The 143,333-nt window shown below is 41.6% G+C and overlaps 1 protein-coding gene and 1 long non-coding RNA gene across 3 annotated transcripts; one reads left to right on the top strand and one right to left on the bottom strand.

Moving 5' to 3' along the window:
- Positions 1-22,251: 22,251 nt before the first annotated feature.
- SLC1A3 (solute carrier family 1 member 3) lies at positions 22,252-102,384 on the top strand. Of its 2 annotated transcripts, none has more exons than XM_032278943.1 (10): positions 22,252-22,797; positions 24,404-24,679; positions 46,082-46,219; positions 85,048-85,252; positions 88,057-88,099; positions 90,906-91,198; positions 93,565-93,798; positions 94,308-94,502; positions 97,261-97,395; positions 100,073-102,384. In XM_032278943.1, exons 2-10 carry the CDS (start codon positions 24,499-24,501, stop codon positions 100,275-100,277), a joined length of 1,629 nt encoding a protein of 542 aa, XP_032134834.1. In that variant the 5' UTR covers positions 22,252-22,797; positions 24,404-24,498; the 3' UTR covers positions 100,278-102,384. The 2 variants fall into 2 exon arrangements, with proteins under 2 accessions (XP_032134834.1, XP_032134836.1); XM_032278945.1 differs by lacking the exon at positions 22,252-22,797 and adding an exon at positions 23,239-23,378.
- Positions 65,001-71,744, bottom strand: LOC116552265. The gene is made up of 3 exons (XR_004269304.1): positions 71,670-71,744; positions 66,600-66,605; positions 65,001-65,018 (listed from the first exon to the last, which is right to left on the bottom strand). It is a non-coding gene; the product is annotated as an uncharacterized LOC116552265 (long non-coding RNA).
- Positions 102,385-143,333: the final 40,949 nt, after the last annotated feature.

Genomic DNA, 143,333 nt, shown 5'->3' with positions numbered 1-143,333 from the left:
ATAGACAAAGGAGATTGGGGACACTGATATTTTTTTCCTAGATGAATCTACTCCTAATCTGACCCACCCACCCAGCGCCATTAAAAACACTAGCCCACCCACCCAGCGCCATTAAAAACACATAAGGGGCTGGGCACAGTGGTGGCTCACGCCTGTAATCCCAGCACTTTGGGAGCCGAGGCGGGCAGATCACCTGAGGTCAGGAGTTCCAGGCCAGCCTGGCCAACACAGCGAAACCCTGTCTCTACTAAAAATACAAAAATTAGCTGGGCATAGTGGCAGGCACCTGTAATCCCAGCTACTTGGGAGGCTGAGGCAAGAGAATTGCTTGAACCCAAGAGGTGGAGGTTGCAGTGAGCTGAGATGGCACCACTACACTCCAGCCTGGGCGACAGGACGAGACCCCGTCTCAAACACACACACACATATACACACACACACACACACACACACACACAACATGACATTTCCTTCTGTCTATCCATGGGAGTTAGTAATAATCTTTATTATAACACTTATCACAGTATGTCAATATAACTTTTTTCTCATCCTATTTCCCTATCAGACTGAGAATTTATCAAGGATAAGACACCATGTAATTCATTTTTGTGATAGATGAATAGTAGGTCATAGGTAAATGCTTCTTGAATGAATGAATGAATGAAGATTAAATGAACCAGATTCTCTGCTTGAATAGGAGATGGGGTAGGTTGATACTGGCTATGAAGTTGTCAGAGTCTTTGATCTGTTGAATGCTGGTGTTCAAAGGCACTTTAGAAGTGAAGCCAAATTCCTTCATCTTACCATTGGGGAAGCCCAAAGAAGTTTAACAACTTGCCCAAAGTTACACAATTAGCCATTGAGCTGGAACGAGACCTCAGGTCTTCTGGTTCCCAGATTAGTGACTCCTGTCCTTTTGAGAATTTGTAACAAAGAGGAGGAAAGACTTAGAAATCTCCCAAAATGTCTACATTTCTCCTTCAACCCAAGTTCCTTTAGAAGCCAGCCTGGCCGGGTGTGGTGGCTCACACCTATAATCCCAGTACTTTGGGAAGCTGAGACCGGTGGATCGCCTGAGGTCAGGAATTCCAGACCAGCCTGGCCAACATTGTGAAACCCTGACTCTACTAAAAATACAAAAATCAGCTGGGCATGGTGGTGGGTGCCTCTAATTTCAGCTACTTGGGAGGCTGAGGCAGGAGAATCACTGGAGCCCAGGAGATGGAGGTTGCGGTGTGCTGACGTTATGCCACTGCACTCCAGCCTGGGCAACAGATTGAGACTCCATCTCAAATAAATAAATAAATAAATAAATAAATAAATAGAAGCTAGCCTAAAACTGTTATCCTTTTTCAGGGGCCTTATATCCAAAGCAGCTGAGGGAGATCATGAAGAATTGAGCTGAGGTGGATTAGGAAAGCTCCAACTCCCACAATGTTCTCTCCCCTTCTCTTAAAAATTACTTTCACTTCCAAGAATTTACCTTCCTCGGAAAGGTGGACAAAGTTTCATACTGAAGGACTTTTATCACAAAGTTATTTATAATAATAAGCATTTTGCCCAATATAAATGTCCAAAAACAGGAAAACAGTAAGTAAATCATGGTACAGCTATACAATGACATATTATTCACCAATTGAAAAATCATATTTTGATAATACAATGAATTCATACATGACATGAAAAATATTAATATTGGCTAACATTTAATGTTTACCATATGCTAAGTGCAAGCTAAGAAATTTACATGTCGTCTTATTTGGTCCTGACAGCAATCTTGTGAAGAAGGTACTATTATTATCTCCATTTTACAGATGAGAATACTGAGGTTTAGAGAGGTTAAGTAATTTTTAAAAAAAAATTTTTGAAGAGACGGGGTCTCACTATGTTGCCCAGGCTGCAGTACAGTGGCTATTCACAGGCGCAATCCCACTACTGATCAGCATGGGAATTCTCACCCTCTCCATTTCCGACCTGGGCCGGTTCACTCCTCCTTAGGCCACCTGGTGGTCTCCCACCCTCAAGAGGTCACCATATTGATGCCGAACTTAGTGTGGACACCCAATCAGCACAGCGCGCTACAGCCCAGAACTCCTGGGCTCAATTGATCCTCCAGCCTCAGCCTCCCGAGTAGCTGGGACTACAGGCAGGCGCCTCCGTGCCCGGCAAGGTGAAGTAATTTTCCCAAGCTGAAACGACAAGTAAAGGCAGAGTTAGAAACTTTAGAAAAATGTCTTTATTATAAAGATAGGTTTTAAAAATAGTATGTACTACTTCCTGTATTGTATTATTCCAACTATCTCGTTATTATATTCAAAGAAAATATTACCTAAGATAGTTGTTCCTGGCTAGTAGAAACATGTACAGCTTTTGTTTTCTATAATGCTCAATATTTTTCAAATGTTCTATAATGAATAAATATTTCTCTTATTTTATTTGTTAGTATTTTTTTTTTTTTTAATTTAAAGACACAGCTTTTCTTAAAAGTATTCTCCTTGGGAAATGCCAGCTACATCATCAGAATTTGAAAAAGAGGAAAAGGATCGGATACCTTAGAAGTAGTACACAGGAAATGAGCGAAGTGGAGCCTCTGGCTGCTGGCACCCTCCTCCCACCTCCTCCATGCCTCTTCCCCTTCACCAGTAAGAACATTCCCAACTCAGGACCTGGAGGAGCGAGACAGGAGCTGCTTGTCTTGCAGTAGCAACCATCGGATGGCTCAGATTTTGCCTCTCTGATCCACTTGTGCCAAACTCAAGAGCCAATGGCCCAATAAAATGGAATTGCGATGTCCTTTTTCTCCCACTGAACATTTCCCAAATTTCAAATTAGTGAAAGTTGCTGAAAATTGAGTCCCTCCACATAGAAATCATGGCCATCCTAGTAATGAACAGTTAGTAAGAGCCAACATTTCCCAGTCCTCACACTGAACAATTTCTCCGAGGCACCGGAAACTGCTTATGTTTGTCTTCATTCATTTGTTCAACAGACTTTCACTGACCACACATTACGTGACTTTTCCCCAAACATTAACAATATAGAGGTTAAAAAAAGACAGACCAGCCCCCTGTCCTCACAAAATGTGTCTGTAAACTCTCTAGCATTCCTCCCCTCAAACCCTGGAATATGGGCTGGCCTTGGTGACTTGCTACTCAGGAATAAAATGCAGCAGAAGTGACACTGTGTCACTTGATAGTAAACAGCAATGAAACTTCTCCTTAGCTTTCTCTGGGATGCTCTGGGAACCCAGCCACTATGCTGCAAAGAAACCCAGGCCACATGGGAAGCCTCATCTAGGTGTTCTGGCCGAGGGTCCCGACTGAGGGCTCGGTTAATGGTCACTGTCAGCTACCAGACATGTGAGTGGAGAAGATTTTGAGATGATTCCAGCCCAGGCCTCATCTGGCTACAAGTAAATGAGAGACACTGAGTGAAACCTGCCAACCTGAGCAAAGGCAATCTTCCAAACTATGAGAGATAATAATAATAAATAATTGTTTGTTTGTTTTACACCACAAAGTTTGAGATGGTTTTTTTCTGCATCAGTAGATGTGTTTATGGTGTAGCAAGGGAAAGCAGACATTAAATAACTATCCAAAGAAGAAAATTCCATTCTAAGAGCACCGTGAGCCTCTTTCCTGGCTCACAAGCCAGCACTGCACCCCAGTCCTTCTCTGCACCCTCCCAGCTTCTCTCCTTGTTAATGGCATCTCTGTCCTGACAAAAACTAAAACTGTGGAATTTGTGTCATTCTGCACTATTTGTTTCAAACCCATACTTACATGGTTATCATATCTTGTTGATTCTATTTCCAAAGCTACCTCCCACCTGGCTCTTTCTTTCCCATCCCACCACCACCTGGGCCCGGATTGGGCCTGAGAATCTCATCCGCCGTGTACTGGATGCCCTCCCCAGTCAATCTCACAGCCTCCACTCACTGCCTTGTCAATCCATTCTGCTCTCTGCGGTCAGACATATTTTCCTATATCAGGTCATCCCCAATTTGTCCCTCCCCTGCTCACAAAACTTTACCATCTCTTCTCACTTCCCCTCTCTCTTCCTTTCTCTGCCGTCATGGTGTGTGCTTAACTCCGCTTCCCACCATGTCTTCTCACAAGACTTTTAAGATTAAGTGATTCCTGCCCAAGAAACAAAAGCAAAATTTTCCCATTCCCCAGTGGATTCGGATGAAAATTGGTAATAAAGTCAGGTACAACTCCAAAAGAAGACATTGGAGAAGAACCAAGCTGGGTCTATAGGGAATTGCACATGAGCTGGCACACATATTGATGCTGTCTGAAGGTCACAATCATGTTACCTATCAAGCTGAAAACGTCACCACAGTCTGGAGAGTTGGACATGTTTTATTGGGAATGTATTTTTCCTCTCTGAACCTATTATGAAACTGGTTGCCTGAGTTGGGTAATAAATATGTGAGCCCTTTTGTTTAAAAAAAAAAACAAAAAACTTTACCATGTCTTCATGGCCTAACAAATGCAGGCCAAATGTCTTAGACCCTTCCAGGCTGCTGCTCACCTCTGCTCTGGCTTTATTTCCCACACTCTTCTGCTACTACCTGCTACACTCTGATAATCTGGACTTCTCCGTACGCTCTGAACACCTCTTCTCCTTGATGCCTCTAGTTGTCTGTCCCTCCATCTGGATGTTTTCTTCTTTCCTCATGTGTCCCGAAGTCTACCTCCTGTGACTTTCAAGGCTCTTACAGCAGTGATTGTCATCAGTCCTATGGCCAGAGAATAATGATAGCTGTGGCCGAGATGGCTTATGACCCAACATCTTCCACAATGGAAGTTAGGAGTTTTAACTGAGCCCATGGTCAGCTAGAGACCACAGCTCCCTCCCTTCTAATGCAGATTGGCACAATCAGGTGACTAAGTTCTGGAACATGAAATGTAACCAGAAATGAAAGGAGCCACTTCTGGGTGATGTCCTTAAAGCATGTCTTCACCCGCCCTTTTACCTTTCTTGCTTGCTGCTAAAGGCCACCCATCTTGGTCTTAGAGATGGAAGCCACATGTTGAAAATGTGGAGGCCCTCTTATAGTCACAGACTTCCTACCTCTGGACAGAAAGAAGAATAAACCTCTATTATGCTTTGCTACTGGAATTTGGAGTCTTTTTGCTATAGTAGCTTTGTCCATACCCCAACTAATATAATTGTTAATTTTTATATTGAGATTTTTTATTATGCGGCAGGTACCCTCCATCACGTTATTTATTCCTCATAATGTCATTGCGAAGAAGATAATGTTGAAGATGAAGAAACTGAAGCTCAGAAAAGCTTTGTAACTTGCCCAAAGTCACACAGCTAGCAGGTAATGAAATTAGAACTCAAACCTAAGCCAGATGATTTCAGAAATGATACCCTTAATCACTATTTATCCCTTTGCTCTGTTCCACAGCCCTAAAGGCATAGACAGATGTCATTTAGGCTTATAAAGTGTTCCTCAAAGCACTTAGGGAAAAAAATGCTTTTATATAGTAGATGCTCAATAAATGTTTGTTGAATGAATAATGATTGATCTTAGGAAAACTTTGTGAAAGTTTCTAACTAAAATAATGTGAAACTGTTAACTGTTTCTGGCCATTAACAGCCCACATCCCTATTTTATAGAGCCCACTATTCTGGGTACTTAATATCCAACAAATCTCTTCCCAAAGAATATCACGTATTGGAGCACTTCTTGTCCATATCATTATTCGTCTTACAATCAACAGAGAGTCTATGTGAGTTGATCGGGAAAAGCATTTAGCCTGTTTCAGTCATCTGTATTTATTTACACAGCTGTTCTTCCCCTTGTTCAAGTAGAAAACTGTGGTTCAGAAATCAGAGACAGTAATAAAATTAGGGGCTTTTTGAAGACTGCTGTGTGGTATCCTGCATCCTGGGCTCTCAGCGGGGTTGTGGGGTCCAGAAACTTTCAAAGTCTTTTTTTGTGCTATGTTAAGGGTCCTGGTAGAAAGTGAATAGTGCTGAGAGCTTGGGGCTGTGGGAGAGGTTACTATAAAGAACCGACATCCTACTGGGAGAACTGAATGTGTTCCCTCCTTCAGGGCTCTTATCTGGAGCCCTTTGATAGAAAGAGAATCCAACAGAATGCCTGAACTGTTCTTGGGTTGTCTTCAGCCCTCCCCTGGGAAAACTTTTAGCAAGAAACACAAATCAAGAGGAAGCTAAAGAATAATTTTTTAAAAGAGTCTTCAAACAGCAACAGCCAGGCTTTATTTTTTTCAAGTAAGGGGACAAAAGGAAGGAATTACAGCCAACTTTCTTTCCAATTAAGTCCCATGGACCTCCCAAAATACAACACAGATGCTGTGACACACACTAACATGCTCCTCAGTGAAGTGTGCTTGAACTCAGTGGCACTTAGAGAATGATTTTTAAAACTAAAAATTTAAAACAGAAACAAAACACAGAGACAGAGAGACCATAAAAGCTTATTGTAATCATGGCTTGCACTAACTCTATGGGAGGTTATGAAATAAAGCTGAATTATTTATCAGTATATTCAAAATAAATTCATTCTTTTCTTTCACTTCCAATACTGATATATATTTAAGATTATCCTTCCTCTTATGTGTACTTACCATACTGATATTGATATATCAGTTTGAAACTAAGCATTGTTTCATGTTAGAACATGTCTGGCAAGAATGCCCATTCCCTAGAATTTCATGAAGCCGTATGTCCCAGGAAGAAGTTACATGGGTAGGGGCGCTAAGATGATCCTTCCCCTTAGAGGACATTTAGATTAAGAGGAGCCAGACAAACACTGAAGAAACTTGCTTGACCCACTGCTGGTCGGTTTTAACGAGGCCAAATCTCATGGAACAAAGGCAGAATGGGCAGAGAGTGGGTGATCAGCCTTGGCTAATTCTAGTTTCTAATTCAGCAAATCAGAGAGGATGCCGGGTCTTCCCCCCACCCAGAGTCAGGGTTTGCTGCAGCAATTCCATGTATGCCATCAAGTGTAACCGCCCAAGGGGCTTCACCTTGCCCTCTGCCTAGACAGAGCCGATTCATCAAGACAGGGGAATTGCAAGAGAATGAGTAATTCACACAGAGCTGGCTATGCAGGAGACCAGAAGTGAATTATTACTCAAATCAGCCTCCCTGAGCATTCGAGGAGCAGAGTTGGAATTTTTGTTTGTTTGTTTTTTGTTTTTGTTTTTTGAGACTGAGACTTGCTCTGTCACCAGGCTGGAGTACGGTGGCACGATCTCGGCTCACTGCAACCTCCACCTCCTGGATTCAAGCAATTCTCCTGCCTCAGCCTCCTGAGTAGGTGGGACGATAAGTGCATACCAATGCCCAGGTAATTCTTGTATTTTTAGTAGAGAGAGAATTTCACCATGTTGGGCCAGGATGGTTTCGATCTCTTGACTTTGTGATCTGCCTGCCTCGGCCTCCCAAAGTGCTGGGATTACAGGCATGAGCCACCATGCCCCGCCTTAGAGGAACAGAATTTTTAATAACTTGTTGGGTTGGGGGAAGCCAGTGAGCCAGGAGTGCTGATTGGTCAGGGATGAAATCACAGGGAGTCAAAGCCGTCTTCTTGGGCTGAGTCAGTTCCTGGGTGGGGGCCACAGGATGAGATGAGCCAGTTTATTGATCTGGGTGCTGCCAGCTGACCCATCAAGTGCAGGGTCTGCAAATTTTTTGAATTTTGAACTATGTAAATATATTAACTATTCAAAAGATAAATAAAATAAAAATTATTTTAAAAAATACAGCTGGGTGCGGTGGCTCACGCCTGCAATCCTAGCACTCTGGGAGGCCGAGGTGGGTGGATCACCTGAGGGCAGGAGTTCAAGACCAGCCTGGCCATGGTGGTGAAACCCGATTTTTAAAACCTACAACTTCAGGAGGATGAGGTGGGTGGCTCGCTTGAGACCAGGAGTTCAGGACCAGCCTGGGCAATGTGGTAAAACCCTATCTCTACAAAAAAATAAAATAAAAATTAATACATATATAGCCAGTAGAATAGCATTACACCATCTTTAGAGATAGCAGGGTCCTCCACTATTCTGCACCACAGGCCTCACAGTCTGCTGACAAGCCTTCTCAGAATACAATGAAATGCCTGAGTATCTAAAACGAAATGCATAAGATTACAGAGCAAACTGATTACCTTGAAATACAGTTATATGTATATGTGCTTCTTTACTAACAAAATAAATAAGACAGCAAGTGAGGGGACTACTGCAATTTTGATGTCATGGCGAACACAGACGACATCTGGAGATATCTGAAACAATTGTAAGGTGATATGAAAATATCTGTAATTTCTATAGGTGACAAAGCCGGGGTAATGCTGAAACTCATGTAATTTTCTGCCTACATCCATTAATTGAAGGAATGGCTAAATTTCAATTGAAGGTTAATGAAAATAAGGAGGTACTGTTTTTCCCATTCAAGTTCACAGACCCCTGGAGCCTATCTATCCACAGAACCTTTGCAGGCATCTCCAACCCCATGGGCAGTGCTCCAGGGAAGGATCTTGGCATAACCTCAAAAGACAAAGAAATGCAAAGGATAAAATGTAAAAGTCTAATCAAAAGATATAGCCCTCTGGGGTTGCTTAAAGTTAGGTGCCCTCAAGCCTTCAAATTTATAACAGAGAGAAAGAGCACCTTCCTTCACATGGCAGTGTGGAGGTGAGAAGCAGCACCCTGTGTGCCCAGCTCCATATGTCACACCCAGCCAAAGTCTCTAGGCAATGAGCAAAACTGACGAGCTGAAAACAGAATTCCAAAAAATTCCCCTCGGAAAGCATCCCCAAATTGCTTGGATGACATAATTATTTTGTTAGCAGGTATGTATCTATACTCCTGGGGAGATTTAGAATTAAATGCAGAGGTGAAGTCAATAAAAGACATAGTATTCTTTGCTTGTGCCAAATTAGGGGAGACTCTGAGACTATTTGATGTTTTGACTTCTTGTGATTTTAAGATAATTTGGCATGTTAGATACCACTTCTGCTTTTTTCTCCCTTATCTTCCTTTCAATTCCTTGATATCTTTTCCACCTCTAGGCATTGGAGAGCCCGGGCCCCAGTCCTTATCTATTCTCTAGCTACACTCACTCACGCCCTATAGGAACACTATCTATAGCTGATAAAACTAAATCAGCTCTCAAACCAGACCTCTCCCATGAATTCATTCTCTCATATCTAACAGTCTATTCAACTTCTCCCCTCAGTTGTCTCAAATTGTGACTTCCTGCCCCGACCACACCCCACAAGTCTGTTTTCAGTCTTCCCCAAATCAGTAAATTACAACTGCATTCCTACAGCCACTCAGGCGAAAAACCTTGGTTTTAGAGTCATTAAATCTTATAAAAATTTGGCTAACAGAATGAGGCAGAATAATATAATATAAATTGGATTAGGTATAATACCAGCTTTTGTAACAGTGTTTGATGTACTAGCATATATAATGTTAAATAAAGCAACTTTGACCATTTAATTTTTAGTTATTCCATCCCGTTTTGGTTTTGAATCTTCTTCATCTTCATTCATTGTCACAGTCCCTTGGCATGATTACACAGAGCTTCAAATTCCATGTGTATCACAGGTCCCAAATGTAGAGTTCCATTCTCTCTCGAGAATGCTGTTGCCATCTAGAGATTTCCATTTGGAGATCTATGAGAATTCAGAGCTCCTCATTTCCCTGCTCCTAACTTGAACCTTCAACCCTCCACCTCATTTTAGTTAGTCTATTTACCTACTTGCTCAAGCCTAAAACTTCAGCTTTATCTTTCACAGCTCTCATTTCTGATTTTGTCCAATTTTTCATCAAATCCTGACAGTTCTTCCAAACCATATCCCTAAGTTGTAGCACTTCTCCCTACCTTTATGGTTAGTCACCTTAAGCCAAGGTGACTTAATCCAAGGTTAGTCGCCTTAATCCAAGCCACCAACATCTCTCACTGGGCCTTTTCCAATGGCCTCCTAGGTGGTCTCTCACCCTACTAACCATTTTCCACAAAGCAAGCCAGTTAGCCTTTAAAAAAAAAAAAAAAGCCAACTGGGCACAGTGGCCCACCTGTAATTCCAGCACTTTGGGAGGCCGAGGTGGGTGGATCACCTAAAGTTGAGAGTTCGAGACCAGCCTGATCAACAATGGAGAAACCCCATCTCCACTAAAAATACAATTTTTTTTTTTTTTTTTTGAATGGAGAAGTTCGCTTTTGCTACCCAGGCTGGAGTGCAATAGCATGATCTCAGCTCACCACAACTCCTCCTCCTAGGTTCAAGCAATTCTCCTGCCTCAGCCTTCCGAGTAGCTGGGATTACAGGCAGGCGCCACCACTCCTGGCTAATTTTGTACTTTTAGTAGAGATGGGGTTTCTCCATGTTGATCAGGTTGGTCTCAAACTTCTGACCTCAGCTGATCCACCTGCCTCGGCCTCCCAAAATGCTGGGATGACAGGCGTGAGCCACTGCACCCGGCCTTCACTCTTCTTCATGAAGTTCTATGATGGCTTCCTGTGTCACTCAGAGTGAGATCCAAAGTCGTTTCTTAAAGCAGTGTGCATTTATTTGTTTGGGGTCTGTCTCCCCCAACCAGAATGTAAGTTCCATGAGAGTCAAGACCTCCTCTTCTCTGTTCACCGCTTTATCCACAGCACCTTAAACACTGCCAGGAAGAGTGGGGCTCAAGAAATACTTGTTGCACAAAAGGAATAAACTGCTCATGTGGAGTGAAGGCTAGGAGCATAAAGCAGTGGAGGAAGAGGGCAACATGAACATTTTAACCTATGTTTTGTACACTTTTGCAAAGAGATGTTTTGAAGACTTCAGTCTTCAAAATCTAAAAAGGAAAGAAAATTTATTTAAACTTGTTAACAAGTCCAAGCTCTATATAATGACTGAAAGGGCAATAGAATCAGATAGCAAAATCTGTGGGGCCAATGTGGGTAGAGCTGAAAAATCTGGAAATGTTAAATAGACTTTAAGAGGAAGATTGGAGCTGGGTGTGGTGGCTCTTACTTGTAATCCCAGCACTTTGGGAGGCCAAGGTGGGAGGATCACTTGAGTACAGGGGTTCCAGACCAGCCCGGGCAACATAGCCAGACCCCCATCTCTAAAAAAAATAAAATTAAAAATTAAGAGGAGGAACAGATAGATGTCATGCTCTAGTCTGCACTGACTTTGTAATGAGAATCAAATCCCAGCTTTGGCCGGATACTGTATCCCTGAAGAACATCTGTGCCCTTGCCCACTCGTCTCCATTTTCTCATCCTCACAACATCAGTTTCAACTCATACAGCCAATCGGCATTTAAAACGTCCAGCAAGCTCCTCTTGAATTATGATACACAGAAGGAAGGGCTTTCTTCCATAAAGCCTCAACATCTCCAAATAAAGATTGCAATCTCATCAAAAAGACCCAAGAGAATACTTCAAAATGGACAACTAGCAACCAATAAATTCTGCCTAGCTGGAGCTCCAGACTTAGAGGACTTGTGGATTTGTGATGATTTTCTTCTGTCTGTGATGAGGAATTGGGAAGACCAGACATTCCTGGTAAGTAAAGGAAATGTCAAAGAGGAAGATCCAGGATTAGCAGTAAGTGCCTCTTGACAAGGGCCAGTTTTGGAAAGGTACGGTTTGCTAGTGCCTGGCTATAGTAATGAGTTTGCAGGAAATGACTGATGGAAAGCTGGGTTAACCTGGAGTAAATTTACCCCTCGGCAGGCCTCCTTTCCTTAACTCCACCGCTACATATTTTAATGAAGAGGAAAACTCCCAGGGTGGGATTAGACAGAGACCACATTTTAATCACTAAACTTCTTCACAACAATTGGCCTCACCTGATGGTCCCAACTTCCTGGAAGAATCTGAAAGCAGAACGGGGTGGGGGGGGTGGGGGGGTGGGGGGCGGGAGTTGGAGCTCTGAATCCTTTGGGATTTACTGGCGGAAAAGTGCAAGTCCAAGTAGCTCTCTAGAAAGGGGGGCACTCCAGCTACCCTGTGCAGGGTTTGAGGGGCGAGTTCCATCTTAAATATTATGTTTGAGAGACAGCAGACACCTAAAAAGGGGTTCCCTAATAAAATTATTCACTCTCTTTTACATCTGGTGAAAGGTGCTTCTTCTAGTCTTGTCTGTCTGCCTTGTGAGTGTTAGGAATTGTGATGGCTTGGTGAATCTATTGCACTCTAAGACAGGCCTTTCTCTGATGGAAGAGAAGAAAAACCAGGGTTTTGATCCAAGCATGGATGGGGACTGTTTCTGCTGATTGATATCCTGGAATATGGAAGAATGTTGGCCACCTGGGGGTTGCCCCCGTGGTATCTGTGTCACATTTGGATGTTTGGGTTTTTTGGTTTGTTTGGTTTTTTTTTTATTTTTGGCTCATGAAGATTGGGTAATTCTTGGAAGGTCTTAGAAGGCTGATTTTGTTGTGGTTGGTGTTATTGCTCATTCTGCAGGATACTAGAAAAAAGACTTCAGCTCCAAAGTGTATTAACGCAAACCTACTTTTGACTTTGAAAGTCACACCGAAAACGCCTTTTCAGCCGGAGAAATGCTGTGACTGCCTTGTCAAAAAGCAGGATATACATTTTGATTCTGCTTTATTCCCACTCCTCAGCTGCCCAGACTTGGAACTCTCTGTCTTTTCTCTGGCCTCTTGCCATGTGCAAACTGCCATCTGGACCCCCTCGCGGTCCCCTCACAGGACTTGTCTTGTTCCTGCCATTTCCACCTGGCACGCCTCTCCCTAGCTACTCCTAACTCCAGAAAACCTGCCTCATCTTTAGAGTTCTTTCTGAAATGCTGCCTCTTCTGTGAAACCCTCCCTTTTACCCAGCAACTGAAATGAATTCATGTCTGTCTTGTCTGCTGGGGGATTTTGTTTTCATCTCTCTCATGAGGTCTTCCTCTGTCACGTATTTCTTTGTTGTTGACACGTAGTTTCGTTCTGTCGTGCAGCGGGGCGATCTCGGCTCACTGCAACCTCCGCCTCCTGGGTTCAAGCGATTCTCCTGCCTCAGCCTCCTGAGCAGCTGGGGGTACGGGCGCCTGCCACCACGTCCGGTTAATTTTTTTTGTATTTTTAGTAGTGACGGGGTTTCACCATGTTGATCAGGCAGGTCTCGAGCCCCTGACCTCGTGATCCACCCGCCTCGGCCACCTGAGGTGCTGGGTTACAGGTGTGAGCCACTGCGCCCAGCCCTCTGTCATGTATTTCATTGTGCAGGTTTTCCCTATCGTACTGTGAGATCCTTGAGGACTAAGGCCATTTTGCCCCACTTTGTGTATCCCATCTTCCCTCGAGTGCCTTCAAATATAGTGGGACTCTGTGGAATTCTGAGGGCGGTGTTTTCATCCGGACTGTTCCTCCCAGGAAAGCAGAATTGTGTAGCACTTAAGTTCCTAGGTTTTGAATGCAAGAGGCCTGGGGTAGAATCTTGGTACAAGCACTTAACCAGCTTGGGACCTTGGAGGTTGCTAATTCTTTGAGAATCTCAACTCCTTCATTGAGAAAGTGTGAATAATAAAACTTAGGAACAACGGGATTGTTGTGACAAGTAAATGAGGCAAATAGAAAACACTCGGCATGGTGCCTGCCACATAAGTCTTTTCAAAAAGACTTAATAAGTGGTAGCTATTTTATTATTATTGCTATTATCATTAGCAGTAAACTTCTGTGCCGAGACAAAAATATTCTTACCACAAGTTAATCTATTTAAAAAAATTAGGAGTGATTGCGCTGGAGCGAGGATTTTCATCAGCCCTGCCAATTCTTTTTCCAAAGACTCTTCTATAAAGAACAATCACTTTCTAACAGTGCTGACCAATAGAAATATAATGTGAGTCATATATATAATTTAGAATTTTTCTACTAGTTACATTAAAAGAAGCAAAAAAAAGCAAGTGAAATTAATTTTTTTCCTTGTCACCCTGGCTGGAGTGCAGTGGCATGAACATGGCTCACTGCAGCCTTAACCTCCTGGGCTCCAGTGATCCCCCCATCTCAGGCCCTTAAGTAGCTGGGACTATAGGTGCCCGCCATGATGCCCAGCTAATTTTTTATTTTTTTGTAGATACTGGGACTGGGTTTTGTCATGTTGCCCCGGCTGATCTTGAACTCCTGGGCTCAAGCAATCCACCAACTTTGGCCTCCCAAAGTGCCGGGTTTACAAGTGTGAGCCACTGTGCCCAATCAAAATTAATTTTAAAACATATTATTTAACTAAATATATCCAAAATATTACCATTACAACATGAAGTCAACAGAAGTATTAATGAGATATTTTACATTTTGGGGGTACTAAGTTTTCAAAATCTAATGTATACGTAACACATGAAACAGTGCATCTCAAATCCTACCAGCTCTAATCAAGGGCTCAATGGTTACTGACCAGTGGTTACCATATTGGGCAGCACAGATTCATAACATAGAATTTGAAAACCTTCATAAATGAATCCTATCATTCCAGGCTTTCACAAAATGTAGTTGGTACTACAAGACAATGTGTTTCTCTGAAAATGATTAAGACTGGGAGTGCCAGCACTAGGCTCTGGTCTGGACTCTGCCATTTACTTGGATAACTTTGCGTAAACCATTAAATTTGGCAGTTTTATTTCCTGCGTTTGTCCTGAGACTTAACTAGGTCACAAGGCACAAAAAAATAGGACCAGCCTCTTCAACTCAGTCTGTCTCATTGCTACCTACTGTCCCTAGGAATAGGCCTAAGATAGAAACCCCTGCACATCCTACCTGAGGTTGAACTTTTTGTTTGTTTGGTTGTTTTTGAGATGGAGTCTAGCTCTGCTGCTCAGGCTGGAGTGCAGTGTCACGATCTCGGCTCACTGCAACCTCTACCTCCCAAGGTCAAGCGATTCTCCTGCCTCAGCCTCCCAAGTAGCTGGGATTACAGACTTCCAATGCCACGTCCAGCTAATTTTTGTATTTTTAGTAGAGACGGGGTTTCACCATGTTGGTCAGGCTGGTCTCGAACTCCTGACCTCGTGATCCGCCCACCTCAGCCTCCCAAAGTGCTGGGATTATAAGCATGAGCCACTGCGCCCAGCCCTGTGGTTGAAATTTTAAAACGAGCCACGTTTTGAATATTTGTTGATTGATTAATTGATTGATTGAGATGAAGTTTCGCTCTTGTTCTCAGTTTCTGGCAACCTCCGCTTCCGGGTTCATGCGATTCTCCTGCCTCAGCTTCCCAGGTAGCTGGGATTACAGTCATGCGACACCATTTATTAATTGAGGTATCATGAATACTGTGGAGTTCTTGGAGTTTAATTCATGCTTTTTGTTTTTTGCCCTAGAGGTTATTCCAGTTTATGGGAATTTCATTCTTCGAATTTGAATACTTGGAGTTAGCTGATCCAGTCATTTCAACTTGGAACACACTCAGGGTCCAGATGCTGGTGGTAGGACTTAGGGAAGAGACAGGAGGAGGGGAAGCTAGAGGAAGGGTGAATCGCTGGCTCTCAGCTCCCGACCCCCTCTTCAGGTTTATAACTGATATGTCATATTGTTTGTTTCATCATGAGATTTGATTGGAACAAAGGGTTAAAAAAACTGAAACCCAGATCTCATCTCACTCTTCAATTTAGAGGAGAGGACCTCTTACAATACTGTATTTGCCCAACCTTGCACCACTCAGGTCTCCTGACCCCCAGTCTCCATGCAATTTTATCTAATGTCACATGACCTACCCTGATTTCACCTGTTGATTATTAAGCGATTTTGAAGAATCTACTGGACTTCAGCAAACTGAGGCATGTGGTAGTAGTGAACTAGTCATCCTGTGTTGATTCTATTTCAGCAAGTGTGATCCTTCCTTCCTTCCTGGGGAGGCAGCAGGATGAGGAAGGAGGCTTGCATTTCCTTCTCATGGCTCAAAAATGAACTGCCTCATAAGGCAATAGGAATTCCCTGCCTGGCCAAGGAAAAGGGGATTGTTAAGGATTCTGAAGTCTTTCTTGCCTGGTCTTTCATCTTAGAATCAATCCATAGGCACAGCATTCACAGAAGATGGAATTTGACTTGAGCACAGCCCAAATCTTGAACGTATGTTTTAACACATAAACTAACTTTATTCTAACCTTACCCCTCAGATTACTATAACAGTGTCCAATGTCCAAAAGTTATTTCAGCCACTAAAGTTGATTTGTGCTCAAGACCCAGTTTCCACTGTTCACTCTGTTTTCTCAACCCAAAACTGCATTTTCTGTTGCTTTAAAAATTTGCATATTTTCTCAGTGCCTGTTTCTGACTTACAATAAACAATGCCCAGACCTCCTGCCAAAAAAATGTCCAAATGTGAAATAGTTGCTATAATAGTCGTTTTTGTGATGGCAACTTTGAGCTGTGTGCTTTTAAATTATAATTACTTTTTTTCCTCACAAAAGATGTGTATCTGTCTTGATTGCTGTAATTATGATTCTATACCAGCAAACAGTTACAAAAGATTCATGTCATCACTGTGCTTCATAAAACCCATGCCCTTCAATAAGCTTCCTTTGGTGACTGTATTATGTTTGTGTTTAATTTGTGGCAGGGAAATTCTAATGAGAAGCCATTAATCACTGAGTGTATATAAAAATCTGTGTCCTTAACTAAACAGACCAAAGTGGATATGGCAAGCTGGTTATTGGCATGACATGATTTAGAATCAGAAAAGAGACTTGAGGAAAACAACCTAGTCTAACCTAGTTTTATGGATGACATTCAGAATTGGGAAGGGAGAGCATACGGCTTAGTGACTGCACACATAATGGGACAAGGAGCCCAAAGATCCAGGTTCAAAACCTGAACTTGACACTAAGGAATTATGGCACAAATAGACTTGACTTCCTCATTCATCCTGGCTTCCCAGCTGTGATGTGTAGAATCCACACATTGAGGAGGTACCTCACCCAGGGACCTACTTGGAGGGCAAGTCTTAGAATTGGAAATTGTTGCTATAATAGTCATTTTTGTGATGGCAACTTTGAGCTGTGTGCTCACAGCTTTGAGCTGTGTCCGTCACCCAGGGACCTACCTGGGGGGCAAGAAAACAGGGACACTGAGGTAGTCTGTGACTCCCACCCCCCCCATTCAATTAGAGCAGCCACACTTGGATCTATTTTACATTGTAATGACTGAAGAAGGAACTTACTGGCTTTTTTTTTTCCTCTTAAATTTGATGTTGATTGACTTCCTTTCTCCAAGTCTTAGAATTGGAAGTAGACTGGTGACCCATCCCATGTCTGTGACTGTGTTGCATCTGTTTACTGGTGCAGCAACTCTTTACTGAGCACCTTCCATTCTGGTTCCTGAGTATGCAGTCGTTATCCATATAGGCCCTGCCCTCCAAGAGCCTGCAGTCTAGACAGGGAGAATTGCAGCACAAAGTAGTAATAACTCTGGAAATTTAAACCCAGGAGGCCTTGGGAGCACATTGGAAGGGCAACCAAGACTGTTGGATTTGGGGAGTGGGAGGAGTTTAGAGTTGACTCCCCAGAAGAAATAACGGATTGTAGGCCTTCCTTTTAATGTTCTTTCCTTTCTTTTCTGTCTTTAATAAAAACTCCTGAGGGTTCCTTTTGGGAAAATATGAGAAATCAACATAAAGAACTCTTGTCTTAGCGCTGACTATAAGCCTGAGCATATATTACTCAATCCATACTGATCTCTAACATCTGGGTCTACAGGACCAGTAATAATAGAGTAGAATAGATCTCAAAGTATTATCACAAAGATCAAATTACAGAATTTGTATACAAGTATTTATAAAACTATAAAACCCTATAAAAAATAGCTGCTGAAGCTTCAATTCCAATCAACCTACATAATCTTTCCCAGCTAGACTAAGATTCTGGTTCTACAGAGGCTTGACTCATGTTGAGCAACTGGTGAAAATGTCACTTTTCAATATAAATAATAATTGAGTGATCAGGCGCGGTTGCTCACACCTGTAATCCCAGCACTTTTGGAGGCTGAGGTGGGCAGATCATGAGGTCAGGAGTTCGAGACCAGCCTGGCCCACATGGTGAAACTCCGTCTCTACTAAAAATACAAAAACAAGCCGGATGTAGTGGCACACACGTGCAGTCCCAGCTACTCGGAGGCTGAAGTGGGAAAATTGCTTGAACCCGGGAGGCAGAGGTTGTAGTGAGCCAAGACCACACCTTCCTTTGCACTCTAGCCTGGGTGACAGAATAAGACACAGTCTCAAAAAAAAAAAAAAAAAAAAAAGTTAAAAATAAATAAATAACAATTGATAACAATAACACTTGTGAAGCCTTCATTAAAAAGTAGACCCTCTTTAGCTTTAGAATGGAGAAAACATGTTGCTTTTTAAGGCATCATTACGTCCACCTGTTGGCTCGTTTGTAATAAAAATAATAGTTTGTGCAACTTCTCGCTATGTGGGAATCTACGTGAGGAGGTTCCTCTTGCTGGTCTTCACCTTTGTGTTGGGGTTCCTGAGGCCTCTGCCCTTGCTCAGACCTCTTTTGAAACCCCATCAGAGGTCAAAACTGAAGAACTTGCTAGAGCCACATGCTGATAACTAACGTGAGTGAAGTGGGCAGGCCAAGTGGGCTGGAGAGTGCACACTCCACCTACAGGAGGCAGCGTTGGCTCAGTGTCAGCCTACCCCTTCAGGGGCCTCAATATTCTGAAATGGTCAGTATTTTTCAATGTGAATGTGAACTCACCGAGTTTGTAAATGCTCCTCCTGTGCCTTGACTTCCTAACCCAAGTCTTAGTCACTTCATGGCTTTGCATTTTACCTAAAAAGAAAATTATCCCCCTGCTTAAATCCTGTGGCTGGCTCCCCATTGACTAGGAGTGGAGTGCAAGTTGTAAGTTTGGTGTTGGCCCCTACTGGCCTGTTCTCCAGCAGGAACCGATACCGGCTCCCTGCCATGCCACACTATGCCCGCTGTGTGCAGCCACCTGCTAGACACAGTGTACATACTGCAGATACAGGCACGGCCCCTCCCCTCAAGTTGCTACCCGTCTTTTTGACAGACTAACTGGTAAATAGGCCTCAGCACACAGAGATCTCATCACTTTCTGTTGGGCCCTGTCCTGGCCCACTGCTTAATAATTACGATGTGTTTATGGGCTCCTTGAGGAAAGAAACTGGTATTTGGAGCACAGTGGTTGCTCAACATTTGTTGAATGAATAAACAAATATAATAAAGGTTAATTTTAGATCACCTCTCTGAAATTGAATTTTTTAGGCTTCATATGACTATGACTTTAAAATAAAACCCTGTTATTTACACATTCAACTAACCAGAATTCACCACAGGTTTTTTGTTGTTCTGCTTTTTACATTCATATTTAAGAAGAAAAAAAAGTTAAGACAAAATGGAAGACCAAATACCACAAGTTCTTTTTTTTGAGATGGAGTCTCACTCTGTTGCCCAGGCTGGAGTGCAATGGTGTGATCTTGGCTCACTGCAACCTCCACCTCCCAGGTTCAATCAATTCTTGCCTCAGTCTCCCCCCAGGTAGCTGGAATTACAGGCATGCGCCACCAAGCCCGGCTAATTTTTTTTGTATTTTTAGTAGAGATGGGGTTTTTCCCTGTTGCCCAGGCTGGTCTCGAACTCCTGACCTCAGGCGATCCACCCACCTCAGCCTCCCAAAGTTCTCGGCTTACAGGTGTGAGCCACCACGCCCGGCTACCACAAGTTCTTCTACACCTGCTGCCCCACCACATCCACTGTTACACACTGGGGTTGTCACATCCTGGATTGTGTTAGCATTCTACAATTTCCAAATTCTAGAAGGAGGATTGACATTCGTGATGATCCTAAAATGCAAGCTGTTTAAACAAGGAATCATTTAAAAACTCTCATGAAAATAAAAACATGGAAAATATTCAAAAAAGATTAAAAGGTTTTCTAATCTATTTTGTTGCTCAAAAAAAAATCCAATGAACCAGAATTTCCTAATTTTGAATGGTGAAGTTTGACTGGCCTGTATCATGCTAAGATCTGCACATGCTTATTACTGTAATCTCTTGTTCTTCAAACCAATAAATTCTCCCTTTAAGGACAGGTTGGATTTAGTTATTTCTTGTTATACTGACATTTTTTTCGCAAAAGAAAGAATTTCCCTGTAACATACTTAATCACACAATGTTCACAGGAAGATCTTGGCAGATTTTTTTCAGCAGGAACAGCTGTTGCTGGTGTTTGTGTTTTTTTCATTTGATAAGACGAACATTAGTATGATCCTTCAGCTCTGTGTCTCCCACCCGGAGTAGCTGTAAATGAAATACAGCATACAGAGGCTTGTTCATAATTTCCTGATCTTCCATTGACTTTAGTGTTTCTATGAAAGAAAAAAAGATGTTTTAAAGCTCGAGGGACTTACCTATAAAGTAGAAGGGAAAAGGTAGCAACATGTGTTGAGGAAACCCAGGCGGTCCCCGGAGCATTATTTTTGCTATAGCTTTCCAGAAACAGAAAGTGGTGCTTAAAGGTGTAATTCCCAATATTTTCCCCCAGACTGAAATTCGGATGAACTCTGAACTGACACCCTTTGCATCTCATTTTCTCATTAGGTTTTATTACAGCCAACACAACTTTCAGTGGTGAACTACTTCCCTTCTCAGCGGAACACCAGACTCCCATAGTGTCTGCACAAACTGAAGTAATGAAATGGTTTTTAACCAAGCATTAGGGATTAGTGAGGGGAAAAAAAAAAGTTTAAAAGAAAGGGCACCAGGGTCTTCCCATCTCTATGCTAACCAAAGTGTGGCTTTCCAGCTCTTTTTCTTGCCTATGAAAAAAAATAAAAACAAAAAACGGAAATGCTGCTGGGCTTGAAACCCCACTTAAAATCGGATTTCTCTTTCAAGTTCCCTTCCAATACAAGTCAAAGTCATTTCCACCAAAAAAATAAAAAAACCAAACCAAACCAAAACAAAACAAAAAAATATCTCTGGCAATCATAAAGAAATATCTCCTTTTACCTTCAGCTGTATGTCCTTTTGAACAGCTACTGGTTGGAAAGCAATGGCGAATCATGTCAATGCTGGAGTGCATTGCTCAGATAGGACTTGGTATAGTAAATAAATGCTTTTAAAAGTAGTCATGGCATTGAGAAATGGCTCCATGCACCTAGACCAGAGGCACCAATATAAAAACTGGCAATTGTGTTTTAACACAGAAGATTGAAAAGCATTTTGTTTCACATCCTAATATTGTGCCATCTACTTAAAAAGAGTTACTTAATATTGATTCTGCATCAGGCATAAGCCAGGTTCTGCCCTCAAAGAACTTATAATTTAGTTGAGAAGCCAAAATCGCACTTGAGTTTTAAAAGAAGAATGTAGTACAGAACATGGTATAATTAAATGTTAAACAATGCAGTCTACATGCTCAGTGACCTAGGAGATAAGAGGAAGGGAAGGTCGCTGAGGGCTGGAAATGTCAAAAGCATGTATTTTCAATAAGTTCTTGAAATGATAGCATGTTAGAAAGCTGTGATAATTGCTGCTAATTTGTAATTGTAAAGCGTTGCTGTAATTCGACATTGCTTTCCAACCAGTAGTTGTTCGAAAGGACATGCAGTTGAAGGTAAAAGAAGATATTTCTTTATGATCTCCAGAGATTTGTACTGAGGAGAAAAAAGACAAACTTTTGTGTTGAATAACAGACCAAGAATTGAGCATATTTTGCATGTGGAATATTGAATTGAGTGAATAAGAATTCAAACCTCAGGCTGTGATTTTGCTATGAATTTTTGTTTCTAATGAACCATTTTCTTCCTGCTAAAAAAGCTCAAAAAATAATTTTTAATTTTCTAATATCTATTTTTACAATTTATTTTTCTTTTAAGAAAAGTGGACTAGAGGTGCAAGTCACATTCTCAAGGGAATTTTTAGCTTTAAAAATGGTGTATGTGGCAGGGAGGACATTTAGCATCCTTTAAAATTGAGACATCTGAACAGCAATTTACCTTTTGAAATCACCAAATCTCAAGTGTGCTTTGCATTCTTGGTCTTAAAATGCTTTTCGTTTTCTAATTTGACAAAAATCCTAGTCTCTTTACATTTGCTACCTTTTCTGTCTACAACACAGGCAGCGTGAGCTAAATTAGATTTGTTATAATGAAGTTTAAACTGCTAAAATAGAGGCGTGTCTCTAACTTTAGACAAGTTTAGGGAATCGTAGTAAGCATTACTTTTTTCTCCATACTTGTCTGCATTCATGGTCTTCCCAAAAAATGTCAGTTAATTTCCCGATTCTAAAAAGAGGGACTTTTTCATAACAGCTGTATAACCAGGCAAAAGAGCACACCCTCGTCTTCCCTGAAGGGTAGGAAACCTGCAATAATGTGAGGTAATTATATTTAGCCTTAGAAAAGTCTTTGAAACGTTCTAATCAAGACTTTCAGCTTTCCGAGTGCGTGAGCTTTATTTTTACATTCGTCCTGGTCCCGGTTTTGCATTTCTAATGAAAGTGAACTGACAAAGCGTGAAAGTGGTCTAAGGAGCAAAACAAAGCCAGCAAGCCTGCTTTTGGTGTGCCAGGATGAATCAATATTCCGGAGACCTCGGGGTTTCCCCCTCCTACCCTGTGCGGTTTCCATTCCCCACTCCTCCTTTCCCGGACACAGACTCCTCCCCTTTTCTTAAGTTGCCCTGAGAGTAACTTGCAGTTTCAGAGCACATGCACATTGTCAGGGCCAGCCTGCCTGCTCACGCGCGCTGCCGATTGCTGCTCCGCCGGACCTGCTGGGGAATTCACCTCGTTACTGCTTCGTATCTTCACCCCTTACAAAATCAGAAAAGGTAAGTGTCACATCCTGTGCTCCTGCCGGGTTTAATTTCTCCTTTCACTTCTCTGCCGATGTATTTTGCCTCCCAAGCAGAGGAGCAGTTTGAGTCAAGGCTAGCCATTTTGGTAGATAAAGTCCATGTTAGTCATCTCACGTCGTGAGAGTGTGGTGTCTATTTATGCTGGGCCCTCTGTTAATTTGGAGTTGAGTCATTCGGTGGGGATTGGGGGCAGATTGTGGCGCGAGATCTAGAAAAGGATCAAGGTTGAGCGAGTCTGCTTGAAAGTGACTGGTAAGAGGAATCAGAGCTATTAGTAAAAAAAAAAAATCTGGTCTCTTCCATCTCCTCCCCCTCTTCGCCTCTCCCTAAGCATTTAATCCCGTGCGAAGTCTTAAACAAATTCTAAGTCTTAGTATCACTGACCCCAACGTGCAATATCATTTAAAAGGCAAAATGTTAAGTCTTTTTTTTCCTGCACTGGGATTTGCTAAAAGCTTGCGAGGAGTCATTTGTGAGGAGTCTGTTGGTTTCCAGTTACCTCCTCCACTGGCGCACACGCTGGCTGCTTGCGTTGGCAGCGACACACATCCATGGTACGGCTGGTTTTCACTCGGATTGATTATGGGAAGGACTATGGATTAGAACTCCCGTAAGGCACCAGGAAGAATCCTTTGATTTTTCAGACCAGCTGATTTCCACCAGGAAAGAAATTTACTGAAACGTAGTTAAATAGCCTGAGCGCTTTAAAGAAGCCAGAAACCACACACTGTAATGTTTGGAATGAAAATTGGTTTCATCTCCTCATCTGTTCTAGAAATCCTAAATTTTAAAATGCTAAAAAGTCAGCAATCGTTTCCTCTGAAGACCCTAGTATGTGTGTCATAAAGGCAGACCCTACTTTTTATTTCTAATTGTGATAAAAATGAAGCTGAATTCTGATTTCAGATGATTTATAGATGTGCCCAGAGCACTTTGCTTATTTCATGGAAAAAAAAATGAAAAAGTTACCCCGTAAAATAGTCACATGTATTTCCCATGTATTGTGGGCACTTGTGTTCTTTTTACCGCCATATTTACTAGTAGACGTTATCGTATTTTTTCTTAATGAAGAAAATAGCTGGTTACTTTACTACATATAACAGAGACAACTCCCACCTATCAGTATCTTAATTATTTTTATTTTATGTTTTCAACCATGTATACAGCATAATTTGTCAAGTTATGGTTGAGAACTTACATTCAGTTTGATTGGACATTTACTGAGTATGCACATTTTGCAAGGCATCAGATGGGTTCTGAGGGGGAGGGTGGGTATAGGGGTTCTCAGTCAGTTCCAGCTCTGAAGAACCCTTTTATAGCCTCATTGGAGGGGGAAAGATGGATTTTTAAAAAGAAAATAGAACGTAAGTTCTGCATATATATTCTGAATATATGCATATTTCTCACACGTGGTCCACTAAAATATGCACACCACAGCCTTGAAGCCTGGTATTGTGGCTCTCCAGTCCTCGATTCCTGCTGAGATTATGCAATTTGCCAAGAGCTTGCCTGGTGTAGCGCAGCACTGATTTCTCACCCCTGGACACTGTAACTCATGTCTCTTTTTCTCCTATTCTAGTTGTGTTTTCTAACACCAAAGAGGAGTTTTGGCTTTCTGTGGGTGATTCCCAGACACTGAAGTGCAAAGAAGAGACACTCCTAGAAAAGTAAAATATGACTAAAACCAATGGAGAAGAGCCCAAGACGGCGGGCAGGATGGAGAGATTCCAGCAGGGAGTCCGTAAACGCACACTTTTGGCAAAGAAGAAAGTACAGAACATTACAAAGGAGGATGTTAAAAGTTACCTGTTTCGGAATGCTTTTGTGCTGCTCACTGTCACCGCTGTCATTGTGGGTGAGTCATTTGATTAAAAACAAACCTGTATCTTGTTTCTCTGGGGCATCTGGCTGCCCCGGGAACATTATCAGATGAACTAGTTGTAGGTATCAAAATGATAGCCCAGGCTTTCCTCTGAACTTGATGATTTTTCTCCATAAAAATGACTGTTTTGGCATGTTTGGAGCAATATATGGTAAACCCATCATTAGGCAACATTAGGCATTGTGCAAATCAATTGTATAAGGAAGGAAAATATTTTCCCATTTCATGTAAGGATAAAGAAGTGATAATTTAATCATTAGGCATGACAAATCAAGCATGCTACGTTTGACCAAAATGTAATTATATACAGTGTCAGTTGCACTTGAAACTAATTTATACAACTAGTACACCTAAAATGAGACGTTGGTTCCAAATAGTTATTATAGTCTAACTGGTGCTGACTTGAAGCTGAATGTCAATGCTTAGACACAGAGGCCAAATCTTTTATGTGTTTGGACTCTCTCACCCAGCAACTGGGAAAGATGGATTGGGGAAAATGTTAACACAGATCTCTTTCATTCATTGCTTTGCAGAGCCTGCCATAACCAGCTATACCTTTCTTGAAACATTTTCATCTATTACTAATTTAGCAGGGTTGACAGTAATCTTTACTAATAAAATACTTTTCTTTTGTTTATTGATCTTAAAAGTTATAGTTTATTACTTATGGGTGGTATTGATCCTACTTTAAAATATAGCTGAAAAAAAAACTACTTATTTGGAATTTTTAACCAAACCAGTATAGAAATCCTTAGGTTGACAAACACATGAGCCAATGCCAGGTTGTAAAAATACTCTAACTTAACCTACCAATTTGCCACCATAAAAGAGGCATTCAGTACAGTTTTAATATCTACTCTGGAGTTTGCCAAGATTTCTATCAACTTCAAAGAGATAATGATTTAATAAAGATTAAGAAAATTCTGTAGTATATAAATATAATAACTTTTTTCAAGAAAATAGAATTCTTAAATTGTAGACAAATGAAATATGACAGGAGAATTTGTCAGAAGACTTTAGCTACATCCCCCTTTAACATCATTGTCGCCCATTAGTAGTCACAGGTGATTAATGATGATTCCATTAATTTTAGAGAAACTCAAAGAGAACATGTCCTAATTGACACAGAGAAGAAATGGCTTTCCATAGTAGGTTTCCAGGCTTGAATATATTCCTAGATGAAGTATTTCAGTCCCACATCATGGTCCTGGAAGTCAATGCCTCTTTTTCACCCTGAATCAAAGTCATTGCCAAGCCAAGCAATAGCTGCATAGTAATAATATCAAACATTTATGTAGTACTATTCCAGCTACCTGTAGGAGTTTTGTTTATATTAGCTCACTTAATCTTCAAATAAGCCTATGAAGCAAGTGAGAAGGTAGAATCTCCCTCATTTTGTAAATGAAACTGACTGTGGAGAAATCCAGCAGTTTGCCCAAAGTCACAACACTAGTAAACGCTGGAGCTGAAAGCCAAATTCAGTCTAGTGCCAGAGGCCATTCTCTTAACCACTCTATTCTTCCTCTGCTCTGCTGCTAGTTGACATCTTGTAAGAGATGCCAGAAAGAGAAATACCCTCATGAGTTGATGAAGGCCAGTTAGCTAGCAGTGCTAGATGCATTCACATAGCATTGCCATTTTACTGTATGATTTATCCAGTTGAAGTAAACAGAAAACTTACAATTCCCCTATAGACCATTAAGCCACATCCTTCTCATTCATTTAACAAATACTCATTTATAATTCATGATCCTATACGTATAATAAATAGTGCTCAGTAATACCGGAGTACATTTGAAAAAGATGGAGAAACACCATTCAAAATGGTGTTGTAAACACCAGAAGAGTTGAATTTCTAAGACAATAAATAGAGGAATGGAAAGTAATAAAACTTGAACATGGAAGACAGATTGATGGAGAAGGAAGTTTGTAAGTGATTAGTTCGAAGAAACAACATCTCTAATAAAACGAAGATAAGGCCAGGATTTAAAAGTCTGTTTTTCACTAAGAGTTTGGGATCATTCCTCACCCAATAAGGGCTTTTTTAAGATTTGTGAGAATTGCAATAAGAGTTGGCTGAGCCAGGGTAGATAAGTTGGCCGGGGGCCCTCATGGTTGGCTTTACTAACGGAAACTGAGGAGGCAGAAGCAGTAAGAAGGCGGCACTAACAAAGAAACACATAAAAAGAGCTCATTGACAGTCAAAGAGACCACTGAGCCTACACCAAAGACTTGGAATAGCAAATAGACAACTTAGGAGCAAACAGATTTAGGAGAGAAGGAAGAACCCTTCAGTTATCTGTTAGTGTGTCTTCCATTGGAGGGCCCAGTGGATACAAAGGCCCCATTTGGCTTGTCACTGGGTTCCATGTCTACCAGTCCTAAGAGATAGGAAAAGAATGTGTCTGTAGACCAACTCTTAATTTATTTGCTGTAGCATGAGAAAAAGCAAGAAAGATGCTAGCAAGGAAGAAGGAGATAATTATTTTCCCCAAAGATGAGATGAGAAGAGTTATAGCTGTTACCTAGTTTTCAAATTCCTAGATTTTTATTGCTTTTAGTGAAAAAAAAAAAAAAAAAAAAAAAAAAAATCACTGGGAAACCTATGTACTGGGTTGAATCTTTTGTTCAGTCTGTTTTGTTTTGCCTTTTTGAAATAAAATATATATGATTTAATGTGTGGAAGCAGAAACTAGAAAAATATTATAATAAAGACATGTGAATCCATATATTCAAAATAAAGCAGAAAATTATAAATATTTTGATTATCAATTCATCCACAAGCATAAGCATAGAACCATTTGTACCATTTTATGTCATTTCTACTGCCATTTCTAAGCAACGTCAAAGTCTGAATGTGCCATGCCATGACAAAAGCCCGTGTAACAGGAGTGGGTTAGCGATCTGAGAGAACACAGTGCCAAGCTCCACATCCCTTAGAGGGTCCATCATGAAAGCATTCGATAATGGGCTGCCAGGGCTGTTGTGGATATCTGTCTGACAAAAACCACATTGAGAAGAGAGGTTATTGTCTTTCTTCCTGCAGAAAGCGGTTTCTCCTTTCAGACTGTGGTAAGTTGTGTTAGAGTGACCTCAGACATCTCGCTGAAAGAAAGGAAAAGTCCTTTGTCATGTTCAACTCACAGAACGCTGACTCTTTCCATGGCTAGGGAATGAATTGCACAATAAAAATGAAATCTCAGGCCAAACAATGAAATGGGTCATAAGATCAGCTGCGAGGTAGGGGGATATTTATAAATAGGAATGCATAGAATTGAGCTGTGGTTTGACCTGAAGGCATTCACAAACACAGTAACTGGCACCTTCCTCTGATGTTGGTCTTCACACACACACACACACCCACACACACACACACTTTACATTTGAGTTCTCCTTTATGTGGATTTGGAAGAAATTGGTGACTTCTCAGGAAAGAAAACATCCTGACTAAATTTTTATAAAACATTTCTCCCTGTTCCCTAATACTCTGGCAATGAATTTAAATTGCACTAAAGTTTGGTGCAATTCTGTAATATCTCTAAATGGATATAGGAGAAACTAGTCAGCATGTCTGCCTCTTGGGATAGGAACTAGGTGTCTAGGGAATGGGGTGGAAAGAATACGACTTTTCTTTGAGAAAGTTTTTGTATTTTTTTTACCTCATTCATATATTATCTACTGTTAGCTATTATCTACTAAGTAAATAAGTTAAATTATTTATTTTTAAAAATTCAATGATATGCAATTTAACAAATATGGAATGTTATATAGCTTGCTCTGCGCTGTGCAATGGTATCCCCTGTTCTCAGGTAATTTCATAGGAGACATGGATGAAAAATAAGATGACAATGGAACATACAAGGATCAGAAGTGGTAATAGAGAAGTTTCTAATCAGCTGTAAACATTTTTCAAATGAGTTCATGTTATGCGTATTTTTCTATATAATATGGCATCTTTCTGTGGTGGTACTTTAGAGGTTCCATTTTCTTTTAATAGACACATTAGGAACCCTAGATGTGCCATCTGAAAAAAGGAGAAGTGTGGCTTTTGATGAAGGTAGATCTGGATCATGTACCAGCTGTATTATTTAATAGCTTTGTGATCCAAAAGGAGGCATCGCTGAGCCTCAGTTTCTTGTAGCTATAATATATACCTGTATTTGCTATAGTTATTATATATTGCTAACAAGAGTAGAGGCTGGGCACGGTGGCTCATGTGTGTAATCACAGCACTTTGGAAGGCCAAAGTGGGAGGCTCTCTTGAGCCCAGTAGTTTGAGACCAACTGGGCAACATAGTGAGACCCCCAATCTTTTAAAAAAATGGCCGGCATGGCGGCTTATGCCTGTAATCTCAGCACTTGGGAGACCGAGGTGGACAGATCATGAGGTCAGCAGATCCAGACCATCCTGGCTAACACGGTGAAACCCTGTCTCTACTAAAAATACAAAAAATTAGCTGGGCATGGTGGTGGGTGCCTGTAGTCCCAGCTATTCGGGAGGCTGAGGCAGGAGAATTGCTTGAACCTGGGAGGCCGAAGTTGCAGTGAGCCAAGATCGCACTATTGCACTCCAGCCTGGGCGACAGAGTGAGACTCTATCTCCAAAAAAACCCAAAAAAAAACCAAAAGAAAGAAAGAATCTTGTTGATGTTCACCATATTGGTCTGGGAACAATGGCTCACACCTATAATCCCATCACTTTGGGAGGCCAAGGAAGGAGGATCACTTGAGCCAGGAGTTCAAGATCAATCTGGGCAACATAGTAAGAGCTCATCTCTACAAAAACATTTTTTTTAAAAAAAATTATCCAGGTACAGTGGTACATGTCTGTAGTCCCAGCTACTCAGGAGGCCAAAGTGGGAGGAGGCTCGCTTAAGCCCAGGAGGTTGAGGCTGCAGTGAGCCATGTTCATGCCATCGCACCCAGCCTGGATGACAGAGCGAGACCCTGTCTCCAAAAAAGAAAATAATAACAATAGCTAACACTGACCATGTATGTCAAGCATGGCTGTGTTATTAACTTTAATTCTCATAACAACTCAGAGAAGGAAGTAGTTTTATTGCTTTCATTGTACAAATGAGAAGATTGAAGCTCAAATCCCTATCGCACAGCTGGTAAATACTGAATGGGATTCAAATCCACCCTTCCATCTCCAGGTTCTCATTCACCACACTGTTCTGGGTGCTCTTCCTTGGCCTCAGGGAATATCCATTCTAGCTTTACTCCAGCAATTTGCCTGAGGTAGCAACAGAAAAGATGGAAAAGAGAGGTCAAACTGAAAGATCACTGGTGAGACTTGGTGATGGATTCAATGAGAGAAGGCGGACTGCAGGCCAACGGCCCAGTTTCTGGCTTAAGTGGCAGAGTGGCTGATGATGCCACTGTTGAAGGTAGAATACAGGAGAAAGATGGGGGCCTTGGGGGTGCACGAGATAAGTTCAGTTTGGACCTGTTGAGCTTGTGAGGTGGGATGCCACCAAGGTGGATATACAATGGAAGAAGCTTGCTGCAGATCAAGATTTGGAAGGTATTCCTACAACCTCCAGACTGAACGAAGACAGTTCCGTCTTTGGATTTCAAGTGAATAAGGATCAGTGACTCGAGCTATCCTACTGCATAAGTGAGTCTATTCTGTAAGTGAGTCTTTTCTTGGGACAGTTTCCATAACTATAGGGCTCTTCCTTCATGCTCAAAAGCACTCATTTTCTAGAAATGCCATGGTGGTGTTCTGTACCTGGACATAACTGGCCGAGTCAGTTATGTCAGCCAAGCAGGTTAATCGATGTGATTTGCTATCAGCTGCTGGACTGAACCGACCTGTAGTGGGACCACAATAGCCAACTGCTTGAGTTCGTGGAGTAGGCACAGTCAGGCACACACACCAACATCCTCTCGATTTCCTGAACACCTGGTAGCAGGGCATCTTCACACTGATTGAACAACAGCAATCCAAAGAATGATGGACAGATATCTGGGTTCAGACTTATGGTTTCTTCAATACTTCTTGGAAATGAGCAGGGAGAGAGGAGCTTCAGGAAGCTGGGGGTAGGGGGATCCTGAGTCCCCTGGTGTTACCAGAGCTCAGCTGGGCTGTCACTCAGCAGAGGCTGGGAGGGGAGAAGAGGAAGCTGTGGATTTACAGAGCCTTGCTCTGGAGAAGCCACACTGGGATAAGGTATAAGAACTAGGGTCTGATTTCTCTGTGCTTTATCTTCTCCTCTTGGAAGCAGAAATACAGAAAAATTGTCAGGGCTGGTGATGACACATGTGCCCAGAGCACAGATGCATCCCAGTCCTCTCCCAGCTTCTCCAAAACCATTCCAGGGGCTGCCTCCTACTATGAGAGTGTAGCCCCCTAAGGTATAGCAGAGATCAGAGCTATGTGTTCTGGAGTCAGACAGCCTAGGTTTATGTCCAGTTCTGGAACTGAGCTTCTATTTCCTCCTGTATAAAATAGAATAATTATGAAAACTCTCTGCCAAGATTTATGTCCCAGTTCTGCTATGCACAAGCCATGCCACCTTAAATGATTTCCTTAAATGCTTGCCAGGTAAAGTATCCACAGACATTGTAAACTTCACATGTTTTATTTACCTCTCTGATATGGCTTCAAGCTATCATATGCACTGATTTGATGATGCTGATCTGCCAGAGAACTATAAGACCCTAGCATTTGGGGAGGATGAGGGGCAGAGATGAGAGAAAATATTCACCTGGTTTTGGTTCAGAAGTGGCTTCTGTTTCCTTAGCTAGAGAAGAGAGCCAAGAGAGTTGTAGGAAGAGCCTTAATAGTTGTAAAGAGCTTTTAGATGCAGAAATGAAAGCCTCGGAGTAAGTGATACCATCATTATCTGTCCCTTACCTGTCTCTCCTGAACAGAACCAGAAAGTAATCCCCAGGCAGCTGTTATCATGGTAGACTACTCAGTGGAGGGGGCGCCTCTCTCAGGAAAATGAAGAGGTGCTAAGAAATGTTTTTAGTAAGCATTGCGATATGCTCAATAGTGAATTCTTTATTCATACTTCTCGGGGCCAATCTGAGTGTTCACCACCTCCCTGGTTTCTTCTTTCCTCCAGCGCTTTGGGGCCTACTGTCCATTAACTGCCACTCTGATCGGAGTGGGGGCTGGCTGAAACCCTGAGAGAAATGTGGCTGGTTTCCAAGAGAGTTGGGAAAGGTTGTTTTGAAGCAGTGGGTAGAAGTCTTAATGTTGTTCTCTGGATTCTGTTTTGCTCTTTTTCTTCTTGTTAATTCAGATGTTGAGGAAACAGAGCAGGCAATTTCAAATTTCTCTTTCAAGTAGGTAATCAAATAAGCAAGTGTGTTCAGAACAATTAACCTGCAGCAATAATATCTTTCATTTTTGTGGTGTTACAGTTTACAAAGCACTTTCTGTTGCACCCTCTGCAGCATATAAGCTAAGGCCAGGCCACCCTCCTTCTGATCTGTATCTGCAGATGTCTGGGATGCAGCTAAGAAAGCATTAAGGGTCTAAAGGTCCTGGGTACAAGCCTGGCTCTACCATCAACTAACTTGATTTTTGATGTAAGACAAATCTCTGGGTCTCATTTTCTCATCAGCAATGTAAGTTGAGACTAATGTCTGCTTCCAACTCAAAATCCTATCATTTTAAGTCTAGTTTATCTTCCTCTAAAGTATCAGAATATGTGGAATAATGCAGAGGTATTTTGTTTTGTTTTGTACCATTGCTAGGATCTCTTTCCTAGACAATCCATTCTCACTGCTCTCTCCAGTCTAACAAATAGCCAGCCCCCTTCTCCTTTGATCTCTGGAGGGCCCCTGGCTCTGGGTCTGATAATAGTGTTTTTTAACCAGTGTTTGAGAACATCGTGAGGGCACATTTAGCAAGAGCTCCTTCTGCCCTTCAGTCTCTGCCCGTCTCTCATAAATTGGGGGAAGAAAACCATAGGCTTTTGTTTTTGCTACAGAATAAATAAGATTGTGAAGAACCTAACCCATTTACAGGAGGCAACCAGAGTTTAAGCGCTGTCTTTTCCAAGTTGTACATTCTAGGTACTTGATATTTATGGAACACTGGGATACTGTCATTCATCAAGTATTTGCTGGCAGCTAGGTGAGCTGCATCATTGCTGGGAGCTGAGAAAACACACAGCCATTCAGTGCACAAAGTTTAGTGACTATACTCACTGAGTATAAAAATGATGAGTTTTTTTTTTTTTTTTTTTTTTTGTTTTTTTTTTTTTTGAGATGGAGTTTCACTCTTGTTACCCAGGCTGGAGTGCAATGGCGCGATCTCGGCTCACCGCAACCTCCGCCTCCTGGGTTCAGGCAATTCTCCTGCCTCAGCCTCCTGAGGAGCTGGGATTACAGGCACGCAAGACCATGCCCAGCTAATTTTTTGCATTTTTAGTAGAGACGGGGTTTCACCGTGTTGACCAGGATGGTCTCGATCTCTTGACCTCGTGATCCACCCGCCTCGGCCTCCCAAAGTGCTGGGATTACAGGCTTGAGCCACCGCGCCCGGCCAAAATGATGAGTTTTACGTCAAGCTTCAGTGTTCTCAAGATTGTCTAGAGCATATTCCCTAGGCCGAGAATATTCACATCACTATGCCCTATCAAGAGATGTGCTCAAGAGAGTTTGAAAGCAAAAAGAGAAGGATAAAAGACTCAAAAAGGTTTAGATAAAGAAAGATATACTCTGGATGAACTAAGGGAGGCACTCCCTTTTCCCCTTTGTATAACTTATCAAAGATTGGAGGGTAAATTTAGGAGGAGCAAATTGAAAGGCACAACCAAGTTTTGAATTTCAAGACGGAGTTTCTGTCTCCGGAGAGGCAACTCCATTCTTCCTGTCCTCAGAGAGACTTCTCCAGTTCTCCGGCCGTGTTTCCAAGCTGCAAACTGCTGCTGCTTTACAGAGAAAACAGTGGACTGTTAGTGAGAGACTGCTTATTCAGAACCTTGTACGATGAGGCTCATTTATCCCTAATGAGAGTAGGGATAAAAATACACCCTGCAAAGATGGTCCCTTCTTTTATACACATTGCATTACTTGAAATTTCATCTTTCAAGCAGATAACACAAAACCCCAGGTTTCTTGTGCTTGTCTAAAGCTTGCTGGTATCTTCAGCTACTTGATGAATGTAAAGAGAAACATCAAGAAGGAAATTATGATTCTATCAAGAGACTGCCTGTGACAAAAGTAGTCATGTTTTTATTTAGTTATTTATTTATTTTTGTTTTCTGAGATTTGTACTTTTAGGGCAAATGAAGTATGTAAGCAAACCTGAGATTCAGTAAACTTTTCAGGGCCCTGTATGTTCTGACATTGCAATGGTTTCCACGAGGTGATGGGTGACAAGGAGTTTGTCATCTTTGCCAAGTGGTTTCAGTTTTCTCATACTTACAACTCCAAGGGCTCTTTGCACATGAGCCCGTATTGATTTGAGTTCAAAGTTTTTTCAGATTTACTTCCTTGTCTCCAAAAAAAAGAAAGCGATTTGCTCAGAAAGTGATCTACTCACTATAAATCTGAGCATAATTAGTGACTTTCCTCTCTGTGGCCCAAGCTAAAGAAACTCCTTGTTAAAGCGATTAAAGAGGATTGAGGAGAAATCAACCCAGACCCAAAGCGACTTTTTAGAAAGATGCAGGCATCCAGCAGAAATATTGCAGAAAAGAATCCAGTAAGATTGAATAAGAGAGAGGGAGAAAAGGTTGTGGGCCTTTTTTTTGTTTTGTTTATTTTATTTTACTTATGCAGTAAATAAATTTGCATAGTCCAAAATCCAAAAGTACAAAAGCTTATAAAAAGAAAGTATCTCATTGTTCCCTGCCCCCCAGGGTTCCAGTTTACCTTTTGTCTGTGTCTCATGCCTTTGAAGTAATTTTATGACTATAAAAATAAATACATATTCCTTTTTAAACTCTTCGCATACAAATAATAGCATAGTGTACATAGACCACTTTTCACCTTGCTTTCTTCACTTTACAATATACCTTGGATGTTATTCCTTGGCATGTAGAAAGACCCCTCTTTCTTGGAGCTACATTGTATGGGTGAACTATAATTTATTTAAGCAATTACCACTTGATGGACGCTTAGGTTGTTTCCAGTCTATAGACATTTTTATTTTAAAATGGTGTAATGAATGATCTTTCACCCATGTATCTGTGGGATACAAACCCAGAAGTGAAACTGTTGGGTCTGAAGATACATGTATTTGTAATGTTGGTAAGTGCTGCTAATCTGTACCCCATGGAATTTGTAGTCATTGCTCTTCCAAATTGTGGTATTTAAAAAAGAGTTAGCCTCGGTGCTGCTTCCGCCAAATATAAGCATGAGTGGACTTTGCAGTTTGTGCAGGCTCTGCAGACAGACTGAGGAAACTAAGGAAATCAGTGCATTGGAAACTGCAATTTCAGGATAGAAGCAAATCGATGCAGGATCTCCCTGCTTCCAAAGCCCAAATTTAATCCAGGCGCAACACCCAAAGCTTTAATTTGTATGTTACCTTCAACTTTTGAAGCACTTTCACATCCCTTACCATCTACAATCTTCACAATAAACTGTAAAACAGATGGACTGGGATTTCAGTTTTTATTCCTCCATGTAAGCCCTTGCCTCCTGCCACCAATTTAACAGAAGTTTAGAAAGTAAAACATTGAGCTATGTGTCAAGGGCACTTAGAAATAAAAGATCACCAGAAATAAGACTATAGAAGCTAGGACCACCCCGTTCCCAGGCTAGCCCTGGCTCTCTTAGGTACAGCCTTAGGGGATGCAACCTGTCCATAAATAATTCCCCAGAATACTGGTGCTTACAGTCTGAGCACAAATGGGTCTTGACTGGGCTCTAGGGCAGAACATAAAATCAGGAGACAGGAGCAAACTTGACTGTTCATGCTGCACAGACATATCAGTTAGTAGAACAGAGGCTCTGAAAGAGCAGAAGAGGAATAGATGGGCATGGGAGCGCCCTTGCTGTGCACCAACATATAACACACAAAAGGTACCAGGGGGATCTTGGGAAATTTTAAATCTATTTCATTCCCAGTTTCTACTCAGTCATAACAATATTTTTTTCCACAAAAGGAAGGCAACAAGTCCTGATTTTAATTGCTATTTCTGAAATAGAAGATTTTTAAAAAACAGCAATGGCTTGGACATTTAGAATACCTGTAGGATTACTAAATTAGGTAAATTAAATTACCACTTCACATAACCTTTTTCAATGCAGTTTTTGGAAGACAGCACCAGGCCTTTCTTAGAACTCCAAGGTTCTTCTGATGCATTCGTCTCTAAGAGTCACATGCCGTGTGCACATAAGTCTGTGTCTCCACTCTACTTGGTCATCAGTCACCCATGCTGGCTCATCTAGGCACTCCTGGTGAAACAAGGCTGAGGCAGGTATTTCCTACTTTCAGCAACAGGAAACACCAAGGGACAAAAGAATGAGCTAGGCCAAGGCCCAAATCTCCCAAGGATGTGGGAACAGAGGAGTGGGGGAGGGTTGCTAGGTTGCCTCCAACACTGAGTAGCTTCTCATCAGGAAATGCCTGCAAGTTTGACGGAAACAAAAGTCCAGGGACCAGCAGAACTCTTACCCAGGTAAATTCACCATTATGGCTTTGCCTTCTTCATGAAAATAAGCTAATGCACCCTGGTGCAGTGGCTCACTCCTGTAATACCGGCAACGCAGGGAGTTAACGCAGGAGGATCACTTGAGGCCGGGAGTTTGAGACCAGCCTGGGCAACATAGCAAGACCCTGTCTCTAAAAAATTTTTTTAAATTAGCCAGATGTGGTGGCATGCACCCTTAGTCCTTGCTACTCAGAAGGCTGAGGTAAGAGGATCACTTGAGACCAGGAGTTCGAGATCAGCCTGAGCAACAGAGTAAGACTCTATCTCTAAAAATAATGAAAATAAGTGAATGGAAATTTATGTTCACCAGCTTCAACAAGCTGGCATGAGACAGTCTTATGATTTCTCCAAATTGGGGCAATTCCTAAAATAGAAATTTGTATTTGATTCCTCAAATAATTATTGCATAACTGTCATAATAATTGTAATGGCTAAACTGCCAAAGTATTTTATGACTCCTTAAATGCTCTCATGTGTATTATCAAGGAGTTTAGAATTCATTAGCAGAAACAAGATTATAAAGCAGCTAAGATTTATAATGCTTTTGATATACATGGTTCTTCTAAACTCAGAACTTAAAGTTTAAGAGGATCTTAGATACCATGCGTTCCAATTGATCTCATTTTGCAGATTTCTTTTAAAAAAGAAAAAAATGCCTAGAGAGATTATGTGATTTGAAGATCTGGAAACAGGAAGGCCTAAGCTTGCAACCCCATCCTCTCATGTCACCTACTGCAACGCAACCTTGGGCAAGTGGGTTATTCTTTCTAGGCCTCAATCTTTTCATTAAGGAGATACTGATATTAAATCCTACCAGTTTGATGTGAAGATTAAATCATTCACATAAAGCATCTCCTACCCTAAGTTACTGACAGAAAATCGGGCCCAGAGTGGTTTTTCTACAGTATCACACTTACTCTCCCTTCTACTAATAAAAACCCACCTTCAGAGCAAATTTGGGATCCAGAGCTATCTCTCCTCATTTGTGAAGTTAGAAAGCTAAGCCTATGAGAAGTCATAATTCAGTCAAGGTCTAGTCCCACAGACCATGAGAGCAAAATCACATGGTTTTGTACAGAGGGGATGTTCCTTGGGGCAGGCTACTATGCTTAGGAAGTGCAATAGAAAATCAGATTTATTAGGGAGCATAGGACAAAGATTCCTGCATTCAGGAAGTGTGCTCAACACCATCTGGGGGCCAGGCACTGTGGATCTTGCTCACCTGAAACTTGTTCATTTGTTCAACAACATATTAAGCACCTACTGTGTGTCTGGAACTGTTTGAAGGGACGGATATAGGTCAGTGAACAAAATTGACCAAAAATCCCCCCAAAAATCTTAATCTTGTAGAGCTTACATTTAGCAGGCAGAGACAGTAATAAACAACAAGCATAATAAACTAGAAAATTATACTGTATTTGGAAGATGATAGGAACTATCAAAACAAAGCCAGCAAGGGAGAAGAAAGTTCAGGGAGACCTCATTCGGAAGGTGACATTTGAGCTAAGTCTTTTTCTTTTCTTTTAAGACAAGGTCTCACTCTGTCACCCAGGCTGGAGTGCAGTGGCACTATCTCAGCCCACTGCAACCTCTGCCTTCCAGGTTCAAGTGATTCTCCTGCCTCAGCCTCCTGAATAGCTGGGACCACAGGTGTATGCCACATCTGGTTAGTTTTTGTATTTTTAGTAGAGACAGGGTTTCGCCATGTTGGCCAGGCTGATCTCCAATGTTTGACCTCAGGTGATCTACGCTCTCTGGCCTCCCAAAGTGCTGAGGTTACAGGATTGAGTCACTGCACCTGGCTGAGCTAAGTATTAAAGGAGGTAAATTTTGTCAATACGTGGGAACGGTGTTTTAGGCAGAAGGAAGAGCCAGTGCAAGGACCAGAAAGGGGGATCGTGTCTAAGGTGATGGAGAAATGACAAGAAGGCAAGTGTGGAAACAGGTGAGAGGGAGTGGAGTAGGAGATGGATTCTGAGGCAAGGTGGATCTAGGGAGGCTGGCCAGGAGCAGCCATTGATTGCATGGCCTTGGGTTTTGACTCTACATGAGAGGAAAAGCCAGCGGAATGAGTAGGGGAGTGAGATCCTGACCTAGGTCTCAGTGTTCTTTTGGGAATAGGCTGGAAAGAGGTGAAGTGGAGGCAGAGAAACCAGTTAGAAGACGACTGCAGTAGTCCAGCCAATAAGGAGGGTGACTTTTTAATCTTGGAAACTTCTTCATTTACAAATTAGAAAAAAAATATTGAAGCACAGAAGGCAATAGACTTATTTATCCAGGATCACATGGGGAGTAAACGCAGGGTTAGGACTAGAATCCTGACATCATCTGCTCTTTAAACGTTTGTAGAGCATCTTCTCTATGAAGATAGAAGAAGCCTGGTGAAGAGGCCCAGAGACCTTTGCATGTTAGATTGACCGCTAACTGCCACGTATAGCTCACTTGTCAAGTGTGGGTGGGACCTATGACTTCTAACCAACAGAATGTAGCAGCGGTGATGGGAAGATACTCCTGTGATTATATGACAATTGTACATCAAATTCTTGTAGCCTTGAGACAAATTAGTGCTAGTTTGGTTTTTGTGTTGCTACTTAAATGGAAAGATTCTAACTGAAATAGCAGCATTTTTGTCACGTAAAACCAGTGAGTGGTGTACTGTCAACAAAAATATTTGATGCTGTGATTTTCCTTGAGCCATTAAAGCAGACATCATGGTCTCCTTTCTGGCTAAAGATCTGCAGGCTGAGGTTTCTCTGGGCAATGGGTAGGAATGTCTTCTGGCCTTCCTGCAGCGCTGATGCTCAAAGAGCTGGCTGGCTCATCTTGGTCAGGCACTCGGTAGTTTTCTCGTGGTTGGCCTCAGAATGTGAGGCCTTTCTGTCAAGATCATTGCCTCCATTGCTTTGAGATTTCCTTTTGACATTTGAGCTCCTTTGGAGCACTGCCTCTTTTTTTGGATGATTTTGCACAGTAATAACTCTTAGAAGGCTGCCAAGTTGCTCATGACAAAGTTTGCAGTTAGAGGAGGTACGTTAGTAAAATTTTACTATTTCAAACTCCCAAAAATTAAGTAGTGTGATTTGGTCTAAATTTTACTTCACATTATGCCTCATTCTTTCACTCTTAAATATTTTCTGGCATCTTAATGTTTTCATTAGTTTTACCAGATTAAAAGGGGGCCAAATTCTTAAAGTAGGTCTTTAGCTTTTAACTTATTGTGTGTTTGGCCTTAAAAAGCAAACCTGTGATGTGTTCTTTCTAAGGCTCCAGCGTGCACATTGTGTCTTAGTTTAGAAAGTGAAATGATATTTAATCTTCCAAAGAAGTATTTGTTGTTATAGACTCCCCAGGGAAAACAAGGAACCCTTGAAGGACTCCTTTCCTGAACTTTCTACATTAGCAAAAAGAAAGTATTTAAGCAAAAATGCGACTTTGTTTATAGCATTTATCCAGCACCGTTAATTCTGATCACCTTAAATATTCTAGTCAAGATATTTTCTAGATTCTAGAAATCTTGTTAAGATACTAACACTGGAGTAAAACAGAAATCTTAATTCATATTGTTAACCAGGGGTGCACGATCTGAATATTACTCATGACATCCATATATTGTATAACATCACCTAGATGCAAACTTTGCAAAATTTGTTTGAGCTCTAACAAATCCTGCTAGGAAGCTATTTTTATTTTCATTGCTATTTTTTTGCAGAGTAATCTATAATAAAGGACTTGTTCTTTTGCACTGAGGATCTGGTGGCCATAAAGCTTTTTGTTGGCTATGGGACCATTAATCAATATGTTTCAATAAGTGACCGCTAATGGAGCTCAGTTTTGCAAAGGATGAGCTGCTTTACCGCAGAGAAAGACTGGTGGCGCTACCTCTCCTTGGTTGGAAGGTCAGAGTGAAGAGGGCTCTGAGAAGTCTGTGCATCAGACTGTGTTTCCAGGAAGGCTTTTTCATTGCTGGGCTGGAATGTAATCAGGAACCAGAACTGCTTACCAAGAAAAGCAGCCTTCGTATTCACAGCATTTCTCTTGATTTGATGCTGATAGCTGGCTGACCCTACCTCTGGCTTCGCCTCTAACGTGGCTTGTAGGAGCAGAAAGCTGACGAAAAATGATGTTTGTTTATTTATTCAGCAATGAGTTGAGAAAAGCTAGCTGTTGACTTTGTTAAGTAAAATCAACAAAACTTTTCCCCAACTTAAGCTCTAGATTTAGTTAATCTCATTCAAAACAGATGAAAAAGTAGGCAAAATATTGTGTACCCACTTAGGCTCCTTCAGTCGGTACGATGGCTGCTAACAGGCTGTGAGGACAGTAGAGTGGGTGAGTCTGGACCCTGAAGTTGGACAGTGTGGGTGTCAGGCCCACCTCAGCCACTCCATAGACTTGGGTGAGCACGTGACCCCTCTTTAAGCCTACTGTGGCACCAGCCTGCCAGCTGTGTGGTTTTGGCAATTTACATGCCCTTTCAATGACTGATTCCTCATCTGTGAGGTATGGATAATAGTAATCATCCTGGCCTCAATGCAATGTTTGAGGCAATGTGCTTGTGAGGACTTGGTATCTGCCACGTGGTCAATGTCTAGGAGCTGTTGCTGTTAAGGACACAAATATTGACCCGGGTCTTCATCAAATTCTTCATTAAATGTCCTTATCACATTATTACCGATGGTTTCTAGTGACTGAAAATGTGTGCAATGGAGGGGAATGGCAGACTATTTCAATTAATAAACTTTATGTGAGTTTATTTAAATCATAAAAAGAGATTTGGTATAGGCGTTTTTGAAAGTGGCTCCGCCACTTTTGAGATCCTCAACAAGTAAGAAGACCTGTACAGGGTTCCAAGTTGTGCAGGGTGCTTGCAGGACATGTCTAGGAGATCCAAGGCTTTTCCTCCAGGTCATGTACCGTGTAGGAGTTCAAGATGCTAAAGACCCAGGAGCCAGACTCGTTTGAGAACTATACTCAGGCCCAGGCTACAAGGACGTGTTTGTGTTTGAGAGGCATTAAAAGAGTAGTGGAAAGAGCTTTGTTTAGAACAGTGTGGGTGTCACTGGGCTTTGTTTAGAACCCCGAGTCAACCACTTATGAGATCTATAAGCTTGAGAAAGTTAACTGACTTCTGAGCATCAGTTTATTAATCTTTAAAATAGATACAAGGCCTGGCACGGTGGCTCACACCTGTAATCCCAGCACTTTGGGAGGCCCAGGCGGGTGGATCACATGAGGTCAGGAGTTTGAGACCAGCCTGGCCAACATGGCGAAACCCTATCTCTACTAAAAATACAAAAATTAGCTGGGCCTGGTGGCTCCTGCCTGTAATTACAGCTACTCAGGAGGCTGAGGCACGAGAATTGCTTAAACCAGGAGGTGGAGGTTTCAGTGAGCCAAGATCTTGCCACTGTACTCCAGCTTGGGTGATAAGAGTAAGACTCTATCTCAAAAAATAAAATAAAATAAAATAGATACAATAATATCTACCTCTTAAAGTTGTGATAAGGGTTAAACACCACCATTAACACATAGTAAGAGCTCAATACACATTCCTCTTTCTCAATGTAATCTCATCTTTTTCAAGAGTAGAAATAGGTTGCCTGGTAAACCCAGAGGTAGTAAACCAACCAAAGCATAGTCAGAGACAAAAACGATTCAAAATGTGTCTGAATCTACTATCACTCTAAACAACACTTCTCTTCAAAACCTTTGACCTAAAACTATCCCTTATAAATAAATGATGTCTCCTCTCTATAGAGAAGAGATGTCCTACAGTAGAGAAATGATGTCCTCCTACTATAGAGAAGAGCTTTTAGACAACGTAGATGTTGTATTGAGGAATGTAAAGAAATAGAGACACATCCTAGAGCAGCTAATTCGGGGCTGTGCTTCCCAGCAAGACCAGCTTTTTGACTATAAGGAGAGAAACACACAAAATAGCATCACCTCTTGAGACTTTGCTTCCCTGACTATCTTGCGTTGTTCTGTTAGACATCTCTTTGGCAGGTAACGGACTTTGTCATTCACACATTGCTCAGAATTCATTCGTGGTGCTGGCTTATTTTCCCTCCTAACACTGAGTAAGTGCAGGACTTGATGGGGTAAGAGGAGAGAAGGTAGTGGAACACCCAAGGAGAGGAAGAGGCCGTATACACAGCCAGCATCATTGTACCAATGGGAGTAGAGATAGTGTAGGCACGGGTAAGACTCCAGGAGATGAGCTCAAGTGCACCTAATATTTAGAATAATCGCTTCCTTCATCAGCACTCGTTTGACTCTTGCTCCTAGAACCTATGTCATTAGCAGAACAGCTATTCTACCAATTATTTATATATTATAAATAAGTTTTTTGGACCAGACAGGATCCTGTCTACCCTTGGAAATATTACTGTATGTAAGCAAGTACATTTCTAATGACAAACAGCCAACTTGAATATGAATTTGTAAAACCAAGCCTGGTCTTCAACTGTTGTTTGGAGAATATCTAAAATGCCTCTAACAGCTTGATATGTTCAAATTCCAGATGACCAAAATGAGCCCCTTGTTTACTATGCATATGTTTTGTTATAATTGAATGTCAAGTGTTTAAATGCATTTAAATGAAGATCAGAAAACACTAATCAATTCCAGTAAAATTAATTTAATTGGGCTGGGCAAGGTGGCTCATGCCTGTAATCCCAGCACTTTTGGAGGCTGAGGCAGATAGATCAGGAATTCAAGACCAGCCTGACTAATATGGTGAAACCCCACCTCTACTAAAAACATGAAAATTAACCAGGTGTAGTGACACATGCCTGTAGCTCCAGCTACTTCAGGAGGCTGAGGCAGGAGAATCGCTTGAACCTAGGAGGTGAAGGTTGAGGTAAGCTAAGATTGTGCTACTGCACTCCAGCCTAGGCAACAGAGTGAGACTCTGTCTTAACAACAACCACAACAAAAAATTAATTTGGAAGTAAAGCACAATGTTTATTTATTTATGTATGATAAAGCACTTATCTTTTTTGTGACTTGGCTTCTATGTGAGCAAGCAGGAAAAAGACAGATATAACCAAATTCTTTATTAATTCCTGTATGTTATAGATGCTGACATGTTAAATAACTCACATTGTAAATCAGAATTAAATGCCTTACCCCAGATTGAGTTCCAGGAAGATTGAAAGTTAAATATTTTAAAGAAAACAAGCAAAAAAAGAAAGAAAAATGAACTTAAGTTCTATTAAACTTGAGAGGGGGTAGGGAAATTAAAATGTATAAACTCATGAAGAAATTACCTAACAAAAAAGGTGCACAGACATAATGTTATAAAAATTCAAAAACCTGTACATGTTTAATGTAATAATATAAGGCAAACAAGCCAGAAAAATAGTTATAGCAAGTATTTTATACATAGGCAAAGGGTAATTATCTTCGTTATATAAAATACTCTACCCAATATTTACACACACACGCTCACACACACACGTACATAGACTCTTAAACGGTTAGGATCTAATAGAAGCTTGGAGAAAATACAATTAGGAAAAATAATCAACATCATTAGATGTTAAGTAAATACAAAAGAAAACAAAATATATACGATTTACTCATCACATTAGCAAATTTTGCTTGTTTTAACATCTTTTTATGATAATACTCTGCTCCTGGGGGTGCAGAAATAAAGCCTCATTCGCTAGTGGAGCGGAGCATTAAGCTACCCGGCCAACCTGCACAGAAAGCAATTTGGTGACATGGACTAAGGTGGTCGTACCCTTTGAGGCATTGGTTCCCTTTCTCTAAAACTACACTAAAAATAAATTCCCAGATGTAAAGTAGCCTTCATATATTCATCACGATGTTCTTCATAAAAGTGAAAACTGCCAAGCAACCTAAGTGTTCAGTAACAGAGCAAAGACTAAGTAAAGCCTGATGATACAGTGAATGAATCTGGTATCAGGAGACCTAAAAGTGATGTTTATGGTGACTGTATATGGAAAAGCATACTCTGTGTGATTTCCATGTGTTTAACTGTGTATTGGAACATTCTGGAAAGAAACTCAACTGATGCACTAAGTGGTTGCCTTTGCTTTACAAGAGAAGAGGAAACACATAAAAGGGTTAAGAACCTGGGATTTGAGCCCAAACTGCCGATGTTTAAATCCTAGCTCTGCTTCTTGAGTATATTTGACTTTGAACAAGTTTTAAGTTTACTGTGATTAGGTTTCTCCCTCAGTAAGTTGGTGGTAAAATCGTACCCACCTCCTGGAGTTGTTGCAAGGATTAAATTTGCTAACCTAGGTAACGCCTGGCATATAGCAAAAGCTCAGTAAGCATTTGTTATTTGCTATTTATTTCAGTGATAGAACCAATATGGGCGGGCTTTTGCCCCATATTTCTGCGTTTTCCAAATCGACTTTCTCTCTTAACCATATTACTGTTACATTGGAAAAAAGCAATAAATATTTTCCGGAAGACCCTGAGAACTGGGTCAGCTGGGATTTTTTTAGCCACATAGATTCAGATTCCTAATAGAATATCACAGTACAGAGACAAAAAAAATAGATTCTTCATGGTTTCTGAGACCCAAGAGCTGAAATGGGAGTTGCAGTGACAATTCAGATGAACTTTGTGTCCCATTTCATAAAAAGTTAAGATAGTTCAGTTTCCGTAAAAGACTTCTTGCCTCCTCTGGAACAGCTATGCCAACTCAGTACTATTCCTGCCTCCCCCACCACCCCACTGCCCCCAGCCTTTAGCTCCTAGTTAACTCAGTGCTGGGCATGCTATTTTCTCTATAACATAAATGAACCTTTTTAAAAACTGGAATCACATGTTTCAGTAATAAGAGCGAGGCAAAAACTTTAACAACATTGACAATACCGGCATAAGTAAATTTTCTTTGGCAAGGAAAGTAAATTAGGGAAAGGGGAGAGGGAGTAAATTTACACTTTTATTAACACCAATACCATTATTAATTTATGAACATTTCAATCATTATCATGCATAATTTGATTTACATGTAAATTTCTCATTCTAAGAAGATTTTAAAGTTCCAGTTGTAGAGGGAAAATTAAGGGGAAAATTGCTTTCTCTTTCCCCTGTATTCGCCCATGTTTTCAGGGAAATTTTGGGGGAGAAAAATCTCTGCTCATTTTGGAGTCTTCTCTTGCCAGCAACTAACAAGTCTGTACAATACAGTTACCAAGGCAATGTCAAGACCATGTAGACAGAGGGAGAAAATGTGGTGTGAAGACAGGGAGATGATGAAAGTGGATTAACAACGTGAGCAGGAGGGGTTTTTCTAATTGGAAAAAAATAAAATCACACTATCCTTTAAAAATGATTATGCTAGCAATTCTAACATCTGTTGTTATAAAGGAACTTAATTAAAATAAAGCCTTTTTTCTATATCACCTGTTCGTGAATGCTTATTTGTTTCCTAATTATGCCCCAATCTTTGTAACTCTGTATTGAGCCATGTCAGAATGAGTTCCACTGCATTCAAGTTAGATCAAGGGATTTTTTTATTTGTCCAAACCAGAAGCAGTTTTTTTCTATAAGTTCTGCCTGAAGCCATGAATTCAGCCAGACCCTCACAGATAAGGACTGCAAAGACAGATACAGCTCTTTGCTCCTAAAGCAGCGCAGATATTTGCTGCTTAAATCAATGCAACCACCAGCCAAATACACACTCATTTTGCTAGGACTATTGCTTCTGTTCCAAAAAAGACTCAAGTCGTCTTTTTTTTTTTTTTTTTTTTTTTTCCGTCAGGTACAATCCTTGGATTTGCTCTCCGACCTTACAGAATGAGCTACAGGGAAGTCAAGTACTTCTCCTTTCCTGGGGAACTTCTGATGAGGATGTTACAGATGCTGGTCTTACCACTTATCATCTCCAGTCTTGTCACAGGTACCATAAGCAGTTGTTGGTTGGTTTGTTTTTAAGTGTGCTTATTGCAAAAGATTGCTTAGAAAAGCCAATGCTTTAGGTTTCTGCTGGATGCATGCTCTGTTCTAGAAAAAAAAAAAGGTCCCTTCAAAATGATGGAAAGGAGGCTTTAGTAATGCATGAATGATTATAACTCTCGTATTTTACCAATCACAAGAGGAAACGAATTTGAACAGCCACGTAATCTGGTCCGCCTCACTGTGAACGAGGTGCCCTGCTAAACACCACACCACCAGCCTTCTCTGACCACAGTGATGTAGTTGACAACAGCGTACAACAGGTCTGTTTTCTCACCCTCTTATCCCACCCAGATAACATCTGGTTGGACAGCCTATTAGCTATTGATGCAAGAATGCTTGTTCTCAGAACCACCAGGACTTGAGCGGGAGCCTTCTTGGAAGCCTCATCAAGAGGTAATGCCCACAACACTCACCAACTCTGCTGCCACCAACACTTATCTTTTCCTGGTGTACCCGCATGATTTCATTTCCTTCTCCAGTTGCCTCCCACCCCCAATACCTTTTATGCTGGTGGGAGAAGTGGGAGGGGGTGGGAGATTTCCCCATCTGAATATTTTATCAGTGGACACTTGGATTTTTGCCAAGTGGAAGCTTTGCAGGATAGGATTCTATTTTCTATGACAGTGAGATAATCATTTATTCCTGCATGGGAAAAGGTGAAAGAGTCATTTGTCTATGCGACTGGTGAAAACAGATGGAGCCAAGAAGTTGCAGAAAAATGTTACTGTACATTCCTTCCTGCCCACTCTTCTCTTTCCCCACAGCACATCTCTGACTTGGAGAAGGAATTTCCATAGACACTGCCCCAGCGGGATGATTTCTGGGTTTGTAGATAAAGCCCAGAACTCAGGTATTACTGACCCTATTCTGTTTTCCACTCTTGGCTCACTGTTCCCCTGTTGGGCATACCACTCTGCCTCTATGTGAGCTGCCACTGAGAATCCTTCCTCGTCCCAGGGAGTTCTCAAGGATATTTATACTCTGCTTTCAAGATCTCTGTGTAATGAGAACTTCATAGTAAAACTCAAAAGTCATGGAGCAACATTCTAACTATTACATGCCTTGGAGGGCTGGCTATTACTTGGACAGGAACTATGTCAGATTTTTCCTCAATGCCTTGAAGGTCTCTGCTGGTTACCACTTGTCCAGAGCTTTAAACAAGTGATTGCATGTACACGTGCTTTCATTGAAGAATGAATTGCCCATAAAACAGTCCTGGAGTTGATTTGGTATACTTGTCTGTGAAGCTGGGATGGTCCATTGCTGACCAGGGGTAATCACAACAGCTACAATTCTTACCACCAAAGCTATATTCATGCAGACATGAGGGCACATGCTTATTTTATTATCCATATGCTGACATTTTTCTGGAAAACAAACTCTTCACAGAAAGCACTTGTAAGGCAGAACCCACTGGTGAAGCCACATCTGACATTTTCTGTGGTAGAGCCTCTCCTCACCATCCCTGCTGGCTGGGCATCTGGATTGAGTGCCTAAAGTCTTCCTGTACACAAACTGAGGGGTTCTGGATCCTTTATACATTCTCTTCAAGGGTGGAACCAATGTTTAGAGGTTTCTGCTTTCTCTTAACTGTGCTGAAAACCCACTGTGTTACTCTTTAAAAGAGAAAAGCCCTCGTGTGATATAATTAGAGAAGTGTTACTTCCCCTTACTAGCAGTCCCAGTTGACCACCACCTTGAAGTGGAATTTCCTGATGTTTTTTAAATACCTAATAACAAACAACTTTATTGAGGAAATAAGAGCTTTAGTTGTGTAATTTTGCAGAAAAAAAAAAAAAAAAAAACCTATGATGCAATCCCTTTGTATAGCTAAAGAGAAATTTTTGGTCAAAATTTGGAAAAATTGTCGACATTTATAATATTGTCAAAGAGAAGGGAATTATAAGCTGCAAACAACTAATATAAAATGAACTTTTAAAAATGTAACCTAATTGCAAGTTGGGAGTGTTGCCAAATTGGACCATTAAGAGAGTTTTAGCTCTTATCCAGGATTGTATTAAGACAAAGAGCCTGAGGGGCATAATTTAGTTTGCCAAAGATCTTTTTAAGATATTAGTCTGAAATGAGTAATTTCCAAATGACACAGTAATTTAGATATTTATGATCAAATGGAATGAATGATTGATTTAATAAGAACATCCTTTATGGTTTTGAATACAACAGTTCTAACCCAAATGAGGGGATGACCCAGTTGTAATGGGAAGGGAGGAACTTTTACAAATGACACAGACCCCTGGAGGATCCCTGCGAATACTGGGAAATGTTACTGGAGAATGTGTTGCCTAGGGAAGAAACAGAGTCAGGCTCCATTATTTTAGAGTGGAAAGGCAACCTCAAATGCCTCCAGTGGCCCAGTGGGTGACATATGTCATGAAGCTGCCCTTCCAGGCTACTTTTTGTTTTCCTATTTTGATAGAGTCATGGATACAGAGAAATAAGAGGGACAAGTATGATGATAGGCAGAGAGGGACCCAACTACAGAATAATGTGGCGAAAGGAAGGCAAAGAGACTTGAGACAAGGGCCAGATCTTCCCAGTTTTCAAGAGTGTCCAGAAATCTCAAACTTTTTAAGAACCTGGAGATTTTTGGATACGATTCACAAAACAAAACACTGCAAAGCAAGCACGGTACATCTGTAGGCCCATTCCAACCCTCAGACTACCAGTATTAGAACTCAGGTTTGAATGTCAGCGCTATTCATTATGAGACATGTCCTGCTAACCTTGTGTGCCCATCAAGCTATCTCTGGGTTTCATATGTTGACTTATCCACCCATTGGCAGTCCTGTGCCAAAACTTACCTGATAATGTGGAATTAGCTACTGAACCGCATGTTTACGAAACAAATTGCTATTGGAAAGCCTTTTCTCTCCATCTTCTGGGAATAACTGCATTGTGTAGTAGCCATCCTGGTCTTTTCTGCACCAGAAGGAACACTAGAGTAAGAGCTCAGAGGACACACTCCCATACTAAATATTTCCCAGGGGGAAAATACTTTATAGACTTGTTGCTCCTCAGTTTAATTGTCCCAGGGTCTGTTTAGACAAAAACTGAAATACATAAAATTATTATTGTATTTCACGGACTGAGCATTTTATTGTGGAAGATTCTAGAAAACATGCTGTATGATTAATTGTAGTAAAGCCACATTTAAATTCGGAGACATCTAGGTTGTATTTTTTCACTTGAAACATCCGTTTTTTATGAGCTGTGGCTCCATCGCCCTTGTAAGCCATGTTCCCTTTTTCCTGAATTTGAAACTTCAATCTTTCCAAACATCCCTGGTGTGTATTAGCATTCCAGAGGCTGCCAGAAAGAAACTGGGAGAACGCCTAATGGCCAGATTTTTTCTCAAGTACCTATTTTTTGAACAAGAAGACTATGTCTATGCCAACACACCACACAATAAAATAGGAGTTTGGTGCCAGTTTCTATTGATTTGGCAGGATAGGCAGCCAAACTAGAGATTTCATGCCAGAAATATGAGTTGGTTTGGCTGACTTAGCCCGATTAAATTCACTGGATAATAATTAAATGTCACATCTGGTTGTGCTGTATAGACATAACTTTTACCTCCTCAGTTCTGAATCTTTTCAGAAAACTAGTGATTTCTTCTTTTCTCATTCTAAGTGTGCATTCCCCCTCAATCACTTACCTCAGAAGAAATCTTTGGTGTCACCCCAGTTTTCTGGAAGTGGGGAGCACAACTTTTGACACGCAAGCTCTGTGGAGTTGGGCATAACGTAAGTAAAAGAGGTGAGAGAGGAGTATCAACGCAGCAGTAAAAGCAACAGTGTCTGGGACCTACGGTAGGACACCCTGGAGGCAGGATTATAAAATGGATGAAATTTGTCACTTAACAGGCATTCATTCCTTAACAGTTGTTTATCACACTCTTACTATGTCAGACACTGGGGATGCCTTAATACAAGGATACAGTCCCCAAGATGATGTGTATTGGGTGCTGAGGAGAGAGTTTTCCCTCATCCCTTAATTCACACAATACATGTCAGCAAATTCCCATTCCAGTTCCTTCACTAAAAGGAGATAAGACTCATTCTCTGTACTCCCAACGAGGAGACAAGCTGATTTTTAAGAATATGATTTCAAAGCTGATTTTCATGTCAAGGCATCTCCATCCTAAAGTCAACTAGTCCAGAATTTTCCATCATAGGTACCACTTTGGTCTCATTTACTTAATATTTTCTTTAAATAAACATACTCTTCTTCCAAAGCCTACAATCATTACCCAAAATGGAAACCTCCTATTGCTTGTCATGTGAAGGAGATAAGTAACAATGTTATGAAATTCTAAATTGATGCAATTGCCTAGCAAAGGCTCTGAGAGCCTAAGACCCCACTCCCTGACTCTTGTAGTGTTTTTAAATGGCAGGGTGTGGTGGCTCACGCCTGTAATCCCAGCACTTTGGGAGGCTAAGGCTGGTGGATCACTTGAGGTCAGGCGTTTGAGAACAGCCTGGCCAACATAATGAAACCCCGTCTCTACTAAAAATATAAAAATTAGCCTTGCGTGGTGACGTACGCCTGTAATCCCAGCTACTTGGGAGGTTGAGACACGAGAGTCACTTGAACCTAGGAGGCTGAAGTTGCAGTGAGCCAAGATCATGCCACTGCACTCCAGTCTGGGCAAAAGAGCTAGGCCCTGTCTCAAAAAAATAAATAAATAAATAAGAGAGGAAATTAGCAAATGTTAACAAGGTATTAAATACATATTAGCGCCAAAATAAGACTGTCTTTCCTGTAATCCAAAGAATCAAAAGAGAATGGGAAATAATGACTTTCTACTGTGATTTAATATTAATTAAGGAAGGGTTTCCACACCTCCGGAACACCATACCTACCCCGCTTTGGGAAGCACTCATCTGGTCCAGCCATTCCTGCAGCACCCCTTCCAAGTGACCATCCAGCTTCTTCCTGAGCATTTCCAAGGACAAGAGATCTTTGGAACCTATTTGTCCTTGGAAAACTCTAATAATACTTTTTTTTGTATCCAAAATAAAACAAATTCAAAAACCAGAAACACAAAACACTACACCTGCCTGCCTGGTGCTCTCCTGTCCACGTGACAAGCTCCACGATGTGTCACATATTATTTGGGCAGCTTCCTTTCAAATCTATAGACCAGTGACTTCACTCGAATGTGGAACTCAATGACTGTTGAAGGCAACAAGCTGGAATCACCCGCAAAGGGCTTTCTTACTTGAGAAAATAATAAGAGTAAAAATAATGAATGTTGTACCTCAAAGTATGGTCCTTTGGCTTCAGAGGACCATACTTCAGTTACAGTAACGGTGAACTAAAGTTTTGTCATTTCATTTAGCACAAGAGAGCTGGACAATTCTTAAATCTTGAGCATCTGAAGGGTTTTCAAGGGCTTCCAAAATGAGTCAGAATCACTTAAGAGATATGTAATATCTTAAACTATGCATTGCCACGGCTCTGGTGTATAGCTGAGGCTGTTTGAATACTCTGAGCATTTGTGGTCAAGAAAAAGAGTTGTAGATTTCACCACCTGCCCCCCCAACACGAACCCCCACATCGTATTGAAAAAAACTGTATCTCAGGCAAGGAGGAGTTTCTTTAGGCTTCCCTTTCATTCTCTGTAAAATGTAAGTGATAGGATACCTGTGTCACAAGGCTGTTGTGAGCATTTATGCCTGGCACATAGTATGTGCTCAATTAGTGGTAGCTGTTGGCGGTAAGAATAGCAGCAAGAGCTGTCCTCTGGCAGTTCCCATTGTATAAGTGAAAATTCTAGACCAAGAAGACAGAGCTTCAAGTTAGAGGCATGGAACTAAGGCTCCAGATTCCACAAGTCTCATTTGTCTGTGATCCCTGCAGCAACCACTTTCCTTTTAAGGTAAATTAAAGAAACCATAAAAATAATCCAGTAACAACATGGGAGCCAGTGAGAATTCCTTCCTCATTACTGGAAGGGATAGGTTTCTGCCCTGCAGCATGGAATTCAATTACCTTATCACAGCTGCATAATTCTAAATATTATCATTGGTTATACAACTGCCCCGTCTTTTCTGAGAAACTCAGCCCCAGTGTGTGGCACCCTGGATTCCATGGGGCAGCAAATTCCACATGCTGCACCCATGCTGGGAGCACAGCTTTTCTGGCTGACCAAAACTTGAGGCGGACTGTCTCCTCTCGACACTCAAACACACTTCATGGCAGCCTTTCCAGGCACTGCATAGAGGTAGTGCCTAGCCTCCAATCCCTGCCCCCTACCCCAGAGGTCTTTAATTAATTGATTTGAAATGGGGTTTGGGAATTAACATTTCTTTGTAGTTCTCTAGATGATTCAATTGTGCACCCACAGTTGAGAACTACCGCTTTACAGTTTTTCTAGAATTGTTCTTTTTTTTTCTGGTGCCACAGCCCCCCAGTGTTACCACTTTAGTTCATACATTTACTAGTTCAGATAACCCCTCTTCCAGGAAGCCTTCCCTGGCTTTCTCCTGCAGAGAAAGACTGCAGAGGTGTAGGTACGTTTCCACCTTATTACAGTTACTGCATCGCAATGGAATGCGCTGTTAATATGTCTGTCTTCCTCGAAGGTACTGTGCCTTTATCTGGTACATTCGTTGCATTGCCTAGAGAACAGAGTCCACATTCTTGGCACAATAAATAACACCCTTAGCAGCCTTCACAAGCCCCTGTACCAGCTTTATTGCCTGCTGCTTCCCTGGCAGAAACCCTGGCCCTCTCTCAACGTCCTGATGCCCTCAGCACTGCATCCTTAGTATGTTTCCCTCTTCCCCAGCTCCATCAGAATTCTTTACCTCCTTCAAGGTCCAGCTTAGCTTTCAGTCTTTCCATAAAGTTCACCCTGCTTGCTCCAGTTGAAAGTAAGGATCCCTCCCTGGAGTGCCTGTCACTGTCACTCATACATTACCAGCACATGCTGTCATGCTTCAAACTAAAGTGGAGGCTTCCACTAGGGCCATGTTTATGTATTTTTGTGGCACCTGGAGCAAAGTTCATCCTGCCTGACAAGTGTACCATTTTTAATGGTTATTTTTAGTCACAAAAGCAATGCATTGTATATTAGAAATGACATGTAAATATTGATGTTCTTAAAGTAAAAATTGAAATCCTACTTTGTAGAGGTAACCACCATTAACAGAGCTAGACCTGCTGCTGGAGAAGCAGTGTGTGGTAGGCAATAAGTGTTCAGGCTAGAAGGTCTGAGGTGGAAGCCACATGGCCACTTCCCAGCTCAGTAACCTTTGATGGGCTACTTTATCTCTCTCTGCCTCAGTTTCTTTATCTACACAATGGGGATAATAGTAATATCTACCTCATTGAATTGTGAATATGCAAGTTAATATCCATTAAGCATACTGCCTGACACATCTGCACTTTCCCACTCTTTGTTAAAAGCTTACACACAAATATACCATTGTTTTTATGAAACAGGAATCATAGGTATTGTTTTATAATGTGCTTTATTTGGATAATATTCTTCTATATCAGTACATGCAGATATGGCTTATCACTGAATGATTAGGGTACCTCTAATGTTCTGCTCTTTCAAACAATTCTGCAGTAAACTTCAGTATGTATGTGTCTTTGTAGTCTATTTCTGAATGATTGATAACTAAAAGCAGAGCTGTTAGAGCACCAAGCATGTGCATGTAAAATCCAGAGAGATGTCGCTAAATTACCTCCCAAAATTATTCTCCCAAAAGAATGCTGTTTTCTCCTCTCCTTCAGAAATGCAAGATATTATCCATTATAAATTCCATACCGTTTTATTTAAAGTCATTTTTATTGCTCAAGTGGTACATGAATGCTTACTGTTTGTATAAGTAAAATGGAAAATGTTATATGTAAGGGAAAACATGAAAGCACATTGCACACACAGGCACACACATACACACACACACTCACAAACACAAAGACCCCCAGTATATTGACTCTAATTTGAAAACACTTCTGAACTGATTAACATGAAAATGTCTGGGAATGCGCATTCCATTATAAAAAGACTCTGTGTCCCATAAAGCCAAGTAAAAAGATGCTGGAGTTACTGCTAGCAGAAAGAGAGAGAGAGAGAGAGAGAGAGGCAGGGGGAAGGGTCTATATCCAGACAAGAATTTCTGTGGCCATGTCATGAATTGTATGCCTCCAGGGGACAGTTCTGTTTTCCTTCTATTCAGTATTTGGTGGTCATTTCATAATAAACAGAAAGAAAACTTTGGAATAATGTTATTCTTTGCTGAAGGATTGATTTACCTTAATGCTCTAACAATTTTGAGTCTGGATAGAATCTAGGTTCCTAAGTCTTAAGTTTCTGCAAATTCATTTTACCAGACAAGACAGACTTCCTTTTGCTTCTTTGTGGTGAAGATCCTTGCAACAATCTCAGACCCTCAGGCTGGAAGCCAGGGCATTAGCCCATGATGCACTTGTTTCACTAGCCCGTCAGCTTCTATACTACCAGTGTAACACTCTTCTCAGTTGGACTGCCTCGTATGGGGATATAGGCTTGCCATCTTTGTGTGTGTGTGGTTTTTTTTTTTTTTTTAACAATTTTTGAGTTTTTGTCTGGGTTTTCTTCAGAGGGAAGAAATTTCCCCTAAATAACCAAGGGAGTTCCCTCTCACAAAGCGTTGGATTAAGGGTGGCCAGTAGCTGAGATTTGTGATTCTGGGGATAAGTAAATAAGTCAAAAAGAGCTCTTGGCTAATCCTTTAGAAGGATTTTATAAGAAGAGTAAGATGATTGTAAGCTTCCTAGATCCAGGCTGTTAAAATGGCATCCATATTACCAAGACTTGTCAGTACTGTTAAGGGAAAAAAGTGGGGAAACCCCTATATACAAAAACACAGTCTTGTTTCATCTCTAATAGCCCTGGCTCCTCCTTTATCTACACCACCAACCTTACCTGCACTCACCACTTGATTATCTTACAGCAGATATTTCATTACATTTCTAAAACCAAAGGAAACATAAGACAGGTGTACTATTTTAAAATTATATTAACATATTTTACGTTTCTTTAATGCCCCAACACACACACACACACACACACACAGACACACCCCAAGAGCTGATGATCACTTGAAGAAATTGTTAACCAACTAGCTTGCTTTCCATTTCTGATACAAGTTTCTCTACCAGTGCTTTATATTAATTACCAAAACCCTTCTGCAGCCAGAGCGTGATACATCTTCAGTACAGGATGATGCAGTAAAATGTTTATGCTATGAAATTTTGGGAAACAATTTTTCATCATAGCATAATGTGCATGTATGAGCACACATAGCCTTGTATGTTTATTCTTTTTTCAAAAGTCCTTCCAATTCTAAAATGTATTACAGTCTGACAGTGCCTCTGATGTTGCTAACTCTTTTTAAGTTTATAACCTTTCCAGAATTTGTTTCTGCATTTTAAGTTTTCTTAACCAGATTATTTCTAGTTGAACTGTAATTTCAATGTATGATTCTCCAGAGTGTTTGTGCTAAGTCTGAAGTTTCATTATTTTAAAACTAACTCCCTGAAAGTATATTACAAAATTTCCCACAATTGTAAAATAGTGATTCATACCCCCCCAAAAAAAAATACCTATTATCAGCATACCTAAACTACACACTAAATATTTAAGAAAAAAAAAAAAAGTGGAAACATTAGTTGCTTTTATACTGGAATCTTGTCATTTCTTTTTCAATTTAGAATAGAATTTGGTTGTCTTATCTTAGGACTCTGTGCTTCACAACATATCTGAAAGCATTCTTTTGGCATGGACCCGGAAGATGGTTTTAGAGCCAGACATCAATGTAGTAGTTCTCAAGGATACTGAAAATTCATACCATTCTTATGGGTATAATAAAAAATGTTTACATATTTAATTATATAATATAAAGTAGGAGCACACTTAGTATGAGAAATATAGCTCCTATGCAATATAAAAAGTAAAATTATAAGCATATTTCCATAAACAGTAAAAGCTATTGAATCTAAGCATGATTGACAATTTCAAATGTTCCAATATCATTTAGGCATAATATTTCAAAGCTTTGAAGCTCTTTTCCTTTTAGCATTTAGGAAAGTAGAGGACAAGAAAGGATGAAGAAAAATTTATAGTGAAAAATCTTAACATTGACATAATTCAATCTATTGACTTTATAAACTTTTTGTCTCCGAATTGGGTACAGTGGCATCATTATTGATTTTAGCAGCAAATATTTGGGTTTAGCTTATGGAAGGCAGATGTCTTGTGTGAACATGACTTGAAGTCCCTATATAATTTCCCCCTAAATAAACATCTGAACTGTAACTTGACAAGTACCAAGTGAGGTCAAGTGTCTGAAAGTGCAGTGTAAACCACATAAGCTTGTTTTCCTTATGTGAAAGAGGCATTTGTAGCAACGGGTATCAAACTTTCAAGTGCTCAAAATATACTTGTTGCCAAACTTTGCCACCCACCACTAACCTCCACTGGATCCTTAGAAGGTAGAAACTTATTTTACAATAGAAAAAGAGATTATTTTATTTGTATAAACTCCCTAAAATTATTTCTTGGTATTGGTAGGCCTAGGTTTATCTTATTTCAAGTGTGCTTTATTTTTTAAGAGGTTCGTTGAGATATAACTCACATACATGCAATTTGCCCATTTAAAGTATACAATTTAATGGCTTCTAGTGTATTTACAGAGTTGTGCATCCATCATCACAATCAATTTTAGGACATTTTTATCACCCAAGAATTAAGGCCTGCATTCCTTGACCATCATCCCCCAATTCCTCAAAGCCCTCAGCCCCAGGCAAACTCTAGTCTACTTTCATTCTTTATAGATCTACCTATTATGAATTCAATATATGGTCCTTTGTGACTGGCTCTTTTTATTCAGCACAATGTTTTCAAGATTCTTCCATGGTGTTGCATGTATCAGTACTTAATTCCTTTTTATAGCTGAATAATAATGTGATATCTCCATATTGTATATACATGGATATGTGATATGTCCATATAATGGAATATCATCCATTTATATAACATATCTCATGTCCATATTCCATATATGACATGTCCATATAATGAAATATTATCCATTCATTATTGGATATTTGGGTTTTTCCTATTTTTGGTTTGGTTTGGTTTTTTGGTTTGGTTTTTGCTATTATAAATAAGGCTGCTTTGAACATTGATGGACATACATTTTCATTTCTCTTTTGTATATACTTAGGAATAGAATTGCTGGGTTATATGATAACTCTTCTTAGCCTTTTGAAGAATTACCATACCATTTTCCAAAGTGGCTGCACTATTTTACATCCCCAGCAGCAGTGTATGAGGGTTCTAATTTCTCCACTTTTTCACCAACACTTATTATCTGTCTTTTTATTTTTCATCTTTTTATCAGGGTGCTGATAAAATGCTGTCTTACTGTGGTTTGATTTGATAAATGTCTCACTGTGGTTTGATTTGTAAATGCTGTCTCACTGTGGTTTGATTTACATTTCTCTGATGGCTAATAATTTCAAGTCTATTTGTATGTGCCTGTTAGTCATTCATACCTCTGCTTTAGAGAAATGTCTATTCAGATCCTTTGCCCATTTTTTAATTGGGGTGGCTTTTTATTATTGAATTGTAATTTTTCTTTATATATTAAACTTATACTTTGTAAAAACTCTGGGCACTAGACTATACAAGGATTACTGTACCACTTGTCATGAATCATGTCTATGGTCCTCCTTGAGAAAGATTCCTCACTGTAGTTAACACTTGCTCTAAGTAAGCACTCTTAAGTACTTGTTACAAAGTGTAATGTGAATAATACAACATTGGTGAAAATAAGTAGTTCTATACTATTATGAACTTTTGAAATAAAATGTGTCCCCTCCCCTGAAAAAGGAAATACAGCGGGACTTCATTAATAATACATTTTGTTTGTCTTAGGTGTGGGAGGACTCTTGCTCTTATCTACATGATACATGCTTTAAAACTTTGAAGTCATAAGATTATGTAGTCTAGGTATTGTAATTGTGCATTTCACATTTCAGAAATGGTAAAATTCAAATGTTAAGTCTTTGGCTACACTAAAATAATTGTTGAAATCCCTTAAAATATAGATGGTAAACTCATCGGTCATAACTTTTTGTTGCACTAAAATAAAATGAGTTTATTTCTTCAGTTGTAGTGAATAAAGTTAATTACAAAAATAAAGCAGGTAACACAACTATATTTGAATATACTTAACACTACTGAACTGTACCTCTAAAAATAGTTAAGGTGGCACATTTTATTATGTGTTTTATACCATAATTAAATTTTTTTAAATAAGGCAGATTTAAATATTTTAATGTCAATTCTTTTGAATGGAATATTCTAATGATTATTGGATTATCAGTCTAACTTAAGCACAGTTATCAATTGCACACAAACCTCTCAAAGTGCATTGTACACTGCTTTGAGTTAGATAGCTACTCCCTATCCTAGATTTTACTTTCTGAGATGAGTAATACAGATAACTCAGGTTATCCAGGATGTTAGTTCGTGGGTCACTGATCAGATATCTTCAAGTGAAGACACTGCTTAGCCACCCCTATGATTTGTGAGGTGGTTGGAGGTGAGGGTGGGCCTGGGGGCAGACGGCTGCATCAGGAGGACCTCTGGATTACATACCCAAGTTCCCTCTCAGGAATGTGGATGCTAAAAGAGAAGCACTGATACAAATCTCACTGGTATGAAGTAGATACTACAAGCTGCTTTGGTCTCTAGCTACATCTTAATTTATGGGGTGGCCTCATTGCTGAAAGTTCTGTATAGGTCTTTTAGAGTAGTATTGAATTTTACATTCATTATAATGCTTTTTATTGTGAGTTCTAATTCCAAGTTAGTTTTAATTCAGAAAGAAAGTAAATATTTGCTTTCTGGAGGTTTCTGCACTTGAGTGTCTGCAAGGAGAGCCCCTCAAGTTCTGTTTTTGGGGATCCTCCCCTTTTCAAAGCACCAATCAGACCTTAAACCCAAAGTTTAAACTCTGCATCTTTGAGGACTAACTTCCACTGCCTTTTGACCACCAATAAAAAAGGCCAAAGTGAAGCTTGCCAGAAAGGCTTTCTAAGCCAATCATTTTCAGTAATTTTGGGGTTGTTTCATTCATCTTTCTTTGAGGAGGCTAAAATCAGTTACACATTTGTAGTGAGCATTTTGGAGTCCTGTTATTTGAATCATCCATTATTTCCTACACAATAGGAGAATTAGGGTTAATATTTTCTTCTCTCTCATGCCTTGAATTCCCAGCAGGGGCTATACAAAATTTACTACTGCTTCCTACCCTAGTGTTATCATGGTGCAGATTATTGCTCATTTTTATTCTTGAATAGAGCTACAGGCAAAGCAACTTCTTGCATTGATGTTGATGTCCTCTATCACATATGTAAGTAATATATGCACTGATTACAAGACGTTCCTTTTTTTCATTAATGAAAACCCCCAGGAGACTCTGGAATCAGCTATGTGTAAGCCACTACTCTATAAAGACGCAAACCTATGTCATTAGGGGAAAACTAAAGATACTTAAGTTTTTCAAGTTGATGTCAAGGAGGGCAGCATTGCTTGGTTGGTCCAACTGCCAGAGATAGGACAGATTATTGGTCTGACCAAGGTCAGTCTGGAATTGTAAAGAAACTGTTAAAGTATTGCATGGACAAGTTTAGATAACAAGGGCTGGTATTTTTCACTAACACTTGGTTTCCTCTGTGTTTTGCTTTTTCAGATTTATCGTTTCTGTGTTGAACTCCACATAAGGGACATAAAATAAAAACCCTCAAAAAAATATAAACACAATATTTCCAAACTTTTTGGAAATTTAAATGTTAAGGTTTTTTTTGTTTGTTGGTTGGTTTTTGTTGTTGTTGTTGTTTTGAGATTGAGTCTCACTCTGTTGCACAGGCTGGAGTGCAATGGCACTGTTTTGGTTCACTGTAACCTCTGCCTCCCAGGTTCAAGCAATTCTCCTGCCTCAGCCTCCCAAGTAGCTGGGATTACAGGCACCCACCGCCTGCCCTGCTAATTATTGTATTTTTAGTAGAGACAGGGTTTCATCATGTTGGCCAGGCTGGTCTTGAATTCCTGACCTCGTGCTGTCTCAGCCTCGGCCTCCCAAAGTGCTGGGATTACACATGTAAGCCATTGCGCCCAGCGAAATGCTAGGTATTATTCAGTACTGTCTGCCCACTGTAGTTGGACAAAACCACATTCGAGTCTATGTGTTAGCTTTGTCCCTCAGCCCTGTGATTTCCTTTTGGTGGTTCAGGCCCACCTCTCCAAGGGCCAGCTGCATGAAGGCAGACAGCGCGTCTCCACTTTGATGAAGCTTTGCAGTCAAGCTCCTCAATGTGTGTTAGAGAGGCATAGCGCTCTGCAAGGGTATGTTCATGTCTACAGCAATAATTGACCTCCCTAGTGGAAAGACAGGATTTTCCCAAGGAAAATACTTTGCGGTGTCATATTTGTGGTCTCTCTAAAAAGACGATTCCATTAAGTGGCTCCTAAGTCTTGGAAAATTCTCTTTTGCAATAGTACCCATAAATAATGTTCAGAGAGCTATTTTTGAGGAAAGGATTCCTCGAGTTTTTGCAGGTATAAGTCATTCCTGCCTCAGCAGAGTACAAAGAGTGATGTGAGGGAAGCAGAGCTGCTGGCAGGAATTTTAAAAATATTAAAAATATACCGTATTTGTCCCACGTTAACTGTGCTCCTGGGGTATAGAGGTCAGAGATAGAATTGGTCCTGTGGGATGCTTCTCATTAAAACCACCTCTATTCCAAAGCCCTGGTGTCACTAGCCAAGATGTGTTTATTCTAATAAAATGTGAATCTCATATGATACCACATTACAAAATATGCAGGTTTATTTGTTTTTCTTTATCTAGTCCATTGGAAATGTGTGGTTCTTTTATAGTTTCAGTTAAGAGTCTAATTTGGTCATTTTCCTCTTAAAATACTCTTCAATCCTGTGAGTACTCAGCAAACACTCACTGTTGACCAATTTCTATTTCCAGCCACATACTGGTCATAATGAAACTTATTTAGAGGATATGAATGAAATGATTTAATTAACATACAAGAGGCAAAATTATCTGACATGAAATTTCTCTGGAGTAAAGCATCCTCAGTCCTTCCAAGTAAATGTTTGCAGTTTTGATGTTCAATCAAGAAACACTCAAATTCAACTGTATTTTTTGTTAAGAAGAATATTTCCTTTGGCATTTAAAATGATCCCAAATATTGCTTAGACGAGAGAAGTGGGGAGAGAGACCACAACCCATTTTACTTTGGCACATATTTTTGCCATTCTACCTATCAGTCTACTCACACTGAAGAGCACTTATAAACATTAAGATAGAATTTGAATCTTTCATGGAAGGAGCTTTTTGTCAGCATTGGAAAAAGGCAGATTTGGGCCAAATTTTGACGGAAGGGCCATTTTCTTATCAAAAAGATTCCAGGGATCCATTTTGTTTTAGTTTTTGCCACTGAAATCAGTTTTTGAGAAAAAGCAAAAGTCACAATTATTAGGCTTTAAAAGGAAGCAATTTTTTGTTTGTTTGTTTCTTGTTTTTAATTTATCCCAGTCTTTATTTGGAGGAGGCTAAAATCAGCTGCAAGTGTATGGTGAAGATTTTGGAGTCCTGTTACTTGAATTTCCATTAGTTAGGGTTAATGTAAGGCATCCTGCATTTCTTTCATCACTTAGATTTTTATTTAAATAAGGCATTAGTTAGCATGAAGGCTACTATTTGGTGTCTGCTTATCCCTTTTTTTGAGGACCAAACATATAGATGTGTGAGCAATAGTGTTTTATTATTCTAAATACATTTCCACTTTGAAGAGTTTTTTATTGTATGATTATACTGCCTCAGTCATGAAAGAAAAATTTTTAAAGATTTGCATTTCAGTTTTTTTACTTGTAGGCAAGACTGTACCACTCTGAGCAACAAACTTAAGTTTCAGAAATTTAACTTAGGAACTTTTCAAGGAAATTTGAGATTTGTGTCAAGAAACCTTTTTACTAATGATTAATATAATTTGGAACCCAATTCTAAAGTTAATGTGATCCTGCAAAATCTACCATTTTTGTCCCCATAATAAGTCAGATTTTTGTAAAACTTAGAAATGCATGCTATAACATGCCTCATGCTGTCCCTTCCTCAGAATAGTTTCAGAGTTTAGCTTTAATAACCTTTGGTTGCCCTTGGAAGGTATTTAGGGCTTGGATGGGCTTTGTTCATAATCACAGTGTTCTTGTAGGATAACCCCTCTGGCCTTCTTGTGACATTGAGCTACTGATATCAACTTTTCACGTGTACAGATAATCCAAATCTATATTCAAAAAGCGCAGTAGCATCAAGACAGACTTGAAAAGGGCTTTTTTAGGTCAACAAGACATTAAAATAGCACATCTCACCATTTTTCCCTTCAACTACATACATTGTGACTTAATGGGGAAAGTATAAGATCTTGATCTCTCATGATCCTAACTGCATTCATGGCCTGTGGTTCAAGGGTTACTAAGATTGCAATAGAAGAAAAAAAATTAAAAAAAATTTTCCAAAAAAACCTACCACAAATATATGGTTTTATACTGCACATAATGAACATTTCTGAATGTACTGTGTTGTTATTATAGTCCTTATGTATGTTTAATTATAAAAGTAACACATCTATCCTCTAAAGGACTGTATCTGATTAACTCATTGGTAAAAGATTCTCTATCTCTATTCTGTATCTCTATCCACACACAAACCAAGCCACAATTGACATAAATTCCTATTTTTACGCTTCCCAAAGAAAAACACAATCCTGTTGGTTGACAAGACCGAGATTGAACAGTGACGTAAAGAGCAGGGCTACAGCCTTTCTGTAGTTTTTATTTGTCTGCTAAAAAGGAAGATATTTGTATTTTTTTTAGGAACTTTGCTAAAAAGGAAGATATTTGTGTTTCTTTTAGAAACTTCACCCCAACAGATTTATTCTAAACACAATCCTGACTGTGTTGAAAGAATGAGGTATAGTTCGCTTTGAGAAAATATCCTAAAGGGAAGTTCTGATCAATGATTCTCAAATTTTTTCCAATCCCAATATACTTTTGGGATAAAAAGTCATTCTTCTCAGTATTAATAGTAATTAATATAACCTTTTGATTTTGTTTTTATTGTTGGTGTGGAGAGAGCAGAAGGAGCTATGTTAATTTGTATGGCTTTTAAAAATGCCAAAGATTATTCTGATACCCCGATATTCATTTCCCCCAGTCCTCAATCCTTCAGTAAGATGGGCCTTCCCAACTGGAAATCATTATGTGAGTTTTCCAAAAACAATGAATTATAAAATGTTCCATCACAGATTACTTTAGTGCACTTAAAACTTGACTCAAAATTTTACAAGCATTGATTTTACTTTCAGAAATACGTTTCTGGGCAGATGTGAAATTTTCCTTTGGGAATACCAGTCTACCTTACTGTTTTGGGGGCATCCAACTCTTAGTGTAGAGGCAGGTGGGGAAACTAGATTAAATGTTGGGTGAACTTGTCTACCGTTTCTATCTTGACATCTAACTCTCAGGTCAGGGTGAAAGTCCTCTCTCCTGAATATAGGATAGGAATTTTCTGTAGTCTGAGGGAAAGGCTGCTTTCTACTGAGGTCATTTAACCATCTGTAAAAGATATTTTTCCCTGTAAATATAATCATAATACCCATTATCACTTGTTAAAAAAATAATCATTATTTAATAGTTCCATCCAGTCAGTTTTCAAAAATGCCCATTTCTTTTCTTTCCCTTTTCTCAGTTTGTTTGAATCAAACCATATTCATACATTGAATTTGACAGAGTCTCTGAATCTGTTGAATTTTATCTCCAGCTTTATCTGAAGGAGAATGAAGCTATTTTAGATGTGATATATAAGAGTAAGGAAACTAAGTTTAAAAAAAAAAACTCCCTATCTCCAGCTTTATCTCTGTCTTCTTTTCCCATTTTCTTCTGTAATATGCTTGTTAAAGAGACCAGGTTGTCAGGTGAAATTAGTTTTCTACAATCTGGATTTTGATGATCATATCACCATGATATTGTTTAACATGTTTCTCTTTCCCCCAAACCATTGTTTTTCAGTCATAAAGGATAGATATAAGCATTCAAACTCCAGAAATGGCCTTGAAGAGCCTCAGTAACCACAGCTTTTACAAGCTGATACAAGTCAGTTGGCAAAGGATATTGAGTTAGGCAGGGCCAGCCTTGGCAATGCAATTGCTGCTTCCTCAGACCTACAAAAATTCTTTGTTTTCTTTGAAAATAGGAAAAAGCAGCCTGGTGCGGTGGCTCACTCCTGTAATCCCAGCACTTTGGGAGGCTGAAGCAGGTGGACCACGAGGTCAGGAGTTCAAGAACAGCCTGACCAACATAGTGAAATCCCATCTTTACTAAAAATACAAAAATTAGCCAGGCATGGTGGTACGTGCCTGTAGTCCCAGCTACTTGGGAGGCTGAGGCAGGAGAATCACTTGAACCCAGGAGGCAGAGGTTGTGGTGAGCTGAGATCACGCCACTGCACTCCAGCCTAGGCAATAGAGTGAGAATCTGTCTCAAAAAAAAAAAAAGACTGGGAAAAAGCTACAGGATAAGTCATTAGGTATAAGCATAGCTAGAATTTTCTGCAAAATAAGCTTACACACATGATAAAGACCTCATGATTCTAAGCCTGTCTCCCAGGCTCCCTTTCAAGTTACCAAGATTTGCAGAGTTAGTTCATCATGATGAAGATGGTGAGTGCATGTAGAATAAATGTATTCTTGGTAAAAGAACATTACCATGAAAGGGAAAGGAACAATTTTAGATGTGATATATAAGAGTAGGGAAAATTATTTAAATTAAAAAAAAAAATCAAAGGAAATGTAGAAACTAAGGGCTAAGGCAGAGACTTGTCCCCTCTTTGGGTTCCTTCCCCACACCAGGCTTGTTGATTGTACTTCCCTAACTCCACTGACCTCTGACTATGGCCACCGTCTGAACCCTAGTCCAGGCAACACCGGATGGATCCTAATCTATGATAACTTCCTTTCTGGTCTCCCTGCCATCCCTCTACTCCATGCTCCAGGGTCTTGCTCTTTTCTTACCTACTTTTTTTTACACAAAGACAGCACATTCTTCTTAAAACTCAACTCTGAGCTCATTTCCCACATTGATCAAACTTCTCACATGGCTCCAGCTTGTGCCTTTCTGGCTTATTTCTCACTCCTCCTCCCCCCCACCCTCCCACCGCCAGCCCCACGTCACTCCCACCCTAGTGTCTGCCTCGACTCTCTTCCCCAGCATCTTCACCTGAACTCCCCTCCTTACCCTCAGGTCTTACCTTGCATGTCACTCCCTCCAGGAAACATCTCCTACACACAGTGCAGCCAGGCAGCCCCATCACCGGTCTCCACCTCCTCCAGCCAACTGTGTCATGAAAACAGGGACCATTTTGTTCAGCACGCCATCCCTGGGGACTGACAGCAATTATGTTTTGAGATTCCAGAGAGTCTTAAGTTATTATGTAAAGTGTTGTGAAAGTCTCCACTTTCATATTAAAAAGTACTATACGCTGCATAACATTTTTCAGAAAGAGTTATTATGGGACGATGGAGGGTCAAAGTTCCAAGGTCCTGAAAGTATTACACTGCTTCCCTGGGCAGTGTGAGACCAGAAAAACCAACACTGGACTCTTGACTTAGGGAAATGTTGCACCCTACTGCCAATTTATGCACTTGGCTTTTTTTCTTTTTAAACAGGCAAAGAGAGCTCTGCCATGCTTTTCCTGGAAAGATTCACTGATTCAATCTTTCTGTTAGTATTTGGTGGAATGCCTACTAAAGCCATGGCATGCGATTCTGCCCTAGGACACGAGAGTTGTGTGTGCCTGCCGTTGAAAGCATGAGCATTACATGGGAGTTTTCTGATTGGCAGCTAGTTTGCTTCCCTGACAGGCATTTCCAGATGGGAGGAAAGATTTATTTTGGCACCCTCAGCTCCAACTGGAGTGAGCACATACACACAATAACCACAACATTTACTCTCCTTCAGTACTTAGGATCATCTGCCTTCAAAGTTGGGAAATGGAGTTTACCCTACGGCAGAATAGCTGACTCTTGGTAACTTTCAAGGGGAGAAAGGGCCTCTCTCCTCTCCCTCCCCTGCAGCTGAGTACAGCAGCTTAAAATAGAACAATGTGTGTTTGGTGTGTTCGTTTCATCCTCTGCATTGATAACAGGTATACAGTTACAGACACAAAGAGCTAGATTCATGTCTTCTGCAGCCTCCAGAGAATTCCCAGAGTTACCCACGGAGCAAGAGCTGGGCCTAAAATGTTTAGTAAAAAGAAAGTAACCCAATATATCTACATATTTCTAACACTGCTGTATCACATGGCTTTATTCTCCTCCTCCCAAAGTGATCCTCGGATGTAAATGCACAGTGGAAAAAATTTTTACCAAGAATGATTCTTAGCGACCTGACACACCCACACTTTCCTCAAAACAAAACAAAGTTAATACATTAAAAAATCTAATTAGAGAAACTGGTATGCCTGCTATAAATAGCAATCTTGGAAGTGCTTTGGGTGAGGGTACAATACTGAACATTTAAATGCTTCCGCTGGAGAATGCAGGTCTAGCTTCGTAAACCCAATGTGAGAAGTCAGATTGATTTGCTAGTTTGCGTTTTATGCATTTTCTAAGATGTTTCTTCTTGTTTTATGACCTCTTAGAAGCACTGACCTCATATTTGCCTTGTGATTGAATGCTTTGCCCGTCTTGCAGCACATCCGTGATCAGTAATGGTATTACTTAATGAATAAGTTAGCACGTAAATTTGCAGTGTGGAGGCCACATCCCTGCCAGGATGCTTCTCAGCAGCTGCTTACAATTCTTTCATGTTCTCTCCCTTAGGAAATGGTCTGTAACAGAATTGAACAGATGCTTGGTGTTTGGCAGCATTGTGAATGATACTGGTTTTCAAAATTTAGGTTATTTCACATCAGATAATTACAATTTCAACAGCTTTTAGGCCTTTAATGTGTTGTGGTGTTCACATAAATACTTAACCTCTGATGCCACATTCACCCCTCCCAAGTTCCCCTAACCTATTTGTTGGTTCTGACACCACCATTACTAAATTCTTGGCTCTCAAAGTCGAATCTGGTAAACACGCATGGGCAGATCTGACTTGGCACTAAAATTGCTCCTTCTTTCTAGATGAGCTTTTGCAGTCGTTCCTGATAGTGCAGTCGTGTTGCCAGGACTCCAGTGTATAGGTTAGCGTTTCCCAAGTGCCTCTCTCCTGGGACCCTCGCTTCTGACACACGGATCTCTTCTCTCTCAACTTGACACACTGTTCTGTCTCACTGATTGCTGTGCTCCCCTGGACCTGTGAGCTTTGAGAGCAGACACTAGGTTGTATTTCTGTCAAGGATTCCTGAGAGTGGCATACAATAAGTGTGCAATAAATGCATCTCAAAGGAGCTGAGGATAATTAGCTAAAAATAAGGAAAATATTGACATTTTCTTCTTAATCAGCTTTAATGTCAGAAGACTCAAAAATCCACATCTGAGGTGTTCTTACGCCCCTCCAGGGGCTGTTAGGAAACACAGTGTAAATGGTTTGGGCGTGCAGAAAATGCACTGTGAGTGGATGAGCCAATGGAAACGTTCTCGTGCTTCAAAGCACTCGGTGGTAGATGAAGGGTGGTTTGTGTATCCTGATGACTGATCCCTGTTCATGGATCTGACTTCTTTATGCAGTTTATCTCCCTACTTGAAATGTTTTGCCTTTCTCTGCATTTGAAAGTTATTCCATACACATTTATGAGGCATTTTGCAAACTCTGCGGCCTCCATAAGCCTGCGTATACCAATACGCTTCTCAAGAGCCACCATTTCCTTTCTTTCCCCTAGGAAATCTTGTATAGCTCTGTCCCCTCCCTGGATATACAGGAAGCAGCCCTGACAGAGCATCTACCATATGTCTTCATGCTTCGTTCCCTTCCTTGTCCTCATTGCATGTGTGCTCTGAGTCATGCAGGGCAGCTATTGTCTAGCTGAGGTTGTCAATTCATTCATTACTGAGGCCCTGTAGTTAGCTGTGCTACCTGAGTGGTACAGGGGACACTCACTCTGGCTGTGTTTATTTGTGGTAATTCCTGTTTGGTTCTTAAGAACACAAACTTCTGGAGCTACCAGCGGCAGCACTGACTAGCTGTGGGAGAAGTCACTTTGGTATTCAGGGCTTGTTTATGGAGTGGAAATCATAGCAGTGACAGTAACAAAAATGTCTGTCGTACATGCCTCCTGGGGGACCTGGAGGTGAGCTCACGGGGAATTATGGCTGTGAGCGTGCCCTGTGTGAATCTGTAGGCACTGGCTAATGTCAATGACTCCTACACTCTGAGATTCTGCTTTAATATTATAAACACCAACTTCAAAAGCCCTTTTGCCTTCTTTGCCAGAGAGTATCAGGTGTAAGGTCCCTCTTTGCACTTGCATCTAGGGTCTGCCCAGAGAGGATCATTTCCTCAGTCTTGGCTTGGGCCAAATGATGGCATTCTCACTGACCGGGTCCTGGCTTTGTCACTAATTGTTAGGTAGTTTCAGAGATCGTGTTGCATGTTACTTCACCCCCTTTCTGCTGACTGGCTGCCTCCTGAGTCCTGCCTACTGCAGTTCATGGGTGTTTCTGGATGAGAAAACTGTTTATGAGTGACTCTTGAGAAAACAATTAAAAGTCACTGTATTTTTTATGTTAAAATTTAAAAATCTACTTTGCCAAGAAAGTTTATGACCTTGTAACAATTGGGAAAACTCCATTTGTCATAAACGTAACCACTTTCCAACTGATGTACTAAAGCAAAGTTTTAGCCACTTTGCCTGATCAAAAGGCCATGAAACCTTCATGCCGTCCTAGCCTCACCACTAACTAGTGGTCATGTACTAACTTCTGTACATCACTGAGCCTTTGGGGTTCCTTGGCTTCACTCACCAAACCTGGAGGGCCCTGGCCAGTTTTAGGCATTTAATTTTGGCTTTTTGATGACAGAATTGGTTTCTGAGGGTGTCTGCAGATTCCTTGTGGGATTATGTGCTCTACAATCAAGTTTCCATTGCATTAAGATAAGTACAAGTTAGAGGCAACACACCGTGGGGTTTACTTAGCTTGGAACGGAGCTGGACGCATGGTTGCTCCTCAGTAATTATCTAAATAAGATGTGATTACATCAGAAGCTGTAAATGGCTGAGAACATTGGTGTTGCAGTAAAGATTATACTTATTCTACCTAAAAGTACTAAAATCCTAATCTTGATTACAGGTTCATTCTATAATTGGTCAGTGACTTTTTTTATTTTACCTGTCATAATAATTGCTAGCAACTACTGGGTATAAAAAAGATGCCGGTTGTTGAACATATGTACTTGTTATTCCATGTGAAGGTCATTTTTATTATTCCCATTTATAGATGGGAAACTAGGTCTCAGAGGGGTTACATCACGTCTCAATGTCTCCCTGCTAGCAAGAAGCTGAGCTTGAATTCAAACTCAAATCTCCGTGTCACTAAAGCCCCCTCTCTATTGAGCCATGGAACCCCTGATGTGATATGTGGCCTCTAGGTTGGTACTGGATCAATTTATTATGCTAAAGTGCATTTGTTGCCTTAAGTCTTTTCTCCACATGAGCTAAATATTTTTCACAATTTTTCTGTACTCATGTACTTAGCTTTTCACATCATGTGTGGTTGAACATTCTACTATTTGGTGGGGTTGTGACTTGTCTAATTGTTTGGTGAGAATCTTACTTATCTACACAACAAAAGAACTCCTTGAGAAGAGGAACTACTATCTGTACATTTGCATTCCAGCTCTAGTTGCAGTGATGAACTCTTGCTATAGTACATTACAAAAATAAGTCATTGATTGGTAGGTTGAATATAGTTGCTTAATTATTCTCACCTGCTGAATTTGCAGAATTTGTCGTTCATCACTCATTCAAGCCTTCAAGTAGCCACTGGGCATATAGTGATCAATATAGACCATCATGTATTACTATACTTGAAGGGCTGTGACCTGGAGAATCACAAGCTGATATGTTATTGCAGAAGGAATGAAAGTGAAGATGAACTAAAGGCATACACTTTAAAATAATAGACTTTTTAATAATCACTGTAGCACAGCCAGAAATTTTTGCTAATGAATTATTCAATTAACTTTTCTGAAGCCTAAGATAATTATGCTGTTATTCCTTTCACATATGAATAACTTACATTTGTATAAATCCTTGTTGTATTTACATCTCTGCCCAAATGATATCATATTCCTATTTAGTAGGGAAGAATATTTATTAGCTTATTCTTCTCTGGATTGATACTACTAATTCTTTTAGGAAAAGAGAGTAATTCCAAAGTTACAAAGTCAGGCTTAAAGTATTCTCACAAAACATCTTGTAATAGCTTCATGTGCTATAGGGAATCTTTTTTATTTAAAAAGTACTCCCTTCCTATAATAACTTTTTGGCTGTGGAATTTCTGATACAATTTGTTTTGGTTATTCTGGAATCTTCCCTAATACCTTTAGCAATAAAACAGGAGCTGATAAAAATCATGAAGTGTCTTTGAAGCTGGCTGAGCTTCTAGACCTAATGAGTGCTTAAGGCTCCATGTCAACCTGGAAAGTCACCTGGTAAAGTACCCTTTTGTACTTTTCAAAAAAAAACCCTGTCCTGTTCCATACTTTAATCAACAACTCAACAACATAGAAGGCATCTACACAGTGTTTCAGATGACATAAGCCCAGAAAGGATGGCTTCTACTACCTATGCCTGTGATCATGATTCAGAATGACTTCAATAGGCTGCAATGCTGGATGGAAACCAACACAATGAAGTTGAGCAGGGTATAAGTGTACATTTCTGCTTTTAGATTCAAAAGGCAATTGCGCAATGATAGGATGGGCAGCAACTGAGCTTGGCCGCAGTTCATGTGACTAAAGGCTTAATGTGAACCAGCAGTAGGAAGTGGTAGCTAACAAAGAATGAATGCAGCCGTGTGCTTCCTCAGTAGAAATATTAATAGTTCACTGTAGTCTGTACTGACCGCACTGTATCAGGAATAATTTCATTCTGAGCACATTTAGGAGACGCTTTGACAAAACAGAGTCGCTACTAAGAGGGTGTTGAATCCAATCCAAGATACATTTATTAGACTCCTGTTTGGGGCAGGCAATGTGCTAACCAGGGAAGGCAATAAAGATACAAAGAGATGTTGCCAGTCTCTAGCCTCAAGGAATTGAAAATTTAAATAGAGAGCCAGATGGGTACACACATGAAACCAAGAAGCACAAAGGAAATGTGGAAATTCAGGGGCTGGGCTAGTGGTCGGATTTCCATAGGAAATAAGGATGAGAGCAGAGGAAGCCTTAAAAGCAAAGAGACAGAGACAGGGAAACTCAAGGCATATCTAAGGAATACTGAGTAGTCTGCATTGCCTGGCAGAATAGGGTAGACCTGTGTAGGAAATGAAGCTGAAAAAAGAAGGTTTGGGCCAGAATGTGAGGACATTGACTGGCAGGCAGTGAGAGGCATTACAGGATGGTGAGCATCTGAAAATATGATATATGAGGATCAGTTGGAGAAATGGCCCATTTCAGTCTGTAGAAAAGAAGACCAAAGTCCCGTGGTAAACGCATATCAGGCTTGCTTTGGGTTTCTCCAGAAACAAAAATTTATCTCAAAGGGAAACTGTAAAAAGGAATGTGATTTTAGATTTCTAAGCAGTTTTTTTTTTTTAAATCAAAGCTGCCCAGTGATGAAGACTTTCCCTAGAAGATTGTGAGCACCACTGTGGCAGGACTCAGAGAAAGTTTGGTAACTGACACTCTAAACAGAGTTAGGGGAGGAGTGCTGCAGCTTCACCAAGTGGCCTGGGCGTTCTAGGGACTACCCATGGTCTTTGCAATGTGTAATTACCCATGGTTGAGGTTTTTTTCTTTCTTCTTTGACTTAGGACATCCATTAGTATATCACCTTCTCAACAAAGCCACCATGTTATGACTCTACAGTTCAATGAGAGATGTTAAACTAAGTACAATGCAGGTCCCCGGGCTAGGACAGTAGCCACTCACCATGACTGTGGCACTTTACAACTTCCACATCTTTTTTTACGGTAATATATGGCTTCCTTCAAACATGACTTTAAGCAGATTACTGTCACAGTTCCCCATTGGGTAGATCAAATGCAAATCAGTGATTGATACCAGTCTAGTGTGAAGAGGACTTTACTTTACAGAGACTCTCCAAGGCAGCAGGCATAGTGATCAAACAGTGGCCTCTGGAGTTGGAGAGACTTTAGATGCCAGCAGTGCCACTTATTAGCGGTGTGATCCTGAGTGAGGGACTTAATCTCACTGTTTCCTAATCTGTAAATGTGGGGTGACCATTTTTAGCCCCCACCTTGAAGGGTTCTTAGGAGGATTGAAGGAGGTGATGCCCTCAGCACCGTGCCTGACAGTGGACTGTAATTTGACCGTGTTATGGTTTACAGTGGTGTTTCAAGGAGCCCTCGAGAGCTAAAAGTACTTTTTTAAAAACAAAAATAAAAACATCACTGTCATCACATGCCACATATTCTTAAGGCATCACATATGTTAATTTTTTTTTCTTTTTTTGAGACGGAGTTTCGCTCTTGTTACCCAGGCTGGAGTGCAATGGCGCGATCTCGGCTCACCGCAACCTCTGCCTCCTGGGTTCAGGCAATTCTCCTGCCTCAGCCTCCTGAGTAGCTGGGATTACAGGCATGCGCCACCACGTCCAGCTAATTTTTTGTATTTTTGGTAGAGGCGGAGTTTCACCATGTTGACCAGAATGGTTTTGATCTCTTGACCTCGTGATCCACCTGCCTCGGCCTCCTAAAGTGCTGGGATTACAGGTGTGAGCCACTGTGCCCGGCCCCATGTTAATTTATTGAATTCTCAAAAACATCCATTTACCAAGAGAGTGAGGGCTGACATACCTTGACCAGTCTCAAGCTAATAAGTGGGAGAGCCAGGATTCAAGCCAAGCAGCCCTGGAGTTGACATTGATGACAACCATTTCCTTCCAGTTCCTACCAACATATTTCCATTTTCCTCCGATTCCATTCCAAATCACTCTGCTAGATAATTTGATGTGTTTTATTAGTTTAGGCCGGTTTCACAATAATTTTTTACGTCCTATTGACTGTAATAAATACAGCAAAGGCTTAATGTTTATGTCCTTTGCCAGAGTACCAAGACGGTCCTTAATAAATGTTGAAAGAATGCACGAATAAGTGAAAAAGTTTTTACTGTAGAAGTAATTAATAGTCGCTTTTAGAAGAAGCACATTATCCTGAATGTAACTTCACTACCTTTACCGACTCATTCAATTATTTGTGATGAGCCATAGTCCTTTGAATCCTTCATTTAAAAATCATTGTTGCCGGGCGCGGTGGCTCACGCCTATAATCCCAGCATTTTGGGATGCCGAGGCGGGTGGATCACGAGGTCAAGAGATTGAGACCATCCTGGTCAACAAGGTGAAACCCCATCTCTACTAAAAATACAAAAATTAGCTGGGCATGGTGGTGTGCACCTGTAATCCCAGCTACTCAGGAGGCTGAGGCAGGAGAATTGCCTGAACCCAGGAGGCAGAGGTTGCGGTGAGCCGAGATCGCGCCATTGCACTCCAGCCTGGGTAACAAGAGCGAAACTCTGTCTCAAAAAAAAAAAAAAAATCATTGTTTTGTACCTGGCTCCTCTTTATCTTCTGTGTAGGTCTTCTATTCCATACTTATTTTTAACAGCCATGTCCCCAGTTCTCTCTCTCTCTCTCTCTCTCTCTCTCTCTCTTTTTAAATCATTTAGTGGGACTATATTTTACTCAAATATATCCATCCACTAATTGTGCTTGTTCCAAATCCTGGTGACTGTATCATCAACAACCACTCTATTCCTAAATTCCAGATTGAAGAATTATTTTACCAACCATCTCATGCAACTCAGGCCAACCAAATGTTACTTCTATATCCTTTCTCTGTACGCCTTCCTAAACCCCGGAAATCTAGTCAGGAGAAGTGAAGTTTGATATAAGGGACTGTTCACAATTTTTTTGGATAATTTTTGGGATTCCTAAATACCCCTTGAAAAAAAAATCAGACTATGAAGCCGAGAAGAAAGTATGCACACAGGTATTACGAAACCAAAGTAGAATGTGCAGAAACAACTCCCACCTGTAGAAGGAAGAAAGCTATAAAAGTGTTGTGCCACTGGCTGTGGAATATATCAGCAATAATTCAATTCCATTGCTTCCCTTGGGCCTGGGGGCAAAAATGTAGCTTTTCCTGTTCCAAGGAAAGAATGTTCTCTTACAATGGTAACCAGAAACAAGGGAAGCCAATTGATTCTAGAGTTTACTCCGACAGTGTTTTCACTCTATGAAGTGATGCTGCTTGATTGTTTGGCTCTGGTCACTGAGAGAATAATCTCCCACTCCCTAGGTGGGACTAATCTTTGATAGATTAGATAAGAACAACTGATGAGCTTTTAAATGCTAAGAAAACTAATCAGAACTGAAAGCGGGTGCTGTTGGCCACAGCCCAAGAAATATGCAGACTGAGATAAAAGACCCTTCTGAACTTTTTCTCCATCCCACCATCTTCTTTTGCCTCCTCGTCTCCCTTTCTTTCTCACTTTTTCTCTTTTCTCTGTCTCTTCCTATCTGTCTCTCAACTCTATCTCCACAGTCTTCCCTTTCTCCTCTCCTCAGCCCCAGCTCTAACACCAAAGATTTCATTTTGCACACTCTACTGGCCAAAGCATGGACCTGAATTTTTAAAATGTATTTTCTTGTATTGTAGGTAAGATTCACATTGCTGGATTTAATTTAAAAAGTAGACAAATTGGTGATTCACACTTGTAATCTCAGCACTTTGGGAGGTTGAGGCGGGTGGATCACCTGAGGTCAGGAGTTTGAGACCAGCCTGGCCAACATGGTGAAACCCTGTCTCTACTAAAAATACAAAAGTTAGCCGGGCATGGTGGTGGGCACCTGTAATCCCAGCTACTTGGGAGGCTGAGGCAGGAGAATCACTTGAACCTGGAAGGCAGAAGTTGCAGTGAGCTGAGATCGCACTACTGTGCTCCAGCCTGGGCAACAGAGCGAGACTCCATCTCAAAGATAAAAAAAGAAAAAGAAAAACAAATAGACAAGGTGAACATATTTTATTCTCTGGTTGTTGATGTTATTTTAAAGAAATATATCTGTTTGAAAAATCTTAATTTCTGTTTCAAACAACAAACTTAACCTCAGTCCATTGCAGAGTGCTGAGGTTGGATTATGGTTCCAGAATCTTTGCAGGGTGTGGTTGGGCACAGGTGTGTGTGGCTCCTTTGAGAATCTGCTGCTCCCCGGCCTCATGGCTGGGCCTGGAGTCACACTCCTGCATCAGCTGTTCTTTGGCAAAGCAGGGCAGATTGAATTGGTCTTTAACATTCATATATTGCCTTCAACTTCTATGAGGCTTTCATTTCAATTCCTTTTCTTCTGTGAGGGACAGGCCTTCCATGGGAAGAAAGGGCACCCCTTGAGTCTGACATGCTCTGCAGTCAACTTGAGAAGCCCTTTGGTTAATTTTGGACAAGTCAAGCGTGGTTGTGGAATTCGGTCCCATTTAGCATCCTGCCAGCTAGGAAACATGCCACCTCCATCATCTTCCCAAGACAGTCGTGCGGGAAGGTCTTTTCCCTAACAAGAAACACAATCCAAAGTAAAGACGGCTTTTGTGGAAATTGCAAACTACTCACCCAGTGGTCAGTTGTAAATCACGGTTCTTTGGGGAAAAAAGGGAAAACAGGCTGGGGCTCTGGCCCTCAAAGAACTTCCTCTCATTAAACCAAAGCAATTTGCTGCCCTCTCCAGGCTCTTTCTGTGCGTGAATTCACTACTTTTCCCGCTACCATCAGTGCTCCTGATGGTGCTGGTGAATGGGCACCACGCGGAGTCAGGGCTTTCCACGTGACAGAGGTTTCTTTCCAAACCCAACCTTTACAGGTAGATCCAAGCGTGGCTTTCGTCAGCCTGTTGCCCTCACTGCCCAACACACACTTTTCTTTTTGCTGCTATTTTCTGTGGTCCTGGGTTTCTGAATCTTGGCAGGAGGACAGTCATTCCTTTGTGCTCGGCTGTTACAATGAGGTAGCCAAAGAAAGGGTCTTGGTCTGAGGCTGTCAGCTGTTACTAATCACGACTCCCCAGCCCATCGTGGGTCCCGCTCGCCTCTCCCTCTTGCTCTGCTTAGCACACATAAAGAAGATGAATTACTCCCTGGTTCCTCTTCAAAAAAGCATATTGTGTGGCACATTCCAATACAGTGAGCGAAGGATGGGCTCATGTGAAGGGTAAATGGGTATCCAAGTCACCTCACAGCGGGGCTTGCGCCGGCAGCTGTGGGCCTCTGAGAAGTGAATTTCAGAGCTGCCCCTTCTGAGAGTTTCTCACCTTGCTGAGAGTGAGAGGAAGTCCCTGCGGTGGGCTTGCTGGCAAACCACATTACTGGAAAGATCGCCGGGCTGTGTTAAGCTGTCATGAGAGTCAACTGAACGGTCAAGATCAGCGTACAGAGAAATAAAACTTGACCACTCAGAGGCCGCCACGGGCTGCTTACCCGGGAGAGGCAGTCTCCACCCCAAGGTTAAGCCAAAGGCGCTAGTTCTTTGGCGTTAGAGGTAGCGGTGGCGGAAGCTGTGCCTCAGTTTTCTCTCATTGCTTCCGAATTAAAGTTCATTCTCAAAGGACAACTATAGCCAGAGAAAAGGGATTGTCTGCTCAGTCCTATCAGACTGAGGATACAAGTGATTTATTTGACTTTTTCTGTCACTAATAATGTCTTCGCCACTGATATTTTTTCCACTTAACAATCTTTCAAAAGAGAATGTTTCTCTTTTGCTTTTCTGCACTTCGTTTCACTACAGATCAAAGAAAAAGACGTGTTGACAAGTTTTAAGGGTCAAATTAAAAAAATCAGTTTCCCTGATAAATTATGTGCCATCACAAGTGGCAAATCTGTAAGGACGCTTCACTTGGTGTTTTCATGCAGTGTAACGTTACAAGGCTAATAAAATGTCATTTTGTGATATTATAAGCAGCCATAATGGGAAGGAATCTTTGGCCAGGATGAAAACACATGTGAAAATGCTTGGGACTGTGAATTCTGCAAAATTGTTCCCCGATCTTCATGAAGATGGTTTCATTCTCTTTTACCAAGAATCACTGATAAAAGTAAATTGCCTTCTTTGCTCAAAATTCCATGAAGTGAACCTATCTAAAATGTATTCCCTTGTTACAACATCCATAAAATTTCTGTTCAAGTGGAATGACCTGATATCAGATATCAGTATGCTCATTCTGTGGACTCCACTAGTGAGATGAAGCAAGTTTTTGGATATGATGGGCAGCCCAAGATCACAGGAAGCGAAGATGACAGGAAGGGAAGACTGTACATAGTTCATGGTTCCTTTTTTTTTTAGATGGAGTTTTGCTCTTTTTTTACCCAAGCTGGAGTGCAATGGTGTGATCTCGGCTCACCGCAACCTCCGGCTCCGGGTTCAAGCAATTCTCCTACCTCAGCCTCCCAAGTAGCTGGGACTACAGGTGCATGCCACCAGTAATTTGTATTTTTAGTAGAGACAGAGTTCCACCATGTTGACCAGGCTGGTCTCGAACCCCTGACCTCACTTGATCCACCCATCTTGGCCTCCCAAAGTGCTGGGATTACAGGTGTGAGCCACCATACCCGGCCCATGGTTCCTTTGTAAAGCCTCTACTGTTAACCAAATGGGAGTTTATACAGTGTTTGCAAACTGTTTTTTTTTTATCAGAAACTACAGTAATAAATATATTTTGTATTGCAACCTGGTACTCACACACATACACACAGAGAACTGAAAAAAATTCTCACAAAGCAATACTTACCTTTACCACATGTGACACCCTGTGATATTTTCCATTCTCTTTGATTAGTTGATGAAGATACTAGTTATGACCTACTAAATTGACTTCATGAAGGCATACATTTAAGCCACAGCCCTCTCTTTCATTCCCTTCTCTGCATTTCTATTTTAATTAATTCACTCATTCACCTGTTAACATATGGACAGATAGAGCCATAGCAGTTTTTTTTTTTTTTTTTTTTTGAGATGGAGTCTTGCTTTGTATGCCAGGCTGGAGTGCAGTGGCACCATCTCAGCTCACTCACTGTAGCCTCCACCTCCCAGGCTCAAGCAATTCTCCTGCCTCAGCCTCCTGATTAGCTGGAATTACAGGCATGTGTCACCAAGCCCGGCTAATTTTTTTGTATTTTTAGCAGAGACAGGGTTTCATCATGTTGGTCAGGCTAGTCTCTAACTCCTGACCTCCTGATTTGCCCACCTCAGCCTCCCAAAGTGCTGGGATTACAGGCCTGAGCCACTGCACCCAGCCTATAGCAGTTACTTCTATATGATGCTCATCTGCAAGAGGGAAATACATTAGCAAAGGGGAAAATGATATAGGAGTGCCAGAGGGAAGGCAAAGGAAGGGATAGCAAGAGGGTGCCCTTTCCATAGTGGTGAGTAATAAGTGGAGATTTTCCAGCCTCCTGGCCTTCCGACCAGCTGAGGGCCACCTTGCCGGGAATTCATTCCCAGCTCTGAAAATGAAGCTCTGGGTGATGCTGAGTTTGCATTGTCACTCTTTCCCCACAAGGTTTGTCTCTTATTGTTCCAGACAGAATGAACCTCATTAGTTTGGATTAATTGGGGGAAGATCAATCAAAATTAGTGAGTCAGAATTAAAGAGCGTTTAAACAAAAGCAATGTCAGAATTTGTCATTCATATAGTAACCCAATCTAATTGTTAAAAAAAAAAAAAAAAAAAAAAAAAGCATGCGGTCTCTGTCCAGCATAACAACAAAAACAGTAATAAGAATGGCTGTTTATTCAAAAAATGATTATTGAATCCCTTGTCACTCTATGTGCAGACACTGTGCTAGGCACTGAGGCCACCACAGTGAATCAAACAGATGGTCCTGCTCTCTTGGCACTAAAATTCTGGTAGAAGGGGACATAGAATGGAAAAAACTGTCCTTTATCAAGGACCTATTTTGTACCCTTTAAGTGTGTTTTCTCTAATGTTGCAATGTAGATATTATTAGCTTATTTTCTACATCAGAAGTAAGGCTCAAAGGTGAAATAATGCTTTGTGACCAGCTTGTTTATTATGTACCTGCTTAATGAGTAATAAGAACAGGTACATAACAAACATTTGTTGAATGCTTACCACGTGCTGAACACTAAGGGCTTTCTGTATGGAAGCCCCTTTAATGCCAGTGAAAACTCTATGAGGAAGCTTCGATTTTTCACATTCTACAGAGGAGGAAACTGAGACTTGGAGAAGCCACATGGGACTGGGCCAAAAGTAGAGTCCAGGTCTTCTAATGTCAGAGTCTGGGCTCTTAACCACTACGCCACTGTATTTTAGATTACATTCTGAGGCTATCACTGGCTTACTAACTGTGATGCAAAATTGTGACATAATCATTAGTTACCAACAATTTGGAAACTAACTTTTAAAGATTTGTCTTCAGTTCCAGAACCCTTAGAATTGTAGCACTTTGCAGTATTTTTACAAGATAGTCTATAAAGGAGCCAGAAGAAAATATTTTTGTGCAGGAAAACAATAAAGTTCTAGAGAGAGATTTGAAGTGACTTTCTCCATGCTCCCTCCCCACCTCTCACTGCCTTTCCTGGGTGAGTTTCTTCATCCTCTTTCTCACTCTCTCCCTAGAATGGCAGTGTGCCCTGGCTCCAGCAGTGGGCAGCTGCCTAGGACACAGGAGCCCATTTTTTAATCTGTAATTATGATGTATATTGTATTTTTAGAGTTTGATTTTCTTATTAAAAAAAAAATATTGTATTCACATGAATACAGTACACATTCACGCTCATCCTTGCTTTCCTTATAAGTTTGCCCATCTTGAAATTCTAGGAGGATTGAGAACAGGCAGCTTTCATTAGATGTGTGTTTGAGAAACTCATTGTGGAGAAGGAGTACATCTAAAATAAAAACTGAAACAGAACAATCTTCTTGACTCAGCAGTTGCCATCATTCTTTTCTGTTCCTCCTGGACCTGGTCCAGTGGCTCTGGAAGAACAATGAAACATCATGGGGATAAGTGGGAAGACAATTCAAAACAGAAGGCTGCTTCTCTACATTTCGTGTTTTAACACTGGAGACGGGAGCTGCTGGGGGGCGTACATGGATGCATATTAATGTCCAAGACACGGATTTTCCGAAGACAGGAGAATAAAATCCATGCCAGTGATGGAAACTTAGGAGCTTGGCACTTTTTATGTTGTCCTTTAATACTTGACTGAATATATATTTTATTTATCCAAGAAGTAATATTAATTATTGTACCAAAAGAGATCTAATTTACAATACAATCTTACAGAGTACCACATACACATTTATGAAACATTCCCTCTCTGCCCCTCTAAAATCCCATGAATTTGGTGTATATTTGTTGCACCAAATGGTCAAACCAATGACCAAAAGACTATCTTTATAATTACCTGTCAGTGCAAGACTCTCTTCCCTTCCTCTCTCTTTCAAGTGACTACTGCCTAAAATACTCAGGTATTTGAAGCAAAGTTTTAATCTTTTACTTTCTAGAAAGTGTCTTATTCAGTCTCCTTCTGATACTTAACTCATTGTTGAATGGAAGTAGGTTTGCAGAAATGATTGCTTGTTTGATAAGTTGTTATTTATAGGTAGATTTTTAGAAAAGAAAGTAAGATTCAAGTGCTCACAGCAGCCAGCAAATATGCAGGGCTCTCCACCCTCTATTAGAACATGTTCTGGGCTGTTTTTCTAGGATGATGAAGAGTTTGCACTGATATTATCAGCTCTCTAGCTAGTCCTTCTGGTGATCAGTGTTGCTCAGCTTGACCTCAAAGTAGGTTTAGGGAATGCTGAGTAATTGGATGGAGTTTTTTCACAATTATATTCCTCCATAGAATTATCCTCAAGCCAAATGGCTCATCTTAGCAATTAGCTCAAATGCAAGAAAGTTAGAGAAAGTCAGCATGGAAAACAAGCAAATAAAACATGGGTGACTCCTAGTTTGTCCATAAAAAGAGAGGTATAGCAGTAAGAACACTCTCTTGGAAATGTGGGTTCAAATCCTGCCACTGCCATTTATTAGCTGTGCCACACTGGGCAAGTTATTTAACTTCTCTGGCCTCTTGTTTCTTCACCTACAATATAGTATCAACAATATCTGCATTATAAAATTTGTCATGGAATTAAATGATTATTACCATCAATCAAAGATACGACTTAGCGAGTGAGTCTTTGGACCAGATAAAAGTTAACTCAAAATGGATAAAACACACATACAAATGTGTCATTGTAACGGAAGGAGCCATTATGGTACTTGTAGCAATAGCACAATATAGTATTTCTTTGGATTTTGCGGGGGGCGGGGGTGATTCTGAAGACAGGTTTTTGTAATAAAGATGTCATGATGTCTTGAATTGGGCTGGTTTAGCTAAGCCCAGATCAAATGCAGAAAAACTAGTCAAGATCGTTATCTTTACCACTTGCTCTGGAATATGTTTCTCAAATATGTATTTAGATGAATGTGTGGCAGTTGTAACACACTCCCACAATTACCTACATACCAAAGTAACTTCCTATCTCCCCATCATCCCAGTGCTCTTTTCTCCCATCTATTTTAAAGCGATAACGGTCAATGTAAACTTCCTCCTTTCCAAACATTTAGGGCAGTTCTTGCTGAAGCAGCCCTTTCTACAAAGTGATTTAGTGCCTTAACCTTGCCCCAGACACTCTGACATTTTTGTTTAGTCTCTGGTGTAAATGTTAGACTCTCATATTTCTTGAGGTTGGAGAAAGGAAATGGTCACAGAGTTTAGGTGAGGGAGAGGAAAGTAATGTCCTGCTCATTCGGGGTTTGTCTTCCAGAGTTCTTCCTCCATTCTCCTGATGCCACCTGTATACAGGCCATTGTGTGTGAACAGATTGTACACATTTGTCCTGCTGTTGCCCGGATGACAGTGTACTGCCTTGTTCGTTTTACAAGCCAGGGTACCTGGAACAGAGGTGATCGAGTAACTGTATGGGACTTCGATCCTCCTTTAAGGGAAGGACCCACACGGAGATGTGGTTAATGAATATACCTCCCTTACCTTTTTTGGCTGAAACAATAGCAGCTGCTACTTTATTCTCTTTCAAAGGATAAGGGCCAGTATGCAGAGGTGACTGAGGCCTTTGATTTGAGTATTGAATCTCCTTCTGTGCTTTTGGGGAAAAAACGCCTTGATGGTTCTCTTTAGCTGTTTAGAATTAGAGAGTATGAAGAAAATGCTTTCACACTGGTTTTTACTTTAAACATTTTTTAAAAACCGGTAAACTTTATTTTCTAAAGTTGGCAGCCCCGTAGCTGTGGGTCCTGGGATAAGTTTCCCCATCCCTCTCCGCATGGTGCGAGGAGAGACATTTAAGCCTCATTCTTTGTTTGCCACTTTGGTTTCCAGTGCTCTGCCTTGACCACTTAGCGCTCTCTCCAAATAGCTGTAGGTCGAAAATAGTGGGCAGGAGCGTCAGAGAAGAGTTGGCGTGAGAACGGAACAGCACCACAGAATAGAAGGAGAAGGGGAAAAAAGCATCTCGGAGGAAGAAAATACTGCTGCCTGGTACTCCCTGGTCCCAGAGATATCCGGCGTATTGTGCTTGCACCACTCGCCGGCTCCACAGGGAGAGAGCCGGAAGAATTGCAGGCGCTGGTGGCGACAAGTTCAGGCACTCGTGGGAAAGAGCGTGTGCCCCTCTGAGAGAAATCATTCTGAACACAGCCAAGCCAAGATATTTTGAGATGTGATTCAGAGCTGAGAACGAAACTGCAGGCAGATGGGATACTTTGGGAACAGATTAGCCCATTTTTAACGTAGTTGAAGTGTTGAAGTGGTGCCATCCTCACAAACGATTACTTAGCCCCGAGTTTTGAGAAAGTGGCCCAGGATAAAAGAGGCTAAGTGCATGGCGTCAAAGCCAAAGTTGGCCTCCTTATCTGTGGGAGCTGCCCGTGGCTTTCGCAGAGGCAGAAGGTGCACTGAACCTAGTTAAGTAAGACCCGAGTTCAAGTTTCCACTTGGTGTTAAGTAAGTCCTCAGACTGTTACTTAATTGCTTTTTAATCTGCATTCTAGGTTGTTAAAAATACGAACATATGAAATACTTAGGGCTTATAATGAAATTATAAATGATACAATTCAAATACAAATGAAATAATAAATTGACAGTCATGGCTCCAATTTCCACTTAAGTTAATTACCTTTGTATTAAGATTTTTGAGCAAATCCAACCAGTTATCTGGCAATTGTAGACACTATTTTTATCAGTACTTTATCTTCTAAATATGAAAATATTTAGAGTTCACACAAACTAAATATGTTTGTGTGAACAGGGCCACTACCTAAATATTAAACCTTCATTAGAATCAGATACTCATTATTGTAATATAGCATAACTTTTTAATACATTTGTGGAAACACAATTTTAAATTGTAAAAAAAAAAAGCTTAACTATAATTGGATTATATTATAATTGGATTTTAGTGGGATTGGGGAGGATAAAGAATGAAGAAAAGTGAAGATACAGCTATTAAAACAGAAGAGCCCATATTAATATAGACAATTTTAATCTTTTGAGAGTTTTGTGTCTTTTCCAGTAGTTTTTCAGCCCAGAAAGAATCAAACTGTGTTCCATTAGCTACAGCCATTAGGAAAACCTTTAAATTTATGCCTCCTTTTTTCTCTAGGATGAGATCTTTCCTGATGCAGGCTTTGAAGACATCCTGAAAATGAGGGACAGAGGGATGGTTAGCATGAGGAGGCATCCCAGACCTGTGGGACAAAGTAGAGGAAGACAGGGTGCAAGAATGAGAACTGTGCAATTTTTAAAAATTTTTTGATTGGATGAGATGAAATAGCAGAGAAACTATTTGAAAACCTTATAAACCCAATGTCTACTTTCAATGCAAATTGAAGATAGATCAGCAGGATTCAGAATGATAGTTTAAATTGTGCATTAAAACATCAAAAAAGACTCCCAAATACATATATAAAATAATTCTTTTGAAAGAATTTAATGGCAGTTAATCTTTGTGTGAATCACCGTAGTGCTTGAATATGAGGTAAACTTAGATTATCCTTCCAGAAAAATGCTTTAAGTACTTCTTTACACACACAGACACACACACACACACACACACACACACACACACCACTAACACTCATAGCTTCCCCAACTAGTAGCAACCTAGGAAAGAATCTGATTGCACTTTTAGACCATTAGAGAACATTACTGATTTGGCCATGTGGAATCAACTCTTGGGACAGAAAATGAGTGGCTGCATTTTCACTGGCATCGCCAATGCCTTGCCATTCTAGCCTCGGCCATTTCCCTTCACCTTGTAAAATTTGGGGCCAGGTTCTCATAACATGTATGAATCCCATTGCCAGGTGGGATGAGGGTAGGGGAGTATAAAGGAAATGCTGTTCCCATTGTCTTCCACTGGAGAATTCCCTGGACTGACTTCCTGAAAATCTTCTGTTTGCCTCCACCAGGAATGGCGGCCCTAGATAGTAAGGCATCAGGGAAGATGGGGATGCGAGCTGTGGTCTATTACATGACTACCACCATCATTGCTGTGGTGATTGGCATAATCATTGTCATCATCATCCATCCTGGGAAGGGCACAAAGGAAAACATGCACAGAGAAGGCAAAATTGTACGAGTAACAGCTGCAGATGCCTTCCTGGACTTGATCAGGTATGTCCTTACAAGCCCGTCCTTTGAGGTATATTTTGACCACCAAGCCCCTCTTACTGGGAAGCTGATCAAACACTGGAAGGGGTGTCTCACTGCACCAGCCTTGCCAGGCTTGAAGTGAAGGTCATATATCTTTACTTCTTTCTGACAGAAATTGAAGAAAAGATCTGTTTTCTGATCTCGTATGAGAGAAGTGAGAAGAGCAAGGAGAGGAGGATTTTGAGAGCCTTGCTGTTAGGATTCAGAATCTGGTCACTGAGTTCTCTCAACTGCGTAGCTTAACTTGAAATTTTAATAGTTCTTAACCTATTTTTCTTAAGTCCTGTTCTTTAAGGCTAGTTTTTATTCAAGTATGGCCTATTCTTTGGACCCTTCTCATTTAGAACTTGTGATCAGTATTACTGTCCACTATGCACAATGCATTATACACAATTTGGTTCCAGAGGGACTTTAGAGATCATCTTGTCAAACATGTCCCAAGGTTTTCCTTTTATACTATTTATGGAGAAAGAATTTGGCAGGTCTGTAATAAAACGATAAAGAATGGCTTCTTTAATGTTGTTTTATGTACAAACCATACATTGATTACAAATCAGTCTTATCTACTATTTAAAGCAGACTTGGTAATAGAGTTGGCCTTATGCAGAACTGTGAAGTAAGCCAAAATTCAATCCTGGCACCTTCCTGCTTTCTCTCCCCTACACACCTGCCCTTGCTCAGTCAGGTCCTGGCAGGAAGCATAGCACATACTCAAAAGGAACCTCAGAGAACGTTTGCCAAGGTGCAGGCAGCCTTAAAGGAACCTACAAAGGATGGTGAGGCCCCTACAGCATTAACAATAAGGAACTATTTTGTTACCATCTTTAGCTATGAAGAGGCAAAGGAAAGGAGGTGTTACTGGAATCTAGAAAGAGATATAGCCTCAGGAGAGAAGGGCCTCAGGGGGCCTAAATGGAGAAGAGGGGCTGCCACCAAATCTATCAAGGCCCTGGGAGACTATAGACCCCTTTGCCGTGTGATCTGTCAGTGCATGGCACTAGACAAAGCCCATAGGAACAGGAAGCCAAAAGGCAAGAGAACTCACATGCTGTGGTCCATGGAGGCCAGGTTGCCAGGCCAGGAGAGCGAATCTAGAAGGACAAAGGACCTCAGCACAGGCCTCTAGATCCCCCATCTGCTTAGCATTCTCCTACCATTCAGTCCCTCCCAGCCTGTCTTCCCAAAGACTAGCTCTTTCCTCCCAGCTTCACAGCTAACTTACCCACAGAATGACTGGGTTGCCAATCCTAGATACCTATCCAAAGAGTTTATGCCCCATGGATCATCTGAAGGAAATTCCTCCATGCCATCTCAAGGAATGGGTCTGTGGCAGGTAAAGTCAAAAGAGATTTGGGGAGCAGAGGATACCTCCAGCAGCACCTTTCAATTCCCACCATGGGTGACTTTGCACCGTCTCTATGTATGTAAACACTACCCAACCCCAAGAGGCCTCTTCTTGAAAGTCCTTTTTCAGGGAGTTGATCACAATGATCTGTATGCAACAAGCCACCCTATAATGTTATTTCATACCAACCTGACATTCAGTAGCTGTGTTTTTATTTAGTTCATACAATTAATTAAGGCTTTTAACCATTTCTTCATGAACTTTATACTCAGTTTGGATTAGAAGTATTTTATTATATTACATTTTCTTTCTCTAAAATTTTTACTCCTTGTTTGAAGAATTGGAATCTTGTCATCCCCAGTCTGGTTGATCCATCAGAGGACCATGTTTCTGCCCTGCCTTGCCCCAGTGACAAATGTATCCTGCCCACAAACAATCACTTGGTTTGAGCATTTATCCTGGAATCTCCTGAATGCACATTTCTTTCAAGGTTGATAGCAACAACCCCATAAAGCATGATAGGAAGAAAAAGAAAACAGGATGGTCTAGTAGGAAGGAAGGGACAAGAGTTTATAATATTAAAATACAACTTTGATAACATGCACCTGCTGGAATGTTGAGCTTGAGATAGCTGCGGAGCATGTCTCCTTCCGCCAGTCTTTCATCTTAAAGCCCTAATGATAGTTTAGTCCAATCTCCTCTTTAAGAGATGAGTCAACTTGGACATAAATGGGTGCCATGACTTGGCCAGTGTCACACAGCAAATGACAGACATCCCAGCCAGAGTGTTAGCCTCACTCTACCCCCTACAAATACAAACACTGTTTTGACACAGTCTCAGAAGAAGTAACAAACACTGCCACATGGGCTTCAAGTTCGAATTTTGTAGGTCATCCCTCCATTGGCTACCAAAGACTTGCAGAAGCTTTAGCAATTCAGTGCCAAAATACCATTCTCCAGAATGCCTTTGGGAGGCTTTTCTGGAGAACAAAATTCCATAGGCTGACCATGATTTTTGATTCAGAACATTTGTTTCCTAGACACACGGCTCAATAACCAAAATGACCACTGTTGAACAATAACTCAGCCATTAAGCTGACGATAAAACTCATTTCCATTCTCACTTTGATTATTCCTAGTAGCATGGTTTTTAATAATATAATGGCTGAATGAAGAAGCCCATTGGCTGACAAGAGGATAAATGAGTCAAATTTGAACTCCCCTGAAAATATAAACTACATGGGCCACACTTAGGGAGGACCATATATTCCTTTTCAAGTCCTGAAATCCACTACCATTTTTCTTTTTCCATTTGTTGCTTGATTTAATGCAATCTTTACCTTACACGTAATGAAACAGAATTTAAGGAGTAAACTTATTACTTGGAAAATTTTGCAAGTGACTATTATTTTCTTTGCAGGAACATGTTTCCTCCAAATCTGGTAGAAGCCTGCTTTAAACAGGTAAACACTCTACAGACTCACCTTTGAAATTCCTCTTTTGTATACCAAGCCAGGTGGGACCCTCTTTTTCCCCCCTCATTTCTCTGCTATAAGAAATATTTCTCTTGTCAACTAGATTAAAAACACTAGCATTTTCTAGGAAATTTTTTGGGATGGAATCGTTCTTACCTTGTATTGAAAGCTGTTGCCAGACACAGTGTGTCTTGCATACAAATAGCTCATTGAGTCTGGCATTGTTAAGAAGGCTAATCACAAGACCCCCTTCCTCTCCCTGCCCCACTCCCCACTGTCAAAAGCCCACCAACCAAGCAAACACCAATATAAAATACATTTATAACTTGCCTTAAAGAAGATTAGAGAGATTATTCAGATTTCTGGGTTTTATTTAAATATTAATGGGCTGGGTTTTTTTTAAGTCTACCAAGGAACTAATGGACTGTAAAGGAGAGCCAAAGCAGAAAGGAATGGCATCACCATTCATGGAAATCCTGCCATATGCCAAGCACTAGCATTATTTTTAGTCTTCACATAAATATGATAAATATCATTGTCTTCATTTCACTGATGCGGCAGCTCATCTACAAGAGCTCACGGGGATTATGTTATTGCGCACAAATTCTCACAAGTAGTAAGTGGCAGACTCAGCATTCAAATTCATTGTATTGATTCCAAGTTCTATCTGCTTTCTGCTACTCCATTCTGCTTCAAAGAAAGGAATATTCAGGGTGATGAGATACCAACCTAGAAGCTATAATGAGGTCCAGCTCCTTTTAGCTCATATACAAGCAACTCTTGCCTCTGTGTTGTGGATACAAATACATTTTACTATTAGTAGATAAAATCAATAAAGCTCACTTTAACCTCATTTGAATGTAAAAGCTTTGTGGCCTAAAATATTAAAAGGGAAACAGACACTCTGGGTTAAGTAATATTTCCCAAACATTTCTCCAGATGCTGTCAATTCACTCCTTTTGTAATTCCCTAACACTTCAGCTTAGGATCTGTAAAACAAACCAAACAAAACCCCAACCTAGTAGAAGATTTAGTTTTACACACATAAGTCTCCCTTTGTTTTTTTCCCTTGAATAATTTTTAAGACGATTTTTAATATGTAATGCATGCACACATTGAAACATTCAAACCAAATTCTTTCTTTAAAAAAAAAAAATAAGCCTGAGGCCAAAATCTAACTTTCTTTGTTCAAAAACAACTATAACTATAAATAATAAGTGCCTTTCAATCCAACCAGCCAACTCCAGCACCATGGGGCTGACGATTCCAGTAAGTCAGCTGGCCCTGGGTAATATCAAAAATGCTGATTTCCAGATCTTTCAGATGGAAAAAGTACTGACTCGTGCAGATTGATTGTGTTTGATTTGGAGTTGCATTTACAGGATTTTGAAGGGAAGGAAAATGTTTCTCCCCAGGTCTAGTTGGCTTAGACCAGAATGCAAACAAGGTTGCAGTTTCTGTGTATGCTGCAAACAGAGTCTAAGGGGAATGAGTTAGAGGCATAAGAAAGGCTGATCAGGATTGAAAATCTACCCTGGACAATCCATAAAATGCATAAGGACCCAATGGAATAAAGAAATTTGAGAGTTGATTAGAATAAATGGACAGGGGCCAATTTTTTTGTGGCTGATAATAGAAATAATCAGTACTACTGACTGTTCAAGAATGTGTCCGTAGTATTGACAGCTGGCCATGCCTTTGTTTGGGAATAGTTGTTTCCCAGTGGATAAGAAAGTCTTCTATTAACCCTTAGTAAAGAAACGCCCAAGCACTTCATATACAATAGCACTCTCTTCCCCTAGACTCTAGATTCACTCACTATCCATTCATTGTTACTCTCACTGGTGCTTTCCCTACAATCATCATCAAGATCAGGAATTCTACTCTCATTAAAATCATAGAGGGATGAGCTTACTTGTTTCATGTGGCCAGTATCTCCTGCCTGGGGCATCCATGCAGAAACTGAAGAGATGATGGGAGAAAGACCATCTCTTGAGTTAGAAGAGAAACCCCATTATAGACTTGGAGAAAGTGAGTTGTCGCCATCAACTATTAATCAGGCACCTATTCTTAAGAATTGATGATATCAAAAATGGCTTGGAGACTGGTTGTTTAGGGATTTTAAATTTTGAATACCCACTGAAATCCAAGTCTAATCCCTGAAGGGCTTTGTCATTGAGCACCATTAGCAGACGTTAACTATGGTACTTTACAATTTACAAGATCTTCTCATACAGTCTGTTTAATCTGATCATCACAACAGCACTGTGAGGTAGAACCAGCACAGTTATTCTTGTTTCACAGTTGTGGAATGTGAGAGAAAGGATACCAGGTGATTTATTCACTATACCATAGCATGATCCCCACAGAAAAGAAAAGGATTATTGTGAATATTTGGGTTTATGGTTTAAAAAAAAAAATCCCATTGTAGTCCTTTTATTAGGGTTTCAGAAGAAAGCAAAAGCACATGTGTGTGTTTAGTCCAGCATCTTTAATTGGATATCTCTTTCCTATTATCATTTGTTATGTATTTGAGTGTGTGTGTGTCTGTGTGTGTGTACGTGTATGTGTGACATGATTTATTTGTATTTCAGTATATGTTTCTATGTTGATAAAGTATTAGAAGTTTTCCACAGATTAGATAAAGAGAGAGTGAAAGAGAGAGAAAGACTTTCTATAACACTAGTCTCTGAATACAAAGTAATACCTATCATTTTAGAAAATTTGACAACAGGAAAACATAAAGAAAAAATAAAAATCACCTATAATGCTCATTGTGCTTTTTATTTTTAAGTTTAAAACCAACTATGAGATGAGAAGCTTTAAAGTGCCCATCCAGGCCAACGAAACGCTCGTGGGTGCTGTGATAAACAATGTGTCTGAGGCCATGGAGACTCTTACCCGGATCACAGAGGAGCTGGTCCCAGTTCCAGGATCTGTGAATGGAGTCAATGCCCTGGGACTAGTTGTCTTCTCCATGTGCTTCGGTTTTGTGATTGGAAACATGAAGGAACAGGGGCAGGCCCTGAGAGAGTTCTTTGATTCTCTTAACGAAGCCATCATGAGACTGGTGGCAGTAATAATGTGGTATGTATTTCCATTTGCTGTACATGTTATATGCGAGATGTTTATTGCCATCAACATGTGTTCTGTACTTAGGAAGTCAACATGAGACAGGTGGGCTAATTGCAATGATCTCACTCTGGTAAGCACAGGAAAATAAATGAATCTCTGGGCCTCCGGTGGCCTTGAACCTATCTGCAAGCCTCTCCTAATAAGTTTGCTTCTTTGTTTTCAAAAGCTGTCACTTCCTTTACCTTAGTGCTGATGGAATCTCATTCCTCATTTCTCCAATAGTTTATCATTCGAGACATAATTATTGAGTGTCTACTATATGCTAAGCATATAGTGCCAGGCACTGTGGATATAGCAATAAAGAAAACATATAAGGATGTTCCAGATCTTACTCTCTTTTAAGGGAGACAACAATAAACAAACAGATCAATCAACCATATGCTTCAGTCACAGGTGCTGTGAAAAAATAAAATAAAATAGCCGGTACCTAGGAGAAGGCATAAAATTTGCCTTGGATGGTGCAGAAAGGCCTCTGAGGAAGCGACATACTTTGCTAAGACCTGATGAACAGAGGAAGCCAATCATACCAACGTGCCAGAAGAAGGGTGTTCCCAGTAAAGGGAAAAGCAAACAGAGAGGCCCCCTAGGCCATCAGGAAAACTGAGGGCTCCTCATCTGTTTCAGCCCTAAGAAATGTAAATGGCCGTTCTACTGCAATGTTTAAAGGATTATAAAATGCCAAGCCACAATTTATAACAAAATTTACTTTAATAAAGTTGACAGCAGGAGACAAAGGAAGAGACTATAAATCCAAGCAGAACATTGACCTTGGAAAGTAAACTGTACCCAACAGGGAGAGAACCCTTTGATTGGCTTAGGCCTCGTATGAAGGTTGCCTCTCTTTCATTCATTATTTTTAATCCAGTCTCCTCTGTGGCACCTAAGGCAGGAAAGCATCCATCGCTAAGAAAAGCACTCACTCACCAACATGATTAAAAATGTTCTTTGTCTTTAATGCCACCAAAGCCCAGAGAAATCCATTTTTCAGGAATTTGTATCAGATGGATATGAACTTGGGCACAAAGACGGATCAGAATACAGTCTCCACAGCAGCCCCCACTTGGAAGGCTCCTTTGAAATCCTGGCAGGAATGAAAGTGGACATTTATCTTCATATGATTAAAATGCCTCCACCTTTCACCTCTTTTATGAAAGAAGCCCATTCAAGGCCACTGAATGAACCTCACATGCAGCTTGTCTAGCTGTACATTCGCCTGCACATTCGAGGCTGAAGTAATATATTTCTGAAAACAGGTGTTCCTATGACTTCCTGGCCTGGGTTCTTAAAGGACTTTTGAAAGAAGCGTTGTATTTTTCAATTTGAAACAAGTCCTCCACAGTTCCCAGGAGACCCTTCTCCTTAAGGGTGATTGGCTCCTCTGTGTTTGGTAATGTGAGTTTGGTGTGGTTTACTGCACATATCAAACAAAGAGAAGGGAAAGCCAGTCAGGGAGGCCTTTAAGCACCCTGGGTTATTTCAACATGTAGAAGTCATTTTGAGACTCAGTTGCTTTTTCTTGCAGTCTGCAGGGGGAAAGCTCACAAATGGCAGTAGCAGCCTGTGGTGAATAATGACTTCATTAGAGCACCTATAACTTGATTGCAGTAGTCCATACATGTACATTATTAAGTTTAATAATGAATTTATTTTATGGACATCTTCTATTTATGGCAAATGGTACTAGATTTGCATTTGCACTATAAAATAAAATTTTCTCTTAAAGTTACTTAAGTAAAAAAGGTGATTTGAAGAATAATACTAAGTTATCTTGTAAGTGGTACGTAGATATGGAAAGGCCATAATAAAAGTGGCCCTTGAACAAGAGAGCTGACTGCAAACCTGAGACAGTGGCGTAGTGCTGTGTGCCTCTTGGTTTAACTTGGGAATTAGGATCTGATGTGGAAAATGCTTCCAAAAGTCTGCATATTGGAATGATGGATTCTGGCTGTTCAGGACACTTAGCAGGGGAGCAGGAGGCTGAGGGACGGAATGGCATCTGAGGACCAGAAAAGTGACCCCGGTGTGGTGAAAGAAGGGGAAGACAGAGGTGGGTCCTGAGAGCTTTGTATCTGCCTTTTTTACCCCAGGTTTAAGAGAAAAACATTGTGTCCTTGAGCAATTCTGAGTGAGGGGAAAGCCCAATTCTGTAAGAACCAGGGGAAATTTATATTTACAAAAGAGAAAAAAGAAGTCCGCAGTATCCTTGGCAGGAAGGTTTGGCAATCAACCCTCTTTCCCCTTTACTTATCACTTGGAAATTTCTGTGGACTAGCTTGGTGGAAACCAGACACCAACTGTGCTGGTGTTACTTCTCCCAGGTACGCCCCTGTGGGCATCCTCTTCCTGATTGCTGGGAAGATTGTGGAGATGGAAGACATGGGCGTGATTGGGGGGCAGCTTGCCATGTACACCGTGACTGTCATTGTTGGCTTACTCATCCACGCAGTCATCGTCCTGCCTCTCCTCTACTTCTTGGTAACACGAAAAAACCCTTGGGTTTTTATTGGAGGGTTGCTGCAAGCACTCGTCACTGCCCTGGGAACCTCTTCAAGGTAAGTAGATATGTGTGGAAAATGAGTCTGAAGTGCTACCTTGAACCAGAGCCCCTCAAGTAGGGTGTAGGAAGAGCCATTTTGTTCTGGGTTTTAAACTTCCTTTCTCACTGCTGATGCCAATCACATCTATTTGGGATTCAGGGAATGCCGGGCTACATATCTTTTGTGGGGACAAATTGGAAATCAACTGATCACTTCATCTCTCTTTAGTTGACATCCTCTTGAGGGAGAAGTGGCAGAGTGACTTGGCACAGGCTGTCATGGTGGGGGCATGATATCACAAGTGATGCCTCACAGAGGAACCCAGAAGCAGGAAAGCTGCCAAATGACCCCGTGGGGGAACCGCACTGTTCTTAACCCACTCCCCCATTTATACAAGTGCTGACTTAGTTCCCTTTAAGTTAGGACACGGGAGAGGAAGGAAGTGTCTGTCCCAAAGACCAAACACACAGATAGTCAGAACTACCAGGACGATCAGCTGATGTGCCCTGTTTCACCATTCTCAGTTCGGCCACCCTACCCATCACCTTCAAGTGCCTGGAGGAGAACAATTGCGTGGACAAGCGTATCACCAGATTCGTGCTCCCCGTAGGAGCCACCATTAACATGGATGGGACTGCCCTCTATGAGGCTTTGGCTGCCATTTTCATTGCTCAAGTTAACAACTTTGAACTGAACTTCGGACAGATTATTACAATCAGGTACAAGGAAAGAGTTCTATACAGCCCTTTCTTAAGAAGGCCTCTAGGGCTGGGCGCGGTGGTTCATGCCCATAATCCTAACACTTTGGGAGGCCAAGGCAGGTGGATCACCTGAGGCCAGGAGTTCGAGACCAGCCTGGTAACATAGTAAAAGCCTCATCTCCAGTAAAAATACAAAAATCAGCCAGGCGTGGTGGTGCACACCTGTAGTCACAGCTACTCAGGAGGCTGAGGCAAGAGAATCCCTTGAACCTGGGAGGCGGAGGTTGCTTGTGAGCTGAGATCACGCCACTGCCCTCTAGCCTGGGTGACAGAGCAAGACTTCATCTCAAAAAAGAAAAAAAAAGTTTGATGAACTTTTTCTCTTGCATGAATTTTTAGACAGTATAAGAGAGATGACAGACCCTACTGACAAACAGAGCAAGAATCTGATTTTTGTGGAGAATTTAAAAAAATATATCGTATTTGAGGTGTTTAGTGAAAAGTTATTTTCCTTTCCATACCTTTCCCCAGTCTCTTAGTTGCCTTCTACAGAGGCAACAAGTGTTACCTGCAGGTTACTTCTGTGTCCTTTCAGAGATACACCAGGCATACCCACGTTCAAATGTAATCTCCCCTTTTTGCTTATTGAAAGTTATTTTTCACAAGGGACCCCTGAGTCTAATGGCAATGGGACACTTTAAGCCTCACAATCCAGATCAGCATCTGCTCTTCGTTGTTGTGGGTTTTTCTTAATTGTAATTAAAAATGTATTTTGGAGAGCAAAATAAGTCAGATTTAGGGGGATTTTTATCACTCAACATTTTGTTATGAAACTTACCCTACATACAGGAAAGTTGAAAGAATAACAACCATCCTCTATTAGATGGAAAAACTGTGAATGTTTTGCCATTTTTTGCTTCTTATTTCTGTTTCTCTGCCATTATGACATTTCACCTGTACATAATTCAGCATGCATCTCTTAAGAATAAGGATATTTTTCTATATAATCACATTAGGGAGAATCTTAAAAATACTTCCAGAATATCCAGTCTATATTCAGATTCCCTAGTTGTCCCCAAAAACATGTCTTTCACAACTTTTATTTCCAGACCAAGTTCAAATCCACATTTATGGCCTGCATTTGATTTCTTAGTTTCTTTTCATCTCAGTCGCCACACATTTGTGATGTTTATTTAGAAATAAGTTGTTAGACTCTGTGTATATGTTTTGTGTTAGTAGAAAATGATAATAGTTGCAGTAGGATGCATTGGAGTAAAAAGGACAAGGCTGATCAGGGCCAGAGGTCACTGACTGACCTGGGAGTTCCGGGAGCCTCCAGCCCAAAGCAGTAATAGCGGGGCTTAGGAAATCATCATCTCAGCTTACCTGTAACCTACACTTTGGCATATTAATTGAAAGTCTCTGAGTTATAAAAAATTATGTGGTTGCATGTGACAGAGTTAAAAATAACAGTAACAGTGACAAACAAGATAGAAATGTATTTCTCTTTCATTCAGCATAGCTCTCTGCTCCACAAAGTCGTCAAGGCTGATTGATAGGTGTTCTGTGGTATAAGGGACTAAGTCCGTAGGGTGTTATCATTATCCAGGTGGTCCGCGATGGCTCATCACCACCCCCAAATTTTAGCCAGTGGGAGGTGGGGAGGTGGTATACGCTGCAAGTTGCTCAATCACTTTCAGGCATGTCCATTGGCCAGAAGTTAATCCAAGCTTCAAGGGAGTTTGGGTAATGTAGTCTTTACTCTGGGGAGCCACAAACCAGCTAAAAGTCCCGATACCTTAGAAGGGGGACAGTATGAATACTTTCTGTGACAGATTTAATAGTGTATTAATACCACTTATAGCTAGATAATACTTTACTATTTATAAAACATTTACTTTGCAAGCCAGGTCTACACTGCCTTCATAAAAAATATTTCTAATACTACAGAACTTTTTTCGTAAATCATTTTGCTTTTGAATTAACTAAGCAAACCAAGCTAATAAACCAAATTTGATTCTTTTGACATTAATCATGCATGTTCAGTAACTTTACAACCCTCCACTTGGAGAGGGGAATTATTAGAAACAAATTATTCTTGTAACTCTACATCATTTTAGACCTTGCCTTACAAAATACTTCCAGAGATATTAAAAAGTGCATAGCTGCCAGTTTATTTAGAAATATGGAATAATAGGTACAACTTCACAAGGGTCATTGTACAAGGACCAAATGAAATAGGCCATGCTTAGCATATCAGAAGATACGTCGTAAGCACATGATAAATATTCGTTAGCATGATGATTAGTTCAATGATTTTTTTTTTCTAATCTCATTTATGGGCCAGGCATAGTGGCTCAGGCCTATAATCCCAGCACTTTGGGAGGCCAAGATGGGTGAATCACTTGAGGTTAGGAGTTTGAGACTAGCCTGGCTAACATGGTGAAACCCTGCCTCTACTAAAAACAGAAAAATTAGCTGGGTGTGATGGCATGTGCCTGTATTCCCATCTACTCAGGAGGCTGAGACACGAAAATCTCTTGAATGCAGGAGGTTGCAGTGAGCCGAGTTTGTGCCACTGCACTCCAGGATGGGCAACAGAGTGAGACTCTGTTTCAAATAATAATAATAATACTGCATTTACGTTTTTTCTGAAGCAGGTCCTCTTGCGTTATATGGCAAGTCAGGCACTGGCACCGTGCATATTTTGCAGGGTATATGGTCTACTTGGGGAGCTTTGTAAAAGTGTTTTCTGCTCTGGTACTTCTGTTAACAGCATCACAGCCACAGCTGCCAGTATTGGGGCAGCTGGAATCCCTCAGGCGGGCCTGGTCACCATGGTCATCGTGCTGACATCTGTCGGCCTGCCCACGGACGACATCACACTCATCATTGCGGTGGACTGGTTCCTGTAAGTATGCTTGGCCTGCATCCAGCTTGCTGTCACGAGGGGCCCCCTTTGTCACTTTAGGGCACCAGGCAGCCTGGCACACCTACAGAAAAAAACTCTGAGAGAGGGGCCACTTGGCCCATAGTTAAATTGTCTTCATTGTCTGACCCCTGGTACTTATCTGAAGACTGAGCCCGAGACACCATGTGCATTTACTCCTCTATCAGCCTGAGGGGCACATATGGCTGCTACATGTCTCACTCCATAAAGCCATTCAGAAATTGGGAAACCTGCTGTCTTGTGAAGCCAACATGAATCAGCAAGGCTGTTTCTGAATTGCACAACACATCGCCACGGCGGCTGGAACAAAGCTGCAGGCCCCACATACCAGCTCAGGCCCTGTCTCTGTGCTTCCCATTCCAGTGGTTATGATTTTCCCATCCCAGCCCAACGGAGTGAGGCTGGGCTGTGCCAGCAGTGGAAAGAGAGCTGGTGTCATTAAGTGGAATTGAGTTGTAGATATGGGGAAAGTTCCAAGAAATGTGCCCTCCACACTCTCAAACTCTAACCTCTGCAGGACCCTCCCTGTGAGCCCTTCCCTCGCTTTTCCAGCTGGCATTCTCTGTGCCTTTTCTCTTGAACATTTCCTTCCACTTTTGAAAATCTTCCCCCAGAATGCCCAAAGCAAATGCCTAGGAGAACACAGTAGGTGCTGGAACCCAACGTGGATTCACTAGAACTGTGACCATGAAAAGCTTGACGGTGTGTGTGAAGCCCCAGAATGGGCGGGGGAGTTCACTCCCCAGTTACTTGTCCCTGTGTTTGTGTCCTGGCCTTTTGTGAAACTGGGCAGATTACCCAGCCATCCTGGTTTCCACCTCTGTGAAATGAGGGTGCCCATGACCTCCACCTCCTGGGGGTACTGTAGGATTCAGTGCAGTGATGCCCAGAAAGTATGCAGCCTGCTGTCTGGCCCACAGACAGCATCAGTTAACATGAGCACTCTCATAGAAAGTTACCGTTCTCCAAGTCTTTGATCTTTACACTTAAAAATTATTGAGAACTAGGCTGGGCGTAGTGGCTCACCCCTGTAATCCCAGCACTTTGGGAGGCCAAGGCGGGTGGATGACGAGGTCAGGAGATAGAGACCAGCCTGGCCAACATGGTGAAACCCTGTCTCTGCTAAAATACTCCAAAAATTAGCCAGGTGTGGTGGTGCATACCTGTAATCCCAGCTACTCGGGAGGCTGAGGCGGAATTGCTTGAACCTGGGAGGCGGAGATTGCAGTGAGCCGAGATCGCACCATTGCACTCCAGCCTGGGCAACAAGAGTGAAACTGTCTCCAAAAAAAAAAAAAATTATTGAGAACTAAAAAAGCATTTTATCTATATGGGTTGTACCTATTCATACTTATCATATTAGACAAACTTATAAGTTTCCATTTTTAATTTATTAAATGTCTTATTTAAAGATAGCAATAGGCTGGGCACAGTGGCTCACACTTGTAATCCCAGCACTTTGGAGGGCTGAGGCAGGCAGATCATGAGGTCAGAAGTTTGAGACCAGCCTGGTCAACATAGTGAAACCCTGTCTCTACTAAAGATACAAAAAATTAGTTGGATATGGTGGCACGCTCCTGTAATTCCACCTACTTGGGAGGCTGAGGCAGGAGAATTGCCTGAACCTGAGAGACAGAGGTTGCAGTGAACTGAGATCATGCCATTGCACTCCAGCCTGGGTGACAGGGAAGACTCCATCTTGAAAAAAAAAAAAGGTGACAATAATAATAAAATGAATAAATAAAATGAATTTATTATTGTCACCTTTAAACAGAAAGGTGATATATGCTAACATAAATAACAATTTTTGCAAAAAAAATTACCATTTTTGACCCCAAAATTTCATTTATTTATTTATTTATTTTGAGACCAAGCTCTGCTCTTGTTGCCCAGGCTGGAATGCAATGGCACAGTCTTGACGCACTGCAACCTCTGCTTCCTGGGTTCAAGCAATTCTCCTGCCTCAGCCTCCCTAGTAGCTGGGACTACAGGCGCACGCCACCATGCCCAGCTAATTTTTGTATTTTTAGTAGAGATGGGATTTCACCATATTGGCCAGGCTGGTCTCAAACTCCTGACCTCAAGTGATCCACCCACCTCAGCCTCCCGAAGTGCTGAGATTACAGGTGTGAGCCACCGTGCCCAGCCTCAAACCCAAAATTTAGTGAAAAGAGTGGCACTATTTTATATTTTGAATTCCTGAATGTCTTGCTTAATACAAGACAGTTGGAGTTTCCCAACTGTTTCTGCAGTTTCACAACTGCTTCAGGAAGTTGTGACATCACACATCATGTAGTCTTTGCAAAACTCCACTATATATTCATGGGAAAATGAGAGTGAGAGGGACAAATGACATCTTAGTATTATTATGAGAATAGTTTAAAGAGAAGGGTCGTTCCCCACTGTTGGAATCCTCACTACAGTCAGACTGGTAACTGAACATCCATCATCTATATGGCCTTATAACTTTTAATAGCTACTATTATGAACATCATGTGTCTATCATGTAATCTTGCAGTTGGTAGATACACCAAACTGAATTGTAAGAGGTGCTTCGCTGGCCAGTTCCTAGTGTACGTTGAAACCTTGTGATGCTTGTGAGAGCCTCATTTTTCCCTCCTCCCCACCCTGCCCACAGGGATCGCCTCCGGACCACCACCAACGTACTGGGAGACTCCCTGGGAGCCGGGATTGTGGAGCACTTGTCACGGCATGAACTGAAGAACCGAGATGTTGAAATGGGTAACTCAGTGATTGAAGAGAATGAAATGAAGAAACCATATCAGCTGATTGCACAGGACAGTGAAACTGAGAAACCCATCGACAGTGAAACCAAGATGTAGACTAACATAAAGAAAGGCTTTCTTGAGCACCAGGTGTTAAAAACCATTATAAAATCTTTCCATCTCCTTACAGCTCATTCTCTCCAGCAAGCCCCTTATCTCCCCTTTCCTCCCTTCTGATAAGATTGGAAAGTAATCCTTCAAAAAACAAAAGGGAGGATTCTGCAGTGGCCAAAGTATATAATTTTCATCCCACAATTGAAATTTTTAAATCATTTCATGTTAGTCTTACCTAAGAAGGTACCAAGATCAAAAATAGTCTTGATCAGATCTTCTAAGATCAGATCTTACAAGTTTATGTGGCACATAATCCTGTGAATGTGATTTTTTATATAAGTTCAAGAAACAAATAGTAGGCTAAAAACGTTTTAAAATCAATTTTTGAAATTTAAAAATCTTTAAGAATACAATTGAGTTTTAGTTTCAAAATATTCACAACTTGAATTACAACCGGTTATCAGTTGGACAGTAAGATTTTGTCCCTTTCTCTTCTGACTGGCATTCTTATTTCATTAGTAGCTCAGTGCAGATACACATCTGGCACAGCTGTGAGGAGGGGCAGAAGGTACAGTTTTCATGTGGCCTTGAGTAAGTCACATCTCACCTCTAGGCCTCAGTGTCCTCATCTGTAAAATGAGGGACTTCCCTAGATGCTTTTGTGGTCTCTTCCAGCCCAGACATCCTATGATGTCATGAAAGAGCCTGCCCTCTATTTCCCCTCAGAACACCCTGTGCCAAGTACCATCCATGGAGCATGGGGCTTCAGAAAGGACACTTTAATGGGAGTGAACTAAGGACAGGGTGGTTGTGTGTGGTGGTTACCAGGTCCTGTGTCCAAAATGCAAGTTATGCAAGTCGCCAGGCAGTAGGCCATTCCAGGAGTGGGATTAACCCTTTGCCCAGTTCATCCCAAAGGGGAAGTATTCCCTTCCTTCTTACTCTTCCCAAACCGAAGGGACTACTCTGGGAAGAATGTCTCCCCCCACTCCTCAACTGTTGATTGATTTCAAAAACAGAACAGAAGACTAGCAGCTAGCAAGGGTGCTTGTGGTCACACTATGGAACAGTAAAGAGCTAGGAAAGAGTGGAGCACAGACAACATTATCAACAAAGGATTTTAAAACACCAAGAGTACAGGTCTTCCTTAAGGAAGAATAAAACAGAAGAGGTTCAATTTTTTTTTTGGCTTTTATTTCCACCTGAAACACTTTTTCTCTTGAGTCCAAAATCATTGCCCCATGAAGTCTGCCTACCAAAATATAAAACCACTTATATGTTTGAAAGAAGTCAAATGAATGAGCTCTGTAATAGAAGTCCATGAGTTGAGTGGATAGTTTCCTATTTGAAAGTGTTTTACTTTAATCAAAAGTCCTTAGAATGAGAGAAACAAAATATTTCTTTGTTTTGGAATCCCACTTATCAAATCATTCAAAACTTTCAGCCGAAGTGGGGTTTGCTTTTGTTTTGTTTGTGTCCATAAGATAAATGGTAGAAGATGAATCAGTATGAAGACACTGTCAAAGAGGTTATGAGAAAAAACAGCAGGGGCATTAGTTTCAGGTGAGTCAGCTCCCAGGTTTAGAGATTAATTTTTACCCCCTGAGGAATATCCAGTCAAAGACGCTGAGTGGGAGCTGTCAGGCAGTAGCAGCTGTGTTTGAGTTTCTGGCTGAAAACGGTGAAGAATGGACTTAATTATGCTAACAGACTGAAAATCTAGACGTACATCCCCTGATCTACAATTAGAGATATTTTTATATAGATCCCAAGGATTCTGTGTATAAAAGTTAACATTAGGCTGTGGTGGAGTAAGCATTTAATGTCGAGGCTCTATTTGGGAAATACACTACAGATATTAATGTATGTGGCCATCATCTAAAGACACTAGTAGAGCAAAGACTTAATCCTCTCAACTTAATTCTGTTACACAGTGTGTGTGTTTTTTTTAATATATATACTAACCATTTCTTATGGAAAGGTCCTCTAGGGAGCCCATCCTCTCGCCAAGCCATCACAGGCTCTGCACACACATGCACTCAGTGTGGACTGGGAAGCATTACTTTGTAGATGTATTTTCAATAAAGAAAAAAGAATAGTTTTACATTAACATCTTTGCATGGTTTTGTTATTTTTCTCCTCAAAGGAAAATACATTTTCCATTCATGGAAGTATTACAATAAGCTCAGGGCAGGCTCTGGAAGGGTCCTTGCAGCAAGGTAAAATCTTGGCAGAACCAGCTGGGGGAGCCAGCCACAAGAAAATAAGTAAAGACATGCTCTCCTGCTCAACTCCAAGAACTGGAGCTGAAAACAGGAGGTGGTGAGCGGAGGAGCACTTTGCTGTAACAGGCTGTACTTCCTTGTCCATGTCAGATTCAGATTTCTCAGATGAATTGAATCATTTCCGTTTTGGGATTACAAAAGTGTACTGCCACCATGCGCCCTTCCAAAAAAGTTACTTCCTGTCTGATCTTTAAATTAGGTAGATTTATCTCTGTGATTATTACCACCATTTGTGAAAAGAGCAAACTAAGATCTCAAGGTTTTCCAGAAACAGCCATCATGCTAGTCAAGTGCTGTGCTCATTAAGAACAACTTATGGATGACCACTTTTCATCATGCTTTTTAAAAAAGAATTGGCAGGCAATATCATGAAATCTCCAGGCTGCAGTAGTATCAGGAGACTATAATCTGACCCTTTCTACCTGCAGGTGGCAGCCACCTAGAGGAAGTTCTTAAATTGGATCCATGGACCCCTAGGTCATCCACATGAAGACTTAAAAAGGCTCATCGCCCATGAAATTGTGGGGAAAGTTTTGTGCATTTGCCTTTCTCTGGGACTAAAATTCTTCATTTCCATCAGTTTCTTTAACAGTTCTCACGACTAAAAAAATCTTTTTTTTTTCTTTTTTTTTTCTTTTTAACAAATCGCTGTGTTTGAACCACACATCCTAACTTTTTTGAAGGCATATATGGTATTCACATGGCCAGTTTGAGAAAAGAAAGGCTGTTAACAGACTGAGGGAACCAAGGCCACCCTGCGCAGATCAGTATTTGCTCCCTTTGAGATGTCCTGGGAAGTGCCACATAAAATCAAGCCACTGCCCAGAAGCGCAGCTTCTGCACAATCCCTTGTGCAGCCCACACTGGGTTTTGGTCACCTCCACAATGACCGGACAAGCAAATCGTTCGGCTGTGGGAGGTCTGTGGAGAGGGAAGTGTCTCTTAGCCAGAGTATGACGAAGAGGATGGGGAAGCGGGCATAAATCCCTACATGTGGTCGTCACAGATATGCTCACAAATGGAACTGTGAAAATTTTTCAGGTTCACATTTTTTTTAAGAGACAGCGCCTCACTATGTTGCCCAGGCTGGAGTGCAGAGGCGCAATCATGGCTCACTGAAGCCTCACACCCCTGGGCTCAAGCGATCCTCAGCCTCCTGAGTATCTGGGACCATAGGCTCACAGCACCATGCCCGGGCTAATTTTTATTTTTATTTTTTGCAGAGACGGGAGCTCGTTCTTGCTCAGGCTGGTCTCAAAGTCCTGGCCTCAAGCGATCTTCCTGCCTCAGCCTCCCAACGTGCTGAGATTACAAGAGTGAGCCACTGTACTCAGCCTCAGGCTGACATTTTTTTAAAAAAAATGTTTCCTATAAGTAAGTACATGTAATAAAATGTTTAAATCCTACCCTCAGAAGTTAGGGGTCTATGTCATCCTGTTCCCACATTCATACTGGCACCACAGCTGTCCCACCCAAGCAGGATTCTACTTTTCAAGAGAAAAAAAATCTCACTTAACCGCACTATACCTATGAATAAAGGCATAGGGGAAAAAAGTAAATCCTTGATTCATCTACACAGTGCTGAAAACAGAAGTGTGAGTTCTGTGAGCTGAAGGGGCCTGGAGGAAGCGTGGCGGGAAGGCTGGATCCTCGCCGCAGGGGCTCCGGGGCGGCAGCTGCCTGCGGGCCGGGCAGGGCCAGGCGGGCGCCCTCCTTCCGGGTGGCCGCTGGCCCAGACCCCAGGCTGCCGTCAGTCAAGCGGCCTCCGCAGCGGCCGTGCTTCCCCTTCTCCCACCCGGGTGGTCCCAGAGCTGGGGCAACAATGGCCAGCTCTGTGTGGCCGCGTCCTGGGGCTAGAGCAGTAGAGAGGTGACATGCCGAGGGCGGGCTCTAAATCGTTATTCTGACAAAATAAGAAGGAAGGAAGAGCGAGGCAGACGATGGGCAGCGTCTGAGACGGAAAGCGGGAGATGAGAAATCTGTGGGATCCGCAAGGCAGCGTGCGGGAAGCGAGCCTCACAGTGGCCACCAGGGGGAGCCCGGAGCTCACCCTGGGCCGCTTTCGCGCGGAGCCCTAAAGGGCGCAGCGGCACTCCTTAGAGAGCTTCCTTGGAGCCGTGTGCGGCGGAACACGCCAGTAATCCCAGCACTTTTGGAGACGACGTGGATCACGAGGTCAGGAGTTCGAGACCATCCTGGCCAATATGGTGAAACCCCGTCTCTACTAAAAATACAAAAATTACCCAGTTGTGCTGGTACACACCTGTAATCCCAGCTTCTTGGGAGGCTGAGGCAGAAGAATCGCTTGAACCCAGGAGGCAGAGGTTGCAGTGAGCTGAGATCCTGCCACTGCACTACAGCCTGGGCAACATAGGGAGATTTCATCTCAAAAATAAAAAAAAAAAAAAAAAATCTCACTTGGGTAACGTCGAATTCCAAGTCTGCAGTGCCAGAGAGGGAGCAATCTGTGAAAGCTATCACGCCAGGTTTAAAATTCCTCAGTGCCCCAATGTCACTTTTCCCTCTGTTCACCCTGCTCCTCCAATACCCTTTCCAGAGGACCCCCTTCCTTTCTGGGTATCCTGTTTTGTCTCCCATGTGCCTTACTTCTCCTCTCTCCCATCTTCTCTTCTGGATTCTCATCTTCCTATTCTGTCACTTACATGTTTTGCAGCTACAGATAGGTACTCAGAAGGTGGCGTGGTAACATTTTCCTGCAGGTCATGCCTCATCGTGCCCACAAAACTGCTGCCTCAACCTTCAATTTTGAAACATTCACAGCATATAGGGTTATTAGATAAAATACAAGACACTCCGTTAAATTTGAATTTCAGGTAAATAACAAACATTTAGTATGAGTATTAAATAACATATAATGTGGTGGTGTAAGTATGCAAAATACTGCATGGGGCATCCTGTAATTTTATGTGTTAATCTGGCAACCCTCCAGACACATGAAACATGGAACTCAGAACAATTTATATTTGCTTCGATGAAGCTGATATTATAGATGAAAGAGGTTGCTCGGGGTAGGGAGATCTTCATTATAAAATAATCGTCCCCATTTTGAATTTCTCTCTGAAAGCAAAAACATGCTTTAAAAAGCAATTTAGATCTAACATTTCCTACTATTAATTGTTCTGGTGACATTATCACTTCTTATGTGCTTATGTGCTTGTAAATCTTGTGGCCACAGTTAAAAAGCTTGATGAATCACCTCTAAGATTTCACAAAACTGTTTTGAATAAATTAAGCAACACTTCAGTTATCCATAGTTGAGATATTTTAAGGCTGACATCTGCTTTTGTTTTCTTCCCTCTCCTATTTTCTTCTTTCCTTCTCTCACTCCTTACTTCTACCCTCTCCCCTGCCCCAACATAAAATATTTTCTGTAATCTATTACAGGGCTGAAAATGTTGGCATTCACATATTGATCTCCAATGACGGATACATTTTTTCATTTGAGGGGCACCTATTAGAAAAGTACCCATATTTTTTCATATTGTGCTATTCAAAGTTGATCATTTCCAGTCTCTGTAAAGTTAATAATGAGGCACTTTTCAGTCTTTTCAGGGAACTCCAGCCTTCATGAATGGGAATCATTCTCACAAAAACCCCCTTTTTAAGCCAAGGCTGAAGGATATGAAAAAACAAGACCCAGCTGACACCACAGAAGGGGAACAAAATAAAATCGTAAGCTCTTCTCCAATAGTGACATATGCAAAATCATGTAAAGATGGTAGTGAGTGTCCTAAAGGTGGTGTCAAATGACAACTTTTGGATTTTTTTTTTCCAACTCTTTAGCTTCAGAGGATCATAGATATTGGAAGCAGCCAGTCAGAAGCTTCCAGACATAGCTGTCACAGGGGAAAATGAAGACCATCTGGGAGTCAGCTCAGCCCTGCACGATGAGCTAGTGACTGGCCTGCCCTGGGGGAGAACTCAGCACGCAAAGATTTTTGTTGGCAACACAAGCCTCTGACCACGATCACCAAATTCCCCTGCCCTTGACACTCCAATGCCTCAGTGAGGCCTTCTTTCATTCAAGCCCGTGAGGAGCTGTTAGCTAAAGAAGTAAGAAACAAACACGAGAAAGTCAGTAGGTATGTTAGAAAACTCATATGGCTAGACTAAACACAGCTTCATGCTTCATAAAACTTAAAGGCCTTCCACTTCAGAGTGGTGGTTGAACTTAAACTTCTGCATAGAGACGGGTTGCATCCACACCTGTTAGACCTGAATTCGTGTGTGTGTGTGTGTGTGTGTGTGTGTGTGTGTGTGACAGAGTTTTGCTCTTGTTGCCCAGGCTGGAGAGCAATGGAGTGATCTCAGCTCCCCACAACCTCCGCCCCCAGGGTTCAAGGAATTCTCCTGCCTCAACCTCCCGAGTAGCTGGGATTACAGGCATGCACCATCATGCCCAGCTAATTTTTTGTATTTTTAGTGGAGATGGGGTTTCTCCGTGTTGGTCAGGCTGGTCTCAAACTCCCAACCTCAGGTGATCCACCGGCCTCGGCCTCCAAAAGTGCTGGGATTACAGGTGTCAGCTACTCGCCCGGCCGCACCTGAATTCTTAAGCGGTTCAGAGCCCCCTGCTGGTCCCCTCCCTGCACCTCAGCGTCCTCATCTGTAGATGTGGTGATTGCATGAAACCCACCAGCTCCAAACCAACTTTCTTATCAAGTGACTGTGTATTGGAGGGGATGCTAGAGTTAAAATACACCTGAGTTAAATGGTCAACTGACCTTGACATACGATAGGTTAAACTTCAACTTCCCCATCATAAGTGGGTATCATACCTTCTTTATTACGGTGTAACGAGAATTAAATAGATAATAACTAGATACAAAATTCTCAGCACAGTTCCTGGCACTCAGGGAGATTCTTAAGACGTTCAGAACAGCCCGGCTGAGTAGGGAGGAAGAGGCACGGGGAGGCGCTGGATGAAGGGAGGGTGGCTCCCCGCGCCATCTGGGCCTGCTGTGAGCTGGAAGGAACTCCCCGGGGAGGCCACAGACCTACATTGCCCGGGGGTGCGGAGGGGGAGACGCTTTGCAGAGGCCGTCACCCCTGGAAACCGGCATCAGGAAACACTGCCAGGCCTCTTCACCGAGGGGCCCGGGCCTCTGCGCCCGGGGCGGCCCGGCAGCCCCTGCTCGCCTCCCCAGAGGCCTTTTGTCCCGCGGGCTCTCCCAGCGGCCCCGCGCTGCGTGGCGGTTTTGTGAAAGGCACAATCCGATGTTCTGAGGAGACCACCCAGCTTCCTCTCGTAGAGTCTCCCAGAGAACAAAACCGCCCCTCCGTGTGCCAGCGACCTCCCCTTCTGCCAGGCCCCCTCCCAGTGGCCTCCTCCCTGCCCTGCCAAGCGCGGACGGAGAGCCAGCCGGCCCCGGCCGGTGGGAACCCAGTGGATGGTGCGCTAATGAGCTGTCCGGAGCGTGGGGACCAACTCTCTGTGCCTGGGCCGCTGCTGCCACCCTGCGGTCACGGCCTTTCTCTAGGCCCCTAAGGGCCGGAGCAGCCCAGAGCAGGCCACAGCAAACTATCCACTGAGGGGCTCAAGGAAGGCTGGAGAGCCAGAAAACAGTTCCGATGTCTGAAGGAAAAAGGAACTCACGAGCTATGGCCACAGCGCTGGCTCTCAAAGTGTGGTCCCACGACACTTTGAGTATCAGCATTCCCTGGGAACTCACAAACGCAGATTCTCAGACCCCACTCTAGACATACTGAGGCAGAAACTCAGAGGGTAGTGTCCAGCAATCTGTTTTTTGGTTTTGGGGAGTTTTTTAGAGATGGATCTTGCTGTATTGCCCCGGCTGGAGTGCAGCAGTTATTCTCAGGCAGATCATGGCGCACTACAGCCTGGAAGTCCCTGGGCTCAAGGGATCCTCCTGCCAACGCTTCCCCAGTAGCTGGGACTACAGGTGCATGCCACCTCACCCAGCCCAGCCATCTGACTTAATAACCCAACCAGGAGATTCTGACCCACCCCCACGTTTGAGGACCACTGGTCTAGGCTCTAAAAAGAAATGGACGTCAGACTTGACAGAGCAGGACCCTAATCCTGGCTTTGCCTATGAGCTGTGTGGCCTTGGGCAAGTTCCTTAACTTCTCTGTGCCTCGTCTCATCCCTGTCATGATGAGAATCATTCCTAATTTCCAGGATTGTTGAGGATTAGATCAGAAAGAAAGCTGAAGTCACTGACATATATATGGGCTTGCTTCGGGTATTATAATAGGGTCATAAACGTGCCCACACTAACACTAGAATGTACAGAGAAAACACAGTTCCTCCTTTCATTTATTCAACAGGTATTTATGGGATGCCTACTGTAAAGGGCAATGGATAAAGCCCCTCTCTCTAGGGAGGTAGGTTTTAATATCTGGTTGATATGGGGTGCTTTGGACTACATCGTGTCCTCCCACCCTTCACCACGTTCATATGTGAAATCCCTAACCCCCAATGTGACTATATTTGGAGATGGGGCTTATAGGAGGTAATTAGGGTTAAAGGTGGTCATAAAGATGGGGTCCAAATCCAATAGGATTAGTGGCTTTCCAAGAACAGGGAGAGAGAGAAATCTCTCTTTCTACAAGCACACACCAAGCAAAGGCCATGTGAGGACACAGTGAGAAGGCAGCTGTCTGCAAGCCAGGAAGAGGGCCCTACCAGAAATAAATAATGCTTAGAGGGTCAGGGGGTCCAACAGAGGCATCCCAGGGAAACAACACCATAAACTGATCTATCTTCCTCTCCCCACACCTCTGCGAGGCAGTTCATCCAGCGATGCTGATTTTGAGCATCGCCGTGGCTGAACTACACAAGCAGGATTACTCTATTCTTAAAGATTCCCAGTTGCTGGTTTCAGAACTTAATCCTCCTTGCACATTAGAAATGCCTCCTTTAGTGAAATGGTAAAGTTCTCTTACCACATGTAATAAAAAAAAATCTTCAGGTACAGAAGGGAAAGGCCTATATAGCCTGGGCTGGGCATGGTGGTTCACACGTATAATCTGAACTCAGGAGGCAAAGGCAGGAGGATTGCCGGAGCCAAGGTGTTTGAAGCCACAGTGAGGTGTGATCATGACACTGCACTCCAACCTGAGCAACAAACCAAGACCTTGTCTCTAAAACAAAGAGAGCAAGAGTTAGGAAGGAAGGAAGGAAGGAAGGAAGGAAGGAAGGAAGGAAGGAAGGAAGGAAGGAAAGAAGGAGGGAAGGATAGAAAGAAAGCCTGTTGTGTAGCAGGTTACCTCTCAACGATCCTGTGAATAGACATAATTCTATTCATTTTACACACGAAAATGTTGAGGTTCAGAAAGTAAGTAATGTACTCAAGGTAAAACTGCAATTTGAGTCTCTCTCCAAATCCAAAGCAGGTGTTTTTTCCCTTAGACTGTCTTAACCATGGAAATTAAGTCTGGTGAAGCACGGCAAACCCAGAAATTCATCCAAAACATACTGTGGTATAATCTAGGCCAGTGTTTTTCAAATTGTAGGTTGTCAGTTTAGAGGGTTTCAATTAGCATTTTTTAATGAAAGAAGAGAGTAGAGTAGAACAGGAAATATCACATGTATTAAAGTATTGTTTCAGGAAATTTTTATTATAATTGTGCACATGTGTGTACAGGCTTGTAACTTGAGTAACTTCCATTTCATGAGTAACAAATGTAAAGCCACGGTTCCAAGTTTTTTCTGATCAGTAACCAATCACCAATCAATAACTTTTTTGGGCCAGGCGCGCTGGCTCAAGGGTGTAATCCCAGCACTTCAGGAGGCCGAGGCGGGTGGATCACGAGGTCAAGAGATCGAGACTATCCTGGTCAACATGGTGAAAACCTGTCTCTACTAAAAATACAAAAAATTAGCTGGGCATGGTGGCACGTGCCTGTAATCCCAGCTACTCAGGAGGCTGAGGCAAGAGAATTGCCTGAACTCAGGAGGCGGAGGTTGCGGTGAGCCAAGATCGCCCCACTGCACTCCAGCCTGGGTAACAACAGTCGATCTCAAAAAAATAAATAAAAAATAAAAAGATAAAAAAATAATAACTTTTTTGCCCCTTGAATTCAAGAGTTTGAGTGCCTTGCTGTGTCCAGAACTGATCACCTTCAAGGAGCTTTATCTTCCAAATACAAATTGTATCTTAGGAAGTGATGCTGTGGACTTTTATCTTAAAGAGCCAAGTGTTCTACCACCACACATTTTCCAAATTCAGTTTGGGGTTGTAATGTATGTTCTTCCGACCCAGCCCTCCAAAATTACCCCACACTGATGAATTTGAAGATGGGCACCACGACCAAGTTAAACTTCTCTTAGACAACCAGCATTCCCGCTGGTGCTGCTTGCCAAATGAATAAGCGTGCCCAGGCCCCTAGTTCTGGAAACAGATCCAAGTGGAGGAATCTCTTGTTAGCACTGACATCTGGTGGTCATTGAGAGGCCAGCACCCCAGCATCTTAAAGAAAGATACCCACCTGGGAACCAGACACCAACCCTGACTCCAGCAGAATTGATTCCTCATCCCCCTCCTCTCCTGGACCACCTCCCTTTTCCATGTAGCTGACCTCAGCAAGGTGGGGGGAAAGAGCAAGGATTTAAAGTAGGATGCAGCCAGGGTCCACAACCTAACATGTGATCCTGGGTAAATTATCTAAACTCAGTAAGACTCAGCAGCAAAATTGGGATAAGAAAACAATCTGCAGTGGGCATTGGGGTATCTTTAACTCTCCAAACAACTTTTTTGATGTTAAGTTCAAGACACTTATTAAGCATCCAAATATTAATTCCCTTCTTCCTCCAGTCATTTTATTTAAGGCACGCTCTAATCCTTCAAAGTTTAGAGTCCCACTTCCTTTCCATCACTTTTGCCCGGCTGACTCCATTGAAATAATAGCTAACATTTATGGAGCACTTACTATATGAGTCAGGTGTTGTTCTAAGAGATGTGCATCGTTAAAATCAAGCTATGTCAGCCCTCTGAAGCCAAGACCATCATCTTCCCCCTGTTTTTATTGGTGAGGAAAATGAGGTGGGGTGAGTTTAAGCAGGTTGTCCAAGGCCACAAGTCTTGGGCCTAAATTTTTAAACCCAACACTGTAGCTCCAGAGGGCACACTCTTAAACTTTGAGCTGAATTTGACTCTTTGCACTCTGTTGTAATAATAGCTAATGCTTACTGAGTGCTTATTAAGTGCTGAGTTCTTTATATGTATTATCTCATCTAATCTTTACAAAAACCATTATTATCATTATCTTCATTCTACAGATGAAAAAAACTGAGGTTAAATGATCCACCTGAGGTCATGAAGTCAACAAATCTTTGTTCCCATTTGTTGACTTCATGACCTCAGGTGGAATTCCAACTTGGATCATTGGATTCTATAGGTTTTGGCTTTAAACATCCTTCTCCTGGAGGGGATGCTGGAGTCATGTAGTTCCAGCCTCCCAAAAAGCCTGGGTTCTCGAAGGCAGAGCAGTCTCTGCTGGTAGAAGGCACTTCCTTGCCAGATGGTTGATGACAGTGATGGTGACCTGGCCACACTGGTGAGGCCAGTCCAGCCTTTGTGGCTGCATAGTAGTGAAGCTTCAAGGAGAGGCCAATGACTCTCAGGTGACTCTCAACGGATTTCCTGTCCAGTGTCTAAAGACAAGGGACAATGATACTGACACTAAGAAAGCTCTCAATTCAGTGTGTCGTCCCTGACATGGGTTATTGTCATTCCCTTGCTGACACCAACCAGTGGCTTCTCATGGCTCCAGGACAGCCTAAACTCCTGCACAGAGTGTCAGGGCCTCTGATTACCGAACTCCTGCTTCCCTCTCCATCCCCATTTGCAGCTCTCACCTCTGTGAGAAGGAAATAGCAGCAGAATGAAATTGCCCCCCATGGCACTGGGCTCTTCCGACTCCAGGCCTTAGTTACAGCTGCTGGTCCTCACCTGGAAACTCACCTCCCTACCCCAGCTGTCCCCTCACACCCCAAACCACTCTGCCCACCTCCTTGCCTTTCCAGACCCCTCTTTGTTCCCCTTGGCCTCCTGGGTTACTGCTATCATGGCAAAATCTGGTCTGTCTCACCAACTGTATGCTTCTTTAGGGCAAAAGTGGGTGTCTTTAAAACCATTGTACCCCAGTGCCTGGCATGGAGTAAAAAAAAAATAAATTTAATCATATATATATGTATGTATATATATATATATATATATATATATATATATATATATATATATATATAATGCTGAATTCCAAATGACCGTTATTAGCATCTATTTGAGTGCTTCGCCCTTCCCCTTCCATTCTTTCCCAGTACAGGTGTTATTGGCATTTTTGGTGAGACAATTCATAAGGTGAGATTGCCCTGAAAACTACAGGCATTTGACATCCCTGACTCCTGACACCAGATGCTGATAGGTCCTCACCCCTCTGCCATCCCCATCACCCTTTCCCATTTTCCACCTCATTGCTGTGACAACCAAAAATATAACACCTTTACATATTCTTTAACATCCTCTGAGAAGTACCTTCCTCAGAACCACTGTAGCTAAAAGGCATTTCTGATTTGGATGGAACACACTTTCCTTGAATCGGGCATTCACGATGTTTATGGAAAGTTTTCATTTCATCTCTAATGCCATTGCTTCTGTATATTTATAATGCCATTGCTTCTGTATATTTCACCTCTAATGCCCTTGCCTGTTATGTGTACTCTCCAGGAGACCCTCTTGGGTGACTGAAGTTGAGCTGTGTAGCAATTACATTGTCATGATATGAGTCTGTCCATGATAGAGATAAAGAGTAAGGAGGGAAGAGGAATCCACAGAGACAAAAACGTTGATCACCTTGTCAGGACAGAATGACAATAGTATTCACCTTTCTACTTGATCAACTTAATGAAAACAATAAAATTCTTTTGGGGAATTTTCAGTATCCATTGTTAACATCAATTACACAAGCAGTAGACATCAGGTCTGTGTCAGGAGCAAGTGGCTGACCTGAAGAGATACCTTATGTGCTTTGAAGGTAGTGCTGGGAAGGCTTACAAGTTATGTTGAATATTTGGCATTGCTGATACCCATTTGTTTTGGGAAAGTAAAAATCTTTCCTTTGATTGACTGGTGGTCTCCGTTTCCCTCTCTGCAATGGGGATTTTTTTTTTTAAATGCTTCTCTTTCTAACTGGGTAGAGCAAGGAGAAACCTCAAGAAATGAATGTACGATTCACCTTTCTATTTTGAAGGCTAACTATTGCTTAAGGCAGGTCTTGTATGTTCATTATCAGTGTCAGCACATGAAAGTGTTAAGTATGGGACTCTGTTATGAAAAAGATCATGAAGCTACCATCATTTCTTTTATACTCATAGGCACTGATCACTTTAATAAAATATAAAACACCTTGTTTAAAACAGGTAGCTTTGACAATACATGTATAAGCAGAACCTTAAATTGTGAATGTGTTCATTTGCTTTCTCCCTACTACAAATATTAAATAATAGAGCCAAGAAAAGTAGGTGGAAGATGATGCCAAGTAATTTTGGGGCATTATTACAAAGTGAAGCTGGTGAGATTTTTGTCTTTTTGACAAATTCAAGGAAGCCAGCAGAACAAATCTTGTTTCAGGAGTACATTTTCACTTAGCTGTCCTCTAAGTAGAAATGCATTACTCCTAGAAAGAAAAATGAAAGTTCATCAACTGCCGAAGACAAAATGACAGATTTGGCTTCCAGCAACACATTCTTGACAGCTACTAGAGTTTCAGGAAAAGAAAACAAGAAAATTAAATTTGACAGAAATGAAGGGGGGAAGGAATTTTTCTAGTTAGCATCTCAATGTCTTTGGAGAGATTTTAGGGCAATTCACTTACAGACCACGCAGGTCTCTCCCCCATGTTCCCCAGATGTGAATGTTATTTTAATGGAACTGCCACCCTATAGACAGGTGGTATCTACACGTGAGTCCACAGACTGACTACATGATGACTTGCTCAAGACAACTTGAGAACAAACAAAAGCCATGACCCGCTTGAAAATGAATTGTACAGCTTTCCATCAGACTTCTTTTCTGTCAACTCAGGAATATACTGCAGAATTTTGCAGAAGCCTGTGCTCAAGTTTGGGTTTCAGATTGAGGAGCTTGCTTGTTCCATGTTTGGACAGCTGTGTGATCCAATATCGAAGGAGCTATTAAAATGTAAATTAACTATGTTATTTAAATAAAGTACTTAAATTAATTGGTTGATTATATTTAACATGCAACCAAAAAGTCAGTTCTTCAGTCACACTAGCCACGTTTCAAGTGCTCAAAAGCCACATGTGACTAGCAGCTACCACGTCGGAAAGCATGGATGTAGAACACTGCCATCATGGTGGAAGTTCTCACTCACTGAGTTATCTCTGAGCTCAGGACACAGTCGTGGATAGTGAAGGGTGGGAATTGGGAGTAAAGTGGCACAAAAGGAGTAAGTTGGGGAGAAGAGGTTGCATCGGACTTGTGAGCAACCAGAAGGCAATACAAGTCGAGAAATAATTGCGAGCCAAGGCATGGTGGTTCATGCCTGTAATCCCAGCTCTTTGGGAGACAAGGCAGGCCAATCGCTTGAGCAGAGTTTGAGAGGAGCCTGGCCATGTCTGTACCAAAAAAATTAGCCAGGCAGCATGCACCTGTAGTCCCAGCAGCTACTCAAGAGACTGAGTGGGGAGGATCACTTGAATCCAAGAGGTGGAGGCTGCAGTGAGCCAAGATAGTGCGAATGCATACCAGCCTGGGCAACACAGAGAGACCCTATATGAAAAAAAAAAAAGGAAATAATTGCTAATTGCCTATGCATAATGACAGAACCTGAGGGAAGTAGAGAAGAATAAAAGAGATGTGGTCCCTTCCCTCAGGAAATTCAGAGCAGGACAAAAGAAACAGAAGTACCCATTACAAAACCACTTTAATACACATTCCAGTGCCAAAAAGGACATCTCGGGAGAGGGTGATCGAGGAGCTCATGCAGTTATAAATGGAAATTAAAGATGAGATCATTAAATGGCCGAAGGATGGGTGAAAAGGAGACCTAGGGGTAGGAGAGGAGCAGAGGACTCCACAGGGGAGATGGCAGGGATTGGAGGGAAATGCTGGGGTGGAGGTGCTGGTGAACACAAGGTTGATGTGAAGCCAGGCAGGCAGAGGGTGTAGACACCCCAGGATCACCAACAACCATTTTTTATTCATCTCTCACCACTAAATTTGAATGACATTTATTCTTATTACCTGAAATGATGGAATAGGCATGTGCTTTGGACTCAGAAAGTCTTGGGTTTTCACCCTAGCTCTACCACTGTGTACCAGCTATGTGACCTTAGGCAACTTACCTACCCTCTCTGAGCCTACCTTTTCTTTCTCATCTACAGAACTCGGAAATGATAGCTATTTTTAAATACTTTCATGAGGATTAAATGATGTGTGTAAAAGTGCTTAACAGAGTGCCTAGTACATAGTAGATACTCAGCAGGGTTAGTTTCCTTTCCCTTTCCTGAAGGAAGTGGCTACATCTGCAGGCTTTGGGGGCAGACTGCTTGGTTCAACTCCACTCTGCCTCTCATGCTGGCTGTGTGATAAGTGAGCATGTTGCATTCCAACAGAGGCATTCCCAAGTGACAGGTGAGTGTGGACATTTTACAGCTTAAGCCTGAACACACCACTGTTTGCAGCAGGAATGGAAACTATTGGCAAAAATCACTTGGTAGGATTCCATTCACACTTCTTATGTTAAGGATAAATGTTTGCCAGTTAATCTCACAGTCACAATTTGAGAACGATGGGAGAAAATCTTGAAGCAACCACTAAGAACAATTGGTGAGGGAGAGGGGACATTCAATAGGGTTTTATTTACACTTGTATGGTCAGATCTATTGCAATCTGCCCCCATAGGGACACCTCACAGCACTCCCTATTGGTTTACGCTTTTAGAACTTAATCACATACATGTTGGGCTTACAGTGTTATCTTTTCTATAACAGATCATCTGCTTCCTTTTCATTTATCTTATCTCCCAAGCCAATATCCAATTTCCTTGAAGGTAAAAGCTGAGTATATGCTCTTTCTATCCCAGGTCATACCTAGCACAGTCCCGAACTTGCTAGAAAGGAGAAAAAGAGAAAGGAAGGAAAGAAAGGAGAAGCTTGTATTCGTGTTAGAAATCTGAAATAGATTATTTGATAATAAAATGGTCATACTGGGTAAGATTCACACAGTCCATTGCAGTCTAACATCTGCTGTGTTGTGGCACCGTCTGGGCCATCTTCATGTCAATCGCAAACAACCAAGACTGTGTCTTGGAAACGTGCTAGAAAAACCCTTTAAGGCTCTGCAGCCATTACTTGTTCTAAATTATTTTAAAGAGATACAATAAATCCTTTTGCTTACATTTTATATGTCTTTTTAAATAGTACATGAATTCATTCCCTTGTAAAAGATTTGAAAAATAGGGAAATATAAAAGTAAACCATAGAAGTTGCCTTCACACCTTCATCTCACTTCCCATCCCCCCGACAAGTCCTGTTAACTATTTATTGTGTTTCCTTGAAGTAATCTAACTCACTAGGTTCAAGTTGGATCCATGCATTAGTTTTCTGTGGCTGCTGTAATAAATTATCATAAATTCAATGGCTTAAAGCAACAGAAATGTATTCCCTCACAGTTCTAGCAGCCAGAAGTCCAAAATCACTATCACTGGGCCAAAATCAAATACCAAAATCATGGTATTATCAGGGCCATTCTTCCTCCAGAGGCTCCAGAGGAGAATCTGTTCCTTGCCCATTCAGCCACTGGCGGCTGCCGACAATCCTTGGCTTATGGCCACATCACTCCTGTCTCTGCCTCCATGGTCACATTGCCTTCCCCTGTCCTGCGTGTGACAGATCTTCTGCTTCTTGCTTAGAAGGATGTCACTGTGGTGACATTTAGGGCCCACTGGATAATTCAGGATTGCCTCTCCACCTGAAGATTCTTTATCGCACCTGCAAAGACACTTTTTCAATATGTCATAACATTTGCAGGTTCCAGGGATTTGAACCTGGTATCTTCAGGGGCTATTATTCAGCCTACTCCAGTAATTTGTTTCAGTTTTTGAAAAAAACAGTAAAGTATTCCTTCAAAAACTAATGACAATAACAATAACAAAACTGCTGTCGCGACATCATTCATGTTACTACAACTAGGAAAAGCTAATATTCTGATGAATCTCTAACATCCCTCACCATTTTTCCTCTAAGGGACTTAATTATATTCCCTTTAAGGTCATCTGAAAAGAGTGAGATATTACTCAGGTAAATATGCAGCTGGTAATTTAAATTCAGTGCTTCAAGATATTATTTTTAACCTTCTTTTCTGTCTTCCCTTTCGCAAGGGTAACTTAACTCCCAGTGCTCCCAGCCCCTTCCGTCCTGTTGCATCAGTTTTAACCATGGTTGTTCCAGCCTCATTGTCAGAGCACGTGATGAAAGATCATTAGCATCTGATGCAAGGCTGTGCTCCCTCAGTGTGCTCATACCTCAACAAGTGGCTCCGTGCCCCCATGTGGAAACCAGGCTGCCTGGCGGTGGACCATGTGCCAGTCCCAGGAGCCCCATAGATTCTGACTTAGGAAGTAATTTTCAGGGCTTTACCTGGGAAGCAGAACTCTGGAGAATTCTGTACACAGGTGAGTTCACTAGGACAGTGAGCAAAGTGGAGGTAATGTACACTCTAGGAGGAAGAAAAAGGCAAACAGAAACCCCAGCCTCCACTGATCAACCTTCCTCTCTTGATTTCCCACTGAAAAGGTTGGATCTTCCAGAGACAACCTGGAAGTTCTTGCCTGGGGAATGTACAGTGTAGAGACTTGGCACTTTCATTTTCTCATATAATTATGCATTGAAAATGATGCTTAATATTGAGGTGATAAGGAGAAGCTGAGTTCAAGGCTTAGTACCTTCCTATATTTTATGCCCTTACTCATCCTGGCTCCATCTCACCAGTATCTATTTTACTGCGGGGAAGGAAGCAGTTAAATTTCAGTATGAAACAACAGCTCCCAGAACTTTCATTTACCTCCAGTAATTACTGCTCAGGGAAAGGATAAGAAATAATAATAATAAAGCATAACTCCAATTCCCCATAACCTGCCTGCTAGCTCTTTTCAGTGGCCAACATGATATTTACAATATATTTTAAGTCAAGCATGAAAAAGTTAAGAATACCAATAAACTTTATTATTTGGAGTGCTGACAAAGAGCATAATAAAGCAATTAAACACCGTGTCAAGACTGGGTTCATTACACAAATATGCCCATCCTCCTGGAGGGCTGTTGGGTGCAATAAGTGAGGTAATGTATCTAGGGTGCTCTGCACAGTGCCTGGCAAGTGGCAAAGGCTTGATAAGTAGCAGCTAGTGCTATTCTTAGCACAACAGTGGGGCCCACAAGGAAACTCCACCCAGTAGTAGGCACAGGGAGGAAAAGACATAAGAAAGAGTGCACAGTAAGAGGTGAGGAGGGAGAGAAAAGGAAGAGGAAAAAGAGAGAGCAACAGTCCGCCACAAAGTCTGACAAGTTTCCCACAGGCTCATTTCTACCCCGGAAGCATAATCCAAATGGCCACTTTTATCTGATTGTTAACGCCTCCAATTGAACTAAAATTGTTATACTTTTTATTTATGTCAGAAAACATTTTCCACAGTGGAAATGCGGTTAGCTCTATTTATTTTCTTTTCTTTACAAAAATAAAAGACCCAGGTGATGATTTTTTTTCCACTCTTCATCCCAGAGATTCAATTCACGTTTTATTGGTTTCATGGACCATTTACCTATCTGGAATATCTGGAAAGTGTGTCTGATTGGGTAAAGCTTTCCTTTCCTGGTCGGCAACCAAGACCTCCCATAGTGAAATGAGTGAAATCTGCACCATCGCCCCTGCCCTTTCAATGTACTGGATTAAAATAAACAGCTGAAGTTCATCACCAATCTTTTGCTGGAGAGAGGGACATCGAGATTAATATTCTTCTTTACTTATTTGTGTACTGGTCCCATGGGGAATTTGAAGAGCTTTTCAACAAGAACACATACAATACTATTATTTGTTGGAACAAAGAATCAGCAGCAACAGGGGCAAAATAAATAAAAATAGAAAGTCAAGACTGAGAAAAGCCCATTGTGACTGAAATTTAGCTGGAGAGAGAAGTATCCAGGCAGCCTGAGCAGCAACCTGGGAGCCAGAGCCCAGGAGGCCAACCTGGGGATCAGAGAGAAGGAAACAGCAGGAGCCTCTGGAATTATCAGGAGGATGGTAGGGCAGGGCACACAGAGAAGAGGCTGAAAGACCTGAGAGTCTGGACGGAGACAGTCAGTGAGCCGAAGATACCCAACTTTGGTCTTGTTATTGCAACTTAACTCTGCCCCTCTTGCCCCGTTAGTGTGGCCCCAGGGAGATGTAGATTACTAGTTTCCAGTCAAGAACTCGGTGTGCAGAGAGTCTGAGATGCTGGTTAAGGGTAGATTCAGATGCTTGTGGCAAAGCAAGTGGCAAAGTGAGCATCTGCAGGGTTCCCCGTGAGCAAAACCAGGAATTTCCTGGAGACACGGAGTCTGCTCTAGCATGGCAGCAAATGAATGCTAAGCTTGTGGTGCTTTATACCACGGATCATGGCTCTGATACTCTCGGCATGGAAAATACTTAAATGAGTCTTACCAGTCATTCAGCAAGGTCAGCAAAAATAAATAAATAAATAAATAAATAAATCTCAGAAATACTCTCATGAGCAACAGCTTCCCAGTGAATCTGCCTGGGTGAATTAGCTGCACAATGTGCTCCCACAGGAACTAGATGAATACGCTTGCAGCAGGAGGGTACTAGATATGAGGCAATCCATTTTGGAGGACATCTGCCAAAACAACAATTTTCAATTTAGAATGGTTAATATTCAGTCACTCTTTAAAAAAGAAAAACAATTAGCTGGCAGGACCACCTCTGTGCAGCAGGCCCCTCCCGGTCCCTACCATGAGGTTACAGATCAGTTAACTGCAAGTTTTACGTAGCTGCATTCTTCCATTATCTATAACCAGGCATCTGGGTGACTGCAAAGAAGATTCACATCATTAAATATAACTTTGCAAATAGGTGACAGTGGCAAGGCACAAATCACAAATGTATCTAGTTTCTTAGCAATCCATTTTGGCTTGGCTAAACCTACTTCTTACAGAAGTATGAATATACCATGTACCAGGCTTCCTATCACATCTGAATTAATAGCATAATGATTTTTGAGTGCTATAAACCCTACAGTTGCCTCTTCTGATTTAAAAAGTGTGTGGGAGGAATCCACTAGGGTACCTAGGGTACTTCTTCCCCAGTGCCCCTGTCCTTTATTATCTCAGGATAAGTAGAATAACGGCCCCCCAAACACAACCTCATCCTAACCCTTGGAACCTATGCATATGTTAGGTAACGTGGCCAGAGGGGATTCAAGCTGAAAGTGAAATTAAGTTGTTAATCAACTGATTTTGAAATGGGGACATTATCTGGGGTTTTCCCAGTGGGTCCAGTGTAATCACGGGGTGCTTAAATGTGGAAGAGAGAGGCAGGAAAGTCAGAACCCGAGATATGGCATTGCCAGAAAGACTCAACCAGCCTTTGCTGGCTTTGACAATGGCAGGAAGCCTCTAGAAATCAGAAGAGGCAAGAAAGCAGATTCTCCCATAGAGTCTCCAGAAAGGAACTCAGCTCTGCCAACACAGTGCTGATTTAAGCCCAATTTTTAATTTCTCGCTGTAAAATAGTACATTACTACCTTACCATGTTATTTCTCCCCAACTGCGACTCATACATAACCGGAGAGTTCACCTCTCTCTCTTCCCAGATGGCAGTGCTTCTCCAACCTTGGCTGCGCATTGGAATTTCTTGGGAATTTTTCAAAACACTGAATCCTGGGGTCCAGACCCAGAAAGTCTGATTTAATTGTTCTGGAGACTGCCCCAAAATTGGGAATTTTCAAAGCTCCCCTGACAATTCTAACATGCAGGTGAGTTTGAGAAGCACTGTCATTAACTCCTCAGTGTCTCAACAGTTTTCTGTCTCATGCTCTTCAGACCATAACTGTTTCCTATCAAAGGCTAATGAAAGAACAACACAAGGTATACTGACATATAATTGTTGACAGATTTCTTTCCATAATATGGAAAGAAATAATAATAATAGAGGGCATAACAATGATCAACAATGGAGAAGCCATACTTGAGCCTTGTCTGCTTCTCATATAAAATGTTGGCACAGGACATTGGGTCCCTAAAGCTCTACATTGATCAGGGTTTACTTGCAAAGAACTGAATCCACTGTAGCTAGTTTAAGCAGGAAAAACTATTTATTATAGGATATTAAATGGCTTACTGAATCATTGAGAGAGTTAAATAAATACCCTCCAAATCAACCTTTCAGGAACAAAAGCTACAAAGTAGAAATGTTACCTCAGAGCTTCTACTTCTTGTGTGATCAGGAAGCAGCTGACACTGGAATCATACTGCTCCCACTACGACGAGGAAGCTGCAGCAATGCAAAAGCTGCCATATCAGGAAGTTGTGCCTGCCTGCCATGACACACACCAGCAGAAGCAATGCCCATGGCCAGCCTCTTAGTGCTCATCAACTCAGTTATCAGACGCTGGTATCTTTTTAATGCTGCAAAAAAAAAAAAAAAGAAAGAAAAGAAAAAGAAAAAGAAAAAAAACATTCCATGACTGTGCTTTCCAGAAAAAAAAATGCCAGAGCAGCTAAAGTACAGCCTTCACCTCACCTGCTGTCCAGATCTTGCAAAAATACGTTTAACCGGCTCAACTTAAATGCTATCCAAAACCTTAGCTGCAAGAGAGTCTGGGGAAAGTAATTTTTTTACTTTCTAATTTTTGTAGTCGAAGAAAGTACTCTAGAAGAAAGCTTGCGTGGATATTGAACACCAATCCACTATAAATTCCATAGACTGTTCCTCTGACTTTTCAACATACATGCTTACTTTCTGCCTGTATTCAAAGTTCCTGTCTCTTATACCAAAAAAAGAAAAAGTACTCACTTTTTTTCAAAAGGAGAGACCCAAAGTCCTCTAAGTCTCTTCATCTATCTTTGGGTGATATTCATTTCTTCTCTAGTTCAGTCACAACCCCACCATAAATCCCATTTATATTATACAAGATATAAATTACCTTACAAAGTTAACCAACATCAGTAGGCCATTTATAAAATTGTGAGGATGAGGGAAAGGAGAAGTGGAAAATGGTTAATATATTAAAAATATACATAACAGAGAAAGGAAGAAAATATTGATGTTTATGATCGTTCTAGTTATCATCACAAGGCTGTAGTTGGCACTTATAATTTTTTTCCTCTACAACCTATTATGAGCTACTTTGGCCTCAGTCAGCAGCATAGCTGGGCCAGGCTACTGATCTGGTGGAGTCACCCAAATCTTCATTCCTAATGGCTCTGAGCCTCTGGTAATCCTGATTATACTAGATTTTGGCAGTCTTCCATTAAAAGTTCATATTAAATATGTAAATTAAATATATAATACAAATATAAGGTAACTTTTACCAGTGGGCATGACGTTACTTTGAGGTGACCCACAAGATCCCCTGTGTTCCAAAAATACTCTTTCCTGGTCCTGTTATATAACAGCTATCATATTTCCCCTTGATAATTGGGATCAATCACCCTGCTGACAAAGTAGTGACCCCTCTTTTGCCTGTTGGTTCATCAGCACAATTTGTCCAAAATGTTCAATGGCAATCTCAAGTTCCAATCCAATGAGACAAACTGGCATCACATGCAACCTGATGTTTTCCATTGAGAAAGACACACATCGGTTGGGCGGTATTCCTGCCAAAAGTGCATCCCCTGAGTCTAATTGTGAGGAAACAATCCGTCAGACCGGGGAAAGAGGCTAACAGACATTCACAAAACAGGTCAATGTGTCCAGTTTATTTTTTAGCAATTTCTCATCAATACATGGTTATTGTGAACAAATGCATAGGTCACACATATCCTCATATTCTGTGCCCGTCCCGTAAGTTATAGTCATATACGTCTTCTGCAGTCTTTCATGACACCAATATTCCAATCTTTTGCCTTCCAAATTTCTTTTCCCCAGCTAATCCAGTGCCCGTTAACCATAACCAATAAATCTGTGTTGACCTGGACCTCTGAACATCTTTATGTTCTGGCAACATTGACAATTTCTGCCCATTGGCAGGTTTTCTTTCCCCCACTTCAGGATCACCGCTGAGTGGTGCTATGATGCTACATCAGTTGACTTTCTACTAACACAAGAATGTCATGCAGGTGCATCCACAAACTGGGCTTGATTTTTTTTTTCTTTTTCAGGTAACTTGTTCATTGGGCCTTCCCAAGGAACCTATAGGTGCTGATTGAGGAAGAGAGTGGTGCAGTGGGTGATGTCCTAACAGCTTGAGCCTCCCCTCCTGGCTCATACAATTACAATGTACTGTGTCTTCAAGACCACATAACAGTGAAAAATGAAGAACGAGAAGACCCATTCTTGTAGCATAGGTAACCAACTAACAGCCAGCTTACGAAAAGCAAACCAGGAGTTTCTCAAAGGGAGAATAGTCAACTGACAAATAGGGCCTGGCTTTGCTCCACAACCCCAGGGAACTGCACTGTCATTCTCCTGGAGTGGCTTGCTACAGGTTTCATGCAACATCCTCATCTGATACAAACACTTCAGCCACTATGAGACCAGCTGGGTTATTAGGGCCAAGTGGTAGCACTGCTTGCTCTGCAGTCTGGGCCATCTGAAAAGCCTTTTAATACTCTGGGCCCTACTCAAAGCTGGTAGCCATACAGGTTGCTCAGTAAATGGGTCTGAGCAGCACATCCAAATGTGGTATATATACTGTCTCTGAAAGCCAAAAGAGATCTGCCAGGCTTGTGCCTCTTTCACAGTGAAAGGTGCAGCAACTAGTCTTTCGCTTCGGTTGGGTTATCCCAAAATGCTCCAGGCCACTGGCCTTCCATCAATTTTACCAAAGTGATGGGTCCTTATGTTCCTATGATTTTTAAAATATCCTCTGTCATGTACACATCTTACCAAGAGTACATGCTGCTTCTTTCACCAGGCCCAATAGAATGACGTCATTAATGTAGTGAACCAGCATGATGTTCTATAGCATGGTGTGATGATCAATGTCCCTGCAAACTGAAATGTGACTGAGAATCTGACAGCTGACACAGCTCAGAGATAAGATAGGGATAATGTACTACATCTCTGTGAGGTAAAAGACAACCGATTCTGGTATCAGTACTAACTAGAACAGGAAAAAGTGTATTTGCCAAATTTATGGCTCCATACCAGGTTCCAGAAACTATGTATTAATTTCACATGTGAAACAGCAAAACTGGAGTCACCATCTGAGAAAGTTTACAGTAATCTACTGTCAATCTCCAAGACCCATAGTTTTTCTGTAAAGACCAAACACATGAGTTTAAAATAGACATGAGAAAAATCATCATCCCTGCCATTTCTCTGTTACCTCCTTAACGTTGTAGTATTTTTTCTTGGAGGTGGTGGTATTACTATTTTTATAGGTGAGGTACTTGCAGCTTCCACTTGACCCTTGACAGTTAATAACCTTTACTCCCCAAAACCTATGTGGTAATTCTCCAGGTACTGAAATGTGTACTCCAACTATGCGTTCAGGAGATGAGAAAATAATCACAAGATGGCTTCACAAACCCTCTAGGTTCACATCACTGAGAGAGAAACTCAGACAGGAATTCTACTCGTTACTTCTATTGGTCTCAGGGGATTAACGTTAATAAAAATTAGAATACAATAAGCCCTCAAAAGTCTTAGTTTTTTTTCCCTTTCTCTAGTGCAGAACTGAGTTGTTAAATTGCTACAAGTTTCTTTGAGGAAGGTTAGGAGAAAGATTTATAGTACATTCCCTTAGTAGGATCTCAGGATCCTGGCTTCCTTTTCATTCAATGGCCCTAGGTTTACAAACTGCTTAGCCTAGAAATTGGGTGAAGTTGGGCCTATGTTTTCCAGATCTACAGTATTTTTTTTTAATTATATTGATCCTGATAGACCGGTCATCTACTCATTCCTAGAAACTCAATGGCCAATTAACCTACAACAAAGATCAGCTTGCCACTCCAATCCTGCAGCCAGCCGTTTCCACCCTGCGTCTGGCATTCAAGAATTGCCATTTGGCCTCTGCCACTCCAGCATCTCAACATACCCATTAATATCAAAATGCCCATTTCAATAGCAGCATTTTCTATTTTCACTCCTGGCCTACAGAGGACTCCACTGCAATACTTTTCAATAATGTGTTTCTTACAATCGTGTTCTCATTGCCTTGGTGAAAAAAGCATCCATGGTGAGTGACTGGGTCGTACATGAAACATCCATTTCAATAGTTCTTCCTCCTAAATGTTTGGATCCCTCCCCCTATGCTATACCATGAATTTCTGACACCTCAATTTTCTTGCGAGTATGCCACCATGGAGTCCTGTTTCCAGTCAATCAGACAGACCAAATTACAACCATCCCCATCTGTAGCACCTAGGAAAATGAACTCATACCAATAAATCAATCCAGATTTAAAAGTTTGCTTCTTCCTCTGTGGCCTAGATTCCTCTAATACACTCCCACACTTATTCCCCAGGTTTTTGCTGACATAAAATGAGCAAAATCTTGTAGTTCTTTGAGTGTGTAAACTTTTGCTTCTTAAGATAGGTGCTGTCCTTCTAGGGTGTGCTGGGTCTAGAACAATGAATGGTGGGAGAGAAGAACAGGAAGAAATATGGCAGCCCCTTGCATGAAAACTACCTCAGCAAGACCATTGTCTCTAAACAAGGAGAGACCAGCCTCAACAGACAGAGGAGGAGAAGATGTGTCTACTGACAAGGGAAGTTTGATGGAGTTTGGAGAACTTGTGTACTCAGGTTCAGTCGAACTCACCCAGAAGGCTCCATTTCACTTCTCAGGGTCTCACCTCTTCCCAATCAATACCCAAATTTTCATGTAAGTGACCTAGTGATGCTGTGAGTTCAGACCATCTTTTATCATCAACCCGCAAGATCAAACTGCATGTGATGAGAGAATGCATCAACCCTATGGTTACATCAAATAAATGATTCTTCTAGAAAGTCATAGAAGCTCCTCGGTCCTCAGATCATGCCTCATACCAAAATAGTTTTAAAACTTAAAAATTTAAAAACTTTCTTAAAGTTCTCCAGTGTAGGTAGAGACAGTCACCCAAACCCACAGTCCTTGTTTTCCTCATTTTCTCCATAGTGATTAGCAGGCACTCAGTCCACTAAAGCCTTGCCTTCACTGGGCACTTCATTACAAGTGACCAATGGGTGATATTTTAAGTAACTATTTTGCCACTGCATGTCAAGCGCTGTTAGCATTCCTTATTCTAATGCGAACCTAATCATTGTTCCTTTCAAACCCAGTCAAGTCAGAAAACAATCCAGATCTCCAATCTCTTTAGAGCCTGTTGTCTGTAACCCTCCTGGCACCAATAACAGTCATCGTCAGGGTCCTATTGCAGAGAACTTAAGCCATTCTAGCAAGTTTAAGCATGAAAGGATTACAGAGTGTTAAAAAGCTCACTGAATCATTGGGAGAGCCAAAAAAACAGACTAAGTTTGAGATTTCAGAAATGGCTCCCAATGTCACATCGTAGAATTGGGTCACCAAGGAAGCTCTTGGGCCACCCAAGATGAGGAAACCACCACGCCCTAAACCATAGACTGCCAAAGTCAGGAAGCCATCACAGTGTGGAAGCTTTTATGGACAGAAACTGTCTCACATCAGATCAGACATGCTTTAATCCTCACCTGCAGAAGATCTCTGTGATTCACCTCTTGACACCCACAAACTTCCACTAACACTGCCACAGAAAATGCAAATGCCTCCACAAGCAATTCCAAAAGAAAAAGCAGACACAGCAAAAGCATAGCCTCTGCTCATTTCTGCCTTCCTCACCTTGCACCAGTGCAACGTTATGGCTGGATTTAAATCATTGAAGGTGGGGGTGTACAAGAAGTGTGGAGTTTGATTCTCCAGCCTCAGCAGTTCAGGAAGGCGTATTAGAAGGCAAGTGAAGTGGACATAGGGGGCAGATCTACTAAACCCATCACAAGCACCAAATACTGAGTTCTAGTCTTAAGCTCTGACAAAGGACCCACGTAAATGTAACTCTGTTTGCCATCAATGTGTCTAAAGCTTATATCTCTTTATGTTCCCCACGTAACTGGTATAATCCCTTGACAGTTACATGTAAATTGTAAGTTCCGATAGATTGCATGATTGGTTTAGAATATGTTATAACATTAAAACCCTTTTTTTTTCTGACTCTTGACAGGATCCCAGAGGGGCTTCTGAAACATCTAAGTAACAGTAAATTATATTCAGTAACATCACAGTTTGAAGTACACTATACAATATACCCATTTCTGGAAACTGATATAGGGAACAAAAACATCCTTTTTTTTTTTTTCCATTCACTTCAGAAAACAGAGAATTTACTGTCTTGAGGAAAGGCACTTTCATGGCCTCTTGCCTTGAATTCAATAATGTGCTATTCCCAAGAGTGCAAGTGGGGATGAACAGTCGATCTTCTCCAAGGTAGCCTTTCTTATCTTGCATTCAGCTGTCTTGAAACTCCTAAGGTCTCTGGCGTAATCATTCTGCATAAGACAGAGAACATCTTTGTGAGTATTTCCCAGAGGAACAACTGACCCAGAGAACTATGGCCCCCTCCTTCAAAGTCTGCTCTGAGCACCAAAATCTATTTGGAGTATTTAAGTATCCAATTCACACAGTGTGCCAAATATTAGGCAGAATCTACACCTTGCACAGCCCACCTGCCTGCTCAGAATTTGGGAGATCAGAGGTCATCCTGTTCATCCCCCTGCCTAGTCAGGACTATGTCAAATCATTTCCAATCAACAAGAAACCAACTGTGACTTGGAAATAACATGAAAGACTAAATAACCATTTTCTTCTTCTCAAATCCCTTGTATGTTTTTCTTTCTTTCTTTCTTTCTTTCTTTCTTTCTTTCTTTCTTTCTTTCTTTCTTTCTTTCTTTCTTTCTTTTTTCTTTGAGATGGAGTCTCACTCTGTCACCCATGCTGGAATACAACAGCACGATCTTGGCTCACTGCAACCTCCACCTCCCAAGGTTCAAGCAATTCTCCTGTCTCAGCCTCCCCAGGAGCTGGGATTACAGGCACGTGCCACCATGTTTAGCTAATTTTTTGTATTTTTAGTAGAGACAGCGTTTCACCATGTTTCCCAGGCTGGTCTCAAACTCCTGACCTCAGGTGATCTGCCTGCCTTGACCTCCCAAAGTGCTAAAATTACAGGCATGAACCACCACACGTGACCCCTTGTTAGTCTCTAAACCATTGATTGCTAGAAAACTAGCTAAGGAAGGTGAAAAGATGCAGTTTCAGAATCCCCAAGGAGATCTTGCCAAGGCCCATACAGGTCCAGGAAAAGGATATTTCACTGGCGATTGTGTCTTGCTCAAAAAAGCCTAAGGACTTAGGAGGCAGCACAAGCCCAGTGATGTGGCACACATTGAAGGAAGCAGACCAACTCTTTCTCTAAATACAAAAAAGAAAAGAAAGAAAGTGGAGATAATTATTTTATTAATTCAACAGCTCCCCTCCTGAATTACTGGAATAATTGTCCCATCTTTAGTGGAAACTGGATTGCAGGCTCGGAAGTAGCTGTAGGCTTGAATCCTAACTGTGGTCTTCAGTATAAGGTAGCCTTCCAGTCCTCCATTCCTACTGCAAACTTTATGTTCCTTGGCAATGTGCATACAACCCTCTCCATTTTCTTTCCATAAACACATTCATATCCACACCTATTTATCCCTAAATTCTCAGGGCTTGTCCATCAAGTAGAGCCAGGCCATGGAGGTTATTGGCTAGGACGGAAGTTATGGCTACACAGAAAGGCATTTAATGTGGCATTATTTTTCAAATTATATTCTGACTGTGACCATGGACAGTCAGATGGGATATCTAGTCATTTATAAGAAGTCAGCAAAGGAGTAAGAAAAACTCCCAAGGATCTCTTGCTAGAATCCTCTCTGGCCTGCAAGGCTATCTCAGCTCTGTCTTGAGGCTTTGTGGCATCTGTCACTGTCTCCCAACTCCCTCCCGCAACATGCACCAATGAAGGCTTCCACATATTCTTGCCTTTCTGACCTAAGTTGTGCCTTGCACTCTCCCTCTTATCCCTGTCCTACCCCTAGCACACATACATACATTCACACATGTGCACACACCTGCCTGCACACACACACAATATTTGACACACACACACACACACACACACACCCCACACACTGACCTTTTGCCATGACCCCGACGGTCATAAAGAATAGCAGCCTGGAGCTAAATTGTGTGGGTTCCAGTTGTGAGACCATTTCTGAACTATTGGGCAAATTCTGTGCCTCAATTTTTTAATCTCTAAAATGAGGATAACAAAACATCTGTTACAAAGAATTGTTTTTGAGGTACTTAGAAAAAATGCCTGCTGCAACACATATTAGCTCTTATTATTTTGGGACATGGCATCTGGGATGGTGTTTTAAGTAATTATATTCTCTTCCTGTCCTAACAAAGAATAAAGCACTAGGTGCTGGCCATGCCCCCAGCTCCCTTCAGAGAAAATCGGTCATAGGTAGTCCTTTCTTAAGATGCCATAGCTAACATTCATTGAAATTAAAGATGAGGACCAGGCCAAAGGGAGCCATGTACAAGCAAACGGAATATGAGTAAGACCAGTTGCCAAGGAGATAACTCTGCTTTAGATGCTACGCAGTGGGGATCGCCTTTCAATATGGAGTGCCCTGATCAGAGCTTCTCTCTTAAAATTTTTGAATATAAAATAAAACAAGAGAGGCCTGCTTGGAAAGAGCTGAAAAGATGACCAGATTGCTAGCAGTGCCATCATAGTTTGAATGGCAATGATTCACTGAGTTATCCATGAAGCCCATTGTATACATTTAAGCCTGGGAAGCAAAGGATCCAGGGGCAGCATAGATGCTGAGATAATTTCCCACATTCCTTTTCTTCTGACGTATCTTTTTCTCAAAACCTATCTCCTAAGCAGTGATTTTCAAACTTTAGTGTTAACAAGAACCTGTGAGATTTGTGAAGATGAAGATTCCTGGGTCCCCTCCTAGAAATTCTGATTTAGGAGAACTGGGATGGGGCCTCAGATGGGGCCTCAGATAGGGCCACTACTTGTGGCCTCCGGGAAGCACATTTATACTGACTGTGATGTGAATGCCTCCTGGGAGTTGTGTAGTACACATGCTGTCCCGCTGAATGTGGCAGCTCAGGAGTAACTCTTATATAAGTGGTTCCAGCTTCACAGTAAGAAATGCTGAAGGTAACCTGGATACCTTGCCACCTAAAAGAATTCCAGGCAGGGCACGGTGGCTGTAATCCCAGCACTTTGGGAGGCCAAGGCAGCCAGATCACTTGAGGTCAGTTCGAGACCAGCCTGGCCAACATAGTGAAACCCCAACTCCATTAACAATACAAAAAATTAGCCAGGCATGGGGGCAGGTGCCTGTATTCCCAGCTGCTTGGGAGGCTGAGGCACAAGAATCGCTTGAACCCTGAAGGCAGAGGTTGCAGTCAGCCAAGATCATGCCATTGCACTCCAGCCTGGGCGACAGAGTGAGACACTGTCTCAAAAATAAAAACAAATTGGCAAATAGTAGTCCTCTGCTGACCCACTGCCGGTCCTAGTCACCGCTCATAACCACACAGTATCTACAGCTGGCAAGGGCTTCACTAGAAAAGGAAAAAATTAGGCAGAGAAAGGACCAGCACATTTGTATTTCATTATATACAGAAAGTCTCAATAAGAGGCTTAGAGTTTTGTCTAAATATATGTCCCTTCTGAGTGCTACTGGCTGTGAAGCAATCAGAATGAAACCAAATACAAAGAGTGCAAAATGAATTGCTGATGAAAACCTTGCAACACCCTGAGGCACTGGCATTGTGCTCCCTGCTCCCTGCCTCTCATTAAAAATACTGCTTTCCAAGCCCCATTAATTGGTAAGGGTCTCAATATACAGTAGTTAAGGAGTAGTAAGACTCCACAGGCCTTTGAAAAGATAATTGTGCATAAAGAGAAAGAATTGATCATCTACCAAGTGAGCTCAAGTCAACAGGTTTCTGCAGAGCACAGTTAGGCATTGATAGGATAAAAAAGAATTTGAAGACTCCATCCCAAGCTACCCAAAGAAACTGATGTCTTTCATGGGAAAGCGGGACACAGTTAAAACATAGAAATACATTGAAGGACACGGAAGAGATATGTCATGAAGTACCAAGTTACTGAGCCTATACATGCAATTAGAGTTCAGAAAACCAAGAGAACAGTGAGGCTGTCCAAACCCACGTGGAAGCAATTGAAGAATATTCCAGTGGCTACTTTTGTAAAAGGTTTGAAAGGAGAAGCAGACTTGCTCACTTTTCTGCTGACGAAGCCCTATACTAGATGTGGCTTATGTCCATTTCACGTTCTCTGGATCTCACATTTTACTCCAGTTTTCCTAAGTACACCTCACTTCTGCTGCATAATGGCTTGGGGCTTCTCAGACCCCTGGCCTAGGACATCTATGAGAATTACCCAGCACTTGTGCAAACCTGGCAGTGTGAAGCAGTTAACACCTGGGGTTGATGCTTGACCAGTCAAGGATGGGAGCTTGTGGAAGCCAGCCCCCATTGTGTCCCTTGAGTAGGCAATCATGAGATTCATTCTTCACAGCTGTCAGAGAGTCCCAGGAGGATCACGCTCCAGTTTCCCACAACTGCAACCAAACTTGATAACACAACTTTGTAGGTATTGGCTTCCCTTTTTTCTTTGTTTCCCGCTTCCCAGTCCTCTACTCCAGTTCCCTGAAATCACTTCCGAAAATAAGCTACTTGCACACAAACCCTTGTCTCAGGCTCTGCTTCCTGGCAGGAATTCAGGGGCTATGACAAGCCCCTGGGAAGATGAGGAGTTCTGTTTTTTAGAACTTGAATACTTTCTGCTCAGTTTGCAGTGAGCTCTGACACAGGGCTTCTTCCCAAGCAGTTTGCCCTCTAGGAAAGTGCAAACCAAAATGTACTATCTGCTTGACTTAGAGGTTTAACCAGAAATGAGATTATATTTTGGAAGGCCCAGAATATAAGGACAAGGAGCAGAAAGGAGCATTTTCTATTTCCTAAGTCCCTATGATGGGCCAGTACGGTGCCATATGTATTTGTATTTTATCAATGATTAAGTGAATCTGATTAGGTAAGTAGAATGATCTCTCTTTTGGAGAGGAGAAAACTATGGCTCAGTGGGAGCAAGAAGTGACAAAATTACAGGCTGAAATCAGGTCCAGGGACCCCAAAGCCCACATCTGGCTCATTTACCGAATGCTGTTTCCCACGCACTGTTAATTCACAGGGTTAGGTACATCTCTCAAGTGTGTCAATGGTCTTCAGTATTTTTTTTTTCAAGTTTTGAACTAGAAATCAGTGATGTGCAGCAATTAGTTGACATTTTAATCTCTCCAGGTTGAGGGATAAAGTTGGTCCCTTAAAAGAGCATGAAAGCCCAGAACACCAGAAAGCTGCTTGTATGTGCCTGCCACACTAAGCAACTGAAAACCAGCATCAGTTTGGCTCTGAGAAATGCAGGGCAGCTGTCTGGCTGGTGTACAACAACACAGAACATGAGTCATGCCTATCACAGCTCTGGGCTCAATGCTGAGCACACAGTAAGTGCACAAGAAACAGTTGCCAAATTATCTAAAAGATCTGAGAGCCACAGCTCAATTTTCTTTGTGTTGTAGGTCACAAAATACATTTCTATGCTGTGTGCACTGTGCCCCATTCATACCTTTTACATGTGGACGCCCAGAATAATAAGGATCTAAATACATTTATTAAAGCCACACGATAGCATCCTGAGTATGAGAATCCTCTTGTGCTCACACAGCTCCTAGAGCATTATAACTCACAACTATTTGAGTTATCACTCTATCTTGCCCCTGCACAATGAGCTAGATCCCTGCTGCCTCATGTCACCATCCTCTGTGCTTTTCCTGATTCTGTGTTTATTTACTAATTGTCTGATTCCAGTTGTTTTTTTATTGGCTTATAGGTCAACAAAGAAAAAGTGATTCAAGTGCAGGGTATTGAAAGCCTAGATATACATTCTTACACTGCTTTCTTTGGTCACTTGACCATGTCACATCTCTGAGACAACCTGCCCTCACTTTGCATCTCCCAACCTTGGAGAAGAAAGAATCAGAAACATTAAAGCCTCCTGCAGAAGACATGCCACATCCATTTGTTCATTTGCATTTGCTGAGATCGAACTACCTGATTTTTAATGCAAAGAAAAGTAGGGACTTTAATAACTATTATCAATTTTCTGGAGCATGAGGGTGCCATGGAGTTGGGACTCTATGCAGTGTTTCCTAGACTGTCATTCTTCAACCAGCTGCATCTGAATTTCCTGGAATGATTGTGAAAAATACAGATTCCTTTAGCCTCCATCCCTGATTATTAGTTCAGAATTTTGTTCTGTTTTGTTTACAAGGCAATTGATTGCTAACCAAGAGATTCTCATCACAGTAAAGCTTGAGACCCCCTAGGTCTATGGTGACCTGCAGGGCCTGAAGTGGCCACATGAAGATTTCACTGGTGCACATCACCTCTACCTTGTTCGCTTCAGAGCTCTCACCCAGCTCTGGCACTGCGTCATCTAAACCTTCTTCATTACATGAATTTGTCAATGTATTGATGGAAGTGAAAAGAAATTAAAAAGAAATATTCAAGAAATCACAATCCAAAAAGTTCACTGATGGACCATGAGAAGGAAATTGACCCAAAAGTAGACTACGACAGTAAGTCACCGTAAACACATTATGCCTTCCAGCTATTTTCCACATCTGTGTTTGGCTCTCAGAAACTTCCCTGCAGGTACCCCGTTTTGGTTCCAAAACCATAGTTATCCAATTACACTCTGGAAGCAGGGAAGAGTTAACCTAATTTTCTAATTTCCATTGAAAATGTAGGAGAAATTTGGCTTTGTATAAAAGCTGTATGTTGTAAAAATAATAATACTGCCTTATGTTTGCAAAGTCATTTATGGTTCCAAACATCATTTAAGTACAGTGTCTTATTTAAACTTTTCATTGTTGAAGATAACAAAATTATAATTTGATATCTAATAAGGTAAACAGCAAGCCAGGATTTGATTACTTCACCCAAATAATTTCTATCAAACACACAGAGGTCTTAACAACAAAGTCAGAAGAAATTCTTCAGCTAGGGTGTGAGAAACATGCAAACTCTGACTCACAGACTGAGTTTTCTGAGACACTTCTAGTATTCACATATATAGTTGACGGCAAAAAAAAAAAAAATCATGATTTACCAAAATGAAAATTAGATTCTCTGAGTCACTGTTTTGAGTGTATAAATTTTGTTAATAAAAGTACCTGCCATGGATTAGGTTCTAGGAGACATATCATGTCTTAAATCACTTCCTGAATTTATTCAAATCTGCTTGCCAAAGAAGGGTTCACTCTCAGACATAATGCTTTTGACCACAGATAAAGTCTCTACCATCTGTTTTCACACTAGGAAAACGCTATTCGGATTCAGTGATGAAATAAAAAACCCTATTCACATAAATCCAGGTCTTGTTCTCTTACCCTGGGATACCTCCTGCTGAAATTACAAGAAAAGGAACTTTGTTAATTAAAATGATGAAGTGTGAACATATGTTGTTCAAGAATAGCAATACCTCCACCCACATTTCCAAATTATTAATATTCATATAGCCTTTGGTTTTTATTTGTTTATTGGCAATGAGAGCTCTTCATAACCAGGGCTTCAGATGTCATCAATTTATCAGGCACCAGAATACCTGAGGGAGGAGGTGTCTTTATTTTTCTAGCTCCTTTTAGCTCTTTGCACCAAATACTTTAAGGATATTTATAACCACTGAGTATCTTTTTGAAAAGAGAAAACATAGGCAGATTAGGACACTAAAGAGCTACAGAAGGGAATTTCAGCTTGGGTAGACAAAAGAAAGGTTAGATTGTCATGGCTGAGAAAGGTGGATTCTGGGCCCCTAAACTGCACTTCATTGATGACCCCTGCTCCAGGTATAGAGAAGGACACGGCTTAAGGGAAAATGCATGGTCAGCACAGGCTGGAGTTTCAGTCCCAAACTTTTACCCCTACCCAGGGGAGCTTGGGAGGCCCCCTTTACCTCTGAGCACCAGAGCTAGAGTGAAGGCACATGGAATATCCTGCTACCTGGCTCATTACTCCCAGCCCCCACCATGTTACTGATGGGCTCATCTTGCCATGTTTCCTCCAGAAGAGGAAGTATGAGGATGTGTGAAAATGTGAGCATGTGTATCCCTGAAGGTACCTTTCCATGCTTCTTGCCCCTGGCCCCAGCCAAAAGGACGTCTAAGGGAGTTGGGGGATAATCAGGCCCGCAGGTGCCCTGGACCAGACTGCCCATGATCCAGCACATGGGAGGGAAGATGCTAAGAAAGTACACATGGAGAAGACGAGGGATGCAGGGTGTTTCTTTCCAACGTCTCCACTTCTCCCAGCAAAAGCCCCATCCTCTAGCCTTCAAGCATGTTGGCCCCATGGAGTGCAACCAATCCACAGCAACATCCCTCCTTTTGGGGACAGGGTGTTGGGCAAGAAAGGGTGGGCAAGCCAGGGCCAGGATTCATCTCTGCATCTTCGAAAACTTATCAGCCTAAAATCTCAGGGTCACGCACAAGTCAAAGGCACTTTCTGCCACCCCCTCTTCTGACCCTGGTCCCACCATGCTTTCAGATGGAATGCTCCCACCGTGCTCTCCCCTCTATGTCCCAAATTAGTCTAAATGTTTCCTTCATGTCATCTCTCATATAGCTTTTCATATTCACATACCAGGATTATTACCAGAGATTCTGTTACTGGATTCCTTGACTTTTCCATCAATTATTCTATCTCTCTGCTTCCAAATAACTCTTCCTAAGTATTACTGTCTTCATGCCATTCTTACGTACCACCCTTCAGACTGTGATGGAGGGAACTATGAATAGCACAGATTCTGGAACCAGTCTCCTGGAGCTCCGATCCGGTTCTGCCACTTACTAACTCTGTTACTTTAGGCAAGTTACTTAACCTCTCTATGCTTCAGTGTCTACCTCCTAAAATAAGATAGTACATACCCCATAGGATTGATCCAAGGATTAAATGAGTTGTTACAGAAGTGTCTAAGCAACCAGGAAGTGGTAGCTATTATCACTCTTGTTACTGAATGCGGTCCCAATTTCTCAGCCCAGCAGCTATTGGTGCATACTATCTGTACCCTGAAACTACACTCTTGAGATTGTAGATGCTATCCTAGGGGTCAATAGTAGCTTCTAAAACAAATTAGAATCCCACTTAAGGTGATAGTCATGGTGGCCAATGAGTCATTCTCTGCTCTCACAGAGTAAAGATTTAATTTGAACTAAGAACCTTAGAAGAAGTGCAGAATGCTGGGGAGGAGAGGTGGTTTTCTCCCCTCTGCTGCTCCTAGGGACACATGTGATGCTCTGAGAAGCCGGAAGGGAAGATTTGAGCTGATTATAATCTAATGAGGCTGTCAAATCAGTTTTACTTTCCAATACGGCACAATGACTGGTGAGTCTCATGGGCCTTGAGCCAGGATTATTTTAACTGGTATCATTAGCTGGGTCAGATCAATCAGCCTCTATAGGGAATGCTTTGGGAACTGTCATCTTCCAAGCCAGTGCAAGAACAGCTTCTGCCACTGAATAGATGGTGATACATGGTATTTGGAGAGCAAATCTGATTCACATGCAGTAGCAGGAGACGGAAGAATAGAAAAAAATGAAAGGGAGAGGGGAAGAAAAGCAAGGGAAGAGCATAATACAGGAAAAATAGAATAATACAAGTAGAATGGGAATTAGGTACAAGGGGAATTCATTTTTAAAAGAAAATAAGGGCCAGGCATGGAATACCAGCACTTTGGGAGGCCAAGGCTGGAGGACAGCTTGAGATCAGGAGTTTGAAACCAGCCTGATCACATAGTGAGACCCTCATCTTGACAAAAAATACAAAAGTTAGCCAGATGTTGTGCAACACACCTGTAGTCTCAGCTACTCAGGAGGCTGAGGCAGGAGGATCACTTGAGTCCAGGAGTTTGATGCTGCAGTGAGCTGTGATCATGCCACTGTACTCCAGCCTGGGTGACAGAGACCCTGTCTCTAAAAGGTAAACAAATGAAATAGAAAATAAAAACAAATGGTAGGAATAAAAGGAACTGAGTAAAAGGGGGCAGAGGCATGTCTAGGGGAGAGGACTAGAACTGCCAAGGGGTTTGAGTGCCTGATGGATTCTGAAGACTGAAGTATACATGACCCAAAAAAGCAATGTCATTTGTAAACTTTAGTTGATGAGCTTAGTGAAGTGTTGCATGGAGGAATGATCTGACCAATAGGAAAAATGGGCACCAGCCAGTTGGATTCTTGAAGCTGCAAAGTCCTCATCTTCAGCCACAGCAGGTAGCTGGGGGCTAGAGTTACTTGGGACTTTCCCCAGTGATCTAGTTCCTTCTATCTCTTGTAAACAAGGCTGGCTCAGTATGCTCGGCAGGCCCGGACAAACCCCTCGATGTTGCTCAGAGAAAGTGTGAATCAGGGCTCACTGACACCAAGGTTAGTGGCAGAAAAGCAGAGCCTCCACCTTCCCAGGCAGGAAGCCCCCATTCTTGGCCACGTGCATGAAGGAGGTCTTGGCAGCCTCTGACATACCTCGGGGTCATGATTTAGCCACCCCAAATACTGTGTCTCCATAGAATGGCCACTTGGGGGCCACACCACATTGTGGAGAGACAATGAAAGAGCTTCTGTTTTTGAGATAACTTTTCCTCATATGTGAATAATTCCACACACAAAAAATGAGAAAACAGCTTCTCTCTGTCACTTCCAGAATCAGGAACAGGGATCAGATTATCTTTTAGAAACCCACTCCAAAAAGAAATAAAAATCATGGAAATATGGATAAATACCATGGTGGACATTTATTTTAGGCAATAAATGAAGTTCAGATGAATTCAAAATGATTGGCTGGAGATGGATGTGTTTGTTGAAAATAAGGAAAAGCAGGGGAAAAGTTAGTAAATAATAGGTCAAATCTTCAGCCTAGAGGGCACCACTCAGTTATCTTTTGTTTCCCCTTAGGTTTCCTGGTGTAGCAGTATGTTGCAACGCAGCTTTGTTTTTTGGGTTTGTTTAAACCTAGAGCAGTAGCAGGACTTGGTGGCGATGGACTGACATGGGCTAGGTCCCTAGAAGGCTCTTGGGTTTGTCCCACCTGTCTCCAGCTCCAGGGCCACCATGCTAATGAAGCCACTGAATTTCTGACCAGCTGCCCTGCTGTGGCTTTCATTCTTGCTCTCTCACACAGCAGCAGCCAGCATGGCACTTTCTCTTCCGAGCCCCTCCCACTGACTGCACCCTGTGCTTGTCCTTCACAGCACTCTCCACAGTGTGTAAAGATCTGTATGTGGGGTGATTTGACTAATGGTTCTCTCCCCGTAAGTGTAAGTAAACCCATGAGGGCAAGGACTGCTCACCATCGCATCCTTGGTGCCTAGTAGGATGCCCACCCCATAACAGGCTGAAGCCCCTGGGTGTGTGGGAGGGAGTAGGAAGGAAGCAACAGCTGCCAATCAAAGGCCCGTTTGGGCATGTGACCCTTAGCTAGCCAATCAGAATCTTTTCCAGGGTTGTAGCCATGGCAGCTGGGAGCATCTCAGTGGGTTGGGCTGTCTGCCTTGTCTTGGATTGGATTCTCCCAGAAGGAGATCCTGAGTCAATGATTCAGGTGCAAGTGGATTTCTTCTGGGAGCCTTTCTTTAATAATGCACTTGCACCTGAATCATTGACTCAGGATCTATTTCAGGATCTCCTTCTTAAGGGAAAGGGGTAAGCAGAATCCAGAAGAAGCAAAGCAATGGAGCAGGCATGGGATCAGGAAGAGGAGAGGGAGGCTGCTGTGAGCCCAGCAGGCCTTCTTTCAGGCTGTTAAGGAGAGGGATTCGTAGGAACATGAAGGTGGCCCAAATAGCTCATGAGGAGAGGGGCGGGGAGGAAATGAGACAGCAAACCACCATGGCATGTATGTACCTATGCAACATTCCTGCAGGATGCAGGACGTGCACTTGTATCCCAGAGCCCAAATACAATTAAAAAAAAATAGCTCTAAGGTCCTTTGTCTCATCTCCTGTCCTTATCCAGGGCCATAGGCTCTGGATAAAACGCTGCCACCGCCACCTGCCTGGGCTTTTGTTTTGGCTCACCTTTCATCTGCCTTCTCAGGCTCTGTCTGCCTTGGCTTCCCTCAACACAGAATTTGCATTTTGCTATTTTCCATCTGCTCTGGGTAGCCTGGCTCCAGATGTTCGGGCAGCAAATGCAGAAATTCCATTGCAAACGGATCCGAGAATTCTCTGCTTGGCTCCACTCACTGAATCCCAAGCACCAAATACCTCACTGGTGTCTGCCTACCTTCCTGGGAGGCAGATCCACATCTCAAAGGGAGTATCCAACTACAAGACCCAGTACTTATGGAGGCTTTTTATTGAATAACTCATTTCATTGAAGGAAAAATCTGGAATCTACTGAGACCTCCTGATATTCTTTAATTAACTAGAAATTTTGTTTTGTTTTCCTCAATATTTTCATCTAAGGTGGCTGAAATGACTATGGAGGTAAAACTGTGTTTTAAAAGCTTGTTACTCCATTTCTTTCATCCATCTCCATCAATGATAACATGAGTTATCATTCATCAATGCTAAGCATGTGTCAGGCTTCATGCATTCTCACATACATTTCATCCTCAGGCCTGGAGAAGATAATTTCCCCAAAGTCACACAGGTGGTACTCAGAAAAGTGTAGGTTTGAACCTGGATCTGACTGCAAACCCATACTCTTAACTGCTTCATTCAACTTTTGCCAGCAATCATTTTTCATAGGCTAAATGCCAGAACCTAAAGCCAAGATTTTGCAGTATACAGAGGAGAAACAGGATGTCTTTTGAAATGCTTCAGAATAGTTTCTATAGTACATATCTAAGCAGCATTCTATGACCAAAGGATCCCAAATCCTTTACTCCTTGTATTATACTTCATTCATTCATTCAACAAATGTATATAGAGCACTTCTGTAAGGCATTATTCTAGGCATTATTTGTTATTGAACAAAGAGGACCAAAAAAAAAAAAAAACAAAACAACCCACTATTCTTATAGAGTTTGCATTCAGGGATGCAGGAAGGAGGTTGAAACAGGAGATAGGCAACAAACATTAAAAATTTTAAGAAAATTTTGTAATATGTTAAAAGGTAGGCCAAGCATGGTGGCTCACGCCTGTAATCCCAGCACTTTGGGAAGCCGAGGCAGGCGGATCACAAGGTCAGGAGATCAAGACCATCCTGGCCAACACGGTGAAACCCTATCTCTACTAAAAATACTGGGCATGGTGGCACGTGCCTGTAATCCCAGCTACTCGGGAGCCTGAGGCAGGAGAATGGCTTGAACCACGGAGTTGGAGGTTGCAGTGAGCCGAGATTGCACCATTGCACTCCAGCTGGGCAACAGAGTGAGACTCTGCCTCAGAAAAAAAAAAAAAAAAGAGGTGATCACTATGAGGGAAAAAGCAAAGTAAGTGAAGTCAGAAGTGCAATTTAAATTAGGGAGGTCAGGTTAGAACTATTCTTTTCATAAAATGTGAGTATATAAAGACCTTGAGGGCTTAGACTGGTGTGGCTAGAAGTGAGGGGGGTGATAGGAGATGATGACACAGAGGTGGCAGTAACCAAAAGGCTAGAAATTAGAGGCACTATTTTTATACTTGCTCTCTTGAAGGATCAGTGGTGGTTTCCCCAGCACCGGCTAAGCCCTCAAGGTCTTTATATACTCACCATTTTATGAAAAGAATAGTATGGTTCTGATGATATCAATGGGGCAGCTTCAGATGCTCATAGAGCTATTCCTATCCCATTTGCCCCACTCCAACACCCACACCCCTAAACTCAGTCTTTCAAGAAGCTGGGGTGACTAGAAACCAGAAGAGGCAAAATTGCCCACCTCTCAGGCCATCGGCAGCTGCCACCTCTGCATGCCTTCCTTCCCCCGCAGAGACTGAGCCCCTCCTCCCTTCCTTGCAAAAGTGCCCTCCAGAGTCTACTTACCCTCCTAAGAACAGCTTATCAGTGTGTGAAAGAAATTGGTTTCACAATTTTTTTTTTTTTAACAAAGTACTTTCTTCAAGTAAGGGAGGCAGAATTTCCATCGGGAGCTAACGTCACTAATCAGAAAAGTAGCAAAATGTACCAAATCTTAGGGACAGTAAGGGAGACAGAATTCCCACTGTGAGCTAACGTCACTAATCAGAAAAGTAGCAAAATGTACCAAATCTTAGGGACAGGCTAGCACATAATGAGCAAATGAGTAAGAAGTCACGGGCCAGGGGCACTACCCAGTGAGGTACAAGGTTGGATTGGGTCTAGTGGTTTGAAGGCAGTCCTCTCCTTGGTAATCCCAACTTGTGCCACAGGACGGGCTCCTGTTGTTTAAAGGAGCTGTGCCAGGCTGGACAGATGTGGCTGTATGCAAATTTTGCTACCACAAGTACAGGCCACCAGTCTTGCCAATGTTAACTTATTGGTAGGGGAAAAGCAGAGCTTTGTTTCCCATGGCTTTGTAGAGTGACATTGCCACATGTCAGCGAAGAATCCTCATTCACACAAACACATCAGCCCCACTGCAACTCTCACTTGAGGGAATATAACACAGCCCATCTCATCGTTTCTGTTTTAGATTCAAGCCGAACGTGAATGTGACCCAGCACTGGGAAACATCCACAGCAAGAAGGCAAGGCCTTTAACTGAGAGGTCAGAGATTTGAGGTCGAATCCCAGTTCTGCCACGGAACAGCTGGGTAGCAAGTTACTTTAAATTCTGAGTCCCCTTCCTGTAGAAAAATGTGGCTAAAAACACACCTCGAAGGAATGTCATGAAGATGAAACAGGCTGGCCCATAGCACCTACTCAGATAAGCCCTTTTGGAAGAACATCATTCAGGATATTCTGTGGGCTGCAGAGTTAGATGCCATATTTGAGAAACTGAGGGAAAATATGGAAATGTCAATGATAATCTCCTCAGAAATATACAACATACTTTCAACTCCACTCTTAGACTCCTGAGCATCCAAGGGAAAGTGAGATATTCAGCCTGCAACCAAAGACCTTGGAAGAATGTCTCCAGACTGTCCCAAGCAAACCCCAATTTAGACGTCCTTTCTTTTGCTAAACACATTTTATGGAGAAAAAGACACAAATAAATTAAAAGTTTATTTCCATACACCATTCTCTAAAATGACTCTGTGGAAAAGACAGCAAGGAGAAATCTTTAGGTAATATTTCTTTCCTTGACATTAATTCATGTAACATAAAATACTTGATTTCAAACTATTTCCCACCCAAAACAATTAAAGGCACGTTTAGCCAAGGTTTGTATAAAAGTCACCTATTTCTTATAGCTTTAGACCTTTATAAAGAAAAGGATATTTTACGTGGAAAAAAGGATTCTAGCTTTTACTGGTTAATATTTTAGCAAGAAGTGTCA

This window comes from Sapajus apella, unplaced genomic scaffold, assembly GCF_009761245.1.
Source record: "Sapajus apella isolate SASKATOON/1434 unplaced genomic scaffold, GSC_monkey_1.0 scaffold11, whole genome shotgun sequence".
NCBI classification, from domain to species: Eukaryota; Metazoa; Chordata; class Mammalia; order Primates; family Cebidae; genus Sapajus; species Sapajus apella.
The sequence above is the reverse complement of the archived record's forward strand: the minus strand, read 5'-3'. Positions and strand labels throughout refer to the sequence as shown.

What these genes read in the sequence shown, in the direction of transcription:
- SLC1A3 (XM_032278943.1), top strand. Translation starts at nt 24,499, where the DNA reads ATGACTAAAACCAATGGAGAAGAGCCCAAGACGGCGGGCAGGATGGAG. An exon ending in CATCTCCAGTCTTGTCACAG is followed by an intron (nt 46,220 to 85,047) that starts GTACCATAAGCA and finishes TGCCTCCACCAG; the next exon opens with GAATGGCGGCCCTAGATAGT. An exon ending in TAGAAGCCTGCTTTAAACAG is followed by an intron (nt 88,100 to 90,905) that starts GTAAACACTCTA and finishes TTTATTTTTAAG; the next exon opens with TTTAAAACCAACTATGAGAT.